This window comes from Stegodyphus dumicola, chromosome X2 (assembly GCF_044657685.1).
Source record: "Stegodyphus dumicola isolate Sdum_Otavi_A_Nest chromosome X2, ASM4465768v1".
Taxonomy (NCBI): domain Eukaryota; kingdom Metazoa; phylum Arthropoda; class Arachnida; order Araneae; family Eresidae; genus Stegodyphus; species Stegodyphus dumicola.
Genome location: NC_140781.1, coordinates 172,973,660 through 173,089,264, shown reverse-complemented (window position 1 = coordinate 173,089,264; position 115,605 = coordinate 172,973,660). Strand labels below are relative to the sequence as shown.

At 33.2% G+C, this 115,605-nt stretch overlaps 2 protein-coding genes across 2 annotated transcripts; both read right to left on the bottom strand.

Annotated features, from left to right (window-relative positions):
* Positions 1–37,199: 37,199 nt before the first annotated feature.
* Positions 37,200–37,748, bottom strand: LOC146992970 (protein GVQW3-like). The gene has a single exon (XM_085808832.1). It carries the CDS (start codon positions 37,746–37,748, stop codon positions 37,200–37,202), a length of 549 nt encoding a protein of 182 aa, XP_085664958.1.
* A 17,177-nt stretch (positions 37,749–54,925) lies between these two features.
* LOC118192230 (hexokinase-2-like) lies at positions 54,926–112,587 on the bottom strand. The gene is made up of 10 exons (XM_035363142.2): positions 112,431–112,587; positions 98,718–98,880; positions 79,391–79,530; positions 74,509–74,724; positions 73,261–73,357; positions 72,895–73,087; positions 65,802–65,957; positions 61,948–62,087; positions 59,531–59,667; positions 54,926–56,126 (listed from the first exon to the last, which is right to left on the bottom strand). The coding sequence occupies exons 1-10, from the start codon at positions 112,449–112,451 to the stop codon at positions 56,046–56,048; spliced, it is 1,344 nt and encodes a 447-aa protein (XP_035219033.1). The 5' UTR covers positions 112,452–112,587; the 3' UTR covers positions 54,926–56,045.
* Between the last annotated feature and the right edge of the window lie 3,018 nt (positions 112,588–115,605).

Below are 115,605 nucleotides of genomic sequence, written 5' to 3'. Positions count from 1 at the left end.
AGTTTGGCGAAAGGTTAAGTAAAGTGACTATATATGCCTTCTCCGGGATTCAAACCTGGGCCCTTCGGTACGGCAGTCAATGTCACTAGATACTTTCCCAGTTGGGTTGCTCCTATCTACATGTATGTTTATTTTTTAAATGCATGTAGGTACAGTACTTAAATGATTCTTTGTTTTAAAGTAGAATCATTAATAATTAAAACTCTAACTGTTACAACTGAATCTCTGTAAAAAATGTCTATCTGAAGTCAAACCATTATGAATAGCAGTTTTGAGCATATTACCATATTTGCATTCAAAATAAATCTTTTTGGTTCTTTGTCCGCCAACGCGCACTTTTAAGAAAAGGAAACCGCTGAACGGAAATATATACCGCTACAGACAATATATACACGCTAGAAACTTAGGTCAGCTTCCGGATATAAGCTTTATAGTTCGTATTTATGTTTCTTAGAAATAATAAAGCGATGCTGAAATAATAGTAAGTAACTTCTGGCAAGGGTTTAACTTTTAAATCAGTAAGCCGATGCCTATGAAAATCTTACATAACACAACAATGGTTCACAAAATAGAAGCTTCAATAAATATCATGTCACTAGCATATTACATTACATTTTCGATCTCTGTGTTTCAAAATTTTGCTTTTGAAGCGTACATTCGCATCAGAATGGCGAATGCTGAAGAGATCATCTGGAACAAAATCATACTCACAAAGTAATTCTGACTCCCCTGATTTCATAAATAAAAGCTAGAGATGTATGGTAGGTTAAAGAAATTGACAAGGCAAACGAAGAAACACGTAGATACTTATTTTCTATAGCAAAAATTAACTAAGGTAAGCGCAGTGGCTAGAATAGTCTATAACAAGATGCATGCTGTTAGGTTGCACAACTTATTAAATGGTCCTTTTTCCTCTTCTATTCCTCAAAAAGCGGCATTAAGTGCCACTTGCTTTCTCTTACGGTATTCAAAAGCCACTAAAGTAGACGCCACTAAACTATGTCTTTCTTCTTCTTTTTTCTTTTTCTTTCTTTCTTTATTATTTTTTTAAATTAAATCTGCTTGAGTGATTGGCAAAAAATGCTTAACTTCGTTGATGAAAATATTTGATAGGTCCTATCTTCATTATTATTACCATTAGCAATGAACTGCTTTGTGCTAGAAATTTGATTTAAACCGAAAAAAAAAAAAAAATATGTATATTCAGAATCAGGTTTGATCGCGCAATCGCGCGCTTGTCATGCCTTTAATTTGAGCGAAAACTGTAACCAATTTTTTGTTATGACCTCAAAGAGCATTTTTTTCCCTTAAAGTCTATTGTGTTACCTTATTTTATTTTAAGATACTAGTTTATTTCTTATCTCAAAACATAAATAATACATTAAAAACTGTTTTCGTAAAAATGCTAATGTACGTCACACACTTCGTACGATTATGAGGCATTCCGTTGCTTGTTTTATACATTAATCAATATTGTTTAGGAAATAAATTATTATATATATATATATATAAATATTGTTGTTTGTTTAGTTTGATGTCGTATGGTAACTTCTCTTGTCTTAGGGAACGTTTTCTGACAATGTTTATTAGAATATAAGACCTAGTAGTTTAACTTATCATAAAATAACACAGTAATTAAAGCTATGAAAGATTTATCATTATGCAGTTTCATTTACTATTCATCAGCGGCAACTATACTTAATGTTAGTAAGAAGTGCATGTTAAGAGCGGCAGTTAAAAAATCTAAAAGCGAGTTGCATTTCAGACTCTCCTATTGTATATTATACTTAATTATTCAATGGATAGTTTTATGTCTCATACTAGACGCTACTGATTTACAGCATTAATTAATCTACACTTTAAATCTGTGACTGAAAAACCTGGATTTTAAATTTTAACAAACGAATTATGGTACAACTTTATAGTTTGGGTTTTACTCTGATAATAACGTATTGTAGAATATATTTGTCATTTATGTATAAATCAGTTCAGGAATCTTATTTTCTGAAGTAATTTTTTCCAGTGTGTGCAAGTAAAAAAATCGGAAGGCATGCTATCCAATATATTATTTACGCATTCGCGCAGTTAAGTTTCTGTATTGAAACATTTTATAAATAAAGTAATCCAGAAAATGAACAATTACTTTTCATGCATTTCAAATATACGAAAACTTACAATTAAAATTAAAATTTACTCAACTGATACGTCAGTTTTGCGAAATGATCTTCGAACTCATCCATGAGCTGGAAACGACTATTTCAAACTATTTTAAAGGACAGAAAATGAAACTGAATTAAAATCTTTTTTAACAACTATGTTCGAACAGATTCATTCTTTTGTGGTTTCCGATTTCTGCCTGGTACCAAAGGAGGAGGGCAATAACACAGGAGTAAATTAGTCTTGAAAACCTAAAAAAATCTGTCCTTCCGCTCAGTATGCTGAACACACCGTACAGATGGCACCGCCTTTGCAGGAAATGGTGGGAGAGGTGGTATTTTCCAAGTCAACGACTGCCTGCTGCATTCTGACCTGTTTTGTCGTCTCACCTAAGAATATAGGAGACATTAAGAAACATTTCGAAGGAAGACTTAGGATTATGATAGTCTTTAATATAAATAGGTCTATTACCATGAATTTAGCCCGTTAGATTGTTAAGAATTGCAAAGACATGAAAAAAAAAAAAAAAACAGGATAACTTATATATACATATATAATGTTGTATGGTCTTAAATTCACTTATATATATATATATATTTATTTTTTAAGAGGACGAAAATTAATACCCAGACTTGGTGTATAGTAAGTAAAAAGTAAAAAAGGGGCAGCTTTTTATATCATTAAGTACCTAGGAAAGTAGCAGAATTTCATAAAAAAGATTTCGGTTGAGTATAGTCTGTGTTTATTGTGAGGATACGATTCGGTGCCTGTGAAAGTATTAACAAATATGTTTGATGTATTTTTCTTAACCCTTTTCACAAGATATGTATTTTTTTTACAAAACTGCATTAGCTAATGTAAATTACTAAATTAAAAATTGTATTAGGTGTAGATACAAAAGAAATCCTTTTTTAAAAATATTTATCATCTATAAAAAAATTCATCTGCATTTCAAATCATAAAAGTTGGTATAAAAGAAAACAGTAAAATAAAGGCAGATCCTAGAAATGCGTGCGTAACCTAAATTTTATTAATTGGTAAAGTAAAGCTTTAGTTAGAAATACTTTCAAATAAGTCGGGGCAGTTACAAAATTATGAAACAAGAATCTCTCAACTAATAAAAATATTCAAGTATTTACATCTGAATTAGGTCTTAAACTTTAATCCTCATTTAAAAATTGAGATATAGACAACATATCTTTTTTGACAAGTTAATAAGGTACTGGAGTTCTTTAGGAAATAACTATTAATCTATTTTTAAAGGATTAATTAATCGTTCTGATTTTCATAGCTCATATATTTAAAACAATATTTTTTTTTTTTTTTTGAAATTTTCATTGGAAGAGTACATGCAAACTTCATAAGTGCCACCTTTTAATGCAAAATTGGAATAATCTGCTATTAAAAAAATGTAATTATTAAAATTTTACTTCTAGTTGAATTTTTATGCTTTGTTCTTTTTCTTTACCTGCAATATAATTTAAGACATATTAGTCATACGTTTAAAGTAACTTGCTTACATTTTTCGCGACTCAGGTCACAAAGCGGTACAAACAGTCTCTTTATTTTGTTACATGTTTCAATGTGAGTATCGGAGATACATTTTACTACTGACATGCGCTGATAAATTGCAGTAACTGTAAGAAATATATTTCTTACCTTCAAGTAATAAAATCCATAAAAAATTTGAGAGTGGGTACTGATTCGATTACAAACATTCATAACGTGAAAGTAAAAGCTGTAGTCAAAATAATATTAGGATAAGAACGGAGTAAAATCCCCATTGGCTTATGAGAAAAAGTAAAAATCAAAACAATTAGATGCGGAAGATAAAACCACAAATATTTCAGAATAATTATACGTTTGCTGTAATTCTCTTAAGACAATCCGAAATATGAAAAACTGATGCTTTATTACTTCGAATGTAGGATTCTGTATCAACTATAAAGCATGTTACATGACTTTTTTTTTTTTTTTTTTTAAAGTATTTTTATAGTTCATCACCGCCGCCCTGACGGTATAGTGTTTAGGGAAGCCGATTGCGATACCGAAGGGCCCGGGCTGAACCTCGGGTAAGGCACGGTTGTAACTGCCCGTCCCTTCATAGGAGGAAACGGTGGCCGCCTATGAGTTGCCTCCAAAATAAAATGGCCACCTCTTCTGGCCTTAGGAGTGGCTAGTATCGAATAGGCAAGTGCCCACCATTAGATAAAAAAAAAAAAAGAAAAGAAGATTACCCTTTGATCGTACAGTTTTTTTGGAAGTGTGTCAAGACAGTGTTTGATACCCATTTTAGGGAAGAAAGGAATGTTTCTAAAGTTCCATTATGTTAATCTAACCGGTTATTATGATTTAGATCTTTACTGTCCATTTCCATTTCTCAATCACATTTCAAATTCAGGTGTTAAGCGCATTTAAAGTGAGTTTTTCGGATTGTAAGACAGAGCGTGTTCTGCCTCTTGAGACCACGTTACTAGATTTTTGCTAGCTTGTATAAGACTGCATTCTTTTCCTTTGCGTTTTTGCTGCCGAGATTAAACTGTTACGTCGGTGAGAAGTTTTGAGCCAACTTTGCGTTAAACCAATTGTGTAGCCTTTGGCTACTAAACTTAGTTTTGAATTTTAAACTGACTGTTATTTTAAATTACATCGCCACAAGTGATGGTTGACTTTTAAACACGAGACGTGCGTTTATGCTCAAGTTCTGATTTAATAAAAGTTTTGTTTTTAAACCTTAAGACTCTGCAGTTCTTTTCAGACACAGCGATAAGTCTATTTAGGAGTTTATTTGCTTGTGTCTCGCACACTATTTAAATTTACTATAAAGTAGAGGGTATTATAAAGCCTTGCCAAAACATGAAATGAGCCAATGCATGTCAGCAAAACTAACTATCCTTTTTTGTGTGTGAGTTACGTTCTTTTGCTCATGCGCAGAAGCATCGCGGGAATCAAATTAACACAGGTAGACTGTTTTTATTTATTTACTCTCTCAATTTCATTAATGCTTAACTGTAAAGTTTTCTCTGATGAGGTTTTATCAAGTTGCCAAGCTCTGTGATCAAGATCAAACATAATTATTAAAGATTTTGGAATCTGATATTATGATATTTAGGAGGCATGAAATGGGCACGTGCATGAATGAGAGTCTGATTTTATGCTTTTCAGGAGGCATGAATGGGAATCTGATTTTATTATTTTTAGGAGACATGGATGCGAATATGATTTTATGAGTTTTGGGAAGCATCAATAGATATAATTAACTATAATGCATTCAGTGGTATAAACAATCATGGGCGTAGCCAACTTGAATTTGAAAGGATGCCCATTTGTTGAAATGGAATATAATACTCATATTTTCAAACTTCTGCAAAAAAAATAAAATCGACATTTCTTTTAAATTTCTTAAGCGATTAAGATCGACAATTAATTAAAATCGACATTTCTTTTTAATTAAAAATTAAAATCGACATTTTATGATTGTCGATTAAAATGTCGATTAAAATCGACATTTCTTTTTAATTTCTTAAGCGATTAACTCAATTTAATTATTAAAAGTATTTTAATTTTATGTTTTTAAGGCAGTGTAATATACAATTAATCTCTTTTCACGCAGATATTTCAGTTAAGTATGTATCTTTCGAACTAATGCTCTAGTACTAATGTTCTTAACACAGGTTATAAGTATTGCATGTGTAAATACCTTTAACGATTTACCTAGTTCCAGTAATATGCAGTTTTTAGTTTCGCTAAATACTTTAAGATTACCGCCCAATCGGTACAGTGGTTAGCGTCGCTGACTGCCGTGACGAAGGGCCCGGGTGCGAATCCCGGAGAAAGCATAGCTGTTCGTAAATATATAGTGTCGGTGCGGCATGGCGGCACTCTAAATATGCGGTGAGCCGAAAGTCCTCTAGTGTGATTTGGTGGAATGGAAGAGGAATGCTCATAGAAAGACACGAGCATCATTCGAGTACGTTTCTGAATTCGACCGAGGCAGAATTATTGCATACACAGATTGCGGATTGTCCTTCTGGGAAATCGGTCATCATGTCGGACCTAGCCAAGCAATACTCATGCGGATATGGAATCGGTGGATGCAGGCGGAAACGAGTGACGGATAGGAGCAATTGCAAACACCTTGTTGAACCACTCCACGGGAATACAGGCATACTTTGCGCATGGCACGGATACAGCGCAGTACCACAACCGCAACTATATCACAACGAATGCAGTCTATAACTCAACAATCGGTGTCTGCAGGAACAATTCCACGTCGTTTACAGTATACTGGACTGTCTGCTAGGCGTCCATTGCTTCGCTTACCTTTAACTTTAAACCACATGCGTTTACGTTTGTAATGGGGCCTTGAACGACAAGGATGGACATCCGAATGGCATGATATTTTGTTTTCGAACGAATTACGCTTCTGCCTGCAGTACCACGATGATCGGTTTAGTGTTTGGAAACACCCCGGTGTAATGGTATGGGGTAGTATTGGATTCCACTCTGCGATACCGATAATGCTTATGAACTTTAAACGTAATTTATACGATAATGCGTGGTAACCCAGTACGCATTATAGGTACACGTAGAAGCCAACGGTATATATCTGAGATTTTGAAGCATGTTCTCCTTCCCTACCTTCAGGGCTTGTCTGCGGCCACATTTCAACAGGAAAATGCGCGACCACATGTTGCACGCGGTGTTTAAGCTTTCTTTTTAGCTCACCATATTGCACTGTTATCCTGGCCTGCCCGTTCTCCAGTCTGTTGCCAATTGAACATGTCTGGTCAATGACTGGAGGATGCGTAGTCTGGCATGTCGCACCCGGGTGAGCACCAGATGATTTTTGGGTACGTGTGGAGACAGTATGGGCTTCCATTCTCCAACAACATATCCAAAGCCTCTTTTACTCAGTGACGCGGCGTGTAGCAGCGGATATTGGCAAACGTGGAAGCAACACTCATTACTTATTTTCTTGACTTTCTCCCCTCAAGGAAGGGTCAATTAACATTGACACTATATGTAATCTCTGAAATAAATTTACCTTTGATATCTCTTGGCCTTCTTCGAGTTCCATTTTTGGATGACCAGCAATATAAATTTGCTCATGTTACTGCCCACTTTCCACATATATAGAAAAAAATCTTACTGAAACATAGGATATAACTATACCACAATATTGGTAGGATATTTTAATGCTCCTTCCATCTAGAAAATTATATGAGTCAGAATCGTATTGATAATTGAGATGCTATACTACGTAAATTGTTTCACTGGGTATTTCTGTATGTTCTTACACTGCATCAATTTATTTGAATAGACTGGGATAATCTTGGATAAATATTACTTTTATCAAATCAATAAATGCCGATGGCGAGATTTTTTGTAAGGGATCATAGTTATAAAAACGTTGTGTTATGTATAAATAGTACTATTTATTTAGAAGAAACGCTGCCCAAATATTTTTCGATTACCATTTTAAAATCGTTAACAATGAACTTATAATATTGGGAAGACTTTAAATGCTGACGGCACATTTATTATTACTCAAGAAGATACGATTAGAGAAATAATAGATTTTCACTTTCTTGTTGGTTTCACTACCGAAAACTCAAAGTTTCGTACTGGAATATGGAAAAGTTCTCTTATTTTTAACAAATCAGAAAAGAAAGATTCTTTATTACAGAAGCTGCTGTTAAAAATAGAAAGAAAGATAAATCTCCAGATCCAGATTGATTCATCGCAGAAATTCGAATTAGACTTGCAAAGACGAATTTATTTGTTGGTGCATTCAGTTGCTATTAAATATAAATCAATTTCCTTCACCAGGGAGAACTGCTAATTTGATTTTGTTTCCGCATCAAAGAAAAATTACTCGTTCCAAAATATTTTTTTTTCCAATAAAGTAAAATTGAATACACAAGTTTAAAGTCAGAGAATGATTTTCTATTTAACACCAAGAAAAGTAATGAAGAACTTAGAATCTTGTCTTAAGCCAAGAAAGAATACTTCAGATGCAGTAATGAGTGTGACGGAATAAAATCATAGTACTTGCACGATGTCTATTACTGCTAAATCTGAATTAATTTTCTTTATTTTAAAAATGCTTATTTAACATGCAACCATTGTGTTTCACAAAAACGATAATTACAGCAGCGGAAATTCGAGCAGTTAGTAAAGATTCCTATTTCACCTGCTAAGAAAATCCGAAAAATGTCCAAGAAAACTCCACAGATTCTAATGTACATGGAGTACATGGAGCCAAGCTGTCAATTCCTAATCTAAAGCCAACATATGAACTAAAAATGAATTAAACGTACAATTATTTTTTAAACGCACTATGTAACATAATTGTATTCGCTTGTTTTAATGCCAGTTTTTAATTTATAAATTTTCAGAAATAACAATTTAAAAAAAAAAAAAAAAAAAACTATTTCTTATTTTTTCGCTAAACCGTGAATTTCAATGTCCTATGATCAAAACGTTAGTGAAAATTGCTTATAGGGCAGTTCAATTTGAAATGCAAAACAATTATTACTGTCTCGCCTTCAAAGTAACGATCCACTGAAACAAAGACACTTATTTCATCGCTTCCACCACTCCTCGCTGGAAGAATGCTTGGTTTGGTAGCTATCGGTACAGTCTTGTTCTCTTTTAAATACTGCAAGTTTCATGCACATTACTTAACTCTTACGGGAAGTTTTGGAACACTAAGTCTTTGAATGTAAGGTTTAAAAAACTATTCCATTAAAAAAGGAATGAAATTAAAGAATTTTCGTAATGAAATGTAGCAATTTAAACTTTAATACATTCCATACATCTGATACATGTTTGAAGCAAACATAATTTTAAGATGTAAAATTAATCTTATCTTTTCTTTGAATTATTCCTTAATTTTAAACTTTTACGGTCTATCATTCCCCCTTTCGATAACAGCATTTCAGGAGGATAATTAGGTAAGGAAAAAATAATAAAAAATCATAAAATAATAAGTCTTTTTTCTTCCCCTAATGCCTGAATAAAACACAAAAAAATGTTCAGCTTAAAAGAGTCGTTCGGATCTACGTCTTGGGATACTCTCACTCCAAAACTAGGATGAAGCTTACGCATATAGCCCTCGGTGTGCTTCCCTTTAATTGAATCATCCAGTAAAAATCACTGGATGATTCAATTAAAAAACACTGCGCTGTCTGAAGGAGGTCATACCTCTTAAAGTATGCAGGAAAAAAACTAAGACGCATAACTTTAAGAACTTTTTTCTGTTTTGAAGCTCACAGAATGCGAAGAAATTTTTAGATAAGAAATTGCTTTGTATAAACTAAAAAATTATTTTATGTATGAGCATATATATATATATATTTACACCTCCTGAGCTTTTAGTTGTGAGGGCTTTTCGCCATGTGGTTTTTTTATACTGCATGAGCTTGCATTTGTGTGAATATCCATCCTGTTAACCTTTTTGTCCTCGAGGGCACTTAATAAAATTTTAAATTCTTAGCAGGAGCCACACATTCAAGTTTCATAATCAAACATCAAACGTCATATTGCAAATAAGTTTTACTTAAAAGATATAACTTTATTGAAATAAATACAAAATATTTAGATTTAATAAATAGTCTTTAAATATTTTTTTTATATGTCAGTGTGAAATTTGTGTTTGCAATTCGGCTGCTAACTTATTACAATCGAAGATATAATTTGAGTTGCATGCTTTTAAACAATTACCTAAGTGCAAATCAGTAAGTTTTGAACGTTACTTTGACTTAATACGTCATATTCGAAAACACTGTCTCACAAATGTAGGTATTTGAGCAATAAGAATTAATTTTTACTGCATATGACTTTAAAATAGGGTACCGGTTTCTGTTTACTAAGCTCCAAAATATCTTATTAGATTCGTTAAAGTAACATCATTTTGAAAGCTTACTATTTCTAAGTTTTCCTTATTGTTAAGACGAAAATAATTAAAAATAGCTGTAGCCGTGTTTTCTCCAACAGTAATATTAAAGTTATTTATAAAGAATTTAAAAAAAAAATAAATAAAAATAAAAAAAGTTCGGCAAAGTCAACAAATCTAGAATCAAATTCAGTTTGCAATGCAGACACAATTTGAAGATATGAGTCTGTATTAATATTATGCTCTTTCAGACTTTCTGCCATTTTTTTGGTATTGGGGAAAGGCGTTAACGATTTTCTTAACACATACAATTCCAACACTGACTTGAAGCTATTGATAGCGCTGATCGTATCAGCAACGTGATTATTCCTGCCCTGTAATCTCAAATTTAGCTCATTAAGTTTCAATTTTAAGTCGGTGAGAAAAGCCAGTTTTTGTCTGCCGAGCTTGCTAATAAATCCTTTCCTCGTGTGCGCTCTTTAAGGGGTAGGATTTTTAAAAGCTCTTTTTTTATAGTAAAATCATCAACGGCTATCTTGACACTTATTACCAATTGTACTGTATCTGTTGTATCTTTCGATTCGTCCAGTTGTAAGGGGGGAAAATGCATATTTATTCATATCTTCTATTAACTGGGTTTCTTAATGGCCTGCGATTGTTTCAGTTCTCCTTGTAATAGTTCTAGCTGAAAATTGCATGGCATTTGTAGCTGAAACTATTTATTTTTTATTTTTAAAATCTACAAAAAGTGCGTCTGCAGATTCCAACATTGTTTCTTGTATTATTCATCCATCTGTATATGGCCTTTTTTAGCAAGTATATGAGAAACTTTAATCGATGCCATTGTTGCTGCCTTTGATATTTCCAATGGTTTGGCAAAAGTTGATTGTTGCTTCGAAATCGATGGCTTTAATGATAAAAAAATTATTTTTACTCTGAGTCAAATTCAGATGCACCGTTTTAATATGCCTCTCAAGGTTACTTTTCTTTCAAATTGTTACGCTTTTTGTTGCATAATAAACATATATATTTGTCTTCATGATTTATAAAACAAAGTGGGTGCTCCCATTCTTCATTAAAATTATAAGTATGTACTCGTTTAGCTTTTATTCATCGTGGATTGTTACAGGCATCAGTTTGTAAGCAAAGTCTCTGTAAGAAAACATCCTCGATGTTTAGAGAGTAAGTAAACGAATCTAACAAGAAAGCAACGATAGAGTACATGCACATTATATATCTTGTAATTATTAATTTCGCTGCCTGTCCTAAAAGTCGGAAATTCGGAATATGTTTGCGAATTAATCAAAATTGTCATCGACAGACAATGCCAGATGTTTTGTTTTGCACCCGCTAAGTCTTTCTGCCCGCACGTACTGGCGACTGCGTCAGAGAAGTTAATAGTTAAATACCTCAACCACGACACGCTGTTAGGTCGGTCCGACTTTAGTCGACTACTCTCGACAATGAAACAGTGGCCAAGCAATAAAGTGACTGTTTGACGCAAAGATGTAAAAATATATAATTTTAATATGCATTATGTAAACATAAACCAAAAGTTGCATAACGGCACATAAAACAGAATAATTTAACGCCGGCGCCAAGGCGTCGCGTTGCCGACTACTGCTGTGGACAATCATCACTATGGGAGTTCTTGTGTGCGCTTTATTCATATGGGCTTTTTTCTTATCTTTATCTAGTTACCATCCAACTGGATTTAGTATTTCTTTCTTTCTAATAGAAACTGAGGTTTCTGATAGGATGCTACCAAAGCACTTGTTCACATGAGTTGTGACACAGATTTGCTTTATCTGTGAATCGTTTAATGTTCAAAGAAAATTTATACGCTTAAGTTCAATAAATTTGCTTAAAATTGTAAAGTAGTTCTACTTGAAGTGTGAAAAATCATTATTTAATCATTTCGAAGAAAAATTCATTGGAACACAAGCTTTCCTGTGTTTCTGAAAGCACCAGGAGAACGACTCTTTCGTTATCTGTCATATACTGGCCGATGGTATCGTTTCAGATTGCTTAATTTGTTTGGAAACACTGACTCCTTTAACAACTTTAATAAAAGAAGGCTCAGAAAGTGAGAGATCTGGTAATTAAGGCAACTGTAATATGACAGACCTTTTTCTGATCAAAGAAACCCAAGTTTATTTGCTCAAACGCTCTTTGATCAAAATGCGACATCAAACCTATCCGTCAAAAAAGGTTTAAATCTTTTTGCCTTACAAGTACGAATTACGCTGACCTGGATGATGTAAATTGGCACATTTTTCTGCAGATAGTACTAACTATAACAATCAGATTCAAGCATTGCAAACTTTACTCACGTGTTATGTACTTTTTTTATGATTTTTTAACACAGTCGTGTTATACAAATATCGGAAAGGTGCCTCTCGTGTAGTTGGAAGGCGGAACAAAAAAGGTATATAAAGAAGGTCTCCGAAGTAGATAGGCAAAAGTAGGTAAACTATTATGCGAAAATTCGAGGGCTATTTGCCGCTGAATGAATACCTTCGTTTAGAGCTTTTAAAGGAAGCTGCCTTATATTTGCATTACTTAATGGGGAGAATCTCATGCAGCTGGCTCGTTTAACCGCCAGGAGTGGTACCCACAATGAACTACGAGTGGTCTTATCCACTGAATCGTTAGGGACCATAAAAATGGTTCAATAACAGTAATACTGAATACAGAAAAACTGTCTGATCAAATTTCTATTCAAAGTATAATCGTAAAGAAATCTATTTTTTAAACAATAATCATATTGTTATACACTCAGGAATTTGTCGCATAATTATATGCTTTGCATTAAAATGAATGCTATATTTTTATTTTTTATAATGTGAGAAAAAAACCTTTTTTTCTAAACTATCCATATAAAATGTAATTGTCATACATATATTAAATTAAACGAAACGGCATTTAGAATAATTCACATTTTTTCCACCAGTATCATGTTTCGATAGTAGTTTGTTCCTGTCTTCTCGCAATACTGATTTAAATTAGACTGTAAAATTCTCTACATTTAATTTACTGTAATTATATAGATTATTTTATTACAGATTACTTTTATTTTCTAATCAATATTCCTGCTCCCTTTTTTATTTTAGGAAATAAGTTTGGTTTCCTGTAATTATATATAATATATTGCTTCATAATTTCAGGAACAGCAGAATATTTCTATCGTTATATAGATGAGTAGTTCAAAGATCGTTATGTGCTATCAGGCGTCAAATCCGCCTTCGTACGACGCGTGGAAATTTCGCTATGAATTTCAATGCACAGGACATTGACCGTTACGGAGACGCAGTAATTTCTTGTAACTTCTTCCTCTGACAGTAGCACATCCAGTTTGCATAAATCACGAGCATTCGTTACGTGTCTTTCGTTAAGCAGGCTGACAGTGTCGAAGAACAGAGCAACAGTTGATAAATTTCAACGGCAGTCATAAAATATGTAGCAGAAGAAGCATAATGTGCGATGAATAACGAAATTTTATAAAATATTTAACGCGCAAAAAATGAGATGTAAGATTATACAGAAAATTTTAATTCTGTTCTCTTTTTTTTGCACAGACAGGCTGATTCTGGAACATGGTCTCGATCTGAACCGAAGATAATTCTGTTAAGTTGAAGAACATCATTACAGCAAATAAATATGGCAACTCATGGGACACTTCCTGTTACGTTTTAAAGAAAGCATTGCACTGATTTTATCTGAGATATCATAACTGAAATTCTTAATGTGAATTTATGATAACCAAGTAAATATATTTCTTAACTTGAGTAGTAAAAATATTTAACCGTCTTCGTTAAAAATAGACTGAAAACGGGAAGAGAATAGCAAAAGCTATTTAACATTTTCTTTGCGTCGAATCAGAATCTTTTTTAACAGCATGAAACAACACAAGGTGCTGCATTTAAATTAATGCATGCAGAAATATATCGCAAAAAAGAACAGCAAATTGCGTTCAAATCACTAGACGAACAAAGAAGGAATTATAGCATCAGATCAATTTTAACTTCGCATCCAGGGTCAAAGTATTAAAAGGAGAAAAATGACCTACTGCTTTTTTAAAACTTTTTAATTTAGATCATAACTATATTCAGTAAGAAGATTATTTTAAAACAAATTTCTATGCAAGATAATTTGGAGTAAAAGAAAAATGGGAAATGGAGTATTACTTTGATCTAATTCCAACCACTAGCTCTCCATCATAAACTTGATTTTGAGGTTCGAGACGGACAAATTTCGCAATTGAGTTTAACAAGGGAATGAATCTAGCAATTATATATCTATCTTACTCTCATTTATCATAGTTAATTGTTAATAGTTAAAATTGAGATCCAATCTGCTGTCTGCGCTCAATATTTAAAAACTAACCCTGAAATAATTTGCTAACGTTCATATTGCTCTGTTAGCGTTCGTAACGATACCACAGTCAAGTTCTGTAAGAACGCTTCTTTACCCATTATTTCATAAGCGATGCGATTTATTAATTGCGATGTACTTTGATTTTTTGTCTTTAATTAAGATCATACGTCAAATCGGAAAGCTAATTTGCATAAAATTGCTGGCATTCCTAAAAATTTCAATAGCTATCCGACGAAGAAAACTCGAGAATACATGAAAATTATGATTAAACTTACTAGAAGAAAATAGCGCCTATTTATTATGAATTTAATTCCTAGTAGTGTTTCTTTATTGCCTAGTGGTTAAAGGCAAAATAGCTCATCACAGTTCAGTTTTCGGCATCTGAACGGATTGTTTGTATAGGGCTTCATGACCTAGAACGACGCGCCTGTAAGGGAACTGTAATTCCTCCTTGTCCAAATTAAGCAATGATTTACAGTTCACGAACGTAAAGAAGATATAAGGTAACTTCCATCTGAAATAATGGTTTAATTCTGGTCTTTATTAATTTGATGGATAACACTGAGTTGAGGGAAATTTCTGCTCATTTTTAAGAGCACGCGATGAACTCTTTTTTCATATAAAGTTAAAAGATAAAGTATACATCATTTGTATCACTGACGTTCTGACAACGTTTAGGGAGATTTCGGATTCGGAAGTCCCTACAAAAATGTATTAGATTAGAGACAAAGAAATCCTATCAGCGATTCATTCACATCGACATCATTGATAAATACTTGTTCTTCGAGAGCGCAGTTTTTAGCCAGTGAAAAATACTGTAACCTGTTTTTTCCGAAGTGCTTCCAAGTATACCACAAAAGCAAGCTGTGAGGCGAGAGAAAATTCTTTACGTTCTCCTTCACTTAAAGACGACTGGGGAGGAGGGGATCCATTTGCCAAATCCAGGTGGTGATGAATTATCGTCAACCACATTTTAGTTCGAGCACTACTTGCAGAGTCTATTACTTTTCAAAACAGGAACGAAAAAAACGAACACGAAAAAAATCAGCGATACCCTCGCCGGGATTCAAACTCCGGACGTTCTAATTGCCAGTCAAACGTGCTTTCAATTAAGGTAAGCGATTAGGCTGGAAAAAATTCCTCGTACTTTACGTTATTGAACCACTATTTTTCTAGTAACAAGTATTTAGCCACTTGAACTCTAAAAGCGATAACACTACGTTTGGAGATCCTTTTAACTCGTGAGTGGTTAAAATCGTTTCGAGATTACATCTAAACATAACTATAAGAATGCAGGAAAGGGATACAGTCAAGTAAAGACGATGCAGTGTTTATGGACTCCCAGGAAAAGGAGATAATAATTATATTTGCATGTTTTGCAAGTTCCGCAGAGAAAAAAAGAACGCGTTAAAAATGTTACTCATTAGAAATTGCGTATGGTAACATTTCTGCACTATTTAAGAATAAGATCAGAACTCAGTTTCTAAAATAAGAAGTGCCGAAACCCATCTGAATAACTTTCAAGATCTTTCAGAAAATTTCAATCTTTCAGAAACATCGATTGAAAAGTAATGCTGCAATGAAATATTGAAATGATATAAAAAATAAATTAAGATAACTGCAGATATTTTAAAAACACTATTTTAAATTGAAACTCAAAAACGTAAATAAGAAGAAATTAACACCAAAATATGATATCGAGGATTGAGTAAATGCAAGCATTCTTTTTAACCTTCCGTTTCTTTTTATTACAATCATAAGCATTCTTTTTAACTTTTCTTTTCTTTTTATTACAATCATTTATAGGGAATTTTATGTTAATTAATCAGTTTTTTTTATAATTTCAGCCTTTATTATAACTTCTGCTTTCCGCATTCCTCACCGGAATGCAAAAGTATAGCCAGTATTTAAACTGACGTTTTGGGATTCAAAGTCACAGCATGTTTCTGGTATCGCGTGCACCTACGTGTAATTTCCTGCCAGCTCTGATAGTTACTATTATTCGGCTTTGCGCTTCCTCGCTGTCTGCATTTCAATTCTGACGCTGCAGTAGATCAGTCAACCAGCTTCTAGTAGAGTAAATAAATGTGTAGTCTTTGACTACAGATTCAAGTTTAATTTAAATTTGACTGTTCTATTTAGTTGCATCACCATGAGTTGTGGTTATATTTTAGCACAAGAGAGGGCCTTTGTATTCAAAATTCTGTTTAAATAAAACGCTTATTTTTAAACTCCTCACGACTTTATCGTTGTTTCAGACATAACGACAATTCGCTTTTCGTCTGTTAGGGTTATTGGATTAAATAGCATTACGAAATCCAGTGGAACCCTACGTATCTCATATCTGAATATTGTAGATTAAATGTTTCTTTCTATACTCATTAAAATTAAACTTAGCCCCAGATTTTACAAAGGAAAAATTAGGTAATGAAATTGACGAACTTAATGAACTTGATGTTTTTTGATTAAAAATTATACTTTCTTTCGTTCATAGCTTGAACATTTTATTTGATCCAACCTTTCACCTAAAATACAGTTCTCCATTACTGAATTCCTTTTTCTGTTTTAATTTGGTTATATTGTTCATAAATTACTGTCAAAGTGACTATCTTTTTCCATTAAAATAAGCTTTCGTGTATCATAATGAGCAACGCTTAGGAATAATACAGAGTTTGATACGATAATACATCACTTGAATATGAGTAAGAAAGATCATAACTCGGATCTCATCTAAATAGTAAATAAATACGTTCACGCAGCAACTACGATTGCTGTCTTAGACTAAGGAGTATTAGAGACGGGCTTCGGGGCGCTGCTACTGAAATTAAGTGATAAATACTTCTCATTTTCTTAAGGTGTAAAATACTGAAATTTTTTTCTATTTTGGGACCATAAAAAATTTTTTTACATCATGCAGAATGGAATTTTATATGGAGTTATAATGATTGTGTAATTCCATATAAAAATCGGAGTAAAATATTGCATATTTATTTTAATAAGAGGACTTCTTTTCAGAGTAATATTGTTTGACTTTTCCTGGCTGCATAGTAGGGAAGTAATCACCAGTAACAATGATGATAATGTTTTAACAAAAAATTTATTTACAGCGAAAATCAAATAAAGTGAGCTAGCTTTTGAATTCTGTTTGTTGAAAGCAGATGCAGCAATATGTGCTTTCGGCTTATAAGTTCCCGTTATATTTGCAGTCTGCACTGTAAATATTTTAAATTGCATTCACTGGCTTTAAGTGACCAGGAAGAGCACTGACTGCAAGAATCAGCGTTTGGGCACGGAAATGTCAGTCCAAAAGAATCGGACCAAATTCCTGATCAGTGTTAAGTAGCGGCGCGGATGCGATTGTTGTGCGGGAGAGAGAGAAAGAGAATACGAGTTATTTGTTTGAAGCAGATTGGTGTGAGGACTACTTCCCTTCGAGCAGTGAACACGCGAGCCAGGAAGTTCTCACGGGGTTGCTTCCTTTTGCTCTTCCCGTATCCTTTTTGTTTTAAAGACTCCCCCTACACAGTCTCATCCGCGGATTCACAACTCCCCCGCACGCCGCCTCTCTTTTCAATCCGAGGTGATGACACTTTCAGCGGATTTCATCAATGAATTCTTTGAATTAATATAATCAGAATAAAATTCTAGACTGAAATTGGTTCAGGGAATTTTGTGCAAATACAATTATAGAATATAACTAAGTAAAATATTTTTGACTTAATTGTAGATTTAGGCTGTAAAACAGATTAATAATAATTGCTAGAATTTTAAATGAAGCTACTTTGAAAAAAAAGGATATATGCAAGATAGTATTATCTTTTGTGTGATAAAATTATATGAATGGGAGGATATCTATAACATTTGGCTATATATTCATTAGAAAATTGTTTAAGAAGTTTAATTATTTATTTACATTTATTTTTACGCTACTTCGTTTGTTTAGTTAATCTTGCTGACGGCTCGATCTGTTGTTTATTATAAACTTCCCTTGTGGAAAAATTCCAATAAATTAAAAAAAAATAAGGGAATTCTTTTATATAAAAGTAACTCTTTCACTAATATCTCAAAAATATGAGCATTTTGCTCAGAATAAAAGCCAGTTTTAAAATCTGAGTATTTAGTTTAAAATTGAATCTAGTTTATACATTATTTTAAACCTTGATCGTGGCCACAAATGAGCAGCATCATAATTAATTTACTGTAAATGAAAGCTTTGAAGCAGAAATTTTGTTTTCCTGCTCGTACTGAGACTAAATGAATGAGTTGAAAACATTAATAAATACATTTAAAAACAAAAGTATTCGATACTATGATAAAGTGCATAGCTTCAGATTTTATGTTTACATACCAAGTTCTCCTAATCATGAAATTTAAAGCAACCTCCCTCAAAAATTTTTTATATTTTTATTGCTAAATGAGCAAAATAACGAATAAACCTTATAAGGTATTTCTCCCACTTTCCTAGCATGCCTTCGTGGTGTAGTGGTTCTGCACGCTGGACCGGTATTTCAGAGGCCCGTGGTTCGATTCCAGGCGAAGGCGATTGCTAATTTTTCATCTTGCCTGCTTCCAAAAAATACCTAATGTCTCTACAACCTCATGCAAAATTTTAATTCTGTTTACACCAGTAACTCATCATTGCTACCTTCTGTGTGACATTGTGAGGATTAGGGCCGGATTAAACTTTCAGAGTTCCTAAAGCACTTAAAAGTCTCTTGGTTTCGGTTTAGCTGCATCATGTATTCCATGGTAAAACTGGCAATGAAATTTTTTTGATGCCCCATTCCTGAATACCTAAGGAGCTTTTTGCGATGCCCCCTATCTTTAATGCCCTAATCACATGCCTAATGGTTAATCCCGCCTACATGATGATATGGCATTCCAGCTTCACTCGAGGGACAAGTACTGTACCACTCACTTTATTCAGCGACGTGTATTCATATCATATATGTATACATGCGATTTCTTTCTTTGTCACGTGACCGTGTGGAATCATTAGGTTTATTTTGGAGCAGGAAACATGAAAAATCAGCAATGCCTTTGCCGGGATTCAAACTCAGGCCCTCCCAGTTGCTACTTGTGCTTCAAATTACCAGACGCACACGCTAAGGCAAGAAAAATTCCTTACAACCACAGTAAATTTATAAAAAAGTTTTGCATTCTATTTATTTAAAAATCATCCTCACGTTAATGTTCTATTGTATTGAAGAAGTAAAAGAAAGTTAGCAAAAATGCAAAATAATTCTGCTGTGGAAGTATCTGAGTCGATATTTTATGAAACTAATTAATTAAATTTGAGAATAATTATAGTTTTGAGAATAATTATAGTCACAGTTTATGTGAGGATTTTTGTTCTTGCAACATTCGCATAAATTTAGGCTAATTTTTTTAAATTAATGCAGAGAAAGGGAAAAAGCCTTTAATTGTTGTCAGACGTTTTTATTTCCAAACACGTCGTTTCGACACGATTTAGTTTTTCATTCACACTTGAAATAATGACCGGTTTCAAAAAATGCAAAATCACTTTTCGCAATGAAATAAAAGTCTCTATCACTGTCTTAATCCCTATGTATCCCGAGGAACTTAGATTTACTTAAGCTAAAGAGGTAATGATGGCTTGTACTTTCGAGCTTGCACTAAGGGACACAAACCATTACATCTGCGGCGTTCATTGGGATGCTGATAACTTCGTTTATGACTGTGAACTGAAAAGCAGTATCAGCAAAGAAAACCTGTACCTCAGTACGCCAAGTCCAATGATTCCAAAAAAGTAATAACGAAACTTAAGGCACTTCACCGATTAGTGGCCATGATAAATTACTAGTTGTACGGGCTATAACCAGCTTAACAAATTAAACCTGGTTAAATAATATTGATACTATACCGTCCACCAATTACACTGACGAGCCAAAACATTATGACCATCATCACATTTTTTAATCAACTCCTCTGGATGACGCGAAGGGCATATGATTAAGGGGAATGATGATTAACTGCTGCTGGGGAGAAAGTAAAGAATCATTCTTGCAGTTAGGTTTGCTAGTGATTGGAAAGGCGGCTGATCTAAGCGAATTTGATAGATTGCAGATTGTATGGCTCGAAGAATCGGAACGAGTATCTTCAAAACTGCAGGACACTGACGAGCCAAAACATTATGACCATCATCACATTTTTTAATCAACTCCTCTGGATGACGCGAAGGGCATGTGATTAAGGGGAATGATGATTAACTGCTGCTGGGGAGAAAGTAAAGAATCATTCTTGCAGTTAGGTTTGCTAGTGATTGGAAAGGCGGCTGATCTAAGCGAATTTGATAGATTGCAGATTGTATGGCTCGAAGAATCGGAACGAGTATCTTCAAAACTGCAGGACTGATAGGTTGTTCACGATCTGTCGTTTTTAGTTGATATGTTTGTATTTATACAGAGTGGATAAATGACAGTGAAACCAGCAGTAGACGCAAAGATGTTGGACATCTACACGTCATCAAAGGGAAAGGGCGTCGGAGACTGTCCCACTTGGTACAGCAAAATCGGTTTTCTAGTGGATCAGAATGCTATCCGATGTCAAGATGAAATTCTTTGTCTGCATTTTCGTTTATCTATTGCTGTTATAAGCCCGTACTTTATATACATGTGTGATAAAATTCATCAGTACATAGTGCCCACGACTGAGAGATAATTACTGAGTGAAATAATTTTTCTTATGCTGGATAAATCCCTAGATCCGAATGCCATACAGCACGTATGAAGTTACGTATCTTATGAAAGTATATTGCAAGTCACAGCGTATTCTGTCTTCCCGCCGAGTTTTGATTGATTCTCTTCAAAAATGGACATTACGCACACGGTCAGAAGTGTCATCGTAAACATAAACCTTCTCCGTGAAGCCCAGATATTAGATCCAGTCATCATACACTTTTTACACAAAAGTGGTTTTGATATTTCAACGCAGTTTTTCGCCTAAAGTGTAAAAGCCATAAACCAATGTTTTTAATTATTACTATTAGTAGTATTAGTATTAGTACTTTTGTGTGTGTGTCCGGAATAATTTTTCCGTGGACACTTATTTCGTAAATCTCATTCAAATCCTTAGAATAATTATTTATTTCTCTCACAAAAACATACCTTTTTCTTGTTTTTTGAGGAGTGTCGTGTATCTTCCTACCAGTAAGAATCAAGTTCACCTTTTGAATACCCGCAATCCTTCTCTTAATATATGATCTTTCTGCCCGTTCTCCCCCCAAAAAGAAACATCTACTTCCACGTTTCGTTTTCTTTTCTGAACTTTATTTTACATATAACAGAGCATTTCTCTATAAGTTATTTAATTTGCATTCTAATAAGTAGAGCTGCCCTTGTTTCTTCGTCATAGTCATAGTTTTAACTATTATTCTGCGTCATTATTTTGCAAAATGTAATGCAGTGTTATTTTATTCAAATCGGGAATGAGATTATGATTGAAAAGATTAGATATTATATGAAAAACGTATGTGAATAAAACTTAATTTTGACAAAAGTTTTAAATTTTTTTATGCAAATAAATCTCTCCCAAATTAAAAACATTCATAAAAATTACTTAAATTTTAAACTGTATTAACTGTTTGCCTAGTGCAGCGTAATAATTCATTTTTATACGTAAGTATTAAATAGATGGATAATAAATAAAATCTCCCGTTAGCAATTTAAATATTGCACTATAATGGCACAAATATGCTTCAAATTTTTCAAGAGGATTATTTTAATATGATCCCTGTTATGAGTTAAATTTTTTATGGCTTATTTTACCAGCTGTTTCAAGGACTAATATTGCTACAGGATTTAATTAATTATCCTCGCGCGTTTACTTACATCTCGGTTGCATTTCGTAATTATTATGATTGACAGGATGGCCATAAAGCAATTAAAATCAGTTAATAGTATGATAATGGTAACGGTAATTGTAATAATTTGGTAATGATAATGATAATAGCGAATAATTATAAAAAAGTTTAACATTTGAAATTAGCGCTTTCCTTTCAACGAAGTAATTAATCGCTCATACAAATCTCTCTTAGTCCCTCAAATAATCAATAAATCTCTTCCATTAATCATGAAATGAATCTACCTTACAACAAAACATAATTTCTTCGTACTAATTCAAAGACATTACTTTAAAATTACAATGATAATGTTCTTAGCTTAACACCCTAGCATTGATTTAAAATTAAATATAAGGCAGTGGCAAAGTGTTATCTTAAAATGAACGAACAGTCACAAAACACTGATGAAAAGGCATTTATCACTGAAATTCAAGTGTAAAAAAAAAAAAAAAAAAAAAAAAGTAGCCTGCCATCATCATATGTATAACTACGGGACTTTCCGCTGTCCTTAGATCTAGGACTTTCCGCTGTCACCCTTTCACCGATAGGACAATCCGCCAGCAGCTGATTCGCCGTGGACTATTTCATCGTCAAGCAAAAATGGAATATGTAGCAAAGGTTGCTTGTAATATGTATAATTACTTGTTTACAAATATGATATAAAGTATAACAGGAGTATATTTACAGGGCTACAGTTTGGAAGGTTAAAAAAAATCTTCCTCCTCAGTTGCGGGAAGGAAAATGGTGAAAAAGGAATATGTACCTACTGGATGACGCAATTTCGACTTTCATTATACTTAATAAATTCAGTCGACTCTTGGTGTATTTAAATCAAACTGAAGACATTTAATGATATAACATTCACACGTAAACATTTAGTAATAATTCAGAAATACAGATAAGCATAAAATAATAATTATAACTGTTACAGGCCAGCTACGATTTTAGCGACCGAATCCTACGAACGACAAATCTCAAAAGCGTGTTGCCAACGCAGGGCAACGAAAAGGTAGAAATTAATTCGACAGGCGTGGAAGTGAACACCTACCTACACGAGAACAATAGACAAAACTTCTAGAAGTTAAATGATAGAAGACGATACTACTGCTGTCATCTATTGACCAAAAATGTAAACGAAAAGCAGCTATGAAGCAGCTTCTTGTAAAGTTAACGCAAAGAGAGTTCAGAATCGGGATTATTCAACAGTACCGAAGAACTTTTTAAGGATGTAAAGCGCCTCTATAAAGTCTAATTCGTCAGCAGAAGATTTTTTTCAAAAATAATTTTGGCTGCAGGTAAACGGAAAATGTGATTCTTTGACCAGTAATGATAGGCAGTGCAGCTTCCCTCCTTCTTCTTCCAAACATAAGTGGCATGCTCTTTAGTGTAATATTTTAAAGCTCTTTTTATTTGACCAGTGTATATTAAGTCACAATGGCGGGGAATGTTATAGATATCCCAGGAGCTGATATTTGGAAAATGAGGTTTTTAAGCACCAGACTTCGAATTTTATTAATAAGAGAAATGAAGACATGAATGTTAAACTCATATAAAATACGCGTAATTTTATGATTAATCTTTAGAATGAAAGAAGTTACTACTGAATTGAAAGTTTATTTTATTTATTTTATGCTGAAATGAAAAAGTTTTAACCCCTTGGTTATTAGCACGACGCTTGGTCAATAATACGAGAAGTCTTTGTCATTTACATTTGCTCTTAAACAACTACTGAGCTGACTTCGAGCAACAGACTTGGAGGGCACGGAAACCGAAAAAAGAAAATAAAACCGACTTTTATTTAGCAGAATCACAAGATTTGAAAGTTTACACTACACAGTAATGTTGAAGTTACATTTGCTCCACGTCACCAGGACCTAGGCACCGTAAGGGGATTGGATGTCTCGAATTCAGAATTCAAAGTGAAATGGATAGCCATTATCAGGTAATCCTTTTTTATTATGGGATTTCAAGAATTTGTTTCTTTGCTTTTCGTTCGCTTTTCCGTAAGTAGATGGCGCCAGTACCTTCGTTTTTTATCATTTAGCAAGGACCTTCCTGAAAATTTCTTTATTGTTCTCGTGTAAGCGCATCCTTCCTTTATGTCATTTTCACTTCCACAGCTGAAGATGAGGTTATATTTCACCTTTAGAACTACAGTCCTACAAATTTACTCCCTTAAGTCAATTCCTATAACTGGTTATTAGTCTCTTTAACATTTAATTTTTCGATGTGTTATTTTTGTTATGCCGTAAGTCTTATTGGTGGTGTGTATTGATCTTCAATCTGAAGAGCTGACTTTTCACTGACTCTACTTCATTTCTCCTTGTCAAGTCGTGTAGCTATATTTGTGACTTACCCATCAAACTTTATGTTATTGCTGGCAGGCTAGATGTACCCAGGTTGAGCCCACACAACATTGCATTTACTCCCTAAAAAGTAATCAGAATAGATTCAGGTAGAATACAAGAGGTATTATAAAATTTCACATAACGATGATTACTTTTTTTACTAAAATTAGTTCAGAACATGCAATTAAAATATAATATACGAGATGCTGTAGTTTTTGAGGAAAATGACACCAGTCAACTTATTGATTATGGTCAAAGTGGTACCAGATGTGACAACCATGCGGATAGCAGATGTCTTCAACTCTTAGAAGAACCACAAAATCCTTGAATGATCAAAATATATCTTTATTACTTGACGATTATGCTGCTCATGCATCATATTGAATAGCACAGCATATTGGGGGCAATCTGCTCCCCAAAATTTTTAAATACGCACTCATATTTTTTTAAACAATAGTGAAAGAAGGTGAAGCGAGAAACCTGGTTTATTCAAGCAGCGGCAGGCGAGAAAAAGGCGATGCATGCTAACTGTGGTCGCATTTATAAGCCGGAAAGTCTTTATTTTAATCTTGAGAAATGATTTCTACTGCAATATTTAAGTTATTTTTCCGTTACTTTACGCTAGAATTTTCATAAAAGTAGCGTCAGTGTCTATTTCTAAAATCCAGATTGAATTACTCTGTTAAGTTCTGCTGGGCTTCTGGAATACGAGAAAAATTCTTTCCCCAAATTATGTAAAATTGCCTTCGATTACTTATGAAATTCCGACAATAATTTCGATGCCGAACGATTCTTTATTATTTTTTTTAATGAATTGTTTAATGAAGAAAACCTTTCTATGTATCAGGATGTATGAACACGATATCCAGTTAATTGGTAACCTTGAAATAATAGATAACGATGCTGAACATGTTTCAAGGATATGCTTGATTTATAAATATAAATCAAAAATTAAAAAATATATTTTTTACTAATAGTTTACAGACTCGTTACACTACTTACTATTTTAGTTTACCTTTTGCGAGAGTTACTTTAAAGACTGCTTGTTTGAGTTATATCCCTCCTTGAAATGTTAATATAATTTCTCGACCGTGAAATAATTACTGTAAATCCCAGGCTGCAGAAGGTTCAAGAATTTTCACAAGTGAATCTGTGGCAATCCTGTGAGTTTTTTATTGCGAATAAAATTACTTGCTATCATTGGGGTGCTTTTGTGTAGTTCGATGCGAGGTACGTTTTATTTATTTGATTATGGCAAAGAATTTGAGGATATCTGCCTAAGGGAAGGGATGCTTTCGTGAAGGAATCTCTGGGAAAACTCTCGTATCCAATTTGCGCATGGGAAAAACCACGGATCTACCCATTCAGCCAGCCTGTTCGCCTGGAATCGAATCCAAGTCGAACTACTAATGTTAGCGGACTTTATCGCTCGGTCGTCGCTGGAGGGTCGTCGAGAGGCAGGTATTTAAAACGGACTCTATAAATATTATTTGTCTTCTTTCATTAATCAAAAAGGTCCATTAAAATATTTACGCAAACTTTTTAATTTATTACTATTTAAGGCATTTACTTCATAATTATATTTTTAATTAGAATTCATACTTTTGATTAAATTTCCTGGTTGCCATATATAACGGCTTTGACACATTTTAATTAAATTGTCTCAGTTTTTAACTTGTAACTCAAATATGATATAAACCGAGCAATATTAGAGCGACAGATTTTATTCATAACAAATCACTTTTAAAAATCCTATCGGGTTCACTTAAAATTTTTACGTGATGCCTGCTGTGCACGCCGCACCCTCGGCGCGCCTTTGAAACTGCCTGTAAGTTGCAATTTCGGTTATGTCAAAATGGCTGTCAGCCACCCAGCGGGAAGTGATTTAGATGATATCTAGCGGCTTCGAATAGCCCTGTTACATGATCAATACTAATAAAACAAGCTTTATTTAGGAACTTTTATGAAATATAGTTCCTATTTTGAGTGAAGCTCTTTTTAAAAAAAAAAAAAAGATAGTACCATTTCCAGCTTCCTACTGAGGTATCTTTGACGTGTTAGTCCTAAAAACAGATTATCAAATGAAAGGGGTAAAGGCTGTTAGTGAAATGAAGATGGAGAAAGAAAAGAAAAAAGAATGAAAAGAAGTGCGTGTTTCTGATGACCTTGGTGCAGTTTATCTAGAATATCGGTTGACTTCCGGTGTACTGTCTTGATCTGAGAGAGGACTCAAGGAAAAGCGATCATTTTACAAATCGTTTCCTGTCGTTTACTTACTTCTTCCATTTACTTAAGTTCGCTTCTATGCGAGGTGCGATCGGCATATCAGAGAATTGATACTACTAAATCATATCGTTTAAAAACGCTTTCTAAACCCAAAACGTCTACTTCTAAATAGGGAGAAATTCCGTAAAAATATCTGTTCTATGATTTGTCATTCCTGCACCAACCTAAACTCTCTTTAAACGGAAGTTAGTTAAGGAGGAATTATTGTTGAAAATCAACATACCATTTATCGTGAAGAATTATACTGTGTATATTAGACTGATACCATATGTAGCTTTACATCAATAGAAGATGCACGTGAGAATTCACAAATACTCAAAAACCGAAAATAGCTGTTTAAATAATTTTTAGGTTTGAAGTCGACTGAAATTCGCATTTTTTAATTAATGTGGTCATTTTATACTGTTAGGCTATTGACATTAAAATACTTACCCATTAATTAGTAACTATAAAAGACTGCCGGACAACTTTGCGTCTCGTCTGATTTCTTGCCTTCAAATATCACAACCAAAGTAAAAAACAAATAAAAAATAACTATTAAATACGTCGACCTGATGATTACAGAAACTTTCAATTAGTAGAAACAGAACTCCGCTAATTTAAAGGTAGAAAAACTGCTTTCAACACAAATTTTAGTTAAATCGAATATAGAATACAATATTAAAAAAGCCGAATGTAAACCTTAACTTCGCTTGATTAAGCGCTCGCGAAAAATCGCAGCAGGTATAACTTTACCTGTAAGCTGGTTGGAAAATAGCAGAACTCCGGGTAGAGTAACAGCCAATCTCAGCTGCCAAACTCGTTCCGGCAAATAATGTCTAAGAGACCGGTAACTTTGGAGAGTAGGTAATGTATTCCTCTGAGAAGGAAACATCAAGAGGACAGAAAAACAGGAGACCATTTAATCCATATGAAGCACCAATGGCAGATATTTCTAAGCATCCCAAATGGAGTCCTAGGAACCAAGTTTGGTTTATTTGATTATGGCAACGCACTTGAGGGCTAACAACAACAACAACCTTTGGGCATTCCCTGTTCCGTGAAACTGATCACACTGCAGGTCCCCCCACTCCATAGAACCAGACGCGGAGGTTCAACCCCCGCTCTGGCCCTCAGAGAGAGAGGCGCACCGCCCAGGAGAAATCCCCCAGACGACACTGGTCGTTAATTTGCTACCTACCAATCGCTCGGATCAAGGATCAAGGAAGTTAATTTACGGAGTGCGCTAGGCTAGGCCTTTAACTCCACATCATCAGAGATAGAATAATTACATGAAAAGAGGGGTTCATCTAATAAGGGAAGATTTTGAAGCCTAATTATAAAAATAAAAGCTTTTCAGATAATGCCTTCCGCATGAGAAAAAAAGGAAAACTCTTAGAAATTCTTTAAATTAAATTTTGTGTTTAAAAAGGGCCAGGAATAAATTTTGAGAGAGGAGTCAACATTCAAAAAGTTTTGAAAAGAATAAAAAGGTGCAATACATTTCCTTGATTCTTGATATCAACAGCAAAATAAAATCCTTAGGACAAGCAATCCGGAGAGTTGGGCAAAAAGGGCTGGGGGCGAAACCCGTTGGGCGGGTTCTAGTAGCAGTTCAGTGTGATACACTGAAGGAGGAGAAGAAAATTATTGGTCGCTATTTAGTGCGACGTTAAAAGGTCCCCTTAGGGGGTCGAAAGCAACCCGTTTAGCGGGTGGAGAAGAAGCTTTTAAGAAGCTATTGAGAAATTAAGTGCAGTCGCGTGCGGCTGCGGAGATAGGTTGTCCCTTGTTAAAGAAACGTTAGAAGGCTCTTCTTAAAGAGTTAAAGAACAGGATTCCTCCGGTCAATGCCCTTACGCATTGTTAACGCGGCGGCGGTTGGGGTTTAGGAACGAGAGGTAAGCATCCACTTGGGCATCTGTATTCCAATACCGACGCCGTTTAAAAGGTAGTTGAGCATAATCAGGTTGTAAGATTGCTCTGGGTCGCTTTTTAGAAGAGGCAACCGCAGGATCATATACCGGCAGGGTATGTAATACTGGATTTCCAACAAGATGGATGTTTGCCCGTCGCAGTGGGACATTATCCAGCAAGCCCGGAGATGTTCCCCTCCCGGGCTACTAGTGCCACGCCGCGCTAGGACGTGCCAGACCACGAGGCCGGCCAATAAGTTATCTTTCCCAGGGCCATCAGAACCACCAAGTTCATAAATTTTATACCCCGATGGCCGAGACTGCCTAGGTACAGATCCTAGCCAGTTGCTACGTCGACCCCCGGGGGGAACTTCAAGGCTAAGAGGAGATAGCCTTCGTGGAGGACTTTCTAAGGGAAATGGCTAATATACACGTTACACATGGGGAAAACCATGGAAACGCCCTTGCAGCTAACCCGTTCGCTGGGCGAGTCCCGGATCAAACTACTACTGTTCAGCGACTTTACCGCTCGGCTGCGGTGGACCCTAGGAACAAGAGAGAAGTGAGATTCACACCCAGTGACAGTAGTAATTTTTAATAGTATTTTAATAGTAGTAAATTTTAAATGAAAGATGACTTGGTGCTTTTTACAATATAATAATGTAAAATTGAGCTTGCTACTGAGCGAAGCTTTGGCTTTACTACTGAGCAAGCATAATGTATTAACTTTAAAAGTATAACTAAGGATGTTTGCTTTTAACCACGAGGTTCTTCTTTGAAAAAAAGAGAGAGAGAGTGAGAGAAAGAGAGAGAGAAAGAAAAGAAACCAGAGGAAAGGGGTGAGCGCTCTGCGAAGAAACTGGATTTCGAAGAACGTAAATTATATAATAATAACAAGTTGCAACTAGGAAAATTCGTAATGCCTTCAGGTAAACTTAGATGTACACAGCTCACAATTAAAATAGAAATACCATGACGGAAAGCAAATACAAAAATGATATTTGTTGTGCGTAAACAGTATGGAATGAAGACAAAATAATCAAATTTGTAAGCAGTCTGGGGGTTTACAGGATTGCGAAATTAGTAGAAACAGCTACCCGCCCTGGCAGCTAAAACGTCCCTTACCCGGTCATGCGTGGAGTCGAACTGGGCTTCGATGACAGAAACGGGCAACTCCTTCCATTACACCACACATCATCAACCGTATTAGCTGGAGAGGGAAGGCGGGCTAGTCTCAGCAACCCATGACTAGATGCTTTCAATTGGTGAGAGATCTGGAGACCGTGCAGGCCAGGGCGGCAATCGAAAACTCTGTGAATCGAGGAAGATCAGAACACAACGTGCAACATGTGGTTTTGCATTATCTTATTGGAACATGGCGTTTGGGGGCCTCGAAGATAGGGCACAACCACTGGACGTAAGATGTCAGAAATGAACCGATCTGCGTTCAATTTACGGCCGATCCGAACTAGAGATGTGTGTGTCGTGTACCAAATGGCTGCTCAAACCATCACACCAGGTGCCGGGCCCCTAAGGCGGTATCGAATGCAAGGAGGTGACATGCGGTCTCCTCGGAGCCTCCAGACACGTAATACGGCCATCAGAATACTGCACGCAGAACCGGAACTCGTCTGAAAAGACAACATTGTGCCTATCCTGCATCCAACTCTGTCGTTCGGGGCACCAGAATCACCGTCTCTCTCTATGCTGCATTTTCAAAGGATGCCGAAGTAATGGTCATCGTGCTGATAGTCCATGCTGTTGCAAACGTTGACGCACCGTACAAGCTGACACTGGACTACTGCAAACATGCCCATTTCCTGACTAATGATCTGTTATATGATTGTAGGGTTTTGCAGGGATGACCTCACAATATGCCTATCTTCTCTGGCGTTAATCACAGGAGGGTGTTGAGACACTTCACGCCGTTCAGTATGACCTTCTGCAATCCATTGATTGCATATTCGTATGACAGTAGTTGGATGTCGACTAGTGCGACGGGCGATATCACAGAATGATAATCCACACTCTTGATAGGCAACGATCCTGCCTCTATCGAATTCCGACACTTGCTGGTAAGCATTTCTTCTTATTATTCGAGGCATAACACGATATTCTGATCAAATTCCGACCTTACAAAGCGCTTTCCGAATGAGAAATCCACTGGACAACTTTTCTTTTATGCAGCGCTTCAAATGCCATTTCCCCCTATTACGTCGTCTAAATGCTCTGAAATTCTAGTCGTTTGCACATCCCAACCTCTTGTTCCTTTCATGCGATTTTGACGTTCGTCAGATCATTCCTTCCTGGTGCTGCAATTTTAATTTCCAGCAGTGTAGAAAGTTGAGAAGAAATAAAAGTATTCTGGCTTTACAAAATTTTAGCTGACATTTTATAGCAGCTTTGTAAGCGTTTAGTTTATTTTAATCCTTTCCTTTTATTTCACATGTTCTAATTCAGCCCTTTACTGAAAATACGAATTCTAACTTTGGAGGAGCTGACAGATGTGGAGAAAATAATGTTTTTATTAAACTAAAATGAAACCTTATCCATGGTTTAATTGGAGTCGGATGTGCAACGCATATTATCTATAACACTATAAGAACATCAGCTGATGTTTTGCTAGTTGATATAGAAATGATTATTTCTAAGGTATGCTTTAAATCTTATATTGTTAGCGTAGGAACATTGAAAAATTTCTGCAACTTCATAAAAATCGATTATTAGATGATACTAGGGTATTCACAAACAAGATGGTTAGCATCACTTCCAGCTACTTAAAAGGTATCCCAAATGCTTTTACCACTGAAGGCTTATTTTCACTCTCCAGGAAAGTGTCCCATGTTTATTTTAAAAATTCTTTGAAAATCCAGTGGCAGAAACTTAGCTACATTTTATTAACACTCAAGCTTCCATATTTCATAAAGTTATTACAACAACTGAAAATCAAACAGCGTCTGTATTTCATGTAATTGCTTAAAATGATGCTCTGAAATCTTCATTATTAATCAAGCTAGAGGATAACTTTATTCCAGTAAATGTTAAAAACACTTGAAGAGAATGGAGACGTGTTACAATGCGAAGTTATTGAATTTCGAGAAGTTAGACCTTATTAGACTGTTCTTACTTATTTGGAGAAATGGACAGAAAAAGTATTTCAGGAGATGGAAACGTACAGCTTGGATCATATTAAATGAAATCCCTTCTTGAAGTCAAGCTGAAACAGCCTTTTCGTTAATTAATAAAATAAAACCAAATCATAAATTATTGGAAATTGTGAGGAATATGTTTACCTTAAACATATTCCTCACAATTACACATATCAGGGAATCAAAAATGTTAGAGTGGTCAAAATGAAGATGTGTCTAGTTCAGAGGTGGATGAAATAGCTGCATATTTTAGTGAGGACCAGATTCCTTGTTCAAATATTTTAAAATTGCCAGTTTTCCTTTTGTTTTCTTCGCACAAATGCTGCAGCTAAGCAAGTATTTTGCAGTATGAACAGTTTTGGGGCTAGTGATAAGACACAGCTTAAAGTGGACACTTTGAAGGGTATGTAAATTAGTAAAATAAACTTTGATGAAAACTGCAAGGCCTTTTATAAGAAGATGAAAAGAGAAAAAAAAAGATGTTCTAGGAAATATTCATGCTTCAGAGAAATACAAGGCTACTTCATCAAAATAATTTAGAAGGGTTACAAATTTATTATTTTGCTTAAAAATGAATACTACGTTTTGATTTATTCTTTATTTATTAAAAACACTAGCCACTACGCCGCCAGTCTTCGTCTGGCTTTTAAATGTACCGAAAAATTTCCTAAAGGGAATACCAAACATTAAATTTAAAAACTGCACAGTTTTACTCTGCAGAAAAACTTTATTAAAAAAACGCCACAAATTTCAATAAAAATGTATTATACATAAAAAAATTACGATGAACTAAGCAATATCCTTTAATACAAATATTAATTATCCTAATAAATAAATTAACCAATTTCCCATTGCAAAATCTTAAGAATTCAAATAATATAAAGGAAGTTAAGAATTTTATTTCCTAAAAATAAACATGCAAAACTTTTCAATATGTTAAAAACAACAATAAGTAACACGATATAAACACAAAAAAGGCAAAAATTCTGAAAAGGAAAGTATAATTAATAATATTTTATCTCATATTTTCAACAGAAAACAGTCAGCAGTACAGTATACAAAGCAGAGCGAGAAAGTCTGTGTGTTTGTTCGCTAATAACTGTCACTACTACAGGTATCGTCACCTATAATTCTATAATTCTATAATTCTTTTCTGGGTTCTGGAAAAGGTCGACGTCCACTTTTTTTCCAAAAAGTGTACTTAAATCAGAGATATTAATTAAAAACTCTTAAACCCCTCTTTTTCCGAGTGGCAACAGTGCTGATATCAGCAACAATGGCAACAGTGATATAGTAGCAGCAACAATGGTTGCGTGCCATTGTTGCTGTTATGCCCATTATTGCACTGGCTTTTGCCTAGATGCACCCTATGTATCAAATTTCGTAGCCCTGGGTCTATTAGCTTACGCGCCGCACGAACGAAAGACACACACAGACCGACTCTTCCTTTTATTATATGTAGAGATCATATATCACCATTAAAAAACAAAACAAAAAATATTTATTGTTTTTTATATATACTGTCTACATACCACCTTCAACACAATAACAATAATAGTAAAATAATTTATTTGTAAAAAAAATAATTAAAAAAGTTATATATAGTATATAGCGTTTCGAATTTTGAACTTCGAAACTGGTCACCTTATTAAAACGCTATCAGCTTAGCACGGTTTTGCATAAAAATCTATCATTTAAATTTTCGCATAGAACTACATGGAGACCAAAACACAGAGGGAAGCCACATCTAACCCTAAATCATTTGATTAATTCATAAGGTACAAAAAATTCGATTATCAGATACAGTTTACTTTGACCACTGCAATGCGTAACTATATATATCCATTAGTAAGATATTTTAGTAAAGTTTATTTACAAAGCCTATGTCTTTTATGCTGTCTCGACAGTTAATATCTTTCTTTCCAAAAACGAAATTTTCTGTCTTTCGTTTATTACTTCAACAATTTAACGCGTTTTTAACACATTTTGAAATTATTATACGCCTAATACTGTTTTAAAAAAATTAAGTTACTGATACATATAAACAAACCTGGCAGCGCGAAGATATTTTCGTTAAATTTTAATTATGTGTTGCATGAACAAAACTATTGCTTATTACGAAGCGAGCCGCATGCAGCTCTCCAGTTTGCTGGGGCAAATTTTGATCAGCTATAAAATTACCAACCACACCCACCACAAATTATGATCAAAACTTATCAGTGACTCGCATTTTCAGTTTGTTTGTTTATAGCTAAAGGAAAGGCACTAGCTGCCTAAAGGGAGGATGCCTTAGTGGGAGACCTTTTAAGAGAACTGGCTTCTATTCACATTGCACGCGGAGAAAAGTGAGAAAACGCAGCCAGCTGAGTTCGGGAGACTCCTATTTTCTGAAATGATGAAAATTTCAGGAAACTGAAATGTATAATTTTGGAAACATTGCTCTTACAAAATGTGTCAAAAGATAAAAGTAGATTTTATCCCTTAGAAACGTACTTTTATTAACTTTACTACTCACTCTTTTGAGTGGCTTTCTCATTTTAATGGAATGCTTTGCATAATTAATTATTATTAATTATTATTTTTTTTCCGTATACTTATATTTTAAATATAATTTCCTTCTCCCGAGATGAATGAGTTCGAATCATCCTTCCAAAGTTCAGTTTTAGAAAACATTTTTTTAAAACTATTTTACACATCTTTAAAGCTTTAACTATTCATTAATGCTGATTGCAATTTCTGTACCTAACCATGAAATATTAAATATGAGATTTAACTAAAAAATCAGAATGCAGTCATTTGCCATACAAGTTACACTTGTCGCTTCGTTTCATTTTTAAATAATAATTAGAAGTCATAACGCATATGAATGAAACAATTTTCATATTTTCTGCTATGAAATTTAATTTAATTAAATAACCGTAAATTAAAATGAAAGTACCGTCTTTCAAGAATAAAATTTGAAAGCTTTACCATTGTCTTACCTTTATCTTAAATAGTGTGGCGAAGACAGAAATATCAAGCTAGCTGAATAAACTAATTACTTTTAATACTTATTAAAGATAGGAGTTATTTATAAATCGACACATTTTAGTTTTCCTTAACTTGTCTGGATTTTTTTTTTTAAATCAAAATTACAAAGAACATTTTTCGTCTCTACAATTCAAGTTTACTTCAGCACTTACTTCTTAAACGCGATCAAATCTAAACCAATTGTATTGTATGCTGAGTAATTTCGTTTAAAATACGATCGAACGGAGAAAGCGCAAATAGTAAGCTCTGCTGAAAGTTAGAGCTACTAATTACTATGCTAATTTTGGCAAACGGTCATCAAGTTTAAGCCAATTAAAGACATCGGACTTAAGAAAATGTTAACGCCCGAATAAGGCGGGCAAAATTGCGAGGTCTAGGCTAAGTGGGGAGCGTTTATTTACTTGCAACCTATTTCGTTTCCCCTTCTGTGTGGGGGGAAGAAATTTCGGCTCAAAGTACACGATTTTTCCTTTCGGCTAATCTTCCACCGACTAAAATCAAAGGACCAAACCAAACATTCACCCGCAAGATTTCATTTCCGCCTGTTCTACTAAATTTTCTTTTCGTATTTTTTATTCCGTTACCATCTCGTTAGAGGGAAAACACAAGCATAGCTGTATAACTGTGTAAACACGTGTATTAACTATATAAGGTATCTCTCCCGCTTTCCTAGCGTGCCTTCGTGGTCAGCACACTGAGCAGGTATTTCTGAGGTCCGTGGTTCGATTCCCGGCGAAGGCGATTGCTAATTTTTCATCTCTTCTGCTTCCAAAAATTACCTAATATCTCTACAGTGGCGCCCGAACTCAAAGGATTAGGATTCTCCACACCTAGAACTTGGCGATTGGGTCCCCTAAAAACCCCAGTCGCCCTTCAGAAAGGAGAGTATATAAGGTATTTCTCCCGCTTTCCTAGCGTACCTTCGTGCTTTAGTGGTCAGCACACTGAGCCAGTATTTCAGAGGTCCGTGCTTCGATTCCCGACGAAGGCGATAGCTAATTTTTCATCTCTCCAGCTTTTGCAATTAATCTAATGTCTTTACAACTGTATAACAAAATTTGAGAACTTCCACTTCTATCTTACATATGCTCTTTCATTAAAAAATTCATTTGTACTGCACATTAATAAATTTTATCTCCAGAAAATCAATAAGTAACTATTAAGTAATTACTTTGAATTTTTAATTTGCATGTCTGTGTCAAGGAATTGAAAAGAAATCAGATAGATATGCCTCCCAAAGAAAGGTGCCTATTGGAAATAAGTATTAATAAAGTATTTTTCACTGAAATAAAATACTTTAGAAATCATAGCCACTAAAGAAATAATTTAAACAAAGAAGCTATTAGATACATTCTAAAAATAAATTATTTAAAAAAAATATTTTCAGATGGAAACATACTGGAATAAACAGACAGCGTGACCTTCCTTAATTATATGTGGTCGAATCTCTAAACTCTCCGCTTTAGTGCATATTCCCAGTTAATGGTCAGCTCCTGATTCCCCGGACTCTCAATGAAAGGAACGAATGCCCTTCTGTTTAGCAAACACTACATGGAAATGGAAAAGCCTGGGTAACGTTAAGTTGCCGCTAACGGGAGGTTCAGTTGTGTATGTATATATACAAGGGGTGATCAAATGAAAAGGTACGAAATGACACGGTGGGTACAAATGTAGACTTTATTCAAAATATACACCATAGGCCAGAGCACAACGATCCTACTGATGAACAAGCCGCAGGATTCCTTGTTCCCAGAATTCGTGTGGCCGTGGCGAGACCCAGTCCTTCACAGCGCCCTTGAGTATGTCGTCCGAGTTGAAGCGCTCCCCTTTCAGGTGTTTCTTCAGTGGACCAAACACATGGAAATCGCAGGGCGACATGTCCGGACTGTAGGGCGGATGGTCCAACGTCTTCCACTTAAACTTGGCTAGTTCCATGTGTGTGACTCTGGAGACGTGTGGACGCGCGTTACCATGGAGCAGAACCACACCCTCCGTGAGCAGCCCCGGTCTTTTGTTTTTGATTGACCTGCGTAGGCGTCGGTGTGTCTCACAGTACACATCGGAGTTAATGGTTTTTCTGTGCTCGAGAAATTCCATAAGTAGCGGACCTTGAACGTCGAAAACGACGGTGAGCAACACCTTGCCTGCTGACGGCACGGCTTTGAACTTTTTAGGGGGAGATGACGACGCATGCTTCTACTGCATGCTGGCCCGGTTTGTCTCTGGCTCGTAGTGATGGCACCAGGTCTCATCACCTGTGACGATGCGCTCCATGAAAGCGGGGTCTTCCTGATACCGAAACAGATGTTGCAGTGCTAGCCCCATACGCAGTTCCTTTTGCTGGTCGGTGAGCTGCTTAGGAACCCAAGCGGCACACACCTTCCGATATCGCAACCAGTCGTGAACAATTGTCCATACGGTTCCATAGCTGACATCTACCTTCACCGCCAACAATCGCAATGTGACACGCCGATCACTTCTCACTAGGTCGTTCACCTTGTCGATGAGATCGCTCGTGATGACAGTGTTTGACTGGCCTGGTCTCGGGTCATCACTCACACTCTCACGGCCTGCATGAAAACGGGCACTCGATTTGCAGACAGACTTGTCAGAGACACATTTCTCCCCATAAAATGTCACCATCCGGCGATGAATAGCTGCCGGTTTCTCACCTTCCGCTGTCAAAAATCGGATAATGCTCCTCAGTCGTCGAATTTTGCAACGCGCACGCCATCCTATCCTCATACGGATTGCCGCATCATTTGGACACCGCTTTTGATACGAGCGTGTGCTCTCTCCTGCGCATGCGGGCGCTCGCGCACGCTCCGATCCCAGTCAGAGACTCCAATTGCATCCGGAGATGTCTCGCTACGTTCTCCCATGGTGGAATATGCAAATATTTAACTGTTACTTTTTATGTCGTTTCGTACCTTTTCATTTGATCACCCCTTGTATATGTGTGTGTGTGTATGATCTTAAATTCATTTAGTGCGAAAACAAGTTGCGCAATTGCTGCAAAGTAAGTTAATAATAATTTATTTACTAAATAATATTGATTAATTGATTATATTATCTCCTAAGTTTAATTATAGTAGGATTATCTTAAAAGAGTGAATTCATACTAGTAAGTTATATTTTGAAAGATGTTTTGAAGTAACTTGAAAGTCAACTAATTTCCGATCAATGACAATGATTACATACATTTAATTTAATTCTTGCCTTTAATTTATTCCTTTTACAATTGAAATTTTGTTATTCATGATTTAATTCCAGTCCCCGTTAAAACATTTTTAACATTTTACTTTCAAGTTACTTCATCTTTCAAAATATAACTACTAGTATGGATTCACTCTTTTAAGATAATCCTACTATAATTAAACTTAGGAGATAATATAATCAATTAATCAATATTATGTGTGTGTGTGTAAGATAAAAATATGTAAATATAAATTTTAATTTTCAGTAGCCCCTTAATTCCTCATTTTAATTTGATATTTCTCCTCTCTATTTTAAAAATGGTAATAACTTTTCTGGACAGAGTCATTCCTGGCTTAACCCTATCATATGACTTTTATATAACGGATGATAACGTAGCCAATTCGAAACTTAACTCAAAATTTCGAGAACCTAAACCTTTCTCTTAATAAGCTGTCATTATTGGACAATTATGCACTTAGCTTCTACGTCTCTTCTCGTTAAGACGCTTCCTTGCTGCTTTCTTGCTATTGCAGCACTATCAAAAATGTAAATGTTTTTGAAAAGGCACTATTAGTGTGCTAATTTGTTTGTGGCCGCAAAATGGTTACCGAAATAAAGATGAATAGTTAATCTGCCTTACGAAGTTTTCTGTTTACTATGGATCAACACCTACAACATCTACGCTGACAATATTTCTATAACATCGTTAGAAGTAGTCGACAAGGGTATCGTATGTCTTGGAAATCAGTGCCTGAAAGTTAAGTTCATCTGTGTAGAATGTCTTAAAATGCAGTTTTTCTACAAAATCCAAATACTGCGTGAACGACAAGGATTGAACCTTTGCTTTGAGAACTACTAATTTTACTTTATTCTGCATTCATATGAAACATCACTCTTGATCTATTAAATATCCAGGAGTGAAAAAAAATTGTTCTGCAGTGCTTCAAAAATAATCATAGTGTTTATATTAAAAGTGATTTGATGAGTGTCTTCAAAGATACAGTGTATCAACGTTCCAAATCACTTCAGCATTACAGCGATTCCAAAATCGTCAGTCTGTTCATACTACGTGCTTCAAGTGTGTTCACTTCCGCTTTCTTAATCGCATAGTTCGTCAAACGAACACTCAAAATTATTATCTTAGAATTAGGTTCATTTCGCAATGGAACGAAACTCAAATAGTGCTATGGATTTTAAAATTTCGCATAAGTTCTTTTATGAATAAAGTTAGTTAGTAATTAGTGCAGCTAGAAATGTTTTTAGTATCGTCACGTAGAAAGTGTTTACAATTAATAGTATCTGAAACTTTAAATATGTAATGTTGTTTTCTTATTATATTGGACTTCGAAAAATTTGGCACTATTTTATGAAAAATGATTAAAATTTCATGGTATCAAAAGATTGAATTTTTCATCTTTATTTTTATCTTTAATTAAGTTAAGTAACGAATTTAAAGACTTGTATTATTTTATTTTGGGATGGTTATTAAATCTTAACATGATTACTATATTTTTGAATTATCGTTCAAATTTTTCAATTAATATTAAGAATTTTGCAATTATTTTGTGAACAAGATTGCTGTTTGAAAATTTGAATTTTCAGAATTTTCTAATTATTTCGAGAAGGAAGGGAATATGAAAAATGAAGGAAGTGATTTGAATATGTGTATAGAGAGTGATATAAAAATTATTTAGACTCTGAATAGTGTTGTAACGAATATAATTAATTTTAAAATAGTAATAGATTTACTAACTCAATAATTAGAATAAAACTGATTGTGAGTAATGTAATTAAAAGTAAAATGTATAAAAAAATTGTTTGGAATTATGGTAAAGAATGTTAAAATTTATAAATAAATGTATGTTAAATATAGTAGAGTACTGGTCCAGAAAACAGAGGCATATTATTACCTCTGTACAACTGTTTCCTTTTTCTTCCTCATACACGATAATGTTGAAGGTTCTCGTTTCATGACTAAGTGTAAATTTTTTATATATTATCATTATTTTTATTTATTTATTTGTTACTGAATGTATTAGGGCAGTTCTCATAGGCCACTTACCTTGTACAAGGAACGGAAGCCTTTTTAAGTAACTATATGAGTAACTCATAGCCACGGGTGCGATTAGCTCACCAGTCAGCCAAAGTGTGTATAATCAGTTGATAGAAATGTTTATTTTAAAGTATTACGGAACCTTCCAGTTTGGTACAATAAGGAATTTCAAATGAAAGATAATAACAGCTAAACTATAATTTTAGCAATGTTTACTCCCATACATATGATGATAAAAAGTATTTTTAACTATTAATTAATTAAATTAGTTGTGCTATAAATTACAATAAGTAATGGTATTTAAAATATTTATATTTGTGATATTTGTGAAAAACTTTGAAAAGCCTTTCCTGAACAAATATGATTATGTGGATTCTAAAACAAGAAAACTTCTCAACTGAAAATTTAATAGGACTCTAAAATATTATCAAAGTTTATATTTTGCAATTATTTAAATAATTATGTTCGTTAAAATTTTATGATTTATATTTTCCAAAATCATCTCTCTCTTGATTTGCCACTGCTTTGACGCTTTTCCTCTAAAAATGCTTCCCTGTAACTAAGCCTTTTTCTCTTTGAAGGGGAGGAATATGTAAGAGGAAAAATATGTAGATATAAATTTTAATTTTGTTGTAGCCCCTTAATTCTTCGTTTTAATTTGGGTATTCCCCCTCTCTATTTTTAACATAATCACAACTTTTACTGGACTGTGTCATTTCTAAATTAATCCTATCATATGACATTTACATAATGTTAATGACTTAGCTAATTCGGAACTTAACACAAAATTTCGAGAACCTAAATCTTTCTCTTAATAAACTGCCATATTGGATAACTACGCACTTTGCTTCTACCTCTGTTCTCGCTGTTGCTTCTACCTCGCTGCTATCTTACTATCGCAACAATAACAAAAATGTAAATGTACTTCAAAAGGCGCGACTAGTGTACAAATTTGCTTGTGGCCATAAAATGTTTATTGAAATAAAAACAAATATTTAATCTGCCTCGGCTGCCAAGTTTGCTGTTTATCATCGTTCAACATCTCCAATATCTACGCTATCAATTTTTCTACAACATCATTACATATGTACATATTTGTAAAATATGAAATGAAATTATTAAATTTAATTGCAATTGATTGGCAATAAATCTTTAGATTTGTAAATTTTAGTTAAACGCATCCCAACTTCAAAGGATATGTTTTGCGGCGTCACTCTGCCGCATGTTATGTCACGCTTTCCCTGCAGTTTCTCTGTACATCTGCAGCCCAATCACCGCTCAGGTTTTTATTTTATTAGATTATGGCAAAGCACTCGAGGGCTATCTGCCTTAAGGGAGGGACGCCTTCCCGGAGGACTTTCTAATAATCACCGCTCAGAATTAGGGACCGAAGAGAATTGCATTGCTTTTTCTCGCTTGCTGTTGCTTGGGTAACCCACGCCTGCTGTTTCGCCGCCTTCTTCATTTCTGAAGAAGCTGCGTATATTGAAATTATGGACGTGTTTAAAACCCCTAATGCTGTATCAGTTTGAACCAGATGTATATTTCTGAAATAATTGTTTCTGTAAAAAATAAAAACGATGTTTAAGCAAGCAAGCCAGTTGGGATTTTTGCACCAGCCCTAAGAAACAGTCTTCTCGACCAAGACTCAAGCGCGATTTGGATTTCACTTTTCCCTCAAAAAACACATCACACACACATACACACACATATATACATATATAATATTAAATAATCTACTGTAAAGTATATTTATATATATATATATATTAAAATTAAAAAATTATGAGAAAAAAGATGACACGTTCCTGGACAATTTGTTTAAATTCAATTTAGAAAGAAAACATAAAGAAACCATTAAATTTTAGAACGAAGTAAGACGTAAAATGAAAGGCAAAATATATCGAAAATTTTTAGAAATATTTTAAAAACTTAAAGCTATGACGATGTAGATTAATTATTCATATTTTGATGGTTCAATCTGACGCGTAATTTAAAACAAAACCTGAACAATTACGGTTAACAAATTTTGCCATTTTGACTAAGAGACCTAAAAAAATTTTTTTTTTACTCGAAAACTATCAAAAAATTTTCAACTCCACTGAAAACGATACTCTAAAAAAATAAAACGGTTGGAAACATTGGCCCTAAATTAAAATAAAATAAAAGAAAAAACTTACTAACATTTCTGAATGAAACAAATGTGCTTCAACCTTTAGAAAAAATGGTTCAGTTATTTTAGCATTCAAACGGTGAGCGTGGAAACGAAAGAGTAAGGTTGCCGTTTCTTGTGAAAATCATTCAAATGCAGAAATAGATAAACTAGTGAATGTCCTTCAAATAAGAAACCATGCCAAGGTTGTCGAAAATTTGTCGTAGGAGAAAAATTTGGCAGCAAAATAGAAGACGGAAGAATTCTCAGAAACAAGTTCTTTGTGCAAATAGCGAAAATTAGGTTTGCCAAAAAAGAAGAAGTAAAAGAGAGCAGAAGCAAGGAGCAAGGGAAAGAGACCACAATGAGCGTTAAATAACAAAGCATATTTAGTAGCAAGCATATATTAAATAGCAAATATTATATATTAAATAGCAAATATAGTATATTTAACTCTAAAATGTAAATTTGAATTTAAATTCAGGCCAAAGTTATAAAAAACGAAGATAATAAGTTTAAAGTCTTATCCCAGCATAGCTATTATGGATTTTTGAAACTAAATCAAACTAGTAGTTAACAAAAGGAAAGAACTAGAAATATTATACAGAATCTGTACATGAAAAGAAAATTATTCACATGTAAAAAAAGTCTCTAGTTTTAGTTACCATTGAGCCAAGACATTATGACCATCCCCACATTTTTCAATGAAACTGGTCTGGATGATGTGAATAGCACATGATCAAGTGGAAATGGTATTTAACTGCTGCTGGAGAAGGTAAGGAATCATCCTTGCTCTTACTTTTCGAGTGATGGGAAAGGCTGCTGATCAAAGTGAATTCGATAAATGGCAGATTGTAATGGCCCAAAGACTCGGAAGGGGTGTCTTCGAAACTGCAGAACTGGTAGATAATTTACGATCTGCCGTTGTTGGTATTTACGCAAAGTGAATAAATGATAGTAAAAACAGCCGTAGACGCCAAGATGTTGGACATCCACGCGTCATTAAAGAAAATGAACGTCGCAGACTGTCCTGCTTCGTACAGCAAAATCGGCGCAAGACACTAAACTGCTCAGCTGACAGCCCAATACAGTGCAGGTCCAGGTGCAAGTGTTTTGGAACACAGAGTTTAGCGCACATTGTTGGATATGGGACTGCGCAGCAGACGTGTGCCTCTGTTGACTAAGCGCCATTGTCAACTACGCCTATAGTGGGCCCGGGAACATCGAGAATGGACCATGGAGAAGTGGAAGACAATTGCCTGGTCGGATCAATCACGAATTCTCATTCATTATATCGATAGTCTTGTCAGGGTACGCCATCTTCCAGGAGAACAGTTGCTCCGCGTATGTGCAGCAGGTCATATACAGGCTGGTGGGGGCGGTATTATGCTTTGGGGGACGTTTGGCGGCTTTGGGACCCTTAGTTGTGGTAGAACAGACCATAAAAGCTACAGACTATCTGAACATAATTGCGGATCATTTGCCTCCTTATATGACGTCTGTCTGCCTAACTAGAAGTGGAATCTTACAGCATGACAACGCCCAGTGTCGCAAGGCTCGAATTGTGTTGGACAGGTTCGAGGAGCATAAGAATGAATTCCAATTAATGTTCTGGCTACCTAACTCGCCGGATATAAACCCGACAGAGTACACTTAGAATGACATGAAGAGGTAGCTCAGAGCTCAAGCACTACCATGTCAGAATATCTTGACTTTGCGTGACAGCTGCTTAAACATTTGGAACAACCTGTCCCCAGTCACCTACCAAGAGCCCGTGGCATGCCAAGATGAGTTGCAGCTGTTCTGCAGGCCAAGGGTCACGCAACGCGTTATTGAGTCGGTGGTCATAATGTTTTGGCTCTTCAGTGTAGTAGCTGATGCTTTTTTTTTTTTTTTCAGAGTAAGGTTAATGCAATATTTTGAAGTTTTATTCTCTAATTAATTAATGAAAAGTTTGATTTCTTATAGATAATTAACTTCAGTAAATTTTTTTAATTCTATGAAGCTGATTGTGAATAGTGTTCTTTAAAAGTGTATTATTGTGTTAAAATTGAAGTCTCTTCTTTTGTCGCAAAGTTTAATATTTTTACAATTAAAAATATGTAAATCTAACTAGTTAATTTCTTTATGTGTAGTATTAGTTTTATTTAAACTAGAAAAGTAAATACTCTGTTCTTATTTTCTCAAAATTATTTATTGCAATAATATCGTGAATATATCTAAAAATAGTAGTAAAGTAATTTTTATCAACTTGATTAAGAGTAGTAATTTTCTTTTGTGAATAAGTACATGTTGCATAAATACGTGGAATAGGTTCCCCATAGAAATTCCGTTGATTTGTTGAAAAATAGATTCTCTAAAGTAGATGTAGTGATTTAAAAATGCACAATTATAGTGGGTTTTCCAATAAACTTCCGAAATAAGTGTAAGGATCTCAGGAAAAATTTAGGAAGAACTAAAAGACTGTAGTAAATTTCAATTAATGGAAGAGAAGTGTACAAATTTTCAAAATCGTAGCAATTGATTTCTTTCACTTCCAAATTTTGAAGTGCTGAAAAACGATCACGGTGGCATTTATAAGGAAGAATTCTTCGTTAAAACAGAAGTATTTCAGAGTTTTATTTCCGTTGTTGCTAGGGAAACTGAAACAGGAACGTGACAGGACAGTCCTTTTGAATATTTGCGGTTTATCCTAAAATACAATCTCCAGAACAAAGTTTCAAACATTGCAATACTAGTGCGAACTATACAATATTTGGAAATTGTTAGTTCGAATATTGTAATACTAGTACTCCAGTACTCGTTTTCTAGAGCAAATCATTCAAGAAGTATTTAAGAACTATAAATGTATATTTTGTATCTAAGAAATCCTTTTCTACCATCTACGTAACAGCCAAAGCAATCAAATTGATCTTTACATGGTCATCGATGATTTTCCAAACAATAAAACAGGCAAAATAATAATGTTATTTTAAAATGTTGGAATTAAAATCTTTCTTCAGAAATAAACGCAGAGTTTTATTTCCCTACATGCCGTTTTGATGTTTTTTAAGCTATTTATTTGTATATCAAGAAAGGAGGTGAAAGTTCTACCTACAACACTGAGTATATGACAGTGGTAGTGTATTTAATTATGGCAAAGCACACGAGGGCTATCTGCCTAAGGGGAGGGATGCCTTCGTGAAGGACTTTCTAGGGAAATTGGCTCGTATACATGTTACACATGGGGAAAACCACGAAAACACCCATGCAGCCAGCCCGTTCGCAGGATTCGAACCTCGGACCGAACTACCAGTGTTCAGCGACTTCACCGCTCGGCCGCTGGTGGGCCGAGTATATGACAGAAAAGCGTTTGATACTTTCTCAGTCTACTTCTGACCATTAGCTAACTCTGAAATTGGAAATTATTCCTATCCATGCCTACCATATTCTTGTAATCTACAACACATAGCTTTCTGTACAGTTTCCTTCTTTGACTTTAGATTCATAAACGCATTATTGGTATTGACATTGTTGTGTTGTCTTCAGAAACTTCTGAATCCTTATGACTTTCAGCACGCCAAGCCTAATTTCACTGAAGTACGTATCCCTTTCTGAAAGCGTTTCCACACTTGAAGAAGATAGCAAACTTATTTGGCAACGTTAAACAATAGCAGAGATATAGCAAGGCGCAAACAAAATCGATAGCAAATCTTTGTATGGAAAATTAACTCTATTGCTGCCGTATTGAAGTCAGCTCAGCAGACACTGAAAAAATGCGCCTAAGTAGGAAACTCTGGAACCACATCCAATATATAACAATTTAGTTAACACACTTATCATTTAACGGGTTGAATTCTAACTAACGTGGCAGTAAAGAAACAGGTTTTTAGTTCATCATATCCACAGAATATTGAAGACGAACAAAAAACAGATCTACTTAAGGGCTAAATTAATTGTCACCAGCGATGTGGAAGCTGTTGTTTCAATGATGTTAGGCTTACTAGGACTATTAGCAGGCAAGCAGTAAACTTTCAACTTCGAAGAATAAGGAAAACGTGGTGAAAATTCATTCTTTGATAAAAACTGATAGACATGTAACAACTTAGCAATTTTCAGTTATGCTTGGGATAAGCAAAGAAAGCTGTAGGTTAATTTTAATTGAAAATGAGGAAAGTTTGTGCTTGCTTTGAGCCACGTATTTTAACAGAATAGCAAGAAGACAGAAAAGATTAGCTGACTGCTACGAGACAGGATAATAATTTCTTAAGACATATGATAGCTGATGTCTACAATACGACCCAGAAACAAGAAGACAAAGTGCATAGTGGAAAGGATGGTTTTCCCCATTCCCCCCGAAAAAAAAAGCACGAATGTCGGAATCAAAGACTAATATGATGCTGATTGCATTTTTAGATTATAAAGGACATATTCACCAATAATTTGTCCTTGAACATAAAACAATAACTTAGCCTTTTTACAAGAAGATGCCTTTTTTGATTAAGAAACAGGATAAGGTGAGTTAGGAATTTTTCGATTTCTGGCAATGGTTTCTTTTACACGATAATGCTAGGCCGCCCATACAGCATTGTCTGTACAGCAGTATCTTGCTAAGCATTCAACTGCAATGATATATCATCCACCACATTCTCCCAAAAAATCCCCAGCCGATTTTTTCGCGCCGAAGCTTCAGATAAAAGGACAGAGATTTGAAAATGCCTGGCATATTAAATGAAATATTGCATGTATTCCACAAACATTTAGTTCAGTGCCTATAAACAATGTTCTGATGACCTGAAGAAATGTTGAAAAAAATTATATACTCTCTGGCGATTATTTTGAAGCAAATAAATTTATTTGAAGGTTAGTAATATTCTCCTTATTTATAAGAAATTTTCTAGTAACTTTATGGGCACACATTGTTTACATCAGCAAAGTACTGGAAACAAAAGCCAGGATTTTTTTTTTAAAAAAAGCTTTATCTTAGGAATGCTCTGAAGAGTGCATTAATATAAAAAAAAACCAGGACAGGAGAAAAATAGAAAATTCAGTTGGCTGTCAAACTGGCCATGTAATTCTGACATTGAAGCAGGAAATAAAACCAAAAATTTTGATACTACTACAAGACAATGATTCAAAGTTTCAAATCTGAGTGAATGCAGAAAAGAGCAAATTTGTGCTAAAAAGTCTGTGTAGACAAATATACAGCATATCTTACCCAAGGAATACATATGCAGATGAAAAACTAAACACAATAACCAAGTTTAAAATGAAACAGGAAAGAAACTGGTGTGGAAGCTATGTAAAAGATCTAAGATTATAATTATGGCATGTTCAAATAACAAGATCTAAGTTTCTGAGGAGCAGACTACAATCATACAGACACACACTTATGCTATGATTTCATTCTTCAGTTGCTGTGATCAATTTGCTATACTATAGTTTGTAGTTCACTTGAAGTAACTTATATAGACATTGTTGAGAAATCTCAGACATAATGAATTTCAAAATCCTTAAAGAGGTTTTTATTTTTAAAAAGACAGCCCAGCAAACAGAGGAAAACATTTGTTTTGAAGAATCTGTAGCTTCTTCATGTTACTGTCTTTGACATTTATTCAGATCGAAGAAGCACAGGGAAAATAAGCCCTATGATCAAAGTGTACATTTTTCTTTTCTTTGATAACTGAAACCAAAATCACTATCAAGTAAGGATCTGAATTTGAAGATGGTTTGGTTTAATTTATTGAAACCAAAATTACTGTCTAGTTAGGATCTGAATTTGAAGATGATTTGATTTGATTTGATTTATTTGATTACAACAAAGCATGCCAAGACTATCTGCTAAAGGAAAAGGAGCCTTTGTTGAGAACTTTCTAAGGGAAACTGGCTCTTATCCATAAAACACCCATTTCCTTGGAATCTTACAACTAATGCTTTTAATGAGACTTGGCGACTTAAGAGTCCAAGTTTGAGGATATTTTGCCTTTAATGTAATTAATATGAGTGGCTCAAATGTGACTTTTTATTAAATACTGATATTAAGTAGAGAGAAAAAGAGATTATTATTCATAATACTGAATTCCCTAAAACGGCAAATCATCATTATTTGTGGAAAGCAGACATTACTTACAATAGCCTTTTAATCAGCTAATGCTATTTATTACTGACATCATGCTTTTATTACTGCTGCTCACCATGAAATGGCAACATAAGCAAAATGAATTTCTGTTATTGATAAAGCTAGAACTGCTGTTTCATTGATGGACACTTTGTAATCAAGTTAAATATACATCTCCAGCTCTGCACCCAATACCTGAACCTTTTTCTTTTCATTTCATTTCCACGCAGTTGCAAGTTGACGTGTCCTTAGTGGCACAAGTGTCTAGTCTATGGCGTTGTGATGCAGTTGACAACATGTGTGAATGGTGTTAGTGGAGCTGATGATTATGTTCAGTTAATCAATGCACTTCACAAGAAGAATCCATGATCAGGTATAAATAGGTGACAAATGAACACAAACCAGTAAGGTGCACAAGATAAACTTATTTCCATTTTAAGGTATTTAAAATTAATTAAATATTAAGAAGCATTTCAAGTTTATACAATATGAAACATTTTGAGATAACATTGACAAACTAGGAGTGTGCATGTTAGGTACATTTAGAGGCAAGATTTGTCCTTATCCTGGGTTATACATGCATCCATGGACTTCAAACAATTAATACCAACTCCTTTGATTCTTGATAAGCATTTTTTCCAGCTGCAAATTAATTTCAGACATTGTGTAATAGATACTAAACAATTGATTGCTACTGTGAAAAGTAATAACTATGCAATTTTTATTTAGGATGCATTTTGCATTGGTGGAAGTGCTTTTATGTTCAGCGTTTGGTAGTCTGTTAGTATCACCTGTTAGAGAAACATTTTCCTAGCAGAATACTCAACCATTCTCCTTCAGCAATATTAAAGAATTTTGGTGGTAGGTAGGAAAGTATTGAAACTAGCTAATCTTAAGAATGGGGCTGCAAATAATTTTGGTATTTTGTGGAATGTTAAAGATAAAGTAAACATAAAACCAATTCCAAAATGCAGGAATTATTCATACACTACCCGAAACTGAAAAGCCAACACCAAGAAGGAGTGGCCCCAAAATTATGCTAATTTCAGGGTAGATGCAAGTCACCAAGTTATGTGAATGTTGTGAAATGTGCAGCTCTCCAGTGCACATTGAACACAATATAAGGAAAGGAACCTGCAGAATATCAATTTTCGTGCCATTATTTCTGCTAGGGAAATCACCATAGAAAATTTGTTCTCATCTCGGAGGATGCATGTAATATGACAGAATGCTAGGCTGTCATCAACAGAGGCAGTTCCAGCAGACAGATGATTTTAAAAGGTCTGATCAGACTGAGATGGGCAGGCTGTTCCATATGGCAAAGCTCAGCTGACACACACCTAGACGCATCCACAGTGCACCGGCTATGGTGACAATGGTTGGAACAAGGAAATGTGACAATTTTGAGGGATGCCAGTGCAGCCAAAGTGATGTCAGCACACTTGGATCAACACATCCACTGACAAGTAGTAGTGCACCCACAAGCCACTTCTACCTCCATTCTGCAGCATGTTCAAGACACCCTGTATGTTCCCATATGAACTTGAACCATTTGCCATCGATTGGTGGCTAATAGCCTGCACTTGTGGTATCCATTAAGAAGACTGCCATTGACCCTACATCACAGATCTCAACATCTGCAATAGTGCCGAGCTCAAACAATGTGGACAATAAAATGGCCCGGGGTTGTGTTCTCAGGGAGGAGTCATGCTTCTGTATCTTCAATGATAGTTGCTGTGCAAGAAGTGTGCCGTCGATGCAGAGACAGGTCCAATTCGGCAGCAATTGTGGTACGTGACAACGCGTCATCATGGTTTGGGGTGCAATTGCATATGATTCCAAGTCATCATCTCTAGTTTGTATTCAGGGCACTACGATGGCCCAACGATACGTAGATGATGTGCTGTGGCCGGTGACACTTCCCTAAATTCAGTGAACCCCCAATACCCTTTATCAGCAGGATAATGCCCAACCACACATTGCACACATCAGCCAACATACTCTCCAAGGTGTGCAGATGCTGCCTTGGCTACCGTACTCTCCAGATCGTTCAGGAGACAAACTATGGTAAATGGTTGACAGGGAATAGAGAGCCATTACTCAGGACACCATCCGTAGTCTCGCTGACTTTGTACCTAGACCTGTTGCTTTGTGTATCACCATCCAAGGTGGTCCTACAACTTACTGAGCTAACACAGTTCTTGCTCTGTATTATGTATATCATTTCAAAATAAAGATCACTTATTGTTTGTTGCCGTCTCTCTCTGCCAAGTTTCATCCCTTTCTGGCCACTCCTTCCTGGTGTTGCATTTTCAACCTCCTTCTCGTTGTTACATTTTCATTGTTGGGTAGTGCACAAGTCCATAAATGAATAACAAACCAGAATGTAGAACAATTATTTACACTAACTGCTTGCCAGAATTGTTGAAAGAATGCCACAAGAACTAAAATCAAGGTTTACATCAGAAACAGTACTACTTTTATACAAACCACTTGCTGCCACCTTCAAGAATTAGGCTACATATATCCAAAGAATCATTCAAATGCTGCATATTAACAAATTAATCAATGAAGAAATCAAAGGAAGTGGGTTTTGGAATACAATTACTGGAACGTTAAGCCATGACAATTTGTTCTGATCACAAATCAATTGATATTCAGAGTATAGCCAAACAACTAGCAAATTCTGATTTATTATAGAGTGGTGTGCAATGTTTTGAAAATGGTGTAAAGTAATATTATACACATTCTTATGCAATTCTCAATATCAGAGCGTACAAGTATGACATTAACATTTAAACAAAAAACAACTCATGATTTGGAAATAAGATCTTCTAAATGGCATCCCTTAACGAGGCAACATTCCTGGATTCGCATAAGGATGTTTCTTAACTTTCTGCATTACATCCGCAGTAATGGATACAATCTATTCACATATTGCAGCTTTACGACACACACAAGTTAAGGAATTTTGGATCTTTGTTAAATTTGGCTAAAAAGTTTCAGCAAATGCTTGCCGATTACCGAGATCGGTTTCCTGCTATGCATGTATGCTCTGAAATCAGTAAAATTTTTATTGGCCCTACATGTTTCAAGTTCAATGTTGACCCCCACTGCTTCAAATCTTTCCACCCATTCCCTCACAGCTAAAATTGCATTGTATATGCTACATTATCATAGCCCCACAGTGCTGCTATATTTAACAATGACTACGCAATTCAAAATCTCCTACTTCTGCATGACAGATAAGGCATTCTTATAGGAGACTTAAGAGCTGAGAACTGTAAGAATTTCCAATCAGGATCACAGCAATAAGGCATATTTAAAATTATGGGCAACATTAAGTTTCAAACTTTCTTCTTTTAGAATGATAATAAAAATGTTTTAAACATGAAATATGTTGAATAAATATTTTAAAAAAAACAGCATGTACTATAAAGAAAAATAATTTCCTGCAACTAAGCACACAGATTAAATGCAAAGAATAAATATTTTAGAATGAAAAGAGGTTTTAGTCGAGTACATAAAGCCTGCTAAAATAGCATACTCATAATCAAATTAATTTTTTAGGTTTAAAATTTTACTATGCTGCTTTGAATGGTATAGTTTTTATTTAAGCCAAACTTAGTCTGAAAGCAAGGTTGTGGGCTCGACTTGTGTAAGGCTTGGTAGATTATGTGTATTCTCCTTTTAGGTAAGTCTACTCATTGACTTGTGAACCCTGGGCAACATTCTTGCTGATAAGATGCATAAATGACCAATGAATTCAGCTGTTTACAATAAATTGTTTTCAAGCATTTGGCCATAGGGAGGGGAGTTCAGATTTTGCATCAGTGTTGCCTGAAAGTGCAGAAGTGTTCTAGGAAATACTTGACATTCTATAAAATGCTTCTTGAATATGTCCCATGCACATAAATGAGTTCTGAACTGGTTGAGAGCTGAATACTCTAGACCGGCAACAACCTCCTTTTCTAAGTAATTTCCAAAATGCCAGTTCAATGAAAAGGTACAATGCTATTCATCAAGGGAAATCACTACCCAATGCACCCTTGATTAACTGGATGCATCACTGCTGAACAATTTCATGATTCCATACTGCCGATGTTTCCCTATTTTATATACTATATATAGGGGTGCACATGAAACAAAGATCATTATATAATGCTGACCCTTACAGATTTATATGTAAAGTTCAGCATCAAACACAGTAGATTCTCAATTAACCAGTTTTTATGGGATTGGACCCTTACATGAATGACCAATTACTTTAACAAAGCTTACAAATATTTATAAGCAGCAAATTAGATTTTAAAAGTATGTGTATATCTTATGCATTAATACTAAGAATTACTTCCTGGGGGAAAAATCAATGATTTTTAATATTTGATTAAAGAAACTATGCTATGCTTTCTTGATTTTTCAAATAGCAATTATTGATTTAGAGGCGCAGAAAAAACCCAATGAAATTACACAATTTTCAAAGTTATTTAGTATGCCCTTGTTTAATATTTCAGCAATATCACTTTAGCAAACTAATTAGTAAAGTTAAAAAATTAAGCTTTATTATCAATTCTAATTTTATTTCTGAGAAGGCACATTGTGCAAGAGTACAATATCAGATGATCTATCAGAAAGCAATCAAAGGAAGAATTTGAACAATACAGTAAAATACAAGTTTTTTAAACTGCAGTAAAATAATAATTTCTAGCTTCAGGCCTCAGTGTTATTTCTCAGATTTATAAAAGGTTGATGTTGTGTACCACTACCACCATTTAGTGTAGATGAACAGCCTTTCTGAATTGTTGCCAAAGCTATACCAGGTATATTCAACCCAGTCTAACCAGAAATTGACTTTGAACAGAAAATCTTTAAATTCAGCATCATGATGTCGTTTTTCATTGCCTGTCCTCTACACCTTTCAAGACTTTCATAAGTGAAACAGGAAATGATAATGAGCAGTAGATTTACCTTTCCCAGGTATTTCCATATAAAATTAAAAGACTTCTTTAAAATGGAATATTATGGAGTTTCAAAATAATTACCTGGATGCAAATTATGAAGCAAAATAATTTTACTGCCAAAATTTTCTTCCATAGTTAATGTAGTTTTAAAATAAATTAAAATGAGAAGAAACACATTATAAAACTTAACTTTGCACTGAACACAATCTGCATGCTAATAAAATTTGGTGATATGCTGCAATTTCCTTCTTACTGTCACTTATATTTGCATGCATCCTTTTGCAGTGGTGTGCCATCAATAAACTATAAGAACTAGGCTAATCACTAAACACATTTTAATGACAAGACTTTTCAGTTAACTTTTTGTAACATTTAAAATAGGAAGGAGGAGTGAAATACTACAATCAGCCTTATATTTAGCTGTTGAAGTATTTAGTTTTAGTTTATGAACATAAAAAATTACTTTTATCCAAGTTTTGGTATTTATCATCGTTTTCTATACTTTTTGTTGTGCTATTCAAAAAAAAACACTTTAAAACTATCCAAATATAAATGAATGCATATATATTTCTTGAGTTTTGGACAAGATGAATGGGAAATGATCTTTTAGAAATGATGAAAAGGATGTATGGGGTAAAACAGGTCGACAACCACTGATTTAAACCACTACAATAAATGACACTTTCAAATTAGAAAATCCTATGAATCAGGTTCTATTTGATAGTAGGACAAGCTATCTTTCACCGCATCAGATGTTTGTGTTAACCACCAGGCCATTAACATTAACCATTAACAAATTCAAATTTCCCTATACTTCTGATAAGTGACAGCACTGTAATTTTTAGCACAGCATTTTAATTATGAAAGTATTTCTGCGACAGCTGACAGGTTTAAAACATACTGCTTCAGTAATTTTCAGTTTAAATCATGGACAGGAACTTAATACAAAGAAACAAGCCCTTCATAACTTATTACAGAACATGAAAACATGCATAAGAAAATCACAACGCTGCATTAGATGAGCAGCAACCAGCATCATGATGTCGTTTTTCATTGCCTGTCCTCTACACCTTTCAAGACTTTCATAAGCAAAACAGGAAATGATGATAATGAGCAGTAGATTTACCTTTCCCAGGTATTTCCATATAAAATTAAAGACTTCTTTAAAATGGAATATTATGGAGTTTCAAAATAATTACCTGGATGCAAATTATGAAGCAAAATAATTTTACTGCCAAAATTTTCTTCCATAGTTAATTTAGTTTTAAAATTAATTTAAAATGGGAAGAAACACATTATATATTATAAAAGTTTATCACTGGACTTTGCCATTGTATGAGTATTTTTGCATACAAAAATTCCCCCCCCCCAGACATTAAAAATAAATAAGACAGCCCTGTGGTTAAAAACTAAATAACACAGCCCATGTGTTCATTCCAAATTTTCAAATAAAAAGCAAACTCACAAGGCAACCGAAACCTTTTATTATACAAGCATTTCATTCAACTTTTCAATACATTCAAATACATCATATTCAAGATAAAGAGGCACATCTTGTATTTCAAGACCTTCACAAAGTCTATTACATACTTGAAATGTAATTTAAGTGATCCTTTCTTGCAATTATCGTAACATTAAAATTTCATAATACAAACATTTCACTCAATAGCTATGCAAACAACAATTTTATTCTAACACTATAAATATGGAAATGTTTCATATTAAAAACATCTTCACTTCAATAACAAAATTAAGACATATAGCTAAAAATTCATTTCAAGTAGTATGAGCTAAAAACAGATAAGATTGCCCTCTTTTTCAAAATGCAGTAAAAATGAAATTTATAGAATTAATCAGAAACCTGCTTATTTAACTGATAGGTTTTCGGTCTATAAAAAAATTCTATGAAAGACTAAAATATTTTCTTACAACCCAGTTGAGTGTTTACTAGATATTTCAATGTGTTATCACAACAAAATATAATCAAACTATCACAATTATGCTAAAAATGAGATTCTAAAGATTTATAAAAGAACTAGTATTTATTTATAAAATAATTACTGTATACCTAAAATAGCAACTCTAGTAATAAGTCTCATGCCATAAACTCATTACAGAGTAAAATTAAAAATATGAATACTATACAAAGATTAAAAATAAAAAAAAATGCATATTTTAAATGCTACACATGTAAAAGCACCAATACTGTATAAATGCAGTTTGACAATGAATTGATTAAACCTGATGTCAGACATTAGACATTAACAACATGATTTGTCAATTTAAAAAAAATTACACTATTATACATAACTGAACTGACATGGATGGAATTAGAATAAAATAATTTTAAGATTAAAGAACATCTGCTTAAAGCATAAAGTCATTTTTCAATGAATGCTGCAATTATTCTATGAAAAGTATGCAGCACCAGAAACATATTACTTATCTTAAAACAATATCACAATATACTGACTTCTCAGAGAGAAGGTCACCTCATTTGAAAGAAGAGTATCTCTGACATTTTCAATATAGACATTTGGCATAAATTACAATCTATGTTTTTAAATAATACATGTATAATTTACTTAGTGCACCGTACAGCTACAGCAGCTACTAGTGCAGCTCCTCGACCACTTCCATCTTCAGATAACATTAGTTCAAACTAAACAATACAAATAAAAATTTTAATTATTAAAAATACACAGAGTCACTAAAATCCAACAATATATAATTATAGTATGATGATATACATTCATTAGATAATACTACACTCTGAATCACTTATTACATTTCCAGTCACATTTGACTAAACTTGTGGGGGGGGGGGAATAAAGAGGAAGTAAATTCACACACCACATGATTCACCATTTCACATCTAATTTAGAAAATTCTTTACACCAATTCCATTTACAGTTTTTTGATTCAGATGTATGCACATTGATTAATTTACATACTAAATTAAATTTAAGATGTTCACTAACTAATTAATTACTCAATATACTTGTACATTTCTTTCATTTGCACTTGAAGCCTTATGAACCGATTCAGAAAAACGACAAAGATGTAAAATGAAATTCGGTCTGCTTACAAACCATTTTTTATATCTCATCAGAATTTAAAGCAGGTGCACAAATGAGAAAACGTTAAAAAAATATAAAAAAGCACTATAAGAACTTTATAGTGCACATTTTACAGAGAGAAAGAGTCAAAATATGTTCCTCTAGTTTTTAGTCTTATGAAAGTTTAGGCTCTAGTTTCTAGGCTTAACTAAACACTTCAAATGAATAACCAATTGCCACAATAAACTTCATTACATTTACTCCTTTATATTTAAAGAAGATGCAAAAAATAATACACAAATTGAAAGAACAGAGGCTACATGCAAACCTTGGAGTTCAAATAAAGGCAAAGAAATTATTTCTACAAACAAAATGTCAGAGCAAAACTAAAAAATTAATTCATGATGTAAAGAAAGCATTTATTTTGACATAAATAAACCAAGTTTGAGTGCAATTTTGAGTACAATAAAAGTGATCATCTATGTCTATTTGCACATTTAAAACCTAGATCAATCTCTAACCTTGAATACTGACAGCAGTAAAATACAAATGATGGGAATATTTAAGATTACACAAAATCTACGACTCAATTTTTCTCAAAAATATTATATACAATTAAAATTTCAACCAGCCTGAAGAACAAAAATATATTCTTTGAGAAATTAAAAATGCATAAGCTTTTTTAACAGAATATTAAACAAGAATAGCGAAAATACAATACAAAACAGATGATGAATAATGCCCACAAACTGCATCCTGTAGAATATAATGGCAACATAAATGTATTTAATTATTGTAAATATTTTCACCCATTTGACTGCATTGTTGCTTTTGTGTAGAATATTATGTTTTTTAAATTATTTTTTGCATTCAAGGTAACAACTTCTGGCTTCTGATATTGTTCTTGTATGTAAGTACTTTCGCGTTTTTTTTTTTTTTTTGGTTGTTTTTGTATTGAACTGCAAGATTTTGTGATCTGAATTCAACAGCATTTAAATTGTTGAAACAGCTCAACTAGAACCTAGGATACAGGCAAAAACCTCCCTGATAGGCTTCTTTTAACATTTCATAATTGCTCTTCAATCTGGTGATTTTTTAGAAGCTTTGGGAACATATTTTCGAAGCTTTAAAAGCAATCTTCCAGAAGGCCTGTCAATACCATATAAATATGGCTGTGACAGCCAACAATCAGTCAACTGCTAATCAGTTTTGAGTGATTTCAGAGAGACTGCACTTCAAAGAAAATTAACTGAATTGCACTTTAAGCTTTGTGAGGGGTAACAACAGTTCACAATATTTCTTATGTGCTATAGAGGATTTGCCCAATATTTGTGTTCTTGAGTTATTATAGCTATTTATTTTACTATGCATTATTAGTATTTACAATAAATTAACAAATTCTTCTGTTCATCCGGAGAGATAACTTAAAGAGACATTCAGGAATCTATATCTTGCGACAATAATACTAAGAGAAATTAGAAACTCTTTAAAGAATATGAGGCACAGAACTGGTTCTTCTGAACATTTTGGTGTCTTCATGGCATTATATAAAATTTTAAGCTTAAGTGCAGGTATATTTCATTTTAAATTACTTTTACTATTTTCTTTGATGATAATCAATTTATTTTACACAAATATTAACTTTTTTAATATTATAAACACCTATACCAATAAAAATTTCTAAAACTTAATGGCACTTGTTTTGGCCATGGGCAGGTGAGAGGGCTTAGAATTAAGCTAAAAAAAATGTTAGAAAATCTGAGAGTACTATATATCTTCTATCGTCAGTTTTTCAAGAAGGCTTCCTTATAGACAGTTTAAATGCCATCACTATGCAAAGACACTTGGTGGCAAACATGTCTTAGGTAAGATTCAAATAGACATAGTAATCGATCACCTCTACTACATATTACTGTGTGCAGAATGGCAAAATCTCATACAAGAAATGTGAATGCTATTCTACATTAGATGCATTTAAATTAGAAATTCTGTCTTTAAAGCTTGTAATAATTTCAACAAAGGTAAAACAACTGTGCTAATAATGCAGAAAAAAATCATCTCACATTAACAAACTGTGCAAATGGCACAAAATTGAACACGTTGCCTTTAAAAAACACCTTGCAGAATATCATTTAATACCTTCAACCAGGAAACATACAAGACACTGATATACCACTGTGATAGGTCGCACAGAGGTTCTTTGTCTAGGATGAATGATTTCAGAATGCAATAGTACTTTTTTCAGTACATAAGTTAAATGCAATGAGGTGCCTTTGTTAATGAGTCTGGTCGCAGCCTCGAAGGTCACTCGAAGAGACAAAGCGATAAAAGAAGTCTTTTCAGGTCAGGAGAAGAAGGGTCAGGAGATGGACACCTTTGTTATGTACCAATGAAGGAATATTCTCCCCCCCTCCTGGAGAGTTCAGCGCAGGTAACGACACAGTGAGATATGAAAGGTGGTTTTCTGAGAAGGGCCAGGCCTTTCCAGCTAGAGCTATAGGCATGTTGGCCGGCTACAACTATGTCTCCTCATGTACAATGTTAATAGTGACACAGCAGTTTTCTGTTAACAAAGTTTTTAAATTACGGGACTAAACGTATCAAAGTCCCACACTGTCAAGAATTGCAATTGTTAATGTTTTTATATTATAAAAATTCATGTTATTGTTACAACTTAAGTTAGAAGTTCAATTCACCCTGTACTACAATCGGTTTTTTGTATAGCGGTTTCAGCCACTAATACCACACCATATAAAGCAATTAAAAAAAGATGTACTACATTCTTTCAGAAAATGAGAGCAATTACACACTAACCATAATACCATATATTGTTTACTAACTATAATATTACGCATCATTTACTATAATATTGTTTATTTAAAAAATATAACCAAAGTAAGAGACATAACAAAGGTGCAAAATATAAAGTGAGATAAAGGTGAAAAAGAACTCATGACAAGATACATATTCAGGCAATAAAGTCATGACAAAAGAGGGAAAGACTTACTTTATAATTAGGATCTGTTAATTCATCAATTTTACTTTCCATAAGTTCCCTAAAATGAGGATGATATCGGTAAACAGAGCCATCAACTCCAACAGTTGTGTGAGTTCGCTTCATTTTATTCAATATTGTGGCTACACCTAAAAAATTTGAGCACCCCATCAGAAAACAGAAGCAAATCTATGTGCTTGTTATGTCAGTACACTAAAAATAAAGTTTAATGCTAATAGAAGGAAACAAGTTGAAATACAAGAACATTTTTACATAATAGATAAAATAAAAATCATTTTAAATTTTGTAACTGGAGCTCATATAGCATGCTCAGTTATGACTAGAGTTGTGCAAAACATGTTTTAATATATATATATATAAATTAAAATTATTCAGAGTAAATATCAGTTTAAATGTATTCATTGAGAGTACTCATGTCAATACAACTTTTAACAACGCTTTTAACAAGCAAATTTTATACACATAGATGTTCTTTAAAATTATCTTCCTACCTCCCCAGAAAAAAAAAGGAATGGCACAAAATACCAAACAAGGGAAAAGACTTTACAAATGACTTTCCTAATTCTATGTTTTTATATGTAAGGTTCTTTCCAAAATGAGATTTGCAAGCTGCATATTCATATAAACATTTTTTATTTCCTTTGTATTCTTATATAGTTTATTAAGTTTTACTATGTCAAATTAATGCAGATTAAATTTTGGAATTCTTCAAATAAATAACAGAATATAAGATAATGCTTGCAAAACATTTGCCCAGCTTGGCTACACCAAAATATTTTAGCTTCTTTTGCCCATCATAGAAAACATACGGATTAATTGTTAAGCTGCTGCCACAAGCAACAAATTCAGTATGAAGCAGTCCATACGTATTTAGTCCTAGTTCACTAAACCAGTTGTTCAATTTTAGTATGCTTTTTGAGGTCTGAGTTTTCAACAACAAGTAAATGCTATACTTCTGGAACTGAGTCTCTGACATTCATGTCTGTTTTAAGGAATTTTGCAGTACAGCAAAGTTTGATGATCTAGCGTATTTGAATCTTAAGAGATACTGGATTATCATATTAAAATTCCATAAAGTTGTAAACGAATTCTTTCTGCTTTATTGAATGCCTTGAGGAATTAAAAAAAATTGAACACAGTAGCATAAGCCCAATTAAATGAGCAAAGTTTATTAATAAATAAATTTATTCATAGTTAATCATATTTAATCAGCTTTTTGTTTTGAAGAGATCAATACTGCTAAAGCATGAAGTCTCTGCAAATAAAGTTCAAATGTCACTTGCTTCACACATTAATTTTTTTAAAATCATTCCATAGAATGCATATAATATGCTTCACTTTTTCAATGAATTTCACACAAACATATTTAATGCTTCACCAGATTCATGTCAGATGATTTTGAATGAATATTCTTTATCACTCTCCATTTCTTTTGTTGACTGCAGATGTTAGGTACTTTCAATTGTGATGCTGACACTCTTCTCCAATTGGTTCATTTCTGTTACTTTATATCAATGTAATAATTTTGTTTTCTGAAAGTGTGATTAATGAATTGTTTGAAGGAAGACAACTGTTTCCTATAACTTAGAATGTTTGATCACTAGATCATCAACAATTTCCCCTTCTCTGAATAGAATTTTGCTTCAAGGAACATAGCTACAATTTTGGCCAAATGTTTTTAAATGGGCTGCTTACAGGTTTCCAAGCAATGGGAAAGAGCCATAAAAAGAACAATATTTACACTGAACTGAGCTTGGAGGTCTTTGACATTTAATCAGTTTTGCACATATGAATTTCTGTAGTTAAAGATTTGAGTATCTCCTTGATCCATAGGCTAGATTAAATATTATTCCGGTACACTGCCATGCTTGCATCACATTTCCTTATCAACATTTTTATTATGGCTTCAAAACATTAAATAAATTAAGATAAAGAACTAATACTTCCGAACAAAAGTTTATACAAAAATACAAAAAGTTGCAGTGCATGTTCCAAGTTTTTCTGAATGAGCTACGAATAACATCTTCATGCGGAAATGTCATTGAAGAGTGCCAGATTATTGGGCATCATGCATCAATGAATGCTAAACTACCAGACTTTTACTGCATCAGTTGAACAGTTGTAACAACTTTCTTCATGATTTTCAAACTGGAACAAAGGATCACAGTCTCTTCCATCTGACCACTTATTCAGAATATTGAATACAAAGTGATTAATATATAACAGTATGTTATGCAAATGTAAGCAATAAAAAAGTGCAAAGGATATCAAAAGCTGAAATCATGCAGTACTGAGTTTGAATATATGTCAAAACATCAAAAAGTTGAACTGTATTCAGAAAAGACAAAATATGACTTACAATATAAATTGAACAAAAATTTTTTTTAGAAAGAAATTCCAGTACTTACCAGCTGAAACTAAGTGTGCTGCTCGGGTCGATACTCTTGTACACACAAGTTTGAGAATATCACAGTCTTCACCAGATGCTTCAGAAATACCCATCTTTTTCAGGACAATCTCTGTTTCAGTATTTTTGTGTCTTGGGTCACTATAATTAAAAATATGTAAGTTGGGGCTTCAATATCTACTTTTCTAAATCAATTAGAAGATACACATAAATGGAAAATGAGACCATTCTTCAGGCTGAACTTAATTAACCCTATTACTCCTCTAGAACCATTGTAAAATTTGCAAGTGCACTTACAGACACTACAAAATGCTTTCCCCAATTATCCTAATTCACCAAGTTTGAACTCAGGTAGAATTGCAAGTTTTCAGCAATTAAACACCCTTCAGGTCAGATAACTCACTAAACAATGGTAATTTCATTTCCAAGCAAAAACATGACTTAATATTCCAATGCATTTTTTATGGAACTCTTTAATAACTTCCTTTCTGTGAGATGACATGAAAAAATGTAATTTTCTACAAAATTCAACACACAAAAATTTTAAATGTTACATAATAGTGATAAAATCAGATTTGATTTTAAAATTATACTCATCAAAATTGATTTTTCCCATTGTACTTAATATGTTTCAGATAAAATTGACTATCATGGTACTGCTAAAGATCAATATAATGCACGAGTGCATAGTCAAAGCGTCATTTTTTAATATTGTCATTTTTCTCTTATGAGAATATAAACTGGTATGCAGAAATTAAGGATGAAATGGAGCAATGGACAGCAGAAGATCATACAAAGCCCAGTGAAATAACAATCACATTACTTACTGCCTGATATGGTATGGCCTGCACATACATACCAGAACATGTATTTAGCACCAAGATGGTATATGCCCAACATTTCAATTGTAGCTACTGTACAGTGCACATCAATTTAAATGACACCGAGTTGCCACCTAAGAATATGTTCAACATACAATCCAGGGGACACATCTTAACAACTTTACCAGAGCTCAAACCACTGGGAAACTAGAAGACATTCAAAGCGTGACTGTTTTGGTTGAAGCATTAGCAATAGCACACAGCATCATGTCACAACCTTGGATGGTATTTCAAATGACAGAAATAACTGGCCAAAATTTAGTGGTGGCTGTTCACAAGCAACTGTAGTGATGGTAAATCAGTACCTTTCCCTACAGCAAGCTAAGATGACAGTAAACAATGAGTGAAATTGCAAGACACTTATATTGCATACCTAAATGTCTGATTTCATGCTAGACCATGATCAGACTATACTCAGGTGTCTCTCTCTTTTTTTTTTATATGACCTGTAAGGTGTGTGCTGGCTATAGTAAAGTGTGTATTTAGTTTCACTAGTGATTTTGAACATCTAAACATTTGGAGAGAATAGGAAATGCACATTCACCTCTCTATCATTATGTAAAGGCTCTGGTTTGTAGGTGGCATAATTTTCTTTATGGGAGCACTATGACCGATAGCTTATAAAACTCCACATCCTCTAAACAGACTCAGTCGGCAGTGACCAGTACTGAACCGAAGTGGGTTTCTTATGTATATCTTTTCCAGGACCTTGAAAGTCCTAAGGTCCTCTTTATGGATTACAGTGTTATGCTTCATCATATAGTGACTGTCACTGAGCAGTCGAAGAGTGAAGATACTACATTGTGTTATACAAGATATTTTAAAAATAAACAATTTCACCTTTTTAAATTAGTGTTATGACTGAACGATTTCAAACTGTGCACCATTTCTGTGACTGTACATTATTGGAAAAAGAATTACAAAAAAAGACTGATACACTATCAACATAATGTGTTTATATGTTGTGTGTCTACCTCAAATCTGCTACTAAATGAAACTATGACTTTTTTACTAAAGTTGCACCAGGAAAAAAAAAAAAAAAAAAAAAAAAAAAAAAAAAAGGATGATAATAAAATGATGAAGTGTTAGTTAACTAGTCTTCTAGTTACCTATGCATGAAAATTATTTTTTTTTATGCAAAATCTTTGCTAATCTGACAATTTGTTTTAAAAACTTTCTTATGGAGAACTGCAAGCTGTCTTCATTGCTTTTGTTTATTTACTATTTTATATGCAACAACTTTGCTAAGTTGATAATGTAGGAATTTTCATATACCAAATTGCATTTGCTAAGTTGATAATGTAGGAATTTTCATATACCAAATTGCAATTTCCACACAAGTACTCTTTAGCATCTCAGTTTAGAATTAAGAAAAATTGTTAATTCAGTTTTTCAAACCTCTACATTATTTTTCATTCCAATTAAAAGCTTTTCTTGTTATTCTTAAGACTGCTATGTCTTCATTTTGAGTTTACTCAATGAGTTTACAATTAAAATGAATTGACAAAATCAGATTTCTCTTTTGGAAATCAGAACATGTTTAATTTTCTGTCTGAAAAGAGAATGATAAGTACGAAATCATACTGTAAACTCTTGTCAAGCATGGATTTGCAGAATGACATTTCGCATATATGCATTATCTTGTTTCCACTTAATTTGTCTCATGCTAGAATTCCATTCATACATGATTCAACATTTGTTCAATAGTTAAGGCTGGCTAGTTCAGCTCTGGCCAGAAGCTATTAACAATAAATGTTCCTCGATTGAAAACGAAATGGAAGAAATTTACCATTTGGAAAAGCAAATGGCGGTGAAGGATTTTCAGTAAACGGGAAGGAGAAGTCAAAGAAATGAAAAATGAAGGAATGGATGACTGTATAACACCAGTCAACAATCAAAGCAACGGCACTGAAGAATGAAGCACATTTTATTGAAAGAATTATTAAAAAAAGACACAAGAAGTGTTTGATTTTGCTATAGATGTTAATTCTAATAAGAAAGAAGAGAACACTTCATAACAGGCATTGAAAAGTATTGCAATCCTCACCATGAAACTTTTAAAGAGTTTATCAGTCTGTGTGCTAAGCAAAAAAAAAAAAAAATCGCCAGCTTTAAAAAATAAAAAGCATTAGGTACTTATTAATCAATTAAACAATAAAAAACCATTGATTAACATTTGTTTCATTTTTTCATTTTAATTACAACATTTACGTTTATTTAAATTATATACTTTAATCTGAATTATACACAACACTTATTTTCCATAAAAGTTAACTTTGGGCAGCAATATTTTTGCCGTATGCGCAATGTAATAATGACATAATCCCATGTTTGGCAAGGGTTTACTGTACTAAAGTTGAATATTTGTGCAATATAGGAAATTATTTTCTTGAACACAGACCAATAACAACACAAATAATTTACTTTTGTACTAAATAATCATATTAGTTATAAATAATATGATTGATAAACTACATAAAATATTCCTTCTATTCAAAAACTGGTTTATTACTTTTAAAATATTACAAATATCAAGTTGCATCTCTAAAGTGTGGCTTCAACTGACATGGTTTCCCGCCATCCTCCAGTCTAGTCCATGTCTAGGAATATATCATGAATATGAATTGTATATCATGAATAAGAATTGAATATCATGTCTATTTGGTTTTGGTAGCACATTTATTCGATATTGGCTCATCTCTTTGGTTAAAAAAAATTTAGCCCTTCCAGAGTTTGAATTAAATTATGGCTCTTTAGTAATCGAGCGACAGCCTTTTCAGAAATATTTGTGTGTAGATTAATCAAGCTTTAAAAATACTTTTTATTGTAAGCAATTTTTTTTTTAACTGATGGATACCAAAGCTGAAGAGTTCTGATCAATTTTACAGAATTATAAAAATGAAGACTTAAAAAGAGAATTATCATATGAAAGACAGTAATATTTATGTATTTTTTATAAAATTTAATAACATACCTTTCAACATTTGAAACATATTTGGTTTTAAAAGCATAAGGAGTGTTGAATTTTTCTGATAAATTTCCTTTAAACATTAAGCCTTCATTTGCAAGCTTAACAACAATTCTTCGAACTATTTCTCCCATGTACATTCCCGATATCATTTTCTCATACCTAAAATAAGAAAAAATTAAAGCTGTGCAGGTATGATAAATAAAAATGCTTAAAAGATTGCACAAATCAATAAAGGTTAATTAGATACTTTTAATACTGTTGGAAGAATAAACAAAATCATACTTGCATATTGATTAAAACTAGTACTTATTTAACATACTTCATTTGATAATATATTCATATAGAAAAGTACATAAATTCGACATCAGATCAAAACTAAAAGATTTGTTTAACAGAACATGGTTTAGCAAGTGCCAATGCAACCAACCTATTCTATGGGATTTGAACTAAGAAAACAAACCAGTATTCAATGAATCTCTCTTTACAGCTATTGAATGGCTAAAATTACGAAGAAAGGTGTCCAAATACATTTTGTTTAATTTCAATGTCTTAAAATTCTTATGCAAAAATATTATCCATATTACTCAAACCAAAACTTATTTTCTTATTATTTATGGAAAACATGCTTCAAAATTAAGTGCTGGTTATATATTACAACAATTGATAATATATTTGATAATATATTCATATAGATAAGTACATAAATTTGACATCAGATCAAAACTAAATGATTTGTTTAACAGAACACGGTTTAGCAAGTGCCCATGCAACCAATCTATTCTATGGGATTTGAACTAAGAAAACAAACCAGTATTCAATGAATCTCTCTTTACAGCTGTTGATTTTTCCACTAAATCCTATGTGATATATCTGACTTCGAATCTTTCTGAAGAACACAAAAACCTTGTCTAAAACTTAAAGGTTTATTTAACTGGAACTTCAACACTGATGAAAACTTAACATCTTGGATGGAAAACATTCAAAGTGCTTTAAAGTAACAGCTATGCCGGCACGGTGAAAAACACTTTCTTTTAAAAGACAAAATCCATCTAGCCCTTTCGGCATATATCTCCATTCACTGGATTCAGACTTCTGCTTCTACGTGTTTTGGACTTAAACGGCCAGACTGGAACTGGAATAGGACTGGATCAGGACCGGAACAGGACTGGAACAAGACGGGAACCGGAATCTCTCATTCCCTGGCTTCTTCCCCGGGCAGGTCTATTCTGACTCGAACTAAAATGAACTGCGGTGCCACTAAGGAAAGCACCTCCTTTTATTGCCGGCGGTTGCCATTACTACAGGTGATTATGCAAATATTTAACATCCTTCCACCTAAGAAAAAAAAAAAAAAAGTGAACTTTCACATCAAAGTAAAACAATGCCAAAGAGCCTTAATATGCCAGTCTGTCCGGCGGAGTTACAGTTCTACCAGATCGTGTTACAGGCCTGAGAGATTTATCATCTATGTTGAGTTTAAGTTCAGACAACGAATCTTGTTTTTCATTCTGCAGCTTCACGGGTACATCATTTTGCGCTACCTCTAAAGGATACGGAGTTCGAACCGCTCTAAGCAAAATTCCATTTCGGGTCTTTACTCTTGCAAGCCGATTTATTTGTTCAAAATCTATTAATTTGAATGCATTTGAAGCTCCTACAAAATTAGTTCCATTATCACTGTACACAGTTGTGGGTTTACCTCTTCGCGACACGAACCGATGAAAAGCCTCAAGAAACACTTCTGTAGATAGAGAAGTCAGCAACTCCAAATGGACCGCTCTATAAACGGCGCATATAAAAACACAAATCCATGCCTTTTCTTTGTTTCTTAATAAAGGACCACAAAGGTCTATACCCGTTACTTGAAATACTGCTGAATCATTTACTCGCTCTATTGGTGGTGGAACTGATATATGGTCAAAAGGTACAGCAGAATATCTCTTGCAAGTAATGCATTTACTCAAAACAGAGCGCACAGTTCTTCTGCCAGATAACAACCAAAACCTTTTCCTTAAGGTATTCAGTATATATTGTACACCTGCACGTCCTTTCTTATGTTCTTCCATAATTAAATTCCTAACTAATGGATGTTCTCCTGGTAATATTATAGGTGTTCTAAACTCTAACGTGTCATCTCTTCGAAACACACCAGTTTTAATTCTTAGAATTCCCGCATCATAAAATGGACTAAGAGTTCGCAAGCGTGCGTCTTCTATATCCTGAAAAGATTCCGATTGAATCAAGCGAATAACAACCTTTTCTGCAAAATCAATTTCATCAACAGTGAGTTCACCTTTCCTTTTTTTTCTCATTTCTGCAATTAAAGAAAAATCGTTGAATCCAACCTACAACTCTAACTGTTTTTCGATAGCTAGAAAATCGCTCACTCAAACTAAACCTTTCAGTAGACACTAGAGATGAAACCACTGCCTTTTTTTTCTCGCTGGCTATTTCCGCTTCCTCAGTTATAAATTCGGCATTCGGCCAATTTTCTTGGGATTTTAAAAGCCAGCTCGGACCCTCCCACCATTTTGACCGGGAGAGTTGGCGAACTGAACAACCTCTACTTGGAAGATCTGCAGGGTTAAGGTGACCAGGTATATGCATACCAGGTATATGTAGGACCATACAAATGTCCCCCATGGTTCTTCCCTTTTTATCCATGCAAGGACAGTAGTTGAATCTGTCCAGAAAAATGTACTTCTGACCTCAAAGTCTTTTAGAATGTCTGCAGCAAGACGAGATGCAATAAATGCTGCTAACAATTCTAATCTTACAATAGTCGTTTCCGTTTTGCGACAAGGGGAAACTCTAGACCTAGCCTGAAGCAACTGGACTTTAACTGATTCAGTTTCTTCTACATGAATGAAAACCACTGCCGCATACACTGCTTGACTGGCGTCACAGAACACATGTATTGAACACTGTTTTGGCTGATATCGTATCCACCTTGGAATTTTAATGTTTTTCAAAAGAGAAACGTCTTTTACCCATTTCAAAAATTTACTTTTAATTTCAGTGTTAACTTCTTCGTCCCATTTTACTTTTGTTTCCCATGTACACTGTAATAACATCTTGGGTAATATAAGGACTGGACATGTTATACCGATGGGATCAAATACTTTATGGGCTATTGCCAAAATACTTCTTTTCGTAACTTTCTCGAAACAAAGATTTTGTAAATTAGCAACATTTATTTGAAGAGTATCGCCTTGTCTTTCCCATAACAAACCTAATACATTCGCAATAGTTTCTGTTCCTAAACTACAGTCAGTATATTCCCAACCCCGTAATTCAAATTTTCGTTCTGCCATAACATCTGAAGATACTTTCATGAAGCGCTGTAATTCATCTTCACTCCCAACAATTGTTACACAGTTATCAACTCAGAAACTATTCATTAATTTAACAATAATGTTGGAAGGATATTTTACATCTGCATCATTTTTCTCTAAAATTGAATTTAGGTGATATTGAATAACAGCTCCAAGTAAAAATGGACTACTGGTTACACCAAATACGACTCGACAATGACGAAAATGCTTCAAGCCATCTTCACCCTTTATCCAAAGAAATTAGAGGAAGTTTCTGTCACTAGAATTCAGGCCAATTTGTAGAAAGGCCTTACGAATATCAGAAATCACCCCTATTTTTTCTTGGCGAAATCTATTTAAGATTGTAGAAATAAATGCAATAAGGTTTAATCCCTTTTCAAGACAATCGTCGAGACTCGGAGAACCCTTTGCTTTAGACGAAGCGTCAAATACTGGCCGTAACTTCGTAGTACTATGTTCCTTAACAACGTGTCTATGTGGCAAATAATGATGGGGTAAATCCAATTCATTTACGGGTACTTCCTCTATTATGCCCTCTTTGAGCCATTCTTGGAATGTATTTTCATACTCTTGGCGAAGATTATCCACTTCAAGTTGCCTAATCGTACCGTGCAACCTTCTAAGCGATAACTCAAAATTATCCGACAGGGAAGGGTGCCCTTCCAAACAAGGCAAAGACACTACAAAGCGGTCATCTTCTATTTTTACAGTATCAAGAAAATGTTGCCTGGTAGCCTCATACAAATCCAATTTACTCTTTTGTTCGGATGGGTCCATAATACCAAGCGAGTCGAGGGCCCATAAATCAGAAATACAAGCCGCTTTATTCAACATTGAAGTAACTAAGAATGTTGAACCTTCACTATTCAACCCCCCGGTTTTTCCCATAACCGTCCATCCTAACTTTGTCTCAATAGCTACAAGACCGTTTGAAATTTGTTTACGAATCCCCGTTAATAATTGTTCTGCAACATCGGCTCCTACTAAAATTTCTATAGGTCCTTCTAAACGATCTGTTAAACTTATTCCACAGTCAGCAAGCTCTTTAAGCCATATTCCTTGTCCAATAGAAGGTATATTATTACAAATAACAGGCTGACTTAACGTATCAAAATTACAACTGTAAGAGCCAGACGTATTAGATAAATGAATTTTGTAAACTTCATGTTCACACAAACTGGTCGTCGTACTGCCAAATAATGCGTGGCTAAGGTATTCCTTTACCGTATACCTGTAACCCATATCTTGAGCTGCGCTTTGCAGAATATATGACCTTTGAGAACCAGTATCAATTATAGCTCGAGCCGAACGAGATTTTTTATCTCCTTTAATTATTACTCTTATTATTTGCAGCAAAACTTTAGGAGACCTAGAAGAAATGTTGGCGAGTGTTTCAGCCTGATTTGGAGGCTGTTCCGTTGCCCTTGTCTCACTCATTTGTGAATGGCCCTTACATAGAAAAATATGATGCCTTTTGCCGCATGTAAAACAAACTGTTTTTAATCTACACCTCCTGACAGAATGTCCAGATTTCAGACACAGATAACAAGAGCGTGTCCTTTGGACCAAAACTTCTCTTTCCGACAACGATAAGTTACGCGCCTGAAAACATTTCGCAGAACCATGATTTATACTGGAACAAAATATGCAGCCTTTTCTAGCTTCATTAGAAGAAGTAAACAGTTCAGCTGCCGTAGGTTTTAAGTGAGGTTCTCTTATCTTTAAACCAGAATTTCCTTTCTTATTACCGTGAGCCAATCGATCGAAAACATTGAAAGATTTAGCTGCTAAAGAAATTCTTTCCTCACTTTCAACTTCACCGCGCAAGAAACATAAAAGGCGCTCAAGGTCAGATTCCCTTTCTCTTAACTCGGCGTTTTCGCTGGTTAAACTTTCTGATCCTTTACGCGAAAACCTAAGTCTCTCCCACATCTTTAAGACTTCATTCGGCAATGCTGATTCTACCAATGGATATAATATCGTGCAATATTTGACTCTATTTATTCCCAATATCTCCAAGGCTCTTAGATTAGATTCGAGTTCATCGTATAGTTTCCGCAAAGAGTGTGTACCTTGTTTTTGAATAACAAGGGTTAGCAAATCACGAATATAAATCTCCATTAGTAATTCTTTGTTACCAAAACGTGTTTGCAATGCTTCGATTGCGCTCTTGTAACTATCGCCAGTTGGCGGAAAGCTTTTAACTATTTCCTCTGCGGGAGAATTCTTCTCCATAGCCTGTGGCAAATAAGCAAATTTATCATTATTATCTAATGTAGGATCTTTATCAATCTTTTGGAACTGCCCCCAAAATCCTACCCATTTCTTCACGTTACCGTCAAAGATAGGCGACTTAATCTTCGGATAATGTAACATTTTATTCTGAACAAAGGATGGATCAATTAAAGTTACATTCGGGGTACCAGAAGTAAGATCTTTTAGTTTACTTTCCATAAGTCTCCACCTATCAAAATATAATTCAGATTTATCTATTTCCTTAATAAGTAAAGTCTCATCTGTAATTTCTTTAAACGTTAATTCTCGTATTTTCATTTCAGTATCAAACAAAACTTTAGCTTTCTCGGCAATAACTTTTATTTTAATTAATTTTTCTTCCTGATTAAATTTAGTTTCTTCATTGTCAAATTCATTACACGCTTTGCTAAATAATCTTCTGTATTGAGTTCGTGCTAACTTTAAGGCTTCCATGATTCAAAAATAAAAAAGTCGCTTACCTTGCAGACAATATCCTGTCGCTTGATGCCAAATGTTGATTTTCCCACTAAATCCTATGTGATATATCTGACTTAGAATCTAAAATTTTCTGAAGAACACAAAAACCTTGTCTAAAACTTAAAGGTTTATTTAACTGGAACTTCAACACTGATGAAAACTTAACATCATAAATGAAAACATAACATCTTGGATGGAAAACATTCAAAGTGCTTTAAAGTAACAGCTTTGCCGGCACGGTGAAGAACACTTTCTTTTAAAAGACAAAATCCATCTAGCCCTATCGGCATATATCTCCATTCGCTGGATTCAGACTTCCGCTCCTACGTGTTTTGGACTTAAACGGCCAGACTGGAACTGGAATAGGACTGGATCAGGACCGGAACAGGACTGGAACAAGACGGGAACCAGAATTTCTCATCCCCTGGCTTCTCCCCCAGGCAGGTCTATTCTGACTCGAACTAAAATGAACTGCGGTGCCACTTAGGAAAGCACCTCCTTTTATTGCCGGCGGTTGCCGTTACTACAGGCGATTATGCAAATATTTAACAACAGCTATTGAATGGCAAAATTACGAAGAAAGGTGTCCAAATACATTTTGTTTAATTTCAATGTCTTAAAATTCTTATGCAAAAATATTATCCGTATTACTCAAACCAAAACTTATTTTCTTGGAAAACATGCTTCAAAATTAAGTGCTGGTTATATATTACTACAATTATTACAAAACTATACTGGTCAGAAATAAAATTCTAAGCCAGTAATACTTAATATTATACATATACACAAATACTAGCTTCCAAAATAAATTTTAGTATTCTTCAAACTAGTTACAATCTTTAAATACAGTTAAATTATTAAATTTATGATTAAATATAAGAGATTCACAATTAACAGTAGAGTTAAGTAACAGAAACGAAATCCTTTTCCACATTAAACATAAAAGTTAAAGCCACTTTTAGAAAGAAATGAACCATTCCAAAATTTTAGATGAAAGTATGATAATATATTCAAAATCAATAACTTACAATTGTTTTCCTTTATTTAATGAATTTTCATCAACTTGATGATCAAATTCAGTTCTCAGGAAGTCCAAGCAACCATTATCACCAAATGCACCCCACTCTGTATTAATTATGACTTGATTAGGTTCATCCCGATTAACTGGCCACGTCTCCACATTATCCAAATTTTCCATATAGCAAGCATTTGTACCGGTTCCTTTAAAAAAAAAAATAGAGATGGAATAAAAAAGTCAAAGCAAACAAATTTAAATACCACATGCAAAATAACAGAAAAAAAGAAATTTAAAAAATATAATGATTTGAGCACTTAAACAATAAAGAAAAAATATACAGATGAACACAATACAGACAGCATAGCACTGAACTCACCAACAATCAATCCAACTCGACAATCTCTATTTTTGTGTGCACATGACATCAAGGTACCAGTAGTATCATTTACAATTGCCACAACATCTATGCTCTTCTACACATTGAGAGGAAAATTAATGATTAGTAAATCTCTAAAAATTATGCAAATTTATCTGATAACAAAACAATCTTAATATTAAAATATGTTTTTTGTTTCTAGTTTTATACTCCCTCAAAGAATACAAAAATAGTATTTCTATTCATTACAGCATCCTTTTAGCAAATGCACACACATTAAAAACAATCCCCGAACTCCTGCTTTACAACATTCTAATGTGGTTGATAAATCCACTGCTTTGGCTCATAAAATTTAAATAGGATTTTTGAAATATGACAATTTACATAAAGATAATGATAATTAAAATGTTTTAAAACAGTCTTTATTCATTTTAGTGACCATCATTATTTACATCTTCCAAACAGCAGCTCTTTATGGCTGTGGAATCAATAATGAAATTTCATTGCAAAAACTGTTTAATGATTATATAGAACATAATTAAGACACAATAACACGCCGCATAAATACTAATTCAGAAGTCAAACAACAAAAATCAGCGTTATATTTACAAAATTTTCACAGGACTAGTTTCGATGGTTTTACCGAACCACCATCCTCAGCTGTAAAAACGCAAAATGCGGTTATGTCTGAATTAGTATATAGAACACTTCAATTCTTATGGAACATTACTGAAGCATTTTGTCTCTGAAGTGTGCTTTGACCTGATGATGCAGGTAAAATAGTTACCAGTTACTGAGTCAGAAATGTTAATCCGGGAGATGTTAAATCTTATTCCATTAAAATGTTTAAGTGTGATATTAATGTTTTAATGTTTTCTAGTTTTATATATTTAGAAATAAAATTTTGTGGTAATGTTAGATACTGATACACAAATGTTAGATACTGACAAACTAATTGAGTGCTAAACATACACTTGGAATAGAATGCTTTACATTATCTGTGCCCGATAAATGCAATTGTAGCACAAAATTTAAAATGCAGTCACCTAGTTCCACATATTTTATATCCTCCTCAAAATACTTAAATAGCTCTCAAAATATTAAAACTCTTTAAAAAGGTATCTGGTGAATACATAATATATTACTTTCTCTAAAACTTAAGTATAAATTGTTCCAAATACAAGCATGCACAGATAATGTTAAAACTCAAAGCACAATTATTTTAATATGCTAAAGAACCAGCCTTACTCCTTTTCGTTTAACTGCTTGACGGAGTAACTGAACTACATCTTCTCCCTGAACACCAGAGCAGTTAAATCCTTTAGTCCAGCCAACAAGAAAGGCACTTGTTAAACCTTTCTGTACACAAGGAAAACTAAATGTGAATCCAAGAGGTAAAGTTCTGTGGGTTAAACCAAGTGTTACCAAGTAATGTCCCAGGCAATCAGCAATATGGTCAAACAACTGCAATAAAAATAGGATTATTCAATAGCTGCATTTGAAGTTAATACAAATAATCAATCAATAAATAAAATATTAACATTAATAAAATTAGCTTCAAGCAAACAGAAAATATACATGCTTCATTAAGAATGGATTTCAAGTAAACATTTCTTTTAAAAAAGGGATTAAATATTCTTGCACTCATTTCTTGACTGGATGAGGTCCTAACAAACAACAAAAAATTTTTATCAACAGAAAAGAGCACGCCATAACATTAACTCAATGCATTTTCTTAAACATCACTTACTGTATTTTTTAAAGTTTTAAACAGTTTTACCTTATTGAAGCTTCATATATCTCTTTATTTATTTTTATTACTCCTTCTTATTTATATTTTGTATGCTCTTTTACAAGCATGCAAAATTTGAAATCATCAATACAATATATGTTAAGCTATCATAAAAAATTATCTTTTAAATAGAATTAACCTTAATTTTATTTAGATGCATTATTAAATTCCATTCAATTAGATTAAATTCAAGTCCACTGCACTTTATGCATGTATATATTTTTTTCATGCTGCATGTGAACCTGCAATGCTAAAAATAATTTTTATTTGACAATTAAAAGAAGTAGTAAAAGCATAATAATTATTTATTTTTAGAATCTATATATTTTGGAACATAAGTATGCAAGGGTCCAGTGCTTTAAGAAGAATTTCAGTTGTATTTACCAGACTTATTTCTGAATGAAAACAAAGATTCAAAAGACCACATCCTCTATTTGCATAACGACAGTCTTGAATATAAACAAGTATATAACATCAAGCAATACATTATCACTTTATAACATATTTTAGATTTCTACAAAGATATGCTATGGCTTCCCGCTTCTAATTTCAACAATTTTAGTAATTATCCTGACTCAGTCCATCAAATAATATCAATCCCTCTGGATTGCTGCTGGGGCTTCATTTACATTTTAACTTTGTTACTATCATTTTATAAGTCCACATGGTGGCAATACACAATTTCTATACCTTCAAGCAACCTAATGGTGCAAATTTGTAAAATAAGTAAAAAATGTGTTAATATTCTAAATATCTAAATACATAAATGAATACTACTTTCTACTATTAATAAATTTAGTTTAAGATACTAATTTTTTATACATAATTTACATGAATATATGTGTTGTGCCATAAATTTAACAATGCTTTTAATCAGATTTGTTTTTGATCCTAGAATATTTACCAAGTGAAAAAGCACAAATTGGTTATAATGTCATTTTAGCTTTTCTGATCCTCAGAACTCAATTGTTAATACCAAAATTTATACACAGACATAAATCAACTTCTTGGCTACCTGATAGCATTTAAATAAAAGATAATTCAGCATTGAAATGGAAGCACTTCATAAATTAGGTTTAGAAAATACTTCTGGAATGCTTTGGGATAATTTAGGCACAAACTCTTCTTTGGTATTATAATCATGTTTACACATATATTCTGGTAGTGCATTTAACAGAAATCTGACCATTCATAAAAATTCCAGTTTTCACCTAATATATACTACAGTAAACATCACTTAACATGAACTCACTTAAGATAAATGCTTGATTAACATAAACAAAATTTCGGTCCCGGCAATGATATATATTGTCTTGTAGAAGTTTCATCAGTTAATGCAAATTTCGGTTCGCTCAAATTGCAATCATTTTTAGTTCTTTGCATCGTCAGATTTTATCATTTAACATGAACTATGAACTTTTAGTTCATCATCACTTAACATGAAACATCACTTAACATGAACTCACTTAAGATAAATGCTTGATTAACATAAACAAAATTTCGGTCCCGGCAATGATATATATTGTCTTGTAGAAGTTTCATCAGTTAATGCAAATTTCGGTTCGCTCAAATTGCAATCATTTTTAGTTCTTTGCATCGTCAGATTTTATCATTTAACATGAACTATGAACTTTTGCAGTTTTTTATAGTGTTTTCCTGTTGCTTCTCTGCTTGAACTGTGTTCAGAAATTTTCCATTCCCTTAATTGAAAACCTTACAAAATACACTGTATTCTTTAAAATATATCCAGCATGAGTAAGGTTGTTCAATGATTACAATCACTGTGTCAATGATGAAGTTTGGCGAGTCTGTTAGTGCAGATGACGACGTTGCATTCTTGCCGCGTTAAAAGCAGTTGTGCCAGAGTTGTAACAAATATCAGAAGAAAGTGAGGAAGAGTACCATTCCACCCACCCATCAGGAAATGCTGCATGCCTTAGTCACTATAGAAGTTTTGCCGCAACATCCAAATTAACCTCTAGTTTTACAGAAGCCACGAGTAATGTTGGCCGAGAAGTTTGTGATCAGCGAGTGCATTTTGTTTTTTTCAAGTTACAGTGCAGTACAATAATGTAGTACTGCAGAGTTTTTAATGACAACATTAATAACATACTGTAGTATTACATAACTAGGTACTGTAAATGATTAATGCATAGAAAAAGTTACTCCAAAAATTACATTTGAGTTCGTAGTTTAACAAGAAATTTTTGCTGTCACTGCAATTTTTTGTCAATCTTCATGAAATTCATCATGCAGACACCAATGCCCTCAAATGAATTCTTTAAAAGAGTTGTAAACTGTTACTTTAGATGCTGCTTCATTACCAAAAGTTTAATGCATTGACCAACACATTGCTGCTGGATCAAAACTTGTCAAAAGTCCTAATATGACAAATATAATATACAAGTTAAAAAAAAAATCCCTGTTTTGCCACTACCATATTAGCATCAAGAAGATATTGTAAAAAGAAATTTATATAACTTCTCCAACAACCAATTTTCACAAGAACGTTCAAATAAAAAAAATCATATGTATCAAAAACTGCCATTTGTGATACAAAACAAAGTCCAAGATCTGGACTTCAGCAATTCCAGATTTGGGAAATTTTCAGTTTTTAGATCACCAATTTAAATGCAGTAAGATGGTGTAGAAATTATAAAATTAAAAATCTGAAATAGTTATGAAATAATGAAGGGTTTTTGACCTGAACAGAATCAAAAATTAAAAAAAAGTTCAATATTTATTTGTTTGCTTTGTTTAACATTTCTTCCAATTTAAGTTGTTATAATCATCTCCCTAATTTTCCTGAGTTACCTTAAGATGTGAAAGCCACCATGTAGTGATTTGCTTGAGTATATACAGCGTCCTCAAATGCTTAACATTTGATTCGTTCTAGCAGTAACAGTAAATATCACTAGTTTTCACTGGAAAAGCATATTTTCCTTCTTCCCATCAAAGAGACCATTAGGAATGAGCATTACAAATGACATAACTCCAAGGAATTCTTTGAAAAACAGAACTGTCCCTCTCTTCTTTGGATACTTGAAAGGTTTCACAAGATATTTGGGTGCTGTTAGCTGTTTAATACAACAGGTTTCCTACTTCACAGAGGGAACAAATTCAGTGTCAGGCAGGGAAACTAACTACATTTGAAGCCAATGACAGAATTTTTCAGAACGGTTTTTACTGTGACTGCTTACCACTAAATTCAAAGTCTGTTGACCGAATACTGAGCAATTGTCATCCTAATAGAATACTTCTGGTATATCATTTTATTTATTACCACTTTCCAACATTTCTTAAAAAATTCTATTAATTGGAAAATTCTGCATTTTATTTTTGATATCCAAAAGCATTCATATTTATTGCTGTCATGATGAAGCTTAGCGAGCATCCACCATACATGTTTGGCAACTAAGAGCATGTTGTTCTGCCAAAATTTGTCTTGCTTCTATCACATGCTGAGAAAATTAAACCTGAACTATATTAGTTTTGTTATTTATTACATTTATGTCTATTTCCCCCATATGCTTAAGTTTTATCCGAGTCCTGATGAAATAAATTTCGACATATACTAAGATGGTTCTTTTATAGTAAACACACACATTATGCAGCAGGTGATAATTAAGGCTTATCATTACAATAAATGTTATTCTTAATTCAAACAGTACTAAACAACCTTAGAATGTAATTTAAAAAAGTCTATTCCAAGAAATTTCTGTTAAATTTCTCCTTGTCTACACACTTAACATTTTGCAATGCATTTGGCTTAAATTTGTAATCATCACCATGTGTAATGTCAGCATAAAAGATAGCTTCAGATATCACTGCATGAGTCATTTCTTAAGCCACCGTCAGTTAACAATTATGTGGTGATGAAAGCAAAAAATAAGATGTATGCTGAGTAATAAAGTGGCTACAGAGCCAAATTACTGATCCTACATAGTCATGCTATTAAATTATTACATTTGTTCAACATGGAGGTGTTTTATTTAGTGCTGAAGTAAAATTACAAATCAGGACTCTGCACATGCTTTATTATGAAAAAATGTCTACTGAACATGCATTTTTCCTTTTCTGGAAATATTTAAAAAAAAAAAAAATTGCTGGTGGTCAGGATTGGACATCTAGATGATTTCAGACTTTATACTGCACTGCCAGATTCTAAAACTTAAATATTTGCTCTTACACCATGTCATACATTATTAATATTTAACAGTTTCCTACGGAAGATACAATGAACAAAATGTTTGATTAAACCTATATACAAGTCTGGAAAACATACATAAGCACTAGAAATATTTTAATTTTTTTCTATGAAAAAAATTCTCAACTTACTTGCTCACCTGAGCCAAGCATTATGTATTCAGGAATTTCGTATATTTCATTTACCATGTTACATTGGTCTCCATCCAAATCAATGCATAAAACACGGAAATTGGTCCCTCCCAAGTCAAGAGCAAGAAATTTTCCCTTTTCTGAAAATTCAAAGCTTTAATTAATATAATATGAAATAACAAAACAATGACAATATATATCACGTAATTTATAAAATTTAAAAGTTGAAATGAAGCAAGTCTCTTGCCACCATTACTACCGAAGTCAAAGGATAGTTACTTAAACTGCTTTTAATATCTCAATGTAAATTAACACAGATCAAGGAAAAACAAAGCAACAACAAAAACAAAAAAACGTATCTACTGGACTATCGGTGATCAGCGACTTAAGACTGTTAAACACTGGTAGCTCAAACCTGGTTTCACTCACACCAAAAAGGCTTGTCAGATGGTTGTTTTTGCTCCACAAAGTGAATATGAGCCAATTTCCCTTAAAAAGGCCTCTATGAATGTATCCCTTCCTTTAGACAGCCAGTCCTCATAATGCTTTGCCTCAGTCGATCAGTCAACAATTATTTCTCTCAATAACTTCCAGAATTATCCAAATGTAATGAATATGGTGATTTTGTTACTAAGCAAAGGCAATACTAGACAGGAATTCATTCTTATTTTTATGGAAATTTGATTTTAACCAATTTTAAAAAACTAAAATACAAACTAACGAAACATATGCAAACTGAAAATAATTATGCAAGAGGTTTTAAAAATAGTGGTTGCTGACTTTATTTGCTTTAACATTGATTCTAGGCATGCACTTTCAAAAGGTTTCTCAAACATGAAAATTTTACGAACTGAATTTTAACACTAAAAGAAAAGATTTTGTAGATATAAAATACACCTTCTTATATATGGCCATCATATAGCCAAAAGTTCAATTAATACAATCTTTTCATTATGATATAATAAGTCAGTGCAAAATTCACAATAATATTAATTAACAGTTTAATGGTGATAGTTACAAAATTAGTAACAGATATGGTTTTACCCAATATGGAAACAATTATTTGCCAAAACAAGTGAAATGTTTCTGAGTAAATAATTTTAAAAAATTGCTTGTGTAATACCATAGTCACCTCTCAATTCTTCAGGTTAAAATTAATGATTTAATAAATTTTCTATTAAATAATCATTTTTAGTTAATACAGAGAACATCACATGAAATTAAAAATGAAAAATTTATAGCATACCGTAAGAAAAAAAAAAGATTTAATTACTGGTGTAACACAACTGGTAATTTTTCTCAGGTATAGTGAAGTCACACCATTCTAGTATTAAGCATAACGCTTCTACTCCCCAAAAGTGTTATAAGGGGAAGAAGGCCAATATGGAACTAACCACATATCATGAAAAGGTAAACAAAATGTCTTAATTCTAATCACCTTACATTCACACACAGAATCGAAAGAAGATGCAAAAAATGTCAATATTTTCTAAAAATTCAAGATGTTTGAAGGGGTAAACATTTAACTCTAGTTCTTGTGACAAAATGTACAGATTCTTTACAAAGAAAATAAATTATTATTACTAAATTCTAATTACATTCAGGATCTCATTTAAGGATGAGCAATGCTTAGAAAGAAGGCCATCAGGCTGTGTTTCTTAAATAATTAAAAAAAAAAAAAAACACCCTATGTATAGAAAAGGTACTGATTAGTTGAAAATGTCTTTAACATTCTGTAAAAAGATGCAAATAAAATGCTAGACTTTTAAGTAGAAAATGCCTATATGAAAAGAAAACTTTCTTTGCCATGTTATTAATACATGGTATTTAGTGCCACATAATCAAAAGCCTTCCATCCATTACAAATTAAAATTAATAATCAGATTGCTTTTTGTTTATACATTACTTGAGACAGAGCATATGGGGGTTATCTGGATAAGCCTTCATGAAAGACTAAAAACTGACTCATTTTGCTAATATGAACTTCTAATAGCTCATTTACACAACAGAAATGGAAGTTGGAATGAAATACCAGTGTTCTGCAGCTTTAAGAGCTCAGCTACTAATAGGCCATTTAATTCTTTATGAAATAATTATATTATCTGGTTCCATTATTCATCATTGCGCTACGTACAAATACTTTTCTAAAACAAAAAGGAGCACAGATATTTTTACCTAAACCATTTACTCTCACATTCAAATAAAACAGTTAAAAAACTTTATTTAAACTGCACATAATAAAGATATACATATTTTTAGGAGAGCCATTTATGACTTACAGATTTTGCCATTTTAAATTGTCTCATCCGCTTTTAAAGAATTTTTATATTAAACGTTAATGAAACATTAGAAGCAATTAATCCTTTTGCAGTGATGAATGACTTAGCATCAGTGTGCCACTAATGAATTTGATGAATTAGCTCTTAGAATGTTAGCATCACATTTCTTGAGATTCACATCAATACATTTATAATCATATTTTTCTTTGATGCATTGTGCTTAGATACGATTCAATTTCAGCTCAACTTTCTGAATCAATGTTGGTTACCAACTGTTATTTTTTAAAGATTTTTTATGCTTATCTTTAAGGTGACAAAACCTAAAATACTTATTAATGTTTGAACAAACAGGTGAAATTAAAGATCTGGATGCAAGAGTTTACCCACCTGGTTCACATTTCCCCTGTATGCAATGTTACAGTTTACTAATTAGTCAACTTTGATGCTCCACAAAAAGACAAAATACACTTTACTTGTGTCAAGAACTTTTGGTACTTAATGTATTTTCTCACTGACCATGAAAGCTGGAAGAAATCATGCCAAAACTGCACCAACACTTATGGCGAAAGTTTGAAGGCACAGATTGCTCTTTAGTTAGATAATCACAGAACATTCTTAATTTAATTAGATAATCAACAGATACAAGTTACAAATATGGCATATTAAAACTTAAATAATTACATGCTTGGACTCTGAGATTACCCGATTAAGAAATTCATTAAAACTAGTGCCAATCATCTTGGAAATCAAAAATCCCTAATGGAATGAAATATAACAAAACTCTAACCTTCTTTACAAATTCAACATCACATAAATTCATTTAAATATGAATCTAAGTGATGTCATGGTATTCTGTTATTGCACCATTTTGACTAGCTCCACAGTTTTTTAATGTTTTGTGTTTGCACATCAGTATAACCAGTCCCACAACTCTGAAAATATTCCACTGCTTGCCATACTGTAGAAAAAATACTAATTTCTTTCCCCCTCAAATGCTAAACAAGCAGTGATTAACTTATCAGTTCCTTGCAAAACATGACTTGGCTTACTGGAGATCAGAACTGCATAAAACTAAACCAAAGTTCCTAAGAGGTGTTTTAATGTCAGGTTTATCTGTTAAAGGAGATAAACTGCACTATTTGGTGACATTGTGAAAAAGATCAATGGCAAACTAGGTTAAGTACCAATTTTTTTTTTTTTTTTTCTGCACTAGTTAAATGCAAGGTACCTTATTTGCAGAGTACTACTGTTAGCCAATGCAGTGCATTTATAACACCTCGGATGTAAACACTAGCTAGTACCTTCAGTGGATATCAGATACAGCCTGAAGTAGTTGTGAAAAGCTGGGTTAAATGTGTTTTCAAATATTTTTAAAATTAAGTTTTTGTCAATTACTTACACAGCATACACGAATACAATATACCTCCATATGGCAGTTAATATATACTTTTAAATACCTTAAACTATCAACATAATTTCTGACCATTTATTTTAATGCATATTTAATTTTTCAGTCTTAAGCATATGGAGATTTTCCATGTAAGCACAGAAAATATTCCAGTAATTAAAAAATTAAAACAGTTAATGATTTCAGTTGAAATCAAAAACTTAAGAGAAATTCAAAAAAAATTTTTTTACCACAATGATATTCACATTTATGATTTTAAAAAATCACATTCGAGCTATGAAAATTTTTTGCGAATTAATTTTGCAATTTGAATATTTAGATACAACAAAATACACAATGCTTAAGGAACCTAAGGGGAAGGGAAATTTTGTGGAACTCTAAGGGCAGCTTGCAATCACATTACACAGGAAAAAACCACAAAAAAAATTCATGCTGCCAGCCCATTCACCTGAGTTTGAACTTCGATCTAAATACTAGCATTCAGCAGTCTTAATCACTTGGCCACTAATGTGAAGATGCATGAAAATCATATATATATATATACACGCACAAATTTCTGCATTATTTCGAACACATTTTCATTCCAGAATAAAATATTTTAATTTGTTAATTAAAACCAACAACATTTCAATCCAGTATTCCATATGAACACTAGCCAAATCTGAGCAGAGCTAATGAACTATGACATTCATTAGTTTGCATTTTCTTCTACTTGAAACTAATAATAGCAATAATAAACAACTAAATTGTGAATTTACCATGTTTGGAAACTTTTTTTTCAAGTGATGCTTTATATGCTATGCTAAACACTTATACAAAGCAATGATATCAACAACAAATTTTAATGTTATGTACTCACAATGTTTATTTAAATTTCAAGTAGTAGATATTTTCCAGAAAATTTCCTGAATATGACTGGCTGGTATGATAATCATGTTTGGATTTTACAAAATTTCATTCACGCAGCATTAGATATTTGCTCATTCAATCAAAAACACACATACAACTAAGCTGCTTACTGTGAATTATGGTTATTGGTATATGGTCAAGTTCATGAAGATTATTTGTTTAACAGGAAGTATGCCTTCATGGAGGACTTTCTAAGGGAACCGGCTCCTATTCAGTTGCACATGGAGAAGACCATGAAAACCAATCACGCAGTCAGGATGTTCACCTGGGACCAAACCCAGGACAAACTACCAGCATTCAGTGGCTTTATACTCTGGGAAGAAATACCTTTACAAAAGCAATTAATTTTCTTATACATGTTGAAAAGGTGCAAAATCCTACTTATGTATTCAACTTGTTGTACACACTTTGGATTATTTAGATTATGGCAAAGCACACAAGAGCTATTTGTCGAAGGAAAAGGACACTTTCATGGAAGATTTTTTAAAGGTGATTTGGATTACACTTGCACTACACATATGGAAAAATAGTAAGGTTCTCATGCAAGCAGCCTGTTCACTGGGATTTCAACCCCCACTCAAATACTGTATTTTGGCAATTTTACTGTTCTGCTATTGGTGAGCTATAGGGTACACAAAGACAATAAAATAACACTGTACTTAGCAAAGGAAATCATACCTATTCTCAAAGAAAAAATATTTTTTTAAATATGTTAAGATTCATTCCAGAATAATAATAAAAAAAAAAGCATCTTAATAGACAGAACAAACACTTTCCAGCTCTTACAACAAAAGAAGTTTAGAAAATAAAAAATAAAATTATTTGATGAATATTCTGGTTCTGGTATCATGGTTCCAACCTGTAAAATGTCTTTTTTGACCAACACTAAAATCTCACCCTCACAATTCTCAAGCTGCTATAACCTACAACTTATTTCCACAATTGGCAACACTGTGCCCAAAAAATTCTGATCTGACGAGGAACACATGGTGGACATGGGATGGAAGGTTTAGAAGGGATAGACACAATCTAGTAAAGCAAGAACTAAAACTAAGCCTATAAAATATTTACACACATTGTGCAATATCAGCCCACTATTCATCATTAAATGAGTACAAGTATGCATCACCCGAAAATGACTACACATTACATGATTATGCACAGAAGGATTCTTGTCCAGGCTTTCTTATCTAATCATTATTTTCTATCTCGTTCATTTGCGGTTTTGCAGCTGAGGATGGTGGTTCGGTAAAACCATCGAAACTAGTCCTGTGAAAATTTTGTAAATATAACGCTGATTTTTGTTGTTTGACTTCTGAATTAGTATTTATTCGGCGTGTTATTGTGTCTTAATTACAGAAGGATATGCTTGGCAAGAATTAATTCCTTTACGTCAAATACAAATTTAAATTCAGTGATGACATGCTAAAAACTACTACATTTAAAGCTGAAATACTAATTCATTTATAAATAAAAATATACAATACTTCCAAAATACAGAATTTAACAAAAAAATCATCTCACTTAACCACTCACAAAATTCTTCCACTCGAAAACTCACCATTTATTTATAACTATACTGAAGCCTGCAGCAAAAAGTACTGGCGCAGATCAACTTCCAAAGTATTTCCACATATACAAGCCATCAATCATGTTACTGAAAATATGTCTAACAGTGAAACAACCTCTTCATATACTGCTAACAAGCATATGAAAAAATGCATAGTAAATATATAAAGATTTAGTATTTATGTTACTGAATTCCATCCTAGATTGCTTTCAAATTCAAGCTTTATCTTCAAAACCAATATTAGTGCTTTTGTTAATAAATACAAAGCATATTTTCAGCTCATCTTAATCTATGCATGCATTAAGTAACATAATAAAAATGCACAACTAAATATCCCAACAATACAATTCTAAAAAAACGTTACCTAAATAAAATTGCTAACACAACATTTAATTAAATTTGATACAATAGGACAAAAACCAGGGGAAAAAGTATAAAATTTTCTGTAATTATAAGTTATGGTCTAAAAGCAGGACAGAGTGCTTCGTGTCATGTCAAACCAAATGTGTCAAGTACCACACTATAGTAACAATTAGTGCTCAAGATACTTGCAAGAAAGAAAGGAAAGAATTAGAGAGCAATATTAATAAGCTATACAGACAAAAGGGGGTACAAATGAATAACCAGTTATTGGAATTTATTAGAAATCAAGCATGTTAAATGAACTAAATCTTTCTTAAAAACAGTATAATCTTGACTATCCAACTACCTGGAATATTTTCAAATTTTATAAACTTTTTTTTTAATATTAATTTCAAAAATAACAGATCTGTAACTCCATTATAAAGCACAAATATGACTAAGAATCAGATCAATCACACTTTCAATAAACATGACTTGGTGCCAATAATGGATAAGCATGACATGATTTGGCTTTATGTAAACCCAATTAAATATTGATTAGTTTAATTTTTGTAAAAAATGTAAATTAGCTGTTATCTGTTTTTTAAATGCATTTTATAAAAATGATTAAAATTTGTACTTGCCTTCAATGGAACAGCATACAGTGGAGTATTTTCAAATTTTATAAACTTTTTTTTTAATGTTAATTTCAAAAATAAGAGATCTGTAACTCCATTATAAAGCACAAATATGACTAAGAATCAGATCAATCACACTGTCAATAAACATGACTTGGTGCCAATAATGGATAAGCATGACATGATTTGGCTTTATGTAAACCCAATTAAATATTGATTAGTTTAATTTTTGTTAAAAATGTAAATTAGCTGTTATCTGTTTTTTAAATGCATTTTATAAAAATGATTAAAATTTGTACTTGCCTTCAAAGGAACAGCATACAGTGAAGTATTTTCAAATTTCAAATTTACATCAAGAAAAGTGTAACTTAAGTCAAAATACATACACAAAGTGTGCTGTGCAGCATGAAAAATTAGGACAAGTGATTTACTTTTTTTTTTTTGTTATATAACTTATATGTTGATTAACTAAAGTGATTCGTTTCTTCAAATTTCTGCTGGAATCACTGGCACAAGCTTGCTGAGAATTCTGCAATTTTCACAGTCGACAGAATTTTGTAATTGAATATGATGTTTTACTTCAGTGTTTATGTCTGGAATTCTTTTTTTCGAAAACTTGCATAATTTAGAGTAGCTCACATTTGCTTTCAGACAGTTGCATTTTTTCAACTTTATTTGAAAATATCAGTTATTAAACATTCACAAAATGACTTGTTCTTTCATGTATAATTGAGCATCTCTCTTAAAACTTGCTTGTTTTAGAAAAAAAGTACTTAAAATGTTTTTGTTATAAAATTGGTTTGTTAAAAAAATTCTTATTCACACAAGTATTTTTGGGCACTTTTAACAAACAGCTTTTATTAAATATAAACATGAAAATAACAGGGCATTTAATATTTTGTTGGATATTCCTTAGCTAAAATTACACTTTCCATGCACTTAGATATGGATTTAACAATTTCTTTGAGGACGATTGTTCATTTTGTTCCATTTCTCTGTAATAATTGCTTTTAGTAGAGGGTTTTACAAAATATATTTCTTGATTCTTTTGTCTAAATAAATTTTCAGTAGGATTCAATTCTGAAGAAAACGGAGGAATCTGGGTAACTTCATGACAGTCTTATAATAACCACAAATGAATATTTAGGATTTTATGTTTAGGATCATTACCCTGATAGAACTTGAATGTCTTTTGCATTCTAAGTTTTCTTGTGGATGCTTTCAGATTTTCATAAAGAATATTTATATTTAGACTAACTATATTTAACTGAATATTATTTTCTATAAAAAATAAATTTCCCACTTCAGAGGCTATGAAGCATCCCCAAACACCATCATACATCCAACCTTGTTCTTAACAGTAGGCAGTAGGTTTCTTGGATTCCACTCGTCTTTCAACTTTAGCCTCATACCAGTTCTTTCAATGAACCCAAGTACAGGGTGATTCTAAATTGTTTTTACGAATTAAGAGGGATGATAGTACTCATCCAGATCAGCAATAATTACCATAGAATATAGGGTTGCATTCCACTCTGAGAGGCAGAAAAGAGGAATACTATGTAGAATTCCCACTTGAACGTACAACAGTGTTTGGAGAGCAAATGAACCAGATCAAAAGTTGCACAATCAGTTCAGTGAAAAACTCAGAGGGTGCACAAAACGGATTAAACTGAAAACTTGGCATTCGAAAGTTAATTTGAGCTCAGACTTTGATGACAAACACTCAAATGCACATCTTTGGTTGGCAAGGGCTCAACCTCGTAAACGATTGCAACAAGTTAATTATCTAATCAAGGGTTGAACATTATCAACTAATTCCAACTTCTGCTATATGCTGAGATTAACATAAAAAGTTCATGCTGTGTTCCAGCTCTCAGAATTTTGTGTCCCATATACAGGCACTTGAAGTAAAATGAGTGCAGCACAGTTAAGGAGGACAGGATAGAAGATGGTGAAAGGAAAAAACTGCTACCTTGATACTTGGTATCAAAGTAGCAGTCCCCCCCCAATTGATAATTTTCCCCAAATAATTTAGATAATGTTTTTCACTAAACTGAGAGTTTTTCACTAAAGTAATTGTGTAACTTTTGGTCTCGTTCATTCGCTTTCCCAACACTGTTATAAGTTCAGGCTAGAATTCTAATATTCTTTTCTGCCTCTCGGAGTGGCATGCAATTTTATGTTCTATGGTAATTATAACTCCTCTGGATGATTACTATCACCCCTCATAATTCCTAAAAGGAATTTAGAATCACATTCATCACAATCAACTTTTACTTGTTTGTAAGTATAATATTGTTTCAATGTGATAAATCTTTGCCTACCATGGATTTTGGTTAATGCCAGGTTTATTTCCCTTGCTTTCTTGTTGACAAAGAATTTTCTTGTTGAGTGCTCATTCTAGCCCTGTGCTCTAATGATTCTTCTGACAACTTTCATTGCAGAAAAAAACCGATTCTTCTAAATTTGATGCAAGTTTTACAGTAATACTGTTTGACTTCTGTTCGATTTTTTTTTACACAAGTCTGATTCCTTTGTCTTAACTTGAAATGCAATCCACACTTAAGTGCATTTTTAACAGTTTCCATCATTTTAAGGTGTCAAAGATGGAAGAATGCTTTACATCAAGGATTGTTTTGATATTTTGAATACTCTGACTGTCTTTAAAATGAAGAATAGTTAAATCTGTAACTAAACTTTTTGTCAGTTTTTAGCATCTTGCTATGTTTAAATATGGAACTTAATATATTTTGCTGAACAAGAAATAATTTCCAAATGTAGATGATATTTCTTGCTATTTTTTAAAATTTATAATGGTAGATTACAAAGATAACTGCAGGCAGAAGAAGCATATGATAGAGAGAACAATCAAACTAAAAAGAGTCCACAGTAAAATCTATAAATCTATCTTGTGTCTCGCCTCCCAACATCTATCCCAGAGTGATCCAGCATTAAGTACAGGGCAACAACTCAGATGCAAGGTTCCATTTCCTTATGAAAGTTGTGCAATTTATAACCTGGGCTTGGGATAATGTTCATTTGATGCATATGTTTTAAAATACAATTATAGCCAGTAACATGACGAAAGATGGCAACAGATTTCTAACTAGGCCATACAGGAATATCGAAAATTCTGTTAATCCATACTTTATGACTGTTCCTTTCAGTAGCGTCGTTCCAAAAAGCTTCTCTTTGGTAACTTTTAATTACTCTTTTGGCAGTATAAAAAGGGATGTGGTTATCAGTTATCTGGAGATTATTGGCACCTCTCTTTTCCATGAAGGCCACAGTGTGATAGTATCCATTGCATGACAATTTCTTTGCTATGCCAGCTATGTTGTTTAGTAACTGCTGACATTTTGAAACACCAACAGACATTAAAGATTCAAAAGGAGAAATGTCTTGAAGAGCAGCTTTAGAATCAGAGAGAATGACAACCTTTGAAAAATGTTCAAGGTGACATTGGACTTGAGACAATGCTATGCCTATGGCCATAATTTAGCACCAAAAGCAGTCCTATTTCTTACAATAAGAAAACTGTAAAATGGGAGGGGGAAGCTTGCAAAAGAGACTAGCATCTGCATTAATATGTTCAGCCAACATACAGCCATCCATAAATACACGCAGCAATTCCCTCTCAGGATATAAAGCATTAACGACTTCCAAAGACACATATTTAAAATTTGATTTTTTTTTGAGGATTTTGTGTAACATTAATTGTGAGTATACATTCTATTTCATCTATTGAACATTGTGTTTTCCCAAAATCCTCTGCTTTCTATTTGAGGCATAACTGATCTCTGATGGAAAAGACTGCCTGAATAAAACCATTCTGAATTTTAAGGTTTTCTCTCCATTGATAAAAGGCATAAAATCCACATGAAAAAGCTGTCTGGTTCCCTAACAATTTTTCCCCATAGGATTCTGTCGTCTCTTCAACAATGGATTACCAATGATAAATCGGGGAGTTTGGTTTTGAAATCTATCGAGTGAAAGCCATGAGTGGCTAGCAGTAGTAAGTAGAATATATGAGCTGTATGTTAAATCCAGAGTGGTTCTAGAACAACCCATTTTGATCCAGTGATTCTCTTTATTTAAGGTTAGCCACTTAATAGCGCGTTCTAAAACGATTTCAACAGGCTCTTTTCAAGTCAATTTACCGTCGAAAATGGCACCCAAATATTGAATACTGTTGGTTTTGTCAGCTATATCATGGTTAGCAGTGAACCATGCTATAAAAGGTCTAATTGCAAAGGCTGATGAGTAATTGAAAATGTTTGACACACTGTCTTCTCTAGATTAACTTCCATATTATGAGTATAGCACCAATCTTTTAAAATATTTAGGGCCTGATTTAGAATTAGCTCTGAATGTTCCCCTGCATGACATTTGGGAGTCTCAGACCAGAAGACCACATTTTCAGTGCACAGAAAACATTTAAGACTGGTTTTTTCAATGTCGGCCATGAGACTATTTACGTATATGTTAAACAGAAGACAAGTGGTAGCAATTTCTAGTGGGAGACCAGTCCTAAGAACTTTATATCTTGAAAAAACCATCTTAATAACCAACTGTACATGTTTGCGGGCGAAGAAAGTCTTGAACCAATGAAACATGTTTGAGTGAACTCCAGTATTGAAAAGTTTAAAGAGAAAAGCATCCTTGCAAACTAAGCCACAGGCAGATCTTAGGTCAACAAAAACTGCAGAAAGGACATGCTTTTTTTATCTAGTACATCCTTTACTGTTTAGCTAGGTAATATAACATGTTGGCCAGTTGACCTGTATTGTCAGAAACCAGCCTGTTTAGTTGATTATAAACTGAAAATTCTCAACATTCTAACTTAGCATTTTTTTAATTATTCTCTCCATAGTTTTATGTAAAATCAGTATGTATCCCTTTACATCACTATGGTCTTTTCCTTTTTTTAAGATTATTTATTTACACCACACTGGGGGGATGCAGGCAGTATCCCACACAATGCTGGAAAAATATCAGAATAGTATGGGTTGCTTCTGTGCCTAAATCCATAAGAAATTCAGCATGAATTGCAATTTTCACTTATTTTAAAGGTATAAAAAGATGTTGCCAAAAATCTTAAAGAATTTTATCTTCATATGGAGATTTATTAGATTTTAAATGGCTTAATGCTACAGAGAGTTCATCCATGGTGACTGAAGAAATAAAAATGTGAAGGGAATTCTGCTATCATGAAGAAGGATACTGAATGAATCTCATACTTGCTTTAACTAATTTTGCCTGCTTTTTACAGTAGTAAGATTTATGTTAATTTTTGTCATATAATTTCATTTAAAACAAAAAAAAAAATTATGACAAGAAACACTGCCTGAGAAAAACACACACTAAACTTTTCAACAAAACTTTCGAATGTCTGAATTATTATACAAGTTACTGATTAACACTTTTAAATAAATTTATTTTATAATGAGAAATATTTTGATAACTCTTATTTTCAAATAAATACAGCTTAAAAAAGAAAGTAAGAAAAATTTGGAGTGTTTCAAAATTTAGTATAAGGTATACGCAAATAAAATTCAAACATATGAGTGTAGATGTTTCATATTCATTTTAAAATTAAATAACTTTTTATAATTTTAGACCAAATTTTTTTCTTCCATTCGACTTTTCTACCATGAATTGCATTTCTTGTATGTTCAATTACCCAGAATTTTCACTTATCTGGAATTCAGATAAGTGAAAGATAAGTGAAAATTCATTTCTTGAGCTTTCTGGATAGTCAAATTTTTACTGTAAAAGTGTTATTTTATATACATGTATAAGAAAATATATATTTCGCAAGAAAAGTTTACTTTATACAAGTATAAACGTCATATGTGAATTAACATAACATAAAACTCTTACAAAATTTTATATTATCAAAAATATCCTGGCAGGAAAAGTTAAAGGAACAGCTTATAAAAACTCATGTAACTTGAATGATTTTGCAACTAAAAACATGGGTAGTAGCCCAAGAACATGTCCGACATACCTTCTAATTGCAGAACTTTCCATTTCTGCAAAAAATAAATAAGAACATATGAATTGTGATACAAAGAATACTAGCGAAAAGTTAGAGCTATCAACTTTTTAGAACTACGCAAAAAAAATTAATAAAGAGTTTGGTAGCTTGACTAAAATGCAAGCTTTGCAGCAATTTCCCATGCTGTACATTAGATTGTTCAGGATAGCCAGCAGTAAATAACAAAGGGTATTCATGATGAATAATGCTCCAATCCAACTGATTTCTAAGCCAATTCAACTGGGTGGTTTTCGTATCCTTACATACTGCCCTTTTTCATCCAGCCTGTGATCATGATACACCTGGATACTGTACTATAGCTGCAGGAAACTCCCTTGCAATATGAGCTATGTCAGTTGCCTACTCCTTTTAGAAATTGCTGGCAAACAGTCCTAAGAGTCTGCTGTGGCAAGGTTTTGACCTGACCTGGTCATCTGCACACATCTAACAGCATCTTTAAACCATTTCCATATTTTTTATATAAAGCTCTTGGCTACTTTTACGTTTTCATATATCCGCATCAGTATCTTTCCTGCTTTCATTCTCCCAAATGCATGCTGTTTCTCACAATATGTCAAATGCCTTCTCAACATGTTTCACTATTCATACATGAAAATTCAATCAAATTACTAATACAATCCTCGGAACTAGAATTTGAACACACCTTGCACTCCTTTCCATATGTGCCAAAACAATGGGCATAAAAATCTTCACATTTCTGTGTGGTGAAGGTGAATCCCACTGGACTACATGGTAACTCAGACATTGAAATAGCAAACTTTCACTGGACTTAAGAGAATTAACACAAAGTACTTTTTTATAATTGTTCCTTTAATATTTCTTACCAGTGTATAAGGTATTCAAACCATTACATTTAAAATGCTTTAAAGTGCAATAATTCAATAAATACTCACAGGTTTCTTTCAAAATATTAAAAAAGTTCAATTATTTTAATACTTAAAAGATGCTTTATTTAAAATTCATGCAAGTACACAGAAAAAATAACAAAATACGGAATTTTCTCAGTAATCCACTGCTTTCTGTCGTCATTTTTTATTACCTCTGATAAAAAGTAGCATGCACAAGCTAATTTTTAAACAGAAAAAAAAGCATGTTTATATTGAGAATTACTAATTTGACAGCATTTCCCCCTTCCTTTAATATGGTTTCTAATATAACTTTCAGGATGTTATGCTTCACTATAAATAACAGTCACTTGAATAAGAATTCGGTCATTGACAAACCTACTACTTATTTCAAAGGTTCTTTTCGATGTATTTTATGAATAGAAACTGATAAACAGTACTATGAAATTGGAAGAAATGCCAAAGTAAAATTTAAAACTGTGTAAAAGTCTCTAGACTGGTATAGATATTGAATAAAACTATTTTATGGGCAATCCCACATAGATCCTTCTACTGCTCCTCAATAACACAGAACAATGATCACCCTTGAAATCAACAGTGTTAATCAAAATCTTCACCAATGTAGGCCTAATCTTCACAACCCCCCCTTTTTTTGGCCTAATTTTACACAGTATTATATTTTCAAAAGACACAGCTCAAGAGATGTCATTATTTTGTTAAGAACAGTACTGGTATTTGTCAGATTAAAAAATATTCCAGAATGGATAAACGAAGTGGCAGCCCTTAATATTAAAACCTTCAAACATGAATAACGAGAAATAAGGTTCTAAAAACATTGTAATATACTTCATATAAAATTTCATGTATACAAATGGTATACACATGATGCTAGAAAAGCATTTATAACATTATGAAACTTACACATATTCAAGAAATGCACATATTATTACTATTATAAAATTCAAGAGGTTTTAAAGTAAAAATAATGGAGACAAATAAAAGAATGTGGAACACGGAAGAAGGATATCTGATAATGCTTTGGTTTTTCATGTATAACTTCAAGTACATCTGCAATGAGGTTATGTGTGGAGTTTAAAGATATATTTACAAAATGATTACTACAGTCAACAAGCTTTAAAAATTCAAATAATGCATGTTACAGATATGGTCACTTATATTTACAAAATGATGCTTAGATTAATATATATAGTTAAAGCCTTTTATTACTTAACTTACCCATTTTCAGTATTTAAAATCAATAATGAGATGTTAAACATGACTATTTAACACATAATATACAAGGTGATTCAGAATTCCTCATCAATATTTGGTGGGGAGGTAGGGTTTAGGAAAAGAAGATTTCACATAGGAATGCATGGGTGCATATGACATGTAGTAGGGCAAAATGACCCCAGTTCAATGATGGAAAGAACACATAAGAAGGAAGTAGTAAGGGAAAAATCATTTATTATCTTGCACGTACCATTTCTTTGCGTCAGTTTTATAGACTTACAACAGGTGCTCGAACTGACCATGTGCTAGAATGCATGCCTCACAACAGCATTGCATGGACAACCAGACCTTATGAAATATGCCTGGCATTTACATGCATATTCTGCAAATTCATTCCACATATACCAGTTCATATTACTTCTGCAAAGTCACCTGGTCGAATGATGACTGGCTGCACACGCCAAACAGCTGTGCTTATGTATGGAAGTTGTGAACACACAGTGCCCTCTACACCACCATGAGTTCGTCTGCACCCATACTTTCCTATGTGAAATCTCCTTTTCCTATTCCCTACCTCTCCACCAAATATTGATGATAAATTTTTAATCACCCTGTAGAATTTTTGCAAAATATCAGTTTTTCATTTCAATCATCTAGCACAATTTTTTTCCCCCTGCTGATAAAATTATAAATACTAAACAAAATAAGATGTCACTATCAACTGCACAGAGCAGAGGCATTAAATGAATTTTATTAGAAAGATATTAGCTCTAAAGAAACAAAATTTAAGAATTTATGTCTTTTGCATCAAAAATAACATACAAGATAAATTTATAGCTTATCAAAATAAATTACCTAAAGAAATTCATATGACTAATACTACATAATTTATTAATATATATAATTTCTCGATGCACAAATGCATTCCTTTCACAAAACTAACACTGACCTGAATATTTTCAGACTCCTCAAAAAATTTGACACTACTCCTAGTTTCTATAGTCGCTATCTTAATTTCAATATTAATTTGATTCAGATTAATAAAATTTTCTGCTTTCTCTAATATGATACATTAGGGCTTCACTAAAGTATCTTAAAAAAGCAAGAAACATACTCCCCCTCCCCCCCCAATTTTTTTTTTAAAGGGAAAAAATTACTAAAACTTTTACATCATGTTCTGTAACATATTAGCTATCATTCATTCTATTGGAATTTAGTTTCCCAATATATATTAAACATATTTTATGTGCTACCAAAAATATGCCAAATGAACTAACATGCTACAAAACAAAAGTTAATAACAACATTTGCTGTACTGTAAATAAATGTGCTGACATTTTAACATTTGCAATGGAAGAAGTCTCGGTACTTTCTGATTATCTGCACCTCCTGAAAAGTATTCATGAGGCAAAGCACAATGTCACCAAAATGTATTTTATGTGGCAGCCCAGGTATGCTTGTGCACACAGAAGACAGTGTTGATTTCCAACTTTAAATTTGATAGTCATTAGTCCCCCCCCATCAAATTCATACTTTTTTTCCTTGTAAGGAATCATAATAGGACTGTGGAGTTTGTGGCTTATGAAAAAAAAGTGTAGAATTTCTTCAGAAACAGGCATTTTCCCCAAAAGTACAAAATGAAAAAATTCATTTGTTTATTTATTGTATTGTGTGAAGATGAACTTTGTAAATGATCGATTCTTATGGATTCAATTTTATTTGTTGATGCTCAATTTGTATAATCTCCGATTTTTTTTAAAAATGAAACCAGATCAATTGTGTACATGGGAAAACAATAACATGCAGATTGCCAACTTTGTACAATTCTGTGATGTTATTTGAATCTAAAACCGAATGCAAACAGAAGAGTGACAAAAAGTTAAGTGCTTTATTAGAGATGTTTCTTAAAATCTTAATTTTGTTAATTGGTTGCCTTTTTATGTTATTCTTAGTGTGTCACTATTTTTAAAAAAGGCTATTATCTTTCATGTCTTAGATTGGCACAAAATTGGGGACTTTTCAAAAGAAGGGTGCAAATCAAAGATTATTTGTATAGTCAAAAGTCTTTAATCCAGATTCATCGGAACTTCGGCAATTCCGGATTATTGGTTTTTCGGAATTATAGATCATCAATTTAAATCTGGTAAGATGGCATGCAGAAATTATAAAATTAAAAATATAAAACTGTAATTTATGAAATAAAGAGCAATTATGATCTAAAGGGTATCAAAATTTACAAAAAAAGCTTAATATTTATTTGTTTACTTTATTAAACATTTCTTTCAATGCAAGTTGTTCAAGTTGCTTCGTTTTATGTGCTAATACTTTCTCTTTAATTCTATAAACAGAGATAATTTCTTGTTCAGTTACAAAGTTCCACTGTTCAAGTCCTGTAATTGCTGTGCCGAGAATACCGACTAACTTGTCAATCGAAATTTTTTCGTTTTCACTAACCTCTCTGTTATTTCTTCATGCCTTTATCCATTTTCTGCAGCAATTCCACTCTTTATTTGATGGACATCGAAACATGCTTTCGCTTTGTAGATCCTTTGGCAGCTCCAGAATCAGAAATTCTATTCGACATAATAGAAAGTTCAAGCTTACTTTTATAAAATTGCTCTAACAGTCTGCAAAAAATAATAAGCCAGATCCAATTCGAAGATTAAGGAACAACGCAATCTGCAACATTAACTGAAATAGATAATTAGATAATTTTAGCTTAGCTTATACCATCCGTTATACAGTAAACGCATATGTGCATGCATAAAGGTATTACGCACAGAAAGTTTGTAGCTTTGAGGTTCGTATTATAGATCATTCCAGATTATGGACATCCGGATTAAAGACTTTTGACTGTACTTGATTCTATTTGATCTCCAAAATTATACAGGGCGACTCATAATTCTTTGGGCTGTCAAAAGTTTAGGTTAATAACTATTATAAATACAGCAAAAATGTGTACAGCAGTACATAAAAAATCTGACTTTGCTTTCATAATGGACCAACCATAATTGTTGAATTAGCCACTACACTGCAATTATAAAACTATGTGGGAATATAACACAAGCATGGTATTCACTGGTGAATGCAAAGCTCTCTGCAACTTTGCTAAATATGAGTCTGTTTTTGTTGTCGATGATATTTCATGAAATATCAAATAAAAGCACCTGGAGACAAGTGACACAAAAAATTCAAGCAGTCTGCCATCTCACTGGACCATTTATCTAAAACCAATATCTGTTTAAATACTGAGTACTTGTATGGTATATATAAAACTGAGGATTTCATATACTGATATGCCTCTGCCTTATTTAATTACAGTTATAATACTATAAATTTTTAAAACAGCATAAGAAATGATCACTCTATAGTACTGCATGTTACTAATATTTCCATTTTCTATCATCTTTCACATGCTAAAATTCCACAGAAAATATAGTAGAACATATGCATATAAAAAAATAACAATTATAAACTGGTTTTAAATAAATCAAAATAAAAAAATATTTTACAAAACTGTAATAAAATACTTGAAAGGATGAAAACATATATTGGAATTGTTTTAACATCTTTAATAGCCATATGTTCCCTAAAGTTTCGCAATACACAGAAGTTTAAACAATTTCTTACAAACACAGCAAAGCTTTTAATTTTTACTCATTGTCAAACTGAAAACTAATTTTTCATACACAACATAGCTAACTAAAAGAACTTATTGCTGTTTCAAGTAAAGGAGTTTTAAATACTTTGAAATGGGATATTAAGGAATTCACACAGCTATGAGAGTAATATGATAACAGTATTTATTCTCAAATTAACAAACATCAGAATCTGAACAACTTAAGCAGTAATCAGATATTTGTTCACAATGTTAATTTTTGATACATAAAAACAGGCAGACAAAAGTGTTTAATTTGATAATGATCTAAAAAAGGATTTTAGTGTTTAATATTTTAAGTTTTCATATTAGATCCGTGACATATCATTGAACTGTGTTACAACACATATTTTACAGTCACATAAAATTAGATTATATATTTACCTGAGCCATCTGGAACATCTCTTACAAATGTAGGAAACATTTTAACAGTTGCTTCATTATGATATGCAGAACTCAGACCTTTATTGAATTCTTGCAATAAAAGGGCAGAAACTTTAAGAAGTGCATCATTTGTAAGAATAAAATCTTTGAGCATAGCATCAACCTGTCAAGAAAAATACAGCAAACATCAGATAAATATATTTAAAAGTTCAAAAATTATTATTTTACATCAGTGGCATCAAAATTTTATATCCTTGCAGGTCAGTCTGCGGATGCAAGCTGCGTCATATGTTATATTTTAACAAATATTTATGAATACAACCTATAATAATAAATATTAGTTATTCAAGATTTTTATAATATTAATTTCAAACAATCTCTGTATGAAGATAGCTGTCAAATAATTAACAGTATGAAAATATACATCATTTCAGAAATTTTGTCAATAACAAATTTTGCTAACCTAGCAGGGGGCCACATGTTACCTCTATGGCAACTAAGCCTAATAGTTGATAAGAAGAAACACTGAATACTAAAAATCTTTATTATAATTTCATCTAGCAATTTTTTGTTAATGGTGATAGTCATCAAAATGTGCATTGAAATGCCAAATGTTTAGGCTTTTTACACAGTGTCACGGACAGCTGTGCAGTGTTTAATGTAAAAAATATAGGCAAGGCTGTGCATACTGCCAAATTTGCAAAATTATCAGATTTTTTGAAGTGAAAACCGATCACAATGTGCATGTATCCATAATAGATTTGGGTACTTATGTATAATCACAACACCTTGCAGCAGTTTCGAGAATTTTATGAAAATTATGGTGTTTCTTTGTTATAGGGGCTGCCAACAATATTTGGAATTTTACATCTGAGCCAAGAACTCTGCTATACTTTCATTAAGCTCCTGATGCATAACTACAAAAATAAACAACACAATATATAATAACACTAATACTCGCGTGTTGTTTGGCAAGAATATTTTTAAGAATTCTTCCCATAATTATTTTACCACATGTAATTGTTCCAGTAAACTGTAGCACTTTCACATATATTAGGCTGCTAATTACACTATTTTATGGATGTCGACTCCTCTGCCCAAGGACACATATAGCAGTGACAAACAATATTCTGGAACCACTAAACCAATTTCCAACATGGAAGCTCTTCTTTTCACAATTTTTAACATTGCACCTCCAAATGGAAGTCTTTTTGCCTTTAACATATTTCATGTTGTGGCCATTTTCGCATACTCGTTTGTCAGTTAAAAGATGTCTTTCTTGAAAAACGATATGGCATCCACCTCATTACTTGGTAAATTGAAGTTTGTTAATGTCATATTCACCAACAAAAATCAAGGAATACATTTTAATCCTTTGCGGTCCGATTAAATTTGGAGATGGGTATCGTACTGGTCGGAATTAATTTCCATCGATAGAGCAAGGATACACAACACGCAAGTTTACGATGGATAAACAAGATTTAGTAATTCTTTTGTGAACTTAAGATATATCTTTATTCAATACACTTATCTAGTGATATGTTTTTGTATAAAAATTATGTTTTATAATTCTCCTTCGTGTGATATTTTTCAAAACACTCTCCAACATGCAGGCCAGGTTTTCGAGTGTATGTATCGCAAAAATAATTGGTTTGGTGCCTTCTACCCTTAATCTTTCTGTTTGAACATACACTACAGTCTTTACTTTTTACATTTTCACAATGCCGCAATATATGCAGTTTTACATTAAGTCTTCCTCCCTTATCGGAGGTCAATGGTCTTCCTGGTTTTGAATCTGCTCCGTCACGAAAATCAACTACCATTTGTGCCACCAATTTTCGGACGAACATAAAATGTGGCATAGGCATATTGTTCTCTCTTCTAGCTGAATTTTGGGGAATTATTTTGGAATATTTTAAGAAGAGAGAATGTCTAATTACTGTTAAATACAATTTCTAAAATATTCTTTGGAATTCTACAAGGTATCGTCGAACGTTGTTGATTTCATTACGTTCAAAAGACGACTGACTCGCCACTGCGTCTTGCATGGCGAGCATTGGCTCACAACTTTTGTTTAGATTAGATTACGCTATCTCCAATCGATGGAGCACCGTATTGCTTCATGAATAGGTTCTTTAGGCATTGAGGTTCGTATAGGAAAAGTGTAAACTGACACATGAATGCATACAGTATATGATTCATATAGTTCCTTGCTGTGGTGGCTGAGAGCAGACATACGGCCGGAACGGTAAAAAGGCTTTGGTGGCTGAGAGCAGACATACAACTGGAACGGTAAAAAGGCTTTGGTGGCTGAGAGTGGACATACGACCGCAAAGGGTTAAAACAAAGGACGTGAATTTGAAAAACTCATCAAAAATGAATTACATAAGAATACGCGGCGAGAGCAAAAATGTTACACAGTCCTAATATATGATTTCATGACGAGGCATAAGAACATGCGGCCAATGCTAATGTACGATCACGTGGCATGGTATCGGACTGCAAAACCAAATTTTGACAAGATATCTCGGTTGATTGGCGATTCATTCTTGGGGGCTGCTATTACAAAGAAGCACTAAAATTACTTTTTATTGCAAAAAATTATACACAACATAAATATTTTACATTTCAGCTATATATTTATTCAAAAAAACAGAAAAACATAGTTACAAATGGTTTTTTTTTGTTTTTGTTGTGGTGGAAATTTCACAGCATTCACTTCGAGAAAGAATTTGAAGCATTGCTCCGTTAGGAATCTTGCCATAAAATACTGCACTCCTGCAATTTCTTCTACCATAAGAAAATCTTACAAACACTTATTATAAAACCGAGTTTAAGGGGGAAAATCACAATTTATTCATAAAATGTCTATAATTTGGAATACGGGGGGGGGGGGTCGCGGTAAATAATATGCAAGTACCCAGTTTTGTTCTCGGCGTATACACAGTGATCTGCTTTCACTTAGAAAACATCGGAATTGCACAAACTTGGCATTGCAAACATATTCAGCACTGCCCACATTATATTTCATGACACATTATTATTGCAGGTTAAAGCTGTTTTAAGCTTTACGTATCATTAGGGCTGCTACCATCTATTTAGATTTTGCTCAATGTTTATGCTTGGTGCTAAGTAATATCATGTTAACAGAAGATCTTTTAAGTTTGGACATTCACACTATATCTCAATTACCTGAAAGATTATCTATACATCATTACCATTGATGTATATATAATCTACCAATCTTGTGAAGAGTATTTTGCAGGCCAGCAAATATTTTATATGATATATTTTAAGTACAAATAGAAATGAACATGTGATACATTTCTCTTCATTGGCTGGACACTTCCTTAAGGGAGTGATCACCAAACTGTTGATTGTGAGCTACTAGTAGCTCTTGGGAACATTTTTGGAAGCTCGCATTAACCCTCTGGTTGGCTATCCTTGATTCCTCTGCTGAACTGATGCTGATGACAGCGGGCTCTCAGGACAATAACTGCTTGTTTCTCCCATGCAACTGGTATTGTCAGCCTCATCTGACAGTTGATTATATGTATATGAGGTTGTATACGTTGTGTTTTTCATATGTATATTGGACATTTGCCAACTTGGGTAGTTCGATTTACACATTAGCACTAAGCTAGGTCTGTTCTAATGATGGTACGTTAAAGGAAAAAGCAAAAAACCTACCCTTTTGTTCAAAATGGGAAACTAATTACTTCTTTACGCAGGTAAAGGGCAAATGTGTATGTTTACTGCACTGTGCAAGTGTATCAGTTGGGAAGAAAGGAAACACCAAATGTCCCTTCAAAATTGTTCATGCAGGGATTAAAAAGGATTTCCTACTGAATTTTGCTCTATGGAAAGGAAGGGTAAGGTAGCTAAAATCTAAACTTAATGCTCAAGAATCAACTTTTTTTAAAAACCATTAAATAAAAATAAAGCAGCAAATGAGGTGTCATTTCGAGTTTCAAATATTATTGCACAGAATAAGACACCACGTGAGGACGGCGAAATAATAAAAGTGCATTTTCAGAAGCTGTAGATGCATTACTTGATAGTTTCAAAAATAAAACTGAGGTAATGTCTGCTGTTAAATCTGTACAGGTTTCTGCATATACAGGAATGAGAAAGGTTAAGGTTAGGAGTTCCGGCATTGCCTCACAACTTAAAACCGACATTGATCGATGCAGCTATTTCTTCCTGCAACTTAAGAAATCGACTGATATAGTTCATACAGCTAAGTTGGCTGTTTTTGATAATTTCTAAATGTGAGAGGAGCTGATAAAGATTATACCGTTAACAGGACAGGACATAATTTTAGCAGTTAAAGATTGTATGAACTATGAAAATATTCCTATAAATAAGTTCGTGGGCTTAGCAACTGATGGAGCTCCTGCGATGCTAGGCAGAGAAAAGGGATTCATAACCTTGTGTTGTAAACAGAATAGCTTTCCAAAAAGTTCCATCTTGCCATTGTGTAATACACCAGAAGTCACTGTGTGGAAGGATTTTAAGTATGAACAATGTAATGAAAACAATCATAAAAATAGTGAACAAAGAGCACATGCAAGAGTTATCTGTAAAATAGCTTTCAAACTCTGAAAATATTTGGCCTCTTGTTCGTAAAGAGAAATACTCAATTTTAGTCCAGATTTGTCTCAAAGAGAAGGCAATGTTCAACACTACATATCTGCGCGAGATTTCTTTCTCCAGAATGAAATTTATTAAAAAATAGTACAGGAACAGACTCGCTGATGAACACTTGGATGTATTGGAATGGCAACCACTCGCTGATGTATTGGAATGGCAACCATTACCTACTCCCCCTAAATAAAAAAATTGTTGATGGCAAAAGTTCCACCCTTCTCATTAAAGTTAATAAGTCTGATAAAAATTATGTTATTACATTTGTCATTTATTGCTAACTACAATTCAGTTTCTTACTTATATACAATTCAATTTCTTTTAGTTATATACAGTTTAATTAAAATTGATTTCATAATTACTAGAAATGCAAGTTTATAGACAATAAACAAATGTAAGAATTTTTAAAAACGTTGGTAGTTCCTTTCGTTGGTACCTCAGAGTAAAATTTTAAAACGGTATCAGTATAAAATGTCTCAGAAGCTTTATAAAGTTTGGTGACCACTGCTTTACGGTATTCATTGGGAATAGTTGAGCTTTAAGTCATTTAGCTGTCTAATTAACCAAACGTATTCCATAAGGATGCATTGATATTATGCCTATGAGAAAGTGAGAAGATACATAGGTATAATCCATGAAATTCAATCTTCTGCATCCTTAGTTTGAGGTTATTAATCAGTTTTTGCTAACCATGGCAGCAAGAAAAATTAGTAAAAGTATATTTATGGGTACCGCTTGGCGAAAATTGACGATTTTTGCCAGTACATGAATACTGAGTTTATGCAATACTTTGACCTATTTTCACTTAAAAGGAAATTCACTACAAACTCCCTTTATTCACCCATATATACATCGACCTATTTTCACTTAAAAAAATTGGAGAATTGCATAAACTTGCCATTGTGCACTCCCTTGACTTGGCGATAAATAAAACAACAACTTCGCGATAATACAAGGGATACCCTTCAGTCTACTCTAACCGGAAAATTGAATCTCAAAACTGACTGCTCTACGTAGTTTGCACATTACCCAGCCATTATTGCATTTATCAATTCTGCAAATCCCAGAATGGCTGATCTTTGGAATATGGTAACTGGTAGTTTGGCGACATTTTGGAGGCGATAAAGGTTACTACCTAGGACTTTGGTAATAATGTGAGCAGTACTCAGTTCCGATTACGCATTATTTTGTGTGAGGGAAATGAGAGATCATGAGATATGTCATGTGATATTAATGGACAAATTAGAGTTCTTTAATCAGAAAAGAGGGGGAATTTGGAAAAATATTTGTGGCAGTATATTATTTTGTATTAAGCTTCATTGGGTGTTGTGTGAAGTAGTGTTGAATAATTTTCGGATTGTATGGCGCTGTCTAATATTATTTTAAAGATCCGGAAACAGGTGCACATACCAATACAATAGAGGGCACATGGAGTGCTATAAAAAGCGCCATTCCGAGGCATTGTGATAAAGAGAATTTTGCTTTTTATTTAGCAGAGGAAGTGTGGAGGAAAAATTCGCGGAAAAAATCGTTCAATAATTCTATTGAATCAATAATAAAAGTGTATCCACCATGTAAGCAAGATTCTCAAGAAGATTAGGTAAGTTAGTATTTTTAATTATTTGAGGATATTATTTTTATGCCTTGTTCTAAATGTAAGGTGGAAGTAAAGTAATATGGTATTATTGGAAAATTGTTATTAGCAATGATTTAGTTTAAAGTAATTAGGATTGTAAGCTAATTTTTATTAATTTAATATATGTGCTTATTTATATTTTAAGTAGTGTTTTTGAATTTAATTATATTTTAATTAAATGATAGTTATTTTGTGAATTATATGTTTGTAGAATTTGGTATACGTTAGAGTGGAAGTAAACGTGCATGGAAATAATTTAAATATTTGACACTAAGTATTCGTAACCATTTGTAACGTTTGCAGTATGAACTAGTTGGTGACGTTTGTAATATAATAGATAATGTAGAGGTAAAAGTTTTTGGATATTTTATTTATTTTATACGTGGAAATGTTCATATTTGGAAAGGGTATATACTTTTTCGCGATCAGGTAATTTCATGTATGTTCTTTTTACCGGGTTTAAAGATTCAGAAAATTGTTATGCATTTTCGTGAAATTTTTCTAATTTATGAGAAAAAAGCAGTGTACATGGATACAGTGAAGAGTGTGCGCAATGCCATTTTTGTGCAATTCTGGGATTTTTTTTAAGTAAAAATAAGTCGACGTGTACATGGTTTAGTGATATTTTAATTAAATGATAGTTATTTTGTGAATTTTATGTTTTTAGGAATTTGGTATACGTTTAAGTTGAAGTAAACGTGCATGGAAATAATTTAAATATTTGACACTAAGTATTTGTAATGTTTGCGGTATGAATTCGTTGGTTACGTTTATAATATAATAGATAATTTAGAGGTAAAAGTTTTTGGATATTTTATTTATTTTATACGTGGAAATGTTCATATTTGGAAAGGGTATATACTTTTTCGCGATCAGGTAATTTCATATATGTTCTTTTTACCGGGTTTAAAGATTCAGAAAATTGTCATGTATTTTCGTGAAATTTTTCTAATTTATGAGAAAAAAGCAGTGTACATGGATATAGTGAAGAGTGTGCGCAATGCCATTTTTGTGCAATTCTGGGATTTTTTTTAAGTAAAAATAAGTCGACGTGTACATGGTTTATGTGTATGTGTTATTCTGAAAAACGCGCAAGGAGTTTGCTATTGTGCACTTTTTCCCAATTTTTCAGTGAATATTCGTCATGATTAAGCAGTTTTGTTAGATAAAATTTCTAGCATAAGTGTAATTCGGCTAGCAGATTGTTGGAAAAAGTGTTGAGTAAATAAAAAGAAAAGAAACATGTCTTTACTTCGTGAAGACAAAATGGCGGCGGAAAAAAATATAGAGGGTTGCTGTAGCAGAGTTGGTCGCCAAATTTTCGCCAAAAAATCGCCAAGTTACCATAATCCAAAGATCAATTAATGAAAATTTCACAAAGTGTAGCTCAAGATAAATCACAGGATCAATAATTAATTGTTTATATAACAGTACTAAGCATCTTAGCGATCTTTACATCATAAAACTGATACACTAGTTAAGATGAAGTTATCAACAACTTCTCAAAGTCGTACACTCAAACCAAATAAGTTAACAGATATATCCAAGATGTAATACTATCAATGAACTCTACGAAATTTTTTAGCAGTAACTAGGGATCTATTATTAAATTAGGAAAAGTACAATGGAAAACAGGAGACAAAGATCGAAACAAATTCATCTAAAAGGAACTGCAGAAAGATGCAATCCTTTCTGTTAGAATTCTCTAAAATATAGCAACAACAGAAACAGGACACCAGCTATGCTCAGAAAATACTATGTAACTCTGGAAGCAGATTATTTTTAGAAAATGTAAAATATCCTTTAAGAAAATAAAATAATTAAAATTAATTTCTAATAACGATTATGTACTTAACTTTTTCATGTTGGCTATAGGCTAATTTTTAGTGTGTTGAAGCCATTTAAGTCAACTAGTCAATCAACAAGGAATTAAAAAACAAATCAACAGAATCTGCCATTTCTAACTCTCCAGTAAGTAGCAAATTTTAAATCTCCATGGTAAACTAAATTTCTTTGAGCCACTTAATGTAGTGAATGTGTGGAACGTACTTGTCCCGGCCCTAAGGAAAGCAGCAAAATCCATTCTTCAGTCAAGCATTTGAAAACTGCAGAAGACATTATTATATTATCAATTAAGAAATACAGTCAAAAGTCGTTAATCCGGACTCGTCGGGACTTCGGTGATTCCGGATCATCAGTTTAAATCTGGTAAGATGGCATGCAGAAATTATAAAATTAAAAATATGAAACCGTAATTTATGAAATAAAGAACAATTAGGATCTAAAGTGCATCAAAATTTTAAAAAAAAAAAAAAAAAAAAAAAAAAGCTTAATATTTATTTGTTTACTTTACTAAACATTTCTTTCAATGTAAGTTGTTTAAGTTGCTTCGTTTTTTATGTGATAATACATTCTCTTTAATTCTATAAACAGACATAATTTCTTGTTCAGTTACAAAGTTCTGCTGTTCAAGTCCTATAATTGCTGTGTCTACCGATTAATTTGTTAATTGAAATTTTTTCGTTTTCAATAACCACTGTCACTTTCTTCGCTATCGGAAGCAAATTATAATGACGAGGAATTTGATTTAAATCATATCAAAGATGGAGTACATCGAGATGAAATACTACATTTAGTAAGGAATTATAAGCCAAATAAAGTAAAAACATCTGCCCTGAAGATAAGGATAGTGCTGACAGATCAACTTCCAATTCATTGCCCGCCGCCCGCGGCGTTAAAGATAAACAAAGTTTAGATAAACAAAAGATATGCCTTTATGTATTTTTTGAAGCAATTCCACTTTTTTTTTAATGAACTTCGAAATATATTTTTGCTTTGTAGATCCTTTACATATTAATAAATATATATCAGAAATTCTATTTGACATAATCGAAAGTTCAAGCTTACTTTTATAAAATTGCTCTAACAGTCTGCAAAAAATAATAAGCCGGATCCAATTCGAAGATTAAGGAACAACGCAATCTGCAACATTAACTGAAATAGATAATTAGATAATTTTAGCTTAGCTTATACCATCCGTTATACATTAAACGCGCACTCGTAAACGTATTTTGTGCACGCGCACAAGCATATTCGCAGCCGTAAAGGTCTTACGCGCATGCACCAATGCGACGCATGCGCAGAAAGTTTGTAGCTTTAAGGTCCGGATTATAGATCATTCCGCATTATGGGTGTCCGAATTAATGACTTTTGACTGTATATCCCAATGAGTGTCGCCCGCATGGTAAAGTAATTAGGAGAGCCAACTACAGTACAGAAAAGCCTGGGACCAAACCCCGGAGAAGACATGGATGTTTGTAAATGTATAGTGTCAGTGCGGCATGGGACACTCTAAATATGTGGTGAGCCGAAAGTCCTCTTGTGTGGATTGGTGGAAAGGAAGAGGGATGGGAGGCCCCCAGGGGGCTCTTTCTCAAAATTGGAGGTGGCAAATAGAAGTTCAACCTCTTTTTGGAGTAGGCTCTGGCAACTATAGTTCCATGTAATATGGACAAGACAACAAACAACAACATCCTAGTTGATAAAGACAACGCAAATGAGGTTAGAAAATGCTAAAAAATTAACATCACCAATGTTTATTTAACACAGTTTCCTTTTTAAATAATACAACAATAATCATAAAAAATAAAACATTTGTATTGAAAGCTAATAGGAACATCTAATTACATGGTATAGCTCAGAAAGATTCTATTACATCAATGGGTAAAAACTATTATCATAATAAAGTATATGCTGTACATATTTTTGGAAAGTTTTAATTCAAGCCTTGTTTGAAAATTCTCTCTAACAAATATCACTCACTCCCTATTCCGACTCGATCCATTAATGCTTTGTCATAAAGAAATGTCGGCCGCTATGCCATTACAACATACATTCTTCCAATGTACTGACCTTAATTTGTAACAAAACTCTCCTATAAAGCACGACTCTACTACTTACTGTAGCAACAAAATAAAAAAAAATGAAGGAAAAGAAATTTTTATTTTTGAAATATTGCATCACAGCATTCTCTCCTAAAAAATATACATTTGGCCTTTTTTCATAAACAGAAACTGAGCCCACTAGCAGCCAAGCAATGAAATCTTTAACAATGGTAATTTAATCTATGTTCAAACCTTGGCAAATACGCAAATTGTGTCCACATTTTTGTCGTTTTTCTCATGCCTAATGTAAATATGTGAGGTTTTCCTTAAAGAGTCTTCTACGAAAACATCTTAGACATATAGCTCTCGAGTGTTTTGCCATAATCTAAATAACTTTATCTAATGAACATAGTAGAGTAACTTTTCTGAAGTGATAAAAGTAAACACAATTAAATGGGAGGGGGGAAATATTAACGAACTTGAAATCTTGAGTTGAGGAAAGATAAGATTATTTTAGTTACAGCAAAATTAAATAGCCAAAATCTGTTATGGTCTGGATGCTATAGTAAATAAGTTGACAAAACTTGAGATTGTAGATAAAATTACTAGGACATTGACATTTGCTCATAATTTAGAAAGCAAAGAAATGTGCAAGAAAAAAAATTCCACTTTTAAATGCATAATCCATATCTGCTTTTCATTGTCTTTTCCTACGTGAATAGGAGTATTCTGTACTTGCCTTATAGCTTCTTTGTTTATATGCGCTATCCTTATCATATTTTGTGCATATTGCTAGCACCAAAATTTAGATTTTGAAATATGATTATTATCAAATATGCAGAAACTTCTTGTCATTACGAAGCTGAAAAATCAAATCTCAAATAGCTGAAAACTATATACAGTCAAAAGTCGTTAATCCGGACTCGTCGGGGCTTCGGCGATTCCGGATTATCGATTTTTCCGGATTATAGATCATCAGTTTAAATCTGGTAAGATGGCATGCAGAAATTATAAAATTTAAAAAATGAAACCTTAATTTATGAAATAAAGAACAATTATGACCTAAAGGGTATCAAAATTTACAAAAAAAAGCTTAATATTTATTTGTTTACTTTATTAAACATTTCTTTCAATGTAAGTTGTTTAAGTTGCTTCGTTTTTTTATGTGATAATACTTTCTCTTTAATTCTATAAACAGACATAATTTCTTGTTCAGTTACAAAGTTCCACTGTTCAAGTCCTATAATTGCTGTGTCGAGAATACCGACTAATTTGTCAATCGAAATTTTTTCATTTTCAATAACCTCTGTGTCACTTTCTTCGCTATCGGAAGCGAATTATAATGACGAGGAATTTGATTTAAATCATATCAAAGACGGAGTACATCGAGATGAAATACTACATTTAGTAAGGAATTATAAGACAAATAAGATAAAAACATCTGCCCTGAAGATAAGGATAGTGCTGACAGATCAACTTCCAATTCATTGCGTGCCCCGGCGTTCCACCCCACCACAGAGCAGCGTGAAATTGATAAACAGATTTCGGAATGGTTAGATAAACAAGGATATGCCTTTATCCATTTTTTGCAGCAATTCCACTTTTTGTTTAATGGACTTCGAAACATACTTTCGCTTTGTAGATCCTTTACATATTAGTAAATATGTATCGGAAATTCTATTTGACATAATCGAAAGTTCAAGCTTACATAAAATTGCTCTAACCAGTCTGCAAAAAATAATAACCCGGATCCAATTCAAAGATTAAGGAACAAGGCAATTTGCAACATTAACTGAATTAGATAATTTTAGCTTAGCTTATAGCACCCGTTATACATTAAACGCGCATGCGTGAAAGTATTTTGAGCATGCGCACACGCATATTCGCAGCCGTAAAGGTCTTACGCGCATGCATAGAAAGTTTGTAGCTTTGAGGTCCGAATTAACGACTTTTGACTGTACATGCATTTATTATTACAGAAAATAATCTGCTCTGATCAAGAACTATAAGAAATGAAAATTCATTTTTCTTGCAAAACGTAAAACACTTTTTACTTTAACAGAAATATCATGACTTCTTCAACTTTATGAATTTACAGCATACCACAAACCGAAAAGGTATACTGTAAATGCCCTAGGAATACAGATCTAGCACAGAATATTTAAAAAACTGAATCAGAGATTTTATTAATAAAAATTAAATTTAAAACCAACACAGGATATGCAATTTTATAAAAGTAAGGAAGGAAATAATTAAGCTAAAGTGCAATAACTTTTTAAATATATATATATATATATCTGATTTGTATTACACAGAATACCTAATATTTTTGATAAATATACCTGTATTTTGAATAAATTTTTATAGTTTTAATAAAAGGTCAGAAAAACTGTAAAGAAATAGAGAAAATTTTTATGTTGCCTTAGAATGAGAAATGTGAAAAGATACGTTTTGTAAAACTTCCATTAAATGATTGCTTAAAAGCTTATAATTATAGCATGAAATCATTATTACACCAAAATTTATAATACATACATATTTTACAGATCTTGGGATTTAAATATACTTTTTTTTTAGCAAGACTGTTTTGTTATATTTCAAATTTAAAATTCTTACAAATATAAATAATAATTCCTTTCAAAGAAATTCAGAGAGCTCTCTCCATCTAAACACATACACACATAAAGAGAGATAAATATATAGAGTATTCAGTTTTTGAATAAAAAAAATTCTCTTTAAAATTTAAAGCACCACGCTTCAGTTATGTTAAACACAAAATGACTATACCAAAAAAAAAAAAAAAAAAAACATGGAAAATAACTGGGTTAAATTAATCTTTAATGAGAAACTACTACGTTGATAACATATGATTTCTGTTAAATAATCAACAAATTTATTGCATAGTTAATTTTCTATCAACACTATACATTTATATTTGAGATAAAGGATTACTTGGGGTTTAATATTCAAAGGATGACAACTTTGATGAAAACTATTACGAAAACAAATTTTTAATAAATATTAGTAAATACATAAAATGCTTTACAACTTCAAGATCACACAAGAAGAGTAAAACTAATAACCAAAAGAAAAGCGGCTCACACAGAGGTACAGCGAAAAAAATATATGAACTGTTAAAAAATTCAATAAACAATTAATAAATTAACAACCAAATTATGGAATTGTGACAAGAGACAGAAATGTAAATTTCAAAGAGTTAAACAACTGATGAGAAGGCTGTGATTAAGAAACAAACTAAAGCAAAGAGAGAAAAATTTACTGATTTGTAAATTTGATAAACAGAAATTTACGCATAATGGTTTAAGAAATTATTTGTGTGATTATATACTATCGCTCTACAATTTTTAAAAAAGTTTAAAATTTTTATAGTAAGCTTTCTTTTTTAGCAAAATATTCTGAAACGTTTATGCAACCACTACTCAGTATTTCATCATGACAGTTTAAGTATTAAAACAAATATATATTTCATATGAAAGACCGCCATATATCGAAATAAATATGTATGGCCAATAATGCTTCACTCACCTTTCTACGATTTTCAGTCATTTTTGCAGAGAGTATGAGATACAAGTATTGGTACGAGTATTTAGAATAAACGTACTTGAAAGACAAACGTCCACGAACCTAAAGGAACTATCAAACCTTTCCGAACGTCCTTTAAAACAAGATTGGATCTCGTTCGTGAGTGAAAGTGGAAGTAGTGTGTCACTTTATCAACATAGCATGACGTCACTTTGCGGTAAGTCAAAGGAGATTTTCTGGCCCATTGAAAAAATACGCAACCTTTCTCTATAAAACGAAGCCTTAGCAATTCTATTCACCACGAAAATGATAAAGATTGCAGTCCGTTTCAAAGCTTACTTAGGTACTTACAAATTTCTTACAAATTTCTTTACAAATTTCTTAATTACATGTCTAATAAAGTAAAGGGAAATTCCAGTTTCACTTTTCTTTCTTTCAGACTCAAAAGTATTCATGCATTAAATATTTAATAGTTTCACATTGTTGTTGACTATGTTAGTTTTGTAATTGACCGACAAGTTTATTTTCTGAACATAAGCTTTAGAAATTTACAATAATTTCTGTAAAACTCAAAAGAACTATTACTATTATTTAAAAACTATTAAAAATAAAGTTCAGTTTCAACTCTGAACTTGGGCACCATGTGCAGAGGCGAAGAATAGGTGCTTTTTGAATGTCTCATATGATTGAGTAACAATTTTCAGACGGTCAGGAGCCAACCGTCTAGGTTTATCAGCAACTTGAGCATCTTTAGTATTTATATGTGCTCAGTCGAGATCGAATAATTTAGTAATATCACGATATTGTAATAATAATTTGCCAAATAAATTGTTTACATAGGTTGATTTTACAGTTGATTTTACAGTGATAATGAAAAAGCAGTGCAATATGCGAGGATGGGAAGAGTTGGTCTCCTTTACTCTCCCTTTGTCAAATCTTCCTTGAACACGGCGAGACACTTTTTTTACGTTATCCGTGAATTTTCCATGATACCCGTAAAACGTTTTGTCACGTGACGTGAAATGTTTATGATCTGAAAAACTGATACGAGATTAATTCTTGTAACGATGAAGTTCGGAAACTCCTTTCCAAAGAGCTTTTATTTCCTTACAGCTTATAGCCTGAGAGAAAGAGTTGGCATTTTCTGGAGAAGGGTCATTGTTAGGGACGATAGCAGAAATGTTCGTATTGTTTATAGAAAAATTCGATCAGCTACTTCCGCCTCTTTGTCCTGAGTAATATGAAAGGGGGATGCTAATATAGTTTGGACAGGAACAGACGTCACTTGATTACATAGTTCAAATAAGAAAGAGTCGTCGATATTACAGTTCTGTGCTCGACGCTTCATAATACGGAGAAATACGCTAGGCATCTTATCACCGAGGCTTTCACCTGTTAGCAGCCGGTGTATTTCTTAAGTCTTTGCATCAGAACATCTTTCCATAATTTTTGATTTCAGATCCTGACATGGGTTGACTTGATCTGGCTGAATGAGGACATCACGAACAGCAGTGGCGATATTAGGCGGCAAGTGAGCCACTACATATTTGAATTTGGTCTTTTGTTCTGATATCGGTTTAAATTTGCTAATTCGAACGTCGCTTCCAACATGTGAAACAAAAGAGATGGATCAACTTGAATAAAAGGTGGAATCACCACAGTGGAAGTTTTGGAATCAGCCATTATCCAGGTGGAACACGCGCCAGCGGAAAGAATCAAAACAGAAAGTGTCCGTTACTGTAAAACAGTTCAAGTTCGAAAGGGCGTAAGCTAGGTCACCATTGAAGCGTTAGGTTAGTTGATCTAACTCCCGTACTATAACGAAGCATCATGGAGCAGTATTAAGAATAAATATATGATTAATTCCACACAGTGAAAAGTAATTTGTGCCGGGATCTGTGTAGCAACTTTCCCTCCCGCCACCGAACCCGCCAGAAGAAACTCTTAAGGGAGAAAGAAGATTGTGACGTAAAAACATGCACATGATGTGCGCCTCTTGCTGATTGTCTGCTTTGGCGCATTTCTCGCTCTCTTGAATGAAATGCTACGGTACAAAATTGCAGTAACTTAAAATATCGTCTATTAAAGACATTATGATTCTAATCTTTCTCCCACTGACACTAAGATTCTAAATTAATATTTATGGAATTTTTAAGCAGTATAGTTTTAATGCAAAGCTATATAAAATCTCGTAAAAGAAATTTTCCGGAAATAAATAGATTCCAAAACATGCGATTTTTGCGTGATTTTATAAAGAAACTAAGAAACAGCACTGAAAACATCAGATTTTGAGCTTGTACAGGAAACACACGACCTTAGTCTCACCTATGTCATCCAGAATTTGCCTAATTCTTAAAGCAAATATATGAGTGAAGAAAGGGCGCACATATATAAAATATAGATAAACAGTAGTTATATTATTTTACTTGCTGCCTTGCTAGCGAACGCTAATAATCTGACTGGTATCACAAGGAAATACAAGGTAATACAAACGAAAAGTAAGAAGCAAATCTACTGTACTGGCATCGGGTGCATTGAACTAGTGACGGTTTATCACAATTTAAATTTTATTCATGATATGTATTCGCGAAATATAAAAGTATATCAGAGCAAAATACTGGTCTATTTAAAGCCGAGGAAGATATATGGAACAGATTTCTATGAAGGTTACTGGAAACACACCTCTGCCTTGAAATTAAAGAAAAAAAGATAGTCTAAAGAAAATTTAAATTGTGATGAATCACATTTTTCAAAGTGCCTGGTGCTACCATTTTTTATTTTGAATGTTTTTATAATAAATAACAGCTGCCAGTCGTACAGTAATTTGTAGAAAATGCGATAAATTAGAACAAAATAAGTAGGAAATTGCTTTTTCTACGAAATTTTTATGCTGTTTTGTTTTTTATTTTATTTCCTTAAGAATATGCTACATAAACAATGAAGCATTGTTATTAAATCAGGACTTATCGTTTAAAACTCCATGAGACACGGGAAAGGGAGGTCAAGGAATGAATATAATTAATACGAAGTCTATTTAGAACTTAAGCCTCAATTTCCTTGCTTATTTTTTAGAGTTTGGAGATATTTCTTTATGATGACAAAAGTCGCGGCGAAAGCTCACATGAGAATAGCTTGCATAAGAAATCCTGCAGTGATAATTCCCTACACGACAAATACC

Excerpts from the sequence above, each read along its gene's own strand:
- LOC146992970 (XM_085808832.1), bottom strand. The coding sequence starts at position 37,748 with ATGAGGATAGGATGGCGTGCGCGTTGCAAAATTCGACGACTGAGGAGC.
- LOC118192230 (XM_035363142.2), bottom strand. The coding sequence starts at position 112,451 with ATGACTGAAAATCGTAGAAAG. Across the intron at positions 74,725-79,390 it reads TGCTTGGCTCAGGTGAGCAA|TTGTTTGACCATATTGCTGA; the intron begins GTAAGTTGAGAA and ends TTTTTATTGCAG. Across the intron at positions 65,958-72,894 it reads TTAAATAAAGGAAAACAATT|GTATGAGAAAATGATATCGG; the intron begins GTAAGTTATTGA and ends TTCTTATTTTAG.